Consider the following 144,179-nt stretch of genomic DNA (forward strand, 5'->3'; position numbering starts at 1 on the left):
TGATTAATTGTACTTTCTGATCTTGGGGCATGATCAATCCTCTCCCGATCGTATAACCCAGGTAATTGGCTTCCCTAGCCCCCAGACAACATTTATTTGGGTTAGCCGTTAATCCTGCTGCTCGCAACGCTCCAGTCACTGCTTCCAGGTGATATAGATGTTGTTCCCAGGTCATGCTATGGATTACAACGTCATCCAAGTAGGCGGCTGCAAAATCCCGATACGGTCTCAGAATTCGGTCCATCAATCTTTGGAATGTTGCGGGAGCGCCATGCAAACCGAAGGGTAGGACCCTATACTGATATAGTCCTTCAGGTGTGGCAAAAGCGGTTTTGGCTTTATCTTCTTTGGCCAGCGGCACTTGCCAATATCCCTTCTTAAGATCAAGGGTGCTGATGTATCGAGCGTTAACCAATCGCTCGATTAGTTCATCTATACGGGGCATGGGGTATGCATCAAACCGCGAGATCTCATTTAACCTTTTGAAATTGTTGCAAAATCGGATCGTTCCATCCGGCTTGGGGATCAGAACTATCGGGCTAGCCCACTCACTATGAGATTCCTCGATTATTCCCATCTTCAGCATTTTACCCACCTCTTCTTTAATCAGTTTCCTTTTGGCTTCTGGTACTCGATACGGGGGTAGCCTTACCTTTTTCCCCGGTTCCGTGACGATCTTATGTTGTATAAGGTGGGTTCGACCAGGTGTCCGGGAAAAAATATCTTTGTTTTGGGACAGGAATTCTTGTAGTTCCTGTTTTTGTGCCGGAGCCAGGTCTCCCACGGCTACCGCACCTGTTTCTTCTTCCAGAGGGTCTGGGGAAAAGTGGGTGAGCAGAACTTCGGAGCCATGCCATTTTTTCAGCAAATTGACGTGGTAGATTTGATGCTGCCGTCTTCTGTCATGTTGCTTGACCTTATAGTTGATTGGCCCCACCTTTTCCACCACTTCATAAGGTCCCTGCCAGGATGCCAAGAATTTACACTCTGGGGTTGGAACTAGCACCAGTACTCTGTCCCCAATCTGAAATTCCCTCGCAACTGCTCCCCTATTATAAATTTGTTGTTGTTGAGCCTGGGCTTTCTCCAGGTTTTCTTTCACTAAGGGAACAATAACATCTATTCTTTCTCTCATCTGTTCCACTTGCTCAATGATAGTTTGTAGAGGGGAAGGTTGATGTTCCCACGATTCTTTGACCACGTCCAATAGGCCCCGTGGTTTCCGAGAGTATAATAGTTCAAAGGGGGAAAATCCAGTCGAAGCCTGCGGTACTTCTCGAACCGCAAACATGAGATACGGGAGCAGCTGATCCCAATTTTTTCCATCCTTTTGCATCGTCTTCCTAAGCATGCTTTTCAGGGTCTTATTAAAACGTTCTACTAGACCATCGGTTTGAGGGTGATAAACAGAGGTTCGGATCTGCTGTATACCCAGCAGCTTACATAAGTCTTGCATGACTTTCGACATAAAAGGTGTTCCTTGATCAGTTAGGATCTCTTTAGGAGTTCCGACTCGAGCAAACAGTTGTACTAGCTCCCTAGCTATGTTTTTGGCGGTGGCAGCTCTCAACGGAATGGCTTGGGGGTACCTGGTAGCATAGTCTACTATTACTAGAATATATTGGTGACCCTTGGTGGTTCTGATCAGGGGCCCCACCAAATCCATCCCAATCCGTTCGAAGGGGGTTTCAATAATTGGGAGGGGAATCAAAGGGTTCCTATAATAAGGTTGTGGCGCACTTTTCTGACACTCGGGGCATTCCCGACAATACTTCTCGATGGCCTTATAGATCCCTGGCCAAAAGAACCTAGAGAGGAGTCTCTCGGATGTCTTCTTTACCCCCAGGTGCCCACCCAGGAGGTGGCTATGGGCCAAGTTGAGGAGTTTCATCTGGTAAGGCCGGGGAATAAGGAGTTGTTCCACTTCTTCCTGTCCCTTCTGCTGCACTTGATAAAGGAGATTATTCTTCGTCATAAAATATGGGTAACTCACTGTGTTAGGATCAGTACACCACTCCCCATCAATTTTCCTGACATGTCCCCACGCATGTCTCAAGTTCCCATCTTCTAGTTGGGCCATCCCAAACTTACCCCGACGTTCTGGGGGTTCCCAGTTTGGTAGTTCCATATTTCCAAACTCAACTCCAAGTTCAGTTCTGCTTTCTTGTGGGTCCGTCTCATCAGGGTCGTCGGCAGGGGCGTCACCACTGTCTTCCGGCCAGGGGATTGGTCTTGGCCTAGCTGATTGGATCGTGTTCCAAATCTGGAGGAAATGGGGACAGTCTCGTCCCAGTATGACAGGGTATGGCAACTGCTCAACCACTCCTACCGTTGAGCGGTAGGTCCCCTGTTCTGTAGAGATGCACAATTCGACCGTCGGATAGTCTTTGGTGTCCCCGTGAATGCAAGTAATAGGTATTCCCTTTGTTCTTGGAATCTCTAGTCCTCCCGGAAGTATTGTAGGGGTCACCAGGGTCACCGCACTGCCAGAGTCCAATAAGGCCTCGATGGGTTCTCCCTCTATCTTGATGTTTGTAAGATGGGGATCCACGCGGGTCGGGATCCCCGCTGTAAGGTAGTTGCATAGGGTTTCATCTCTGGGGTCTACCTGCATGGGTTCAGGCAGGCCAGGGCAATAGCTGGCTAAATGCCCTTCTTCCTGACAATTAAAACATCGCCGGGTTTCTTCCCATGGCCGGGCCCTTGAGTCAGACTTCCCCCGAAGGTTTTTTTTTAACTGTATAGGTTCCCGATAATCACTATACTTTATTGGCCGGTACTTTATTTCGGTTTCCAGACTCTTGGGCTTCTTCTCTCCTCCCTCCGAAAGTCCCCTTTTCTCTCACTAATCAGGGCCTCTGTGGCATGGTGTCTGTCCACCCAGTCCACGGCTTGATCTAGGGTCTGGGGATCCCCTTCACTTACTTTTCTTTTCAGGTGCACAGGCAGACTCCTCACAAAATGATCCAACACCACCCTTTCTACCACCTGTCCTGAGTTTAATTCTTCTGGCTGGAGCCATTTCTTTGCCAGATGTACCAGGTCAAACATCTGAGACCTCGTAGGCTTGTTCATCTGGAAGCTCCAATTGTGGAACCGGACTGCTCGTATCGCCATGGTTACCCCTAGTCTTGCCAATATTTCATTTTTCAGAGTCTCATAATTCTCTGCATCTTCTTCTTTTAAATCATAATATGCCTTTTGGGCTTCTCCAATTAAATAAGGGGCTACTCTCCCAGCCCATTGCTCTTTGGGCCATGCATTTCGAGCTGCAGTTCTTTCAAAAGTGGTTAAATACGCTTCCACATCATCAAGCTCAGTCATCTTTTCTAGTGTAATTTGTTCTTCCTGAGCGGTGCCTCTCCCCGCTACCGGGTCCTGCCGGATTTCTTCCCTTAACCTGCACAACTCTGCGCGTATTAATTTTTGCTCCTCTATAATTCGTTCGTTGGTTTCTTTTTGGATTTGGTTCGCCTCCAGTTGCGCTTCGTTAGCTTCTCGTTGTCCTTTTAATGCCTGGAATTGGGCGAGGGTGGCCTGGGACAACTGCTGTATTAATTCTTCCATAGCGTTTCTTCACACGCACAAAGCGGAACCCGCACACACACACAAAAAAAAACTTGCTCTCTTCGATTCTCAAACCCGAGCGGGAGCTGCCTGCATCTTCCACCAATTGTGGTGTCTCCGGGGGAATAGTTTATGTAAACGAAGGTCGTACTTACACCACACTTTACTGTCCTCCGATCCGTGGCGTTTCTTCCAACAACTGTCTTCCTAATACAGTCCGTAATCCGTTCCCTTAGTCCTGATTCGTTCCGAGTTCCAAAAGTTCGTAATAAAGACAATCCGCGATGTATCCTAAACCAGTGTCCGTAATCCAAAATCATAAACCTTTCTCCTTGCAGTCGTTCGTTAGCCCGATCCTTAACATCCACCTCTTTCCACTCTTTTCCTCCAAAACGCATTCACCTTACCGGCTTGCGTCTCAGCTGTGTCTCGTTGTTTCTTAAGGTAGACCCTTTCCATCTACTGGTCAGCTGATTCTTTTTGTCTGCCATCTCGCTAAGGTCCATCTCTAGCATTTTCAGCGTTTCGTTTCGGAAGTACCTGTTAGAGATGACCCTTCCCCGTGTCCTCTTACAATAGCTAACTTGCTCCAACAAACACCTGGCTGGGAAAGCACAGGCCAGGTCCCATGGTTTTAATGGATGTGAACCTGCACCATTTAATCTGGCAATTGATATAGTTTTGAGACACTCATTAGATAGCTCAAATGTTGTATTGCTAGATTAAACCTAAGGTTATATCAGACTACTACCTACAGGTCAATTTTTTGCAAATTTAAAATGAATTTTAAGGATAATACTAATGTAGCACGATTCATCGCGTAGTACCCCATAGCACTTCAATACACGAACTGGTTCCCCATTGAATGGTGTTGCACAATACCCACTGTGTGCCTGCAGCCATACTGCATGCCCTGTAGAGAAGCAAGACATTTAAGGGAAGGCTTTAAATATGCCAGCTAATGCAAGATCAAATTGGGATTGAGCCAAGACACTTGGGTTAAACACCCCTAATATCTTACTAACAGTACTATAGGGTCTTTTATGACCAAATAATTAGGAATTTATCTTATCTGAAGGATAATACATCCTACTGCACAACTCCTCTGGTCACCATAACAGGGCACTGCCTTTTTTTACATTGAGGTGCAGAAAGTAGTGTCACCAAAACCACTTTACAGCAGCTACTTGTTTTCCCTCTACAGTACTGACCTGGCCTTGCGAGGTGTGTGATCCTTCAGGAGCAGAACTGAGAATCCCTGCCCCATACTCCTTTTACGATTTACAAGAATCAGGTGATTTCATTTTTAAGAGGTCAATACCAAGTAGACCTGAGATGTTGCATTCAAACACATTTAAACTATCTTCCTTTAAAACATTTGACAAACAAGTCAAACAATATAATCTTTCACTATATTTTTATCCCTACATACACCTACCCCAGGCTGATTTTATGTTATTCAAAAGCATGTCTGCATCACTAAATAACAGCCATTACTACTAAAACTTAATTTTTTAGCCCCAAAATGTTCTTTACTCACACGCATCAGTTCATAATTCATTTTTATATACCTCATTAATTGGGGTATACAATGATGAATATAATTTTGAATGAACATTTAAAATGGGGTTCTATGTTGTATCACAGTTTTTGAGATTCAGTGGGAAGAACTACATCTCAAGACCCATCTTAAAATCTCTTCAGTCTATCCAGGCTAAAACCGTGTAATATTCAGTTTTGTTTCAGTGTAGTTCAGAAGCAGTTAATGATTTGGATCTGAGAAATAGGTGATACAATCTTTGCACTAGAATATATGAGTGTGGAAAGATGATGCAGCTAAAGAACTACTAGACTCAAAGCTAACCTAATTAAAATGTAATTAACACATTTTTTTGTTACTATCGACGATGATGATAATCATTAATCATCCTTACACTTATCTAGTGCTGTTCTGGACTCTGGACACTCAAAGCTCTTTACAGGTGCTGGGCACCCACCTGTATGATGTGATGGCAGCCTAAGTGCGGCTGTACACTCATCACACATCATTTATTACAAAGAAAGATTTAAGAATTTAGCACAAAAGTCCTCTAAGCAGCACAGCCTGAGACTGATGTTCACCGTTGAACATAACTTTGTTTCACAAAGTAGCTGTCATCTGCAGAAACTATTCAATATTTTAACCATTATTCCAGAGTAACGAAAGACTGGAGTTGAGAACAAATTACGACTGATAGAGCAGGTCTATAACAATGTCAGGGATTTATTATCATTTACATTTTTACAGGGGCACTGCTGAGGCCAAGCTTGGTACAGGTGATATGGGTCAAAGGTTGTTGAGTGCTACTGAGATCATGGATAAGGGGACACACTGCAACCAAGCTAAGACATTTAAAGCAGCATAGAGTGTACTCAGTATGGATAATAAACATCAAATTCCACAGTTATGTAAGCACATACATGAGAACGGACTATAAAAAACTACCTCAAAGACTTACAGGGAATTCTAAAACATCACCATTATGCCCTCTTGTGAAGTCATTAAGGTCCTGTCTAAATGCAGCTGCTATAATATTTTACAAAGTATACAGCTTATTAGGTCTAGTACAGCATATGGCATCTTCTGGTCTCAACTATGTGGTTTCAATATTGTAGAAAGTTACCTATTTTGAGTTTACTTGGCACTACTATAATGACTGCTCTATAAATGGGAGACCCTGTCCTCAATCAGTACAATCAATTTGAAAGTCAGTCATATGTTTTCATGAAGGCAACCCTAACTACATTTACAGCCTTCAGATGACAACAAGCACGACAACTGAGTGAAAACACCCCTGCCAACACCTAGGAAGGGGAACAGCCTTGTGCACCTGGCTCTCAGTCTGTCTTTCATGACAGCTATCATCTACCCTTCTTCATTATTGCTGGAATGCAATTCAGAACAGAAGCAGGCGTTGAAGGTCAATCAATTCTAGATGAACTGAACAAAGGAACCAGACTTATATAGCTGGGATCATATTTTCAGTAATCAACATTAAAAATTAGTTTTTAACATTCTCAATTAAAAGTTGCTGATGTTGTGTTGTGCAGAAAGATAACATATCTAAAGGGAAGGTCTACTTCAGTAGGTCTGAAGGGCTACAGAAAAAAAATCCTTCCTGAGGTAACTTCAAATGATAGAAAAGGAATCTTGTTTTATCCGATACAATTTATATATCTGAAAGACAAGTTGATCTTGCCATGAAGGGAAGTGCATCTCTGCTTGCCCTGGGAGTTCTGCTATCTATAGAGAACTCAGATTTTCTCAAAGCATACTGGCAAGAGGGCAATACATCTACATACATATAAATAAATAAGTGACCTTGTATGATACATAGCTTTTGAAAACAGAGCTTAGATTAGGCCTTTAAAAAATAAACTTTCTGCCCAGCTGTTTACTATAAGAAGCTTTACTAAAGGCCAAACATCCAGCATGGCTTTGCTCATGCTGCATACCATATACATACAGTATGTAAAAATGAGGTCCTGAATACATATCTAAGTAGTGCTTTATAATTACCCAGCCTCATTGATAGCTCATGACATGTGGGTTTAAATACCTATCTCTGCTAAACTGGCCTTCCTGTAAGTTATTATAATTTGCATCTTTCACTCTATGTTCTTAGGAGCTGCATGTACTACATCTTTTGGCATTAACCTGACAAGAAACATTCAGAACAATACACACACATCATTAAAAATTAGACCCAAACTGTGTACACACCTTTTTTGGAAAACATTTTTGGGGACAAAACACATTCATGTCAGGCATTGGAAACCATATTTTGTTGCAGACAAAAGATTATCATAATTTGAGAGAGAAGGTTGCCCTGAATTTTTAGGCTTTTTCTGTTATCCATTAAATGACAAAGAATGGATCTTTCCACTCACTCCTCATATTCCAAGTCTATTTCACTACAGTTAAAAAAATATAGTACTATAGCTAACACAATTTAAAAACTTTGTAGCAGTTTCCTTGCCTGAAGTATATTCTTACAGCAAATGAAGGCGGTATGGTGAACCTTAGCAAAGACCATGTTATACCCATCATTTATATTTTATAACAGTAGCAAAATCAAACAGGGAGACATGCAGTTTCTGGTCCCAAATCCATCCTTTGCAGTTCACAGAGTGAAGCAAATTGGGAAAATAGTTGAAACTCACAACCTTGGACCCAAAGCAAAATGTTTGGTTCACTTTGCACATAAAAATACCCTGATGAATAAAATATCGAAATGACCCTTCTGAAGAATGCACCAAGTAACAAATCTAAAATTACAAAAAAAAAGTGCAACGATAACCAGTTTGTTTTCTCCCCCCACACCACACATGCCTGTACCATGCCCCACCATTACAAATACAGAATTTTATTTAAATTAAAAAAGTAAAATAAGTAACCATCTAAAAGACAAAGGCCACAAAAAAGCCATGTGACTGCCACATCTCAAAGGAAAAATGTTTTTTGTTTGAGGGCCATAGAAGACAAGTTTTCTGTGCTTGCCAATGCATGAAAGGAAATCAAAGTGGTGTGAAATGAAATTTGTAGTGGTCACTGATGAAACTACAAAGAAAGGCTTTGTTTTGTGTCTTTTTTTTTCCCCCAATGGCAAATTAAGCTGCTGCCAAGTGGTGTAGGGAGAAACACTGTGTCCTGGTGGAGCTTTGTCTGTTGTTTTTGCAGGCCAAGTGTCAATGGAATTAGACCACTGCTTCCCGTTCTTCTGTTCCTCTTTACTCCGAGCTTTGGCATCCTATATGAACTTGAAGCATTTAGTCTTGTCATGTGGCAACCGTGTTTTGAAAAGCACCGAATCCACACGGAACTGCGTGTACAGCAGAGGCATGTAGCCGTACACCTTAACAAAGAAGTTGATGCACTTGTGTCGCTCATGGAAATGGGAATCGTCGTGTGAGAGCGCCTGGGGGCAGCCTGGGCAGCGGAAAGTCCAGCGAGATGTCACCTGGGAGAGAATAAGAGTAGTTATATTCCCAGCATTCATATAGCATTTCTAAACAAGAAACTCAGGCCTCTTTATAGGGCCACTCAACGTGAAACTCGGAATTAACCTGGATAATATACTTCAATAATCTACTACACAGTATGCCATTAGAGAAGTGGATTATGGGAAAATCTCAGGAAAACGAGATCAGAATTAGCATCCCTTTTGAACAGCGCCATGGCAGCTTTAATGACCAAGTAGCTAGGACATAGGTTGAGTGTCTCCTCTAACAGTGCATTGTCCCTGCTTACCATACTGGGCCAATGGTTTTGAACATCCTGGTTCATCAGCCTACTGCAACCTACTAGTTTACTACTGCTTAGAGCAGCAAACAGCTTTTCCCTGGGGGTCTACCTTTTCAGAACTGAGAAGACCAGCCTTGCTTCGCTGCTGAGACCTGACCAGATCAGGTTACGAGGCAGCAATGCGTATAGTTAGGAATACAACTGCTTTCGAAAATACAAACACAAATTTAGAAAAGAAACAGAGGAGTTAATTACTGATTTTGATGAAGAGCTAGCGCACACCCTCATCACATTACCTCTGCAGACATCTTTTTGGTTGATTTACTCACCTATTGTTCGGTTTGATGGGAAACTGACCTTCTCTGTACTCTTATGTTGGTGTAATTATTGTGGAAAAGGTAATTTATGTATTAGTTGTTGTGTATTTGTCTTACCCATTGTGGATCCACAGTCTTGTCATTATCTGTTTGTTCCACCATGTTGTGTCAGGGTTACAGAGCCTGTTTCTCCCTTGGATTAGATTGGGGCCTCCTATCCATCAATTGGAGCCTTAGAATATTTAAGCTGGTGCTCATGGTGTAGCAAGCTAATGTTGCTTTGTCTTTGACTCAGTGTGGTTTGCTTATTGTACCTTGCCTGTGTGATGAACACAGCCTGGTGCTACTAATTCTGTTTGAACTGCTAGTGGGAACTTTTCTTGAAAGACTACAGTTTTCTCCTTTTGATGAATGTTTTGTTATTTCTTCTTTTTTTGTAAATAGCTTTCAACACAGACCACTTTAAGTAAATATCTTTTTTGCACAATCTTTTTTTTGTTGGGTGTTTTTATGAGTGCTCTGACCACCCCTGGATCAACTTTCAGGGAATTTCTAAACAAATTCAGAAAGTGGAGAATAGACCTCAAAACTGAATAAATGCACTATTGCCTTCTATACGAAGTCCCCTCCAAACCAAATTCAAGTACACTTTGGCTCTGTACTGATTTTAATCTAGCATTGTCTTAAAGAGGAAGAGTGTGCACACCCAATGCTAAGGATGTATTGTTCAACAAAAATCAACATAAAAAAGCCTCTAAACTCCACTGCTATTTACTAAACAATCCACCTGAAAAAAACACATAATTAATGTGTTTTTAATTCAATTCACCTGGCTCCAGTTCAAAACAAGGTCTACTGTATGTAGAGGAGAGATTGACCAGATATCTTTGCTTTTGTAAAATAGGATTGACCATTATTCTCAAACACTAGCATCCCACCACTGTCAGCTCCTCATAAAAATAAAACTTGGGTGTTGCCTTCAGCAGAAAGAAATAGAAAGATTGTTGGGTTTTTCTCTTTGGTATTTTAAAATAAAGCACCATTACACAAAGAAATGCATATTATTCACTGACCTTGATGGGTGGTTTTCTGGTGATGTGAGAGACGAGGAAGTTCATGGCAATGTCCTCACAGTTGATGTACTCATCCACCATGTCTCGTATTGCTTGAGGCATCACGTAGGAGTACAGATAGGCATAGTACTGCAGACAGCACAGAAAGAACATCAAGCTTCCTTAAACTTATTTGCTTTCCAAACATCTTTATTCCTAGGTTCAATTCCTTAAAACGTTTTCTAGTTATCCCAGAAGACAAAATAAAGAAAATAGATCTTGGAACATTTTTAAATGCTTGTGTCGCCTTAGTTCAATCATCTTAAAGTTTACTTTAAGACTCAGAGAAGGAACAAAAAAGTGGCCTGAAATATTAGTGGACATACAATTTGTGTTTAAATGTTTCTTAATATAGTGTGACTGTGAACATATTTACATTAAACACAACAGGATAATTAATGATCATGGAAAAAACTTTCAATTCAGAGAAAACATCAAGCATTGGTATATACAATAAAAATCCACAAAAGGTAGCTAACGCAGGAACACAGCATAAAATTAAACTATTGAAAAGATTAACAGTTACCAGTCAAATCTGAAATGACTGTAGGAACATGAGCTTATTCTTGTGCTTTTAAAATGGTTTACAGAAATGAACACCGTCTTGTCTCATGTAGTGCTTATTTTATTAAGCCTACATAACAAAAATCCCTGCTATTGTGGCATGGATAACTGTATTACTTTCTTCCTCTACAACTCAGTTTTCAAGGAAAGTGACTTCTATAATCTACACAGAACTTTGCACATCAGTGTCCTAACTACTGATCAGGGAGGCAGATTATTAGTAGTACATTCTGAAAAGATAACATACTTCAATTTAAAATTAAGCATAAAGATTATAATGTGCTGAAAACCCCTAAAAAATGTAATCAAAAGATGGGTTTCCCCAACAACAGTAATAAATACAGAAAATAATAAGCAAAAGCAAATGCAGAATTTCACCTTTTTAAAAATGTATTTTTCATTTTAAGTGATAGGTCTCTTTAAAAGATTTTGTGAAAACCTCTAACAGGACTAGCTTTCTTCCCCACTCCATTGCTGGTAACCCATTTTGTGTGTTTAACCTGTTTTAAGATGCATCAGTAAATGTGTTTAATAACAGAGGAAACAGATATTGTTGTATAGCACAAGATGAATGACATCTTTCATCTTGTGCTTTACAACATGCCTCTGGTCTATGCTGGAACTAGAAATGTATAATTATTTGTAATCTGTTTTACATGTAGATAAGACCAGTTGCATGTGCTGAGTGAACATTAAGGTACCTAACTAAACGTTGGAATTTACCATCGACGCCCAGCGTTCGACTTGGCAGCTCTACAAGATAGGTCTATACCTTGTGAAAGAACGCGGCCCCAGTCAGCACCATGGACAGCTCACAGGAGTAGTTGGAGTTGTAAAGCCAGGATTGGTGGTTCACATCCCATGCATGATACCTCCCTGGGAACCCTACAATCCGATCCCTGGCTTCACGCCACACACTGAGACACAAAGAGAAAAAAGTAACCAAATAGCTCAGTAAATAACATGTTGTATAGTGGGACACTGGTTTATTTCAGTGGAATGTTCGTTTTTTTTTCCCCCATGACATACGTAAACTGTCTTGGTTTCAGCAGCCAGACAAGAAACTATGTTTCACAAAAGAGCAACCAAAACTGAAATACCTGTAACAGATTCCCAAGTACAAGCCTTAGTGCCTAGTTCAACTTCATTGCACATTTCTCTTCCTTATAATGACTCAAAAATATATCTCAGGCCTCTTTACTGAACAACTGATTTCATTTGTTCTTCTTGATCACAAAGCGAAGTTATCCAGAGCAGAAAAATAAACATTAACTCAACGCAGTCAGTAAAGCTTGATTTCATAGTGAATGCCTACACAATTGTATCAAATCCACTCACTTTGAAGTAAAACAAACAAGTGGCTCATGAGAGACACAAGACATTCTCTCCTTGAGAAGAAATCAGACTCCTAAATACATGGAAATATGTGGACCTATGTAAACTTTGACCTATGTGCAGAAAGCTTTTAAAATTAATGAGAATTCACTACAGACATTGATACCTTCTTCTGACACTAGCACTAATGATTAGTCAGGAACCCAAAAACTGAGCTTTTGTAAATCTTCCACTTTGTGGTAGCAAAAAATAACTTTTTCTCACTGTTGTATAGCTCCAGTTTGAAACTGCTAATTGATTTTCAATCCAATTCTAGGAAAACCAGCAGAAACATGTACCACAATGGAATCCAAGCCAAAGTTAGAGAGAACACAAATTGTGTCATCCTAGCCTTGAAAAAAATGCAATGTAAACACCAGTAATTTTAGTTGCTGACTTATATTACATTTCACACAGTTCATATTTAATAGAATTAAGTGTTGTTAATTATGTTTTGCTATAATTTTAACAATTACCAAATTTTAATATATATTTAAAATATATAACTTAAATAATAAATGCATTATGATTAAGCTGTTTTTTTTTATTCAAGACAAGTATGTAACTGCTACAGTACATTCTATAAGACAATTAAAACATTTCACAAATCACCCCCCCAAAAAAATGACTAAAAAGTTACTTAACTTACATAGTACAAATAAACACATTTCATCCTCAAATGCTGAGCAACACTTTTTATGTTCTTGTACCACTTCCCATGCTAGCAGTGAGAAGTGATTATTAAGTGATTGGGTCTAGACTACAGTTTCTGGAAGATGGTACCATGCAGAAAGTACAGTACATATATACACCCGAAGAAGGCTCCACAGCCGAAACATTCTTTTTTTTTTCGCTTTTCAGCATGGAATAAACCTTTACTTGTTCCCTTGCAGCCTATGCATGCTGACACAGCTACCTACTTGAACTACCTCATACATAATCAAGTGAATATTCAGAGCCTACAGGAAACCTTTTCTTTTTGTCAGTCCCTTCTAAATGCAGCACTGTGTTCATAACCATTTTTTTACATTAAAAGAATGTTCCCAGGACAAACCATGCAGAGCCTAATAACAGTGTGAGTCCCCAGCAATTGTGCTTGAATGTTTAAGGAGGAATGACAGCAGTTAGGGAAGGCACTCCAAGTAAGAATCCATAATGGAAGCTAAATAACAAGGTAAAATAATTGCATTTTTCAACAAGAACTGGTTGTCTGCAGTTTATCTTGCCTGCAGGGAAATAAAATCCTTCATAACTGCTTTGTTTCTTGTGTTTTAACATATATATTTTTAAACTATGTAAAATTCCCATTCTGCATTTTTTTAACGAAACAGCGACATTTAAGTAGCATGAGTCACAGTTAAAGGGTTTAAGTAGCATGAAAGTTAAAAACATGTCTCCTGCCTATTTAAGGACCGTGTAGCTACAGAATATCCATCATAGGTAGTGACGCCTCTAGGTTGATCGAATCAACAATCACATCATATTGGCAACGTTTAAAGTTTTCAGATAGAAATGTATTGCTCATATGTGACAAAGCAATGAACATAAATTGTTCAGCTTTGTTCTTCTGTCACCTTTTCTTTTTTTACTTACAGTAATAGTTAACACGTCAATTATATGGTCAATTAATCTATGGTTAATAGAAAAAATGGAAAATGCCAGCCATCTCAAAATCTGACTCAGTCTGTTAAAATGATATGCTACTAACATTCTGCTAGCCCTCACAGTGGGGTGTATATAACACTAGGAGAATGGATCTTTTTATCACTATCATCATGTTGTCCCGTCACGGTCAATGGGTGTAACATCTGGGTTTTTACTAGCTGTTTCAAAACAGAGCATGTCTGTTACCAATCCTTGCTTATAATTGTACACAATATACTAGACGACTAACACAAACAGGGAATTTTACATTGTACCACAAAGGATAATAAAAAACAACTAGGGGAAATAATTCCTTAGTTGATTTTAGCAACTGCTGAAGGTTTACAGTTGTGATTAAGTTTGTGAACTCTCTGGAATTATATGGATTTCTGCATGAAGGGCTCCTAAAATGTGATCTGATCTTCATCTAAGTCATAATAATAAATAAAGACTGTCTTTTTAACAAAGAACACACACAACATTTTACATTGTCATATCTTTAGTGAACAAATGGTTTAAACAATCAAGGTTATTGATGGAAAAAGTATGTGAACCTAGGATAATGACATTTTGAAAAGAGGGTAACTGGAGTCAGGTATTCCAATCAATTCAGGTGTGGGATTGGCCTGCCCTGCCCTATAAAAACAATCACACAATTTTGGTTACCTGCTCTTCACAACAGAATTCTGATGAAGGGCAATATGGCACGATCAAAAGAGATTTCAGTGGACCTCAGAAGAAGAGTTTCTTCCATGGAAGAGTCTACAGTCAGGCAGTTAGTTTACAAATGGAAGAAATTCAGCACCGTTGCTACTCTCCCTAGGAGTGGGCATCCTACAAAGATCAGTGCAAGGTGACAAAGAACCCTAGGGTGACAGCTAAGGATCTGTAGTCATCTCTTGCACTTGATAATGTCTGTGTTCATGAGTCTACCATAAAGAAAACACTGAACGGTGTTCAAGCCCCATTGTTGGACGTCTTAAGTTTGACCACCTGGATGTTCCACAGCATTACTGGAACAATGTTCTGAGGACAGATGAGACAAAAGTTTAACTTTTTGGTAAGTGTACACAGAGTTATGTTTGGAGAAAACAAAACACTGCATACCAACACCAAAACTTAATCTCAAGTGTGAAGCATGGTGGAGGGAGTATAAAGGTGTGGGGCTGCGTTGCTTCTTCAGGGCCTGGACTCACTTATTGGTTTAGCAACATCACTAATGTTAATAGTAACTGGTTAGGAAAATTAGTGAAGATAACCAGAAAAATCATTAGGGCACATCAAATAAACCTCAGTGCCCACTACGAACAGAGGGTTCTAAAGAAGGCTCAGAGCATTATTGGAGTGTGTGGTCCCCTCCTATAAGTAAAAAGCATCTTGGTATCCTTTGGTATGAGACGCAGAATATAAATGGAAGACATTATTATAACACTGATATGCTACAATGTCACTGGCTGTCAAAACAGCCTTCAGAGTTTGAAATATGTAAACAGTTTCCTGTGATGGAAATTTCATAACATAAAAATATGTTTTACACAAAAGCTGTTAATGGTCTATAACAGAACCATGTTTTCCTTGCTTACATAACTATTTCCAGTACAGTGCATTGCTCCATACCTCACTGAACCTCCCAGTTAATTCAATTCCAGACAGTGAATTTCTTTAAACTTTGTTCCTTTGCAACTAAATTAAATAAAATTCACATATGCAAAGGCACATGGAAAAACACTACTTCAAATATGGTAATGGAGGACCACATAAGTTGGATCTAAGGACTACTTAGACTTAGAAATACATTTTCCCTTAATGTTTTTTCTTACATATTGGAAAATAAACTGCACACACAACAGAATTCTGTGCGAGAAGAGACGGTACTAAGGACAGGCTCTCTAAAGGAATGGTAGGGCATTTTAATCTCAGGAGCTCAACCCATTAACAAAGCGTCTGAAGATTCAGACTTCTCATTTTTACTCTTAAGATTCCTTAATAAACAGCAGTCAATTTTTGATTTTCAACAAGAATCAGTGAACTTGAAATGCAAGTACTTGCATCTTAGAAACTACAATAACTGAACTCTTGTGGTCTATTGTGAAATAGGTATTTTGCTCCTGTACATTTACCCCTTGCACTGGCCCCACAATCACATAAAGAAGATGGATCATTTTATCACTATAACAATGTTACCCTCTTAAAATTAATACAATGTCAAGGTATGCCTGGCAAACACCTGAGAAATTTGAAATGTAACTCACAGCCTGAATAAATATGCTGTGCAATTCCAAACAATAAAACGAAACAGTTAAATTGAGTATTTAAAACACACAGTCTGCACCTTACCTAAAGTCATATGAGATCTGAACATGGACTAGCACCAAGACTTTATTTGTGATTGTATAGATTGGCCAAAAAGTAATGCCTTTCTATTTCAGAACAAACCCAAAATAAAGATCCTGAGTTCCACTTATGTGAATGGTATCAAGATTTTATAAAATATACTTAATCAGCACAAAAAGTAAAATACCACACAATTAAATCTCCATCATACCGAACACAGTTTGATGAAGCCTACCTTTAAAGTAGATTTAAAAACTGAGGTGTAATCTTGAAGTTTATTTTGGATGATTGGATGACAATAACTATAGAAGTTTCTATATGCATCAAATTATATTTATTTCACCTCTAAAAAGACAACTTTGGCAAAGCTACAAGCGTCCTTCACACAAATTGGTTGGAAAAGATTTGAAGGCAGAAATCAAGTACTTTATGTGGCAAATGCAACTCGTAAGTGTTGGATCAGTAAGAAAATAATTCAGATCGTTTTCCCTAATACAGCACATCTTGAATGCATTTTCAAGAAAATCAAGTTAGATTTTAACGATTCAATACTTCCCTGCTGTTTAGTCCTAGCCTAAGGCATGTTTTACTTAGTGGGGGTTTTATCTCCTATATTGTGAAACAGCCTGGTGTAAGTGGAATGCAGTGTGAGAGCTGATAGTTAAGGAGACGACAGTTCACAGAGATACTTCTGCCCAAGGTCATTAAAAGTTCTGCAAGCTAAAAATAGTTTGGAAAAATCAAAGGAAAACCGTGCAGGAACACACCAGTGTCATCCATATTCAGTAAGCAGCTTTCTGCAGCACCTGAATTTATAGACATTATTTTTTCTTCTTTTATATTAATGAATAGAGCTTTGCCAGGGTCCAATAGTTTATATTATTTCATCTGTAGCCTAAATTAATGACATTCACATTTTAAATTCTATGACACAAAGCTGTAGATGACTGCATGTCATGTGATAGTATGGCTTCTGATCAAGGTTGCAGTTTAAACCACTTGAGCTAAAACAGTATCCTAACTTGGGAAAAAAAAATATTATTTGAGCAACAATCCCACCCCCACCAAAGTGATATATGTCCCTTGGAAGAAGAAGTATACTATGAAAGCTACTTCTTTAAGTACAACACACCATTCTGAATAATCTCTGAATGGTTGGAAGAAAGTTTGTAAAATAACGTATTCAACCACAAAATACAGTATGCATTTTTGTTGTAAATTAATTAACAAAACAATAAATGAAAAACATCAGCTGACCACTGCAAGAATTTGTAATGCAGTCAGTACTAGCAAATTAATAATAGTTTTTACATTATAATAGAAATGTCCCATTGTGTATTAAGTGTTTAGAAAACAGTTTTCCACGTCATGGCTGCAATTCAAATATTTCTGTATGCCAGGTTTGTTTTTAAATGAATTTTTAAGACAGTCAGCAAATATTGTTTCAATGTCCAAAAAGCAGCATGCTTTTTTTGTATGAAACAGTTATTAATGCAGTATTGACATTGATCATTTTAATAGCAAGTCAAAACTTCTGATAATACCAAGAGGCATGCAGAATTAAACTACTGACCTAGAAACTGAATGGAGTAAAGTTTCCACTCTGGATATCCAGCTGATATAAGCACAACACGTGATAAATAATCTTATAATAAAATAACAATTTATAGTCTATTTACAATAAAATGGAAAATAATTTAGAACAAAACTGAGTGTACATATTAATATGCAATATGTGTGATAAACAGGACTTCTTCAAGCAATACGTCATCTTGAGTGGCCTGGAATATTGGCTCGCTATAAATATAGACTAGCAAAATCGCTCATTAATAACGTGCCTACAAGGGAGATTAAAAGCAAGGTCGGCAGATTGTAATTTTCCTGTCCAGAAATTCACACTTTCTCTACATTTCCATGTTTAGCTATTATAGCTATAAAAGTTTAGACCAGCTGTGTTTATGTGGAATTATACCAATGACATGCCAAATGAAGGGAGCACTGTTAACAAAAGGGATGAAAAGCTATTTACAGGGCTAGTGTTTTTTGTAATTGAAATGAATAAATTCCTACTTGGCTGCTCCCTGCTCCTCAGGAGGAGGTCTACCCAGAACTCTAATCATGTGGGCAGTCCAGGTGTGCAAGATGGTATTCTCTGTAGGACTCTAATGAAATACCTCAAATTCCTGGCCCTCAAGACATATCTGACCCAGGATTCACAGATGGAAAGACAGGATAAACCCCAAGGCACTTCCGCAGATTTTTAAAGAATATAGCTGGTTGAAATAGTACTTCCCTAAGTCAGTTTTGGGAGATGGAGATGTCAACAAAAATTTTAAGGAAAATACAGTATGTCCAGTCTTTATTTGCATGCCAATCAAAGTGTATATTTCTTTGTCACACAAGACTTTAGTCTTATTTCTGCAAGTTTTGGGATCTTTCATCTTTGTAAAATAAACTTTATATTTATGTGATCAGAAATCATTTTACTGTAAATCATATTCAATAGTTTCTTACATTTTGTTAAGTCAGTCAATGCTTTTAACAAAGGTAAAAGACAAGTTAGAGGCCATTGGGCCCATTTATCCTGTTCAGTTCCTAATAGCTAATGGATTCGAGGATCTCAACCAGCCGTTTTGTGAACAAAGTCTGGGTGCCATCCTAAACAAGATGTATGGGTGGTGTTGTTCCATACTCCCATAATCCTTTGTATAAAGAAGTACTTCCTGTTCTCAGAACCTCCTTTTCTTGCTAACATGCAATTTCCACTTACATCCTCTGGTTCAAGTTTGACTAATTGATTCTAAAGAGGTCATTGAGACTACATTTTTCTATGCCTTTGAGCATTTAGAACACTTATGGTTTCTAGAACCTTATACACAGTATATACAAAGTGCTGAAGAGAAATAACACTTATTCATCTAGAATTACTTGGTTCAGTTATTTTCACCCTTTTCATGTATAAGCACTACTTCAGCCACACAAAACATATGAAAAATAATTCTGCAGATTTGTGGATTAATTGTAACAAAACTGTAGTGTTACACATCATCAGTGTAATATAACTTCTTACTGTCTGAAACAGTGAACAAAGTTGTCTGAGTACAATGATGGTATAGAGTAGAGAAGTAGTCCAGCTATTTCTCCCTCATCATAGAGAACAACCATAAAAACCCTAGACACCTTTTCTCCACCATCAACAGACTGCTAAAGCCAAACTGCCCTACCACATTACCTGCCTCACAACTTTGCAACACCTTCTTAAGAGTTGTTTAGCTCCTAGATCGACAACATCCAGCATCACATTCTTTCTACAATGCATGTTATCCCTTTATCTCCCCCCGTCTTGTCTAGGGGAGTTTTACTGCTCCCCTTCTCTCTAATTTGTCTCTACTTGACTCAGCATGCCTCAGTAAACTGGTTTCACATATGAAATCCACTACGAGTCTATTAGATCCCATTCCCACTGCTTTATTTCAATCCTGTTTCACTACTCTCTACCCTATTATCCTCAATATAATAAATGAGTCCTTGGGTCCTGGTGTCATACCAATGGCCTTCAAAACTGCTGCCATTATCCCAGTTCCAAAAAAGCCAAACACCGCTCTGGACAATCTAAATAAATTTCGCCCCATTTCCAACTTACCTTTTCTTGCAAAAATTCAAGAATGAGCTGTTAGAATTCTGTTTAATAACCACCTCATTGCAAAATACCTATTCAAACCCCTTAAATCCAGTGCACGACTACTTCACAGGACAGAAACTGCCCTGGCTAAAGGCACTAATGATCATCTTATGACTTTTGATCCTGGTACTCTTTCTATCCTTATTCTTCTTGACTTCAGTGCTGTTTTTGACCCTATTAAACACAATAACTTACCGTCTCATCTTGAGACTGTGCTTGGAGTTTCTGACACTGCTCTTAAATGGTTCAATTCTTAACTTAATGATTCCTGTCACTTTATTTGTCTTGGCAGTTTTAGATCTGAAATTGGACTTAAGTCTGTTCCTCAGAGCTCAATACTGGGCCCCCTACTTTTTAACATTTACATGTTCCCGCTTGGTCAGCTATCAAGATTACAATGTCTAAATGATCACTTCTACACTGATGATACTCAAATCTACATCCATATTAAACCTGACACTGATGTGGCTGTCTGTGCTCTCTCTAATTGCATCTCTGCAATTAAATGGATAACTCAAAATTTAGCTAAATTTAAATTGCTTCTTGGCACAACCCATCATCTATGTAAAGGCTATGCAGAAACCCTATCTGTGGATAATACTGTACTTGAGTTTCAATTTAAATTAAAGAACTTGGTGGTGATACTGGATCCAGACTTGACCTTTGCCCCCATATGTGTAACATATTGTCAAAATATCATTCTTTCTCCTTAGAAATATCACCATACTTTTTCCTATGTTCTTACTATCTTTTGCTGAAAAGTTAGTCAATACTTTCATTTCCTCTCGTATTGATTACTGTAACTCCCTACTCGCTGGAGTATCTAAATCCACGTTGAACAAATTATAGCATGTCCAGAATTCAGCAGCCAGAATCCTGACCAGGTCTAGTGTAAGTGATCATTTCACTCCTGTCCTGGGGTCCTTGCACTGGCTTCCTGTCAGGTTTTGTGTCACCTGTAAGGCTCTGCATGGCTAGGCATCTCAGTACCTGTCTGAGTTACTACTGCCCTACTCCCCATCTCGCAATCTTAGTTCATCTAATTCTGGTCTCTTATCTTTCCCCCAAGACCATCTACACTGTGGGTAACAGGGCCCTTTCTTGCTATGTCCCTAAGGTCTGGAATTCCATTCGTCAGGATATCAGAAAGTCACCTTCCTTGAGCTCTTTCAAATCTAGAATCAAAACATTATTTTTTAGAAGAACTTTTATTTAACTAGTCCTTTGTCTTTGCTTCTGTATTTCAAACCCCCATCTATTATCTTTCTCACTGTGTATTCTTTATGTTCTGTAAAGCACTTTGAGAAGATACTTTTAAAGGTACTATATAAAATAATTATTATATCTCCAAATTATCATCAACTGTAGCATATATCCAAAGTCAAATAACTACTTTTTCTTTAGTTAGTCCTTTACAAATTCCTATAATTCTCACATTATCATTCATACTACGCTTTACACTTTTGATAAGATTTATCGTTTGTCCCATTTTAAATATCTGACCATCTCCTTCTTCGTACCTTACTCCTCATAATGTGAGATTTATTGGAGAATACAATAAAATGCCATTTGTGTTCCATGTGTTTAACAACTGAAAAACACCCACCGAAAACCAAACATGATTTCATCATGGCGGAGATGGGCATCGTCGTCAATGGACAAGATGGCCTCTGTCTCTATGGAGTCCCATGGCAGGAAGCGGTTGTTAAGACTGTTTTTCTCTGTCTGTACAACCTTGGGATAGAAGCAGAGGCAAGAGGGAAACTGTATGAACCTCTCAAAACGTACAATATTTCAGACAAATTCAAATTTAGTAGTAACTGTCAACTGACAAATTGCTATACTTATTGTTTAACACATTGAGATAGACACTTTCAAAACCTGCAAAGATTCATAGAAGCAAGTAATGCTTGCTATGTATGGGAGATCTTGTATCTATTATTTAATATCCTCATTTATCTACGGGTAGCTAAAGGTCACCTGCAAACCTGGTGAACCCACTTAAAACTCTAAATTTGTCATAGAATTGCTAGCATATTGCCAATTTTACAATGAACAGATTTAACGTGAAAATCAGTTCACAACCAAATGATTTGAAATATTAATGACAGATATTGTTGCAAGTCCCAACTTGTAAATGTAAATCTAGGGAAACTTTTCATAATTAATACTTTTTTGCCTTGTTTTTCTTTCCACATGACATTAACATAATTTCATCACTGCTCTTCACTGCTCATTAAGAGTAATTCCAACATACAAATATCTCAGTCTGACACTGGAGCTATTGAGTGTTCTCAGTTTCAAATAACAGGCAAAGAATTCCATAAAATGTTGGGTGTCTTCTGTTCCTTTGGTTGTTTGTACAGAAGCAACAAACAGTTGTTATAAACACTACGTTCTTGTCCACAAAATTAATAAAATCTTCCAATTACTTTCTATAACTGAACAGCTTTATTTTATGGTGCAAATTTGTACATACATGTAATGTATACATTTGTTTTTGTTGCACTGGTCAAAATATTTTAAGATGCAATCACTCACTAAAGCAGGAAAGAGAAGAAGGTTGTTCTGAGACCAGGAAGGCTCAACACGCAATAAGAAAGTAGTGAACAGATGTAGGACAGGAACTGCCTCCCAAATTATTTAACTTTTTTGCCAACTTATCCAAGCACTGATGATCAATTATCAATTATCAATATAAAAGCAGTGTAGACAAATAACTGGAAAATATCTTTACTGTTACATAAAATGTGACAACAGGGGTGTAGTCAGTAAGCACATCACCACAAGGTGCTACATAACTACATAGGTGCTTTTTATTACTGACTGAAGTTTTAAAAAGCTCTCTCATGAGTACTTTTGCTGGTATTTCAAGATGGTGATTCACAGCAGCAGATAAAAGAGTACAGCATACTACCCTCCATTTACTGGAAAGCTGGAGACAGACTTTCAGGTTTTACAATTAAATTTGCCCATCAGCCAGAAAATAATATCCTTAATGGATGAATTAAATAATGCACATTATATACAGTTTGAAATAGCGAATGCATCCACAAAACAGAGGACTACCTGCTTACATAGTTTCGCCAACACTGTATATGCTTTGACATACAAATTGAGCATCATGTGGAATTCATGACATTCACAAGATAGAAGAAACAGATCACAAGACGTTTGGATCACAAGATGTCATTTGTTGATGAAAAAATGCAGTGAACAGGATCTTGGGGCCACAAAACATTTCTGCAATCTTATCAACTATGGTCACAGAGGACTCCCACATCTTTTGGCTTTCTTTCAAACTGAGCTCTTAATTACTTATTCAAGACTTTACTGAACTATTTTTGGATTTTTTGACTGTTTTCCTTGTTCAGTTCTTATTACATAAAATGTTCTGCTTCAGGCACACTGCTGCCAAGAAATTCAGCAAACAAAACTGTTTAGTTGTTCCAAGCTTTTTTAAATAATTACTTGACTACAGCTTTTTAAAACTCTTTAAAAGGTTACCAATTTAATAATGTCCAAACACAGGTGGGAAATTCATTTTTTAAACACTACTTACTAAACTTAATAAACAATCTAGGTTATGAAAAAGCCCAAACACTGAAATTCCAGACAACTGGCCAATGAAACAATATTCTAAAAAAAGAACAGTTCTTAAATTTAACACTTGGTACAGGGATAATGTCAATTCACACCCCCTGTTTAAAACGGAAAAAGATCAGCAGAGATTAGAAACTTTCTGGGCATATAGGCTATGTAACATAACCTCTCACAGAACTAATTAGTGACTTGATAAGGCTAAACCAAGACATCTAGCTACATTTAAAATGTGGCTTAAAGATCTGAGAAGATGAATTTTAATAAGTAGTTTTGTTTTTAAAATCCATTAATTAGGGTGGTAAAATCTAAGCAATGCCCTAATTAATGGATTTTAAAAACAAAACTACTAAAGATTGAACATTTGAAACTGAAACTGCCTTTTCAGTTTTATTTGCGTAATCTTCAAAACCTCAAAAAATGCAACACAGCTGTTGTCTGCCCTCAGATGAACTACTTTTGTGTTCTTTCAATCCTGCTTTCACGCAACGTCCTAATTTTAAAGAATCCAAACACATATCTTAGGTACTAATCACAGGAGTATTCTAGTGTCCTAGAATTGCCTTCCCTCATTAACCACTCGCTTAATGTGCTTACAATTTCACCACAGACACAAACATATTAGAAAAGATTGTAAATATGAGAGTGAATTTGATCTGGAATGCAACAACAAACATCTGAAAACCTTAAGTGGGAAGTGCTAACACAGCCATTTTATTTAATGTGGGCTCCCCTAACACTTACCACAATCGGGACTCCAATATCAGGCCAGAGGAGATCATCAGATGGTAGTTTGGGAGAGTTCCAAACCACCACGACCTTATTGAGATAAGGCAGTCCATTAAGCCTCTCAAGAGAGTTCATCAGCACCTCCTCCCTCTCGTAGGTCAGCATGACCACAGTAAACTGCTCCCGTGGCACATTACCGCCCAGAGCTGCCTGAAACTCTTTTCCAGAGCCACCTGCACCTCCTCCAATAGGCCGAAACCCTGTCCCCGAGCCAAGGAATTTGGCTTCTGAGGGCAGGAGGGGGTCCAAGGGGGTGTGGGGAAAAAGATAAAAAGGCCCTGGAGGGCGGTTCCAGGCACGGTAGGTATCAGCTGCCGTGAAAGTGAAATTGCGTAGATAGCGAGGAGAGGCATAGGGTGGCTCCGTTTCCACTGGTCCAAGGTCCAGGTCACCATTGTCTGCCATATTAGGGTCTGTCCCTGCTGCCTTTCCCGCTTTATGTGGGATTTCCTGGGCTGGTTCCTCACGGATAGGGGCAGCAGGGATCTGGATACGAGTCCGAAAGCTGGCCAGAATAGTTCCAAACACATTCTCAGCAGTAGCAAAGTAGGTTTCCCAGAGAAAACGACCTTGGCGACGCATTGCCAGCAAGTCACTGTCAGAAATGCTACGCAGAAGGAAGTGCACCTCAGTGATACGTGGCTTGGGAATTATGAGAGCTGCCTCACTCCAGCGGATCATCTCATGGTATGGTAGCCTAGACTGATCACCGAGTACAACTGGGATGGCGCCCACTTCTAATGCCTCAAAGAGCCGCATATTGCAGCCAGCTGAGGCCACCACCTGACTGTCCCCTGGTGCTATAACCAGAGCAAAAGTAGAGGCTTTTAACACTTCCAGCCTCTCCTCCCGCTCTCCACAGAGTGCCCACTCAGTTGGGAGACTGGCCCGAGGACGATTCTTACAGGTAAATTCCACCTGTACTTGGTCTAAGTGACTGTCTTGCACAGCCTTAAGTGTGCCTATTATTCGATCATCATAATCCGCTGGAGGATCCCCTTCCATCTCCTCTTCAAATGAGCGCGGAGGTCCTTCTTGAAGGCTGCTTCGCAGTGACTCCACTTTTTCCCCCTGGAAGCTGAAGAGGAATTTCCTCTTTACTGGAACCTGGGGAGGAACCTCTAGGAAGTTTGGTTCTGAAAGAGCATGAACCAACGGTGATACGACTAGGTCAAAACCAGCTCGGAACTGACTCTCCAGGAATGTAGACTGGGCAACAGCTGCTCGACCAGTACTGACATTATAAAGGAAATTCTGTGTCATGGATTTTTGAGAGAGATGCACCAGTAGATGGTTGTGCCCATCTGTCCTCCAATATGGCAATGCATGCAGCTGCTTCTCCAGATCGACTGGACTCAAGGAGAATGGCTCCTGTAACTCCCCAACCAGGACCACATACAGACAAGCGATGCTGGGGTTATCTGTAACATATATACTGCTTTTGGCTGATGCTGCAAAAGCTTGCTTGACTAAAGGGTCCAGGCCTTCGCCCCAGGGATAGCTACTTGTATCATAAACATACACAGGAAACCCAGATGTCAAAGGACAGCGTGAGTAGTCAAAACAGGAGTGGAGTCTACACGAGCGTATGGACTTGGGCAGAGGCAAGCCAGTGTCATCCTTGTCAGGCAGAAGGCGGACTGGCAGAGAAAGCTTGGGCTGGTTTTGGGCCATGAGCTCTTTATAAGAGTGCTCTGTCTGGCTGATTACATTTTTGAGCTGCAGGAGGTCCTGCTTGGCATTTTCAATGCTCTTTTTGCAGGCCTCTATCTTCAGGTTGAGCCTAGCAATCTCTCCATTCAATTCCTGCCGCTTAGCTTCCAGCTGCAGCAGCTCCTCGCTGACCGACTCGCGGATCCGACACAGGTCCTGCACGTGCTTCACCTCACAGAGCTCATTGCCTGGCCGAGGCCCAAAGATTCGCTTACCAGCCTCCTCAGCCTCATCGATGGTAGTGAGATAGTAATGGGCAATCAACGGGAAGAAGACCAAGATTATGAATAGGGTGAAACTCAACCAGGTCAACCGTATCCTGTTTGACCAGCGCAGTACCCATGGCTGGCCTCCATTCCCCGAACTACCACCGTTACGAAGCATGGTATACCCCGTCATGTATTCTGAGTGAGGAAATATTTATAGGTATGCATTGAGTAAGAATCACGGTGGATCCGACGCCATACCAGATTCTTAATTAGTTCATTTACAAAAGTTATCTTCCTTTTCCTGGCTAGAATATTTGATTTTAGATATTTTTCCTCTCCTTTCTATTCAGTTGCTCGTTGACAGACACTAAAAGAAAGGAAATTTCATCTTTCTCTGTTTTTAACAGCTGCTGTCCACTCTGTCCTGCTCATGGTCAAAATAAGCAGTACGCTTGGTCTCTTGGAGAACAAAAAAAGCTGCCTGTCTTTGACATAGGGGGAGTAATATCCATAGTAACAAGATGGTCTGAGGGGAAGATGGCAGTCTGTAGCACTCAAACTCAACATCATGGGTCTGGTGCCCGTTGGTTAGGAGAAGCCATGATTAGAAATATTGAAACTGTGCCGATTACGTCTATCTCTTGCCACGTTTTCAAGATTCCAAGCCTAGAAAGGAAAAAGAAGCAGAAGATTAATGAATGCACTCATTTCTATGATTAAAGACTAGGGCATTGTTACACATTATCCAATTACCACTTTATTTTAACTTAGCATATTCCCTTTGCCAGGATGATTTACAACTGCATACAATCAATGCAATAAGTGGACGTAATAGATCATAATATAGTAACAATAAATCCCAAACTTAGAATATATCTGTATAAAGGTAACATAACATAGAGGAACATATAGCATCACGTACAGTGGTAATTACAATGTGTCAATTGGAACATATAATTTAACATCACAAACAAAAGTGCATAAAGTACAATAAAGATAAACATAGTATATAGGATACAGTACAGCAATATCAATATTCCAAACACAGAACAAGTACTACAGCAAATAAGAGGGGCTAGAGATTCCAAATACAGGTTAGCCTTAGCAGAGCTGTTCACATGTAGCTTGAGAGTTGAACTTGACTTCTTTCTAAGATTTGAAATTTGAAAGAAGTGATTTGAGATTTGGCTGCTGGGACTCAGGAGTTAAGACTTTATAAAAATGAAATGCACATTGAACAGTTCAGCTGAAGAAATGCAATAGAACAGAAGGTTCACTAATTCAAACACTGCCAGTCATGAAGCTGCAGTTAAATAATAGTCAGAAACAAAGATCCTATACTGTGGCTGCACATCTTTTGTGCTGTTTTTCATTTTTTCTTGAGCAGTCCAGTGTTTTTTTTCAGGATTTTATGTCCTATCCTGGTGGCTATAGCCATCTTTCAATGTCTTTTTGGCTTCAGTCTTTTCTGTTTTTCATTCTAACTTTTCTTTCTATTTACTAGATTTCAGAGATTAATCTATTTGATATAATTATTAGATATTTAATAGGAAATGTAAAGCAATTTATAGCTGGTCTTTGACCACTGAACATTTGTTCTGAAAATAAAGCCACCTTGTTATTGTTATTAATGAACATATGACATGAAGGCTTCACAACTGACATTGTACAGGAGTAACAGGAGACTTGGCTTTTGGGAATTGGGACTTGAATACAGCTTGACAACTCATTTAGAAATTTACTGAAAATGGGGCATTGCAAAAGTGGACATAAAGAATGAGATTAAATGCAGGGGAGAGAGATGATCACAGGTGTTGAAAGTAACACCTCCATGGTTGTGGGAAGGTAGTTGGGGTGTAGTTCTGATATCTGTTGGTAGACAGTTCCACAGGAGAGGGATAAAAGAAGGAATAAACTTAACAGGTGCAGTTAAGACCTCTTATCAGCTGCCAAATATTTGTATTTCATGTTTAACTTTATGTTTTATCAGTAACATACTTGTAAAATCAACACAATTTTTCAAAAGCATCATAATAGTTGTAAAAAGCTCCTCATCGTAATTGGTTACATAACTGATATGTGGTCTTCATACATGTACATTGTCATAACTCTCTTGAAGTAAACAGGATACAGACCTACAGCACAATAGCTACACAAAGCAGGAAGCCTTGAGTAAGATGCTAAAACATGAACAAATTAGGCAGAAAGAAATCCTGTCAGCAGCACACTGCAAATCAAGATAAAACTGGATAGCAAAGAATTCGGAAATATTAATCACAATAAGGTCTATATTCATAAAACTTTTAGATTTTGTTACTTTTCCAAACCATATTGTGAAAATGAAAATACAAAATAATGTAACAAAAAAAACATGTACCCATTTGTTAGTTTTAGTAACTAATACATTAGTATATTTTTTGTATTTTGTATTTTTTGTATTGTCTTAATAGGTGTTAATTTAGCAAAGTGAGTTTAGGCCGCTTTTTTCTGCTAAGCAATCAAGATAATGGAGTTTCAAAGTATTTTGCTAACTCGTCAGGTTGCTTACTGACTTAATGATGAGATTCTTTACAAGGTTTAGCTTTCAAAGATTCCTGGGTCTCCACAGAGAGTTGAGCAGAACCCAGAAAACCTGGTATCACACCAATTCCAAGATACAAAAACCTATTTGATTCTCACTCAGTAGCTCTGCTCTCTTTAAACAAAACATCTTACAACTTAAGGATATTTTCAAGAAAACTATAACATTATTATATCATTATTTACAAAGTAGCTACTTAAGTAAGTCTAAGATATTATGTTTTTAATTACGTTTTTCATATTCTGAAGTCTGGCTATAGGTGATTTATGAATTTGTCTTTAAGGGGCAATGCAATACAAGGGTATACATAGTTATATTCATGAATATCAACCTAGAAACCTCAATATGAAGTCAAGCAAATAAGGACAGAATATTAAATTTAGTGTGGAAAGTTTCTTCTAAGTAAGACCTTGAACTCCATTTATTGAGAACCTGTCACAATGGTGCATTGGTTTTTAATATACTGTAAAGAATTCTTTATACATAGTGTTTCAATTTGGTTTTGCTATCTTCAGTCTGCAATTTTCATTTTAAAAAGTAAACATATTATGAACATTCCAGACACTAAACACATAAAATAAAGACTTCAAAATATGAAGAAATATAAACTTATATTCTTTGGCTTCAGCTTCTCATTTACCGATAAAAATATTCATATTTGGTAAAGGGAAAAGGGTCTCTATTCTTAATGGCTTAAATGCATCCAAATCTTTTGAAAAATACAATGACTTTGTCATAACTGAGAGCCAAAATACATTGACCCAACAGATGAGCAACTAAGCCATTGTAACTCTGCATCTGTTCTGACAGACTGTGCAAAAAATTATCAGAACCTCAGATTTCATCATTCAAGATATCACATACAGTTAAGCCAGAAATGTTTTCCATGTTAATGGATGTGCTCTTAAACATCTTGAATTATCCTGGAAAATACAGACAGTACAGGCGAGGTTGAAGGCTTGAATTCAAGGTTAGCCCTTGAGTATTAAGTCTGAAACATCAGATTTGCTAATGGTTTCCTCATGATAGATTCCAGTGGTTTGTGATCATTTTCCACAACAACGTGACGACCGTAGACATACTGATGGAAATGCTTGCATCCAAACAGGATAGCATATAACTCTCTCAATCTGAGCATAATTTGTTTCACTTTCTGTGAGGGATTTAGATGCATAACTAATGGGCTTGCCTTCTTGTAGCAGAACAGTACCCAAGCACTGCTGTGATGCATCCACTTGAAGTCGGAGCTCTTTGCTGGGGTCAAAGTATCCAAGAACTGGAACTGGTTCCCTTGTGATAAGGTCCTTCATCTTCTGGAAAGCCTTTTCCTGCTGCGCATCCCAAACAAACTCACTGGATTCTTTTAGGAGGTGACGCAGTGGGGCGTTGATGTCAGACAGGCTAGGGGAAATTTTTGTAAGTAGTTTGCCATGCCTAGTATTGTTTTCAAGCTCTTCTTTGTCTTTGGGAGGTTCAATGTTCTTCACAGCAGCGATTTTAGCTGGATCTGGCTTGATCCCCTCCACGGTGAGGAAATGTCCAAAGTAGCTGACTTCAGTGGCACAGATCGTGCTTTTCTCTGGGTTGAGTCAGACTCCTCGCTCCTCGTAGCATAGTGTGAAGGTTCCTGTCATGTTCCTCCTTGGTTCTCCCATAGACCAAGATGTCATCAACAATCGCTGTAACGCCTTCGAGGCCTTCATATGTCTCATCGATTTTCAGCCGAAACTCATCTTGAGCTGAAATTACCCCAAAGGGCAAGCGTAGGAATCTGTAGCGCCCAAACAACGTGTTGAACGTGGTTAGTTTTGATGACTCTTCTTTGAGCTTGACAGCCCAATAACCTGACCTTGCATCCAGGACACTGAAATAGCGTGCCCCAGCCAACTTTGATGTCCTCAAATGTTGGCAAGGGGTAGTGTGGACGTTTGATAGCCTTGTTCAGATCCCTTGGATCAAGGCATACTCGGAGTTTACCTGTGCGAGGTTTCTCCACCACCACAAGTGCATTAACCCATTCCGTTGGCTCTGTGACTCTGGCAATGATGCCGGACTTCTCCATGTTGTGCAACTCCTCCTTAAGACGGCTCCGAGTGCAAGAGGTATGCATCTCGGTGGGTATACTACAGAAACTGCATTTGGTTTGAGGTGGATAGTGCATTCACCTGCAAAAAGCCCAATTCCTGTAAGGACATCTGCAAAATCTTGTAAGATTGGCTTTGTCTCAGTGGGGGGGGTGGTCACAGATAAGACCAGTTTAATAAGGTCCATGTCTTAACATGCTTTTAGTCCGAGTACTGGAGGTGCATGAGTGTCTACAATATAAAAGTCCAGACACATTTCTCTGTCCTTGTACTTGCATGTCAGAGTGCATGCGCCTTTTACAGCAAGTGTCTCGCCGCCATACCCTGACAGTCTGCGAGATGTGGGCTGTAGCACAACGTCACTTTTAAACTTGTCATATTCATGCAGAGGAATGACGTTAACTTGAGCATCTGTATCTAACTTAAACTTTATAACCTTTTGTGCATTTATTTTAATGTCTACGAAAATCTGTTCAGTGTCAGAGGTCTGTTTTTCATGTGACACTGAATCGACGTAGAGCTCAACGTTTTTTCGGATTCACCACTTGCTTTATTCTCTGCCACGGAGTGCACTCCTTTTGCTCGTCTGGAGCGGCACGCTTTTGCAAAGTGGTTACATTTTCCACATTTTAGGCACTGCTTGGCCTTTTGCCGGGCAAACGTCCTATTCGCAATGAGCCTTATTTCCGCAGTAGCCACACTGTTTTTGGCACTTTGCTCCCCACTCCGGTCTCAAGTCTCCAGTTCGGGCGGGTTTCTCAGCCCTGACAAGGCACACTCCGCGAGCTGCCTGTTTCGGCGCCTCCCGCTGAACTGCGAGTACCGCGCTCTCGCACGGGCTGCTCGCGCTGCTCGCGCTGCTCGCGCTGCTGCCCATCGTTCTCAGCTGGGTTTGTGCTAAGTCGTGAGAACTAACGATGTCTATGGCCCTGTCTAGCATCAATTCAGAACCAACATTCAACAGCTTTTCTCTCACTCTCTGTGAATGTATTCCAAAAATGATGCGATCCCTTACCATCTCCTCGCTATCAGAGTAATTACAGTCTTTCACAAGGAGCCGCAGCTCTGTTACAAATTGTTCGCACGGTTCGTTAGCTCCCTGTACTCTCTCGTGAAATTTATATTGAGCAAATATAACATTTGTTTTAGGCTTAACGTGCACTTCAAAACGGTCATAATAGGTTTTGAGTACCTTTGCCTCCTCCTCATCGAGTGTCCATGTGTTGTATACAGTATGTCTCTGCCCTTTTCTCTGACCCACAGGAGAAGATAACTGCATTGCTCTTCCTGTCCTGTCTTCCTGAGCGGACCCAAAAACATGAGCTCCACATGCTGCTTGCAGCGGGCAGGTTGTGCGCCTCCCAATCCATTCGTGGTGCGGGAATTCCAGCGACGTTCATTTTAAATCTTTTGTCCTGACGTGAATCCTATTTATTCTGACACCATGTCTTGTTTCTCGTACCCTTATAGTGTAGAAATTAACAACCCAGGACGACAATGTGACACTCGAACAAACTCTGTATTTCACCTGTAACTCCGAACCCGTTAGCTCCTACATTCACTATGACCTGTGACCCTGAGTAACCGTTATTCCCGCTCAGCCCTCCGCCAATCAACATGCAGTTTCACTGCTGACGCACACAAATATTACATGGTGAATCACCCAAATAATAGGAAATATGAAGCTGTAACAATTTTCAATATGTCTGTCTACAAACTACCACTGTAAGTGGTCTTACAAAGACTGATGCCTTAGATTGAATTCTGCACCGTTTAACACTGTAAGATGAATCTTCACCACAGCTGAAAAAAAATCAGCTTTTCTTCAGTCAAATTATTTTAGTATCTTTTTCACCAAGATATGATTTGTATTTAATAATCTTATTGATACAGAGCCTAAGAAAGTAATTATTCTCTTCTGAGGATTCTGACAACTAATTGTCTAATTGCGCAACTTATCAAAGTAATTTTACACAATTAGTTGTCAGGGAGATAGAGAATGGCCTATGTTTGTGTACAATATATAGTGGTTCACATTTGTAATTCAATACAAATACTGTACACCTGTCTCTGGCACTCAGTGAGAAAGGGAATGTCAACCAAAAATTCAACTGTGAAGACCAAGGAGCTTTCAAAACAACCTTGGGCTGAAGATATACAAAGGTACAGGTCAGGAAAACAGTATAAAAAAAACTGAATTTTCAAGAACTCCAGATGAGATGAGAGTTCAAAATAGATGAGAGGTAAGAAAATGTCTATGAGTTAACAATATCCCAGTTACACCACATTGTTGGACTACAAGTACAATCATATTTGTTATAACAAGATAGTTGTGTTTCTGCAAAACACAGTATTATAGAAATTTGTGTTTGAAAAAAACACATAAAATCAGATATGGGGTTGACAACAAAGGATTTAAGAATTTAAGTGGCACTGCAAAAATGTGGCAAAAGGATATGTAGTCATATAAGACCAAGTAAAGTGTGTAAAGTGCATCTTTCAGTCACCACCATCTCTAATGTCAAGGGATAGTGGTAGCAGTAACATGCTATGGGGCCATTCTCATCCTCAAGGACTGGGAAGATGTTTGTCAAGACTGAGAGGACAATGGATGAAGCAAAGTATAGTCAAACCCTGAAGAAAAACCTCCTTCAATCTGTAAAAGCACCTTTCAGCAGGACAATTGAGACTGTCCTCAGGACACTCAGGACAAACATACAGTAGCTTAACAAGAAGAAAGTAAATGTTTGTGAGTGGTTTAATCCAAGTCCAGACCTGAGTCTAAAAGAAAATATTTTGCACGTAATTAAAAATTATTGTGCATCAACAATCGTCAAACCAACTTGATAGAGCTTAAGACAACACTTGGATGAATAATGTATGGTATACACTGTGGATAGTTTGTAGAAACTTCCCTAAAAAGACTTGCAGCTGTAATTGCTGCCAAACCTGCTTCCACAAAGGAGGTGAATATTTATACTGCCACTTAACTGCTACTTAAACTTCTTTTAGTATAAAATCATTCAGTTTGAACATTCAAGGTTTAATTAAAAATTTTTACTTAAAATGTGTAACTGTGAATTCCAATTGATACACACTTTTTGGAAATATACAAAAGAAAACCAATGAAAATATGCACATACTCTAGTGTTCTCCAGGTACTTCAGATAAAACAGAGTACATAAGTTAATTACAGAGCCTAAACAGCTGAACAAACTAAAACAAATAAGTGCATAAGAAACATACAGGATCCACATTTAGGAACAAAATAAAAATGTATTAGTATCATCAAACATAATACCATGCAACTATGCAAATGTACCAAAATTAGATCACACATTCAAAATGTTCACAATATATGGAGCACAAAATGCTGAAATGCAACTAGACTGTACTATAAAATTCTAATTCAAACCTACAAGAATTAACGGTGAACTGCAATCAACCTTACAATTCCTACTGAGGACTCACAAGTCTCAAAGCAGTTCACATTTCAGTTGGAGACTAATGCCTTGAAATTGAGCTTCCCAAGAAAAGGTCAATACTGTACATCCCAGCCATTGCAGACCGCGCAACTATCCTGAGAGAATACCAGCTCTTCCACAATAATATCTCTGTGCTCAAGATGGACAGGCCACAAAACTGCATTCCTGCTCACTTCCCTAGCGTTGTTTAATAAATACCACTCTTCCACTTCTCACTCACTCTGAACAGTATGTAAACACCTGCTCATCAAAACCAAACACTGAACAATAAGTCTTAATTTACTTCCAAAGGCTTTTGGCATATGTAAGAAGGCATTTAAACATATAAACAATATCTACAAACAAAATAAAAACAAAAACAAGTGCTGAATTCCACTGTTAATCATTCACACAATTAGACTGAGCAACTTATTGTCATGAAGTCTGAGTGTTATGCTGTCCTTGATGTAATACGGGATGTGAAGGGTTAACTGGCTCTAACCTCTCTTGTTGCCATCTGCCACTGAACTGAGCAACTGGGTTTCTGCTTCATCTGTCTGCCATGCACTCTTCGAGCCAATGTCTCCAAGTACAGACTAAAAATCCATCTGTTACTGAATATTTGCAGTGGAAGGTCTTGGGAGGTGTTTTGTTTTTTTAAATTAGATTTAAATTGAATTTTTTTCAACAAACAATCCTATATGGAACACATAACTCTCATATCCAAAGAGGGTTTTTTTATAACTCGACATATAAAAACTGCTACAGCTAAGGCCACAGATGTTCCATCTTTGTAAAGTCAAATTGCTTTCTTTCACAGTCTCCTGTGAACACTGTTTCTCTGAACTCACACCTGCTTCCACTTTAAGCTGGATCAGCTCAGCTGCTGAAGTGCTCTTCTCACTGACAAGATAAAGTGTGGCAAAAGTTTCTATACTGTTGGTTGCTAAGCTGAAAATCCATAACCCTTCCTTTAAATCAAAGGGATTCCCATATCGTGCTGCACTTTTTCCTGCAGATTACACTAAATAAGAGATTTGTTAAGAAAAGATTATCGAATTTATGCAAACGAGAATTAAGTAGAGCTCTCAGCTTTGACCCCAAATAAGGGCATGTTCTGTAAGGATTTAATTTGTCTTTCAGCAGACAAATTAAATCCTTACAGAACATGGCCCTATATATGTAATTCATGTACAGTTTGGTTCATGTAAAATCTGCATAACTGTGTTTAATTACTTCAACTGTCGATGAACGTATTGAAGCTTAGCCCAGTTACAGTTCCGCATGTGAAATATGTCATGAAACATACATGTGGTTAGAATTTTAAATTCTAAATGACAAAACATAGCAATACACAACATGCCAACACTTTTCACAGTCTTGAAATCTCACTTTGATCCTATTGTCCAGTTTTTTTCAGGTCAGAAGTAAACCACATGATGAGACAGGCAACACAAACACATATTTACTTATCCACTTAAAAGGTGAGATAAAAGTATACCGAACAAGAACATCTCAATTCAGTATGCCTTCCTGTTGCTTTGGCCACTTGAGACAGACATACCGAGATGAAATGGGACCAGTGAGGTTTGTAAGTAGGATGAAAACTTGTCAGCAAAATGACCTACAAAATACATTTCCAACCTTTTTAAAGATAAGGTTTGTATTTTATGCACATAAGTTTAAAAATCTGTTTTATCTGAAGTATGCCTGTTTTAAGGTGTAATTCCATTGGAAGTAACACCTAGTTCAAAACCCATACTTCTGGTTACAAATACTGTACTAGCACCTCTGCATGAAAAGTTCATGGCATTCAACTCCCTCACTCAAACTAAAAGCCAGTATTTAGTCAGGCTCACACAGAAAGTACAGAGAAGTCCATTTTTCTTTTTTTAACATTGACACATTAAATGCCAGATGAAATCAACTTTTACAACTAAACCCAGAAAAAATGGGATTCTCAGAGAATGAGAATCAAGGGTAGTTTACAAGACTAATTTATAAAACTTGGTTTGGGTAAACACCTCTTCCTTAAAGTAAATTTCAGAGGCCTAGCTTTCCTTCTAGCTCCTGAGACAATTTGTTATAAACAATTTACAAGTAACTGCAAATGCTGGTTCAACTTTTCAAAGCTCATTGTTGTGAAGCATATTTTGTTCGTGGTTAGCAATACAGCTGAAAGAAAGGAGGCTTTCGATTTTTTTCTAAACAGCATTTCTAACAAAAATAATGCTGTTCTACATGCGGTTAACAGGCAATTCTCAATAATCCTAAAACCTTTACTCATCATCACTGAACTCATCCAGAGTTGTAATGTGCATTTGAAAAGACAGCCCTGGTAGCACCATACTGTAGCACCCAGAGTCCAGTTGTAGAATACAATTGTCTTGCTGTTGTCTGACAAGGGACAAACCTGTGGATCAGTGCCTGGGGTTTGTCTTCTGGACATATGTGCACACTCAGTCAGATGTGGCTAAAGAGAGATCACGCCAATAGCCTCCTCCAGGCTCAACTATGACAGCAAACAAAACCTCTATTCTTCAAAGCTCTGGCATTTGGAAAGCTGCTGAGTAGTAAAAAGTCTCTCTTGACTTTCTGGCGCAACTTCAGAAGCAGGACTAAATGACAGTCCACAGAACTTGTCAGCAGATATCAAAACTAAGGGCTTCATTGAGAGGCTGCAGAGGATGTCAACTGTAAGAGTGATTCCATTTTTACTCTTTTGGCTCAAGAATCGCAGACAGAGTAGGGAGCAGCATGGTTTCATTTTAACAGAGATCTGTTAGGCAAAGTGTACTCATAACATGCTTCAGCATCCCGATGGTTTAAAAACATTACAAAAGACAACTTCACATAAACACAGATATTAAACGTCTTGGAACTCCACATTTTTATCCTGTACCATTGGCATCAACAGTTCATTCCAACCTCTTCAATTCACTTTTCCAGTTTTCATTAAAATGTCCAGTGTTTCTTAAGCTAATTACTTGACTGGCCTTATTTCTAAACCTTTTAACATTAGATGCTTGACAATTATCTGTGATAATCTGTAACACAGTATTCCATGGTATACTGTATATTGACATTAGACAGTTTTATAATCCTTTTTAAAATCCTTTTCATTCAGAGCACAATTTGAAAAACACAAGTTGGCAAGTAGTCCTGCCTGACTATACCAGTAATGAAAAAGTTTTCGGATTTTCTAAGTGACTGTGAGGCTGAACAGTGAAACCTGATATACTAAGTATGGCATGCTGTCTGGCAAGATTCATTACAAGTTGCGGTCTTAAAAACCATGGCTGCAACATGCCCATCAAAATGAAGATCTGGATCATTTTCATCTATCCCATTAAATCCTCCCAGCACAATGTGCAGGATTCATGAAACGTCACATAGTCATAGATCTTCATTTCCACATTCACCATAGGAGTCACAATTTTTCCCTAAGTGAGCTTACAGTTTTTCCTATTTTCAAACCAGAGGAACTAAAGATCTGAAACACTGCAAAACACTACCTCATATTCAAGATTTAAACTTACTCATGACAGGTGTATAGGGCACATATTTTGGCCATCAAATGGCAAAAAGCATTCAAACAATATTTAATTGAATATGCATGGCCAACTGGAATGATACTCAGTATAAATAGGATAGATTAGGTTCTCTGGACTCTTAAAAGCAAACCGCTACCTTAAAAAACAATGCCAAATACGAGCCAATCAAATTCCAGGTGTGCGTAAAGTACACATTTTACATATGATGCAGCATATATCTACATTAGAAGATCAGGTGTAATCACAGGAACAGAAACCTTTGCGAATTATAGTCCGTGACTGAATAAAGTAAACTGGTCATATGATTTGACAGCCATACTGTATATGATCTCTGACTAAACTCTTCTGTGTAAAATACAAAATAGCCTGTAACTGTACAATGAATGCAACAGGATCATAGTTACTCGTGAACACATATTGAAAGTCATGCTGCATATGCTAAAACTGAAAAATGGCCTTGGCCATGAAAAGAATGTGTCAGCTTGGCCCACTGTTGATTACTGCTTGAAGTTAGTTTTAGAAGCCTGAATTCACATGGATTTTACAGTAACAGTCATGTATGTACACAAACTCAAAGTGCAGTGTGAATACTCGGTAAAATGAAATAGTATAAAGACAACATAAATATATCAAACAGACTCCAAACAGCAGTCAGGAATTAATCAGTCGTGATTACTGCAGGTAGCTGGTTACACTGCCGAGGAGTCATGGTGTAGAATAAATGGGTTCATGAAGAGTTACTGAAAATTTAGAAGACAAGGAGCAGAGGTGGCATAAGGAGAGGAAACAGTCCACTTCCTTAACAGTTTGTTTTCGTCTTATTCAGCTTTCATCTCCATTTTTCCACACTGAACAATTCAGTTGTACCCATTTGTTTCACAAACTGCACATGCAGCTCTTCATCTTGAGTCAGTATTGTGAATGTTCCTGATTACTGCAAGGTAGTGTGTATCCATCTTGTTCACTAAAAGAGGTCTCTTTTCTGTGGTTGTCAAGGAAGATTAGTGATGCTCCACTAAACATATTTACTTTGGAGCTCAATTAGCTGGTGGTCAGCACAGGCAACCAACAACATATAACCTATATTTCTTGTTACTGATAATTTAGTATTTTTAAAGACATGTACAGTATGTGTAGGATAGCTTTCCCTCTCCAACATCACGTTCACTTCTTTTCACATTCCTGCTAATCTCAATTTTAGAAAGATTCCCCTGTATTTACTCACACAGACTTGGAACTATTTTTTTCTTAAAACCGACTGCATAGCTGATCAGATCATATCAACTGTGCTGGGCCTTGGAAAAGAAAATGGAGTCAAGTTTAGTCACAAAATGCTGAACTTCTGATAGGAATAACAGCAGTCTATTTTGACACATACTAAGTCAGTGGTTCTCAATCATGTTCCTGGAATACCTGTCTATACTGGTTTTTTGTTCCAGCACGACCTCTAAGCACCTTAACTACCAGTGCTCACAGGTACTTATAACTGATCTGCTTTATGGATTAGACTTTTTTTTCCAGCATTCTTTTGATGTTGTTGGAAATAATGCATTTTAGGTAGTTTAAAAAATACCCTCAAGTACGTTATTTGCAACAATTTAACTAAACAGAACCTTATACAGTCACTCCTCTGCTTGCTACTTTCTCTCTTATTTCTGACAATACAGCTCTTAATAGTGACTTAAGATTGCTATAGAACAGACACAGATGGGAATAACACTATCAGAGAACTCCCACAGTTACTCAGCAATTTTCTTTTTGCGTAAGTCAAATGGGTTATATTTCATCGTGCAAAGGAGGGCAGTCCTGAAACACTAATTTGTACAGCATTTACACCAATTACAAGCTCAGTTTTTATATGAGCCGAAAATAAATTTTAAAAAGGTCTCAGAAAACTGAATAGCCTGAAATTAAGAACTCAGACGGAGCAAAAAGAAGAAGACAAGGTTAAGTAAAACCTAGGTTGAGAACAACTGTACAAAGCCATTTTTAAAAGCCTTAACAAAGAGGTAAAATCATTAATGACTATAAATGCATAGATAAGATACCAATACAAAGGTCAAAGGGTGGAGAAAGAAGAACTGCAGATGCAAAGAGTTCATTAAGAGAAAAATATTAAATCTTCTAGACTGACTTTACCAAACTCCAGATTTAAATCTGATAGTGCATGCTAAAGATAGTTACATGCTAAAGAAGAAAACTTAGACTACCCAAAGAACAGGGAAGAAAATAAAGTGTCTGCAGCAAAGAATTGACAAAGTATCTTGAATGATTACACAATAACTTACTGTATAAGCTCAATGCATCTGAGATATTGGACAGTTACTGTCTCAAATGGATACATAATCAAATACTGATTTTTACACAATTAATTTGATACAAGTGAAATTAAAGTGAATGTATCCCGATACTTATGATCCCTTTAAAGCAGTGGACTGAACACGATAAAAAAGTTTTGGTCTAATATGATCAAATACAATTTAATGAATTTACCCAAAAATAAAAGCTTATCATATTACTCTCATGATCAAAAATACAAACTGTTTGACTGTTTTCCATACATTTAGAGGATAGTGTATATAACCGATAAAAGCCTTTCTAAAAAAAGCACACACAAAATGGCTATTAAAGGCAGGTTTTCCATTACCCCCCATTTTCCTTTATTTGATATGAAACAATACCTAAAAATAATACACTCAGAATCTGTAGCAAAATGTTCCAATTACCTGTACTTATTACATTTTATTTCCAGTAGTCAGTGGAAACAAAATGCCTTTATTCCATTTCTGGAAAATTTTGGAAACATTAGTTTCATGGAAGGTGATAATTGAGGAGTATTTTGTCAAATGTGTGAGCAAAGCAACCTCCTGCAAGGACAAGGTGTTAATGTTCTTGAACAAAAGTGTAATTTCAAAGAACATTAGAAAAGCCACATGAGGCTCATCTGATTCTTTATCCCTACAATCTCATCGCTGCTACTGAAACTAATCAACACTCCAATGTAAATTTCCCTTCTTGCCCACCCATGTCTCTGGGGTGGGAAACACAACACCCAGCGAAGATGGGGAGAACATGCAAACCTCACATGGAGGCTCCCAAAGCTGTAACTAAACCCAGGATGTTCGAGCTGTGAGACTATGACCACCATTCGCCTGAGCGTCCCCCTCTCCCCATCCAATAACATCAGCACACCCATATTAAAGCAAAGCAACCAGTTCAGGACTGTATAGAACATTCGCTGTGCAAATATATCAATAACTTTCAGCATTACTGAGACAACAAAATTGTGTAACGAAGGAGAGGAAAGTGAGGTATATAGAGCAAATTTTAAATACAAAGATTCTGAGTACAGAGGCAGAACATATTCCTAATTAAGGCGACTTCAGAAGAGATTTGTGGCTATCGCATTATGTTAGATGACCTCTGTTGTCAGAAAAAAAAAATAAGCAAGATACTTGTGTTAAAATGCCCCAAGCGTCTAGCTAACAAATGTCATACTAGAGATATGTAGACGTGCCTCAGCTTTTGTACAACGTGATAATATATACACGGTTCCGATAATTCATGCTCTTTAAAATCCTTCTAAAATTAACCATAAACCTTCCCATACTTGTCAAACATTTAATTATGTATGAGTTTGGTAAATCATATCTGGTTTCCTATTGCATCTTATTTTATCGTGTCCAGGTTGGTCAAGAATCCCAAACAATTCTCTACATGTATTATATATAACATGTACAGTATAGGAGATTAAAAGATTTAGCTACTGTTTAACATTTAAAATTTTACTAACAGCAAGACATTTGGTAAAAAATGTTTTTTGTTTATATGTTTTTGTGCGTTATTTATATTCGTTATACACATATAAATTATGCCTGTAGTGAATTTTGAATATTAACGTTAATACTTCAACACTATTGTACTTAATACAGTCCTCATTAAAAACTTCATCCATTTTACATAAACTTGATCTGGCAGTCTTTAACAAATTTGCATAATCTGACAGAGACGGAAACAAAAAAATCATGTAATGAAAAGAGTCAAGTCTCGTATCCTCAAAGGCAGTGAGACTAGCCAACCAATCTTAAAAACCTTAATACAGCTCTGTGATATTTTGAAATATGCAAGTTTAAAGGAAATACTATTTAAATTTACACAAAAAACTCAATGGAAATCATGTACTTGTGCATAGACGTACTTTGTAATGCAAAATATTTGTTAAATTTCAAAATCTAATAGAAGTAACACTTATTAAATTTCAGGTACCTGTACTGTTTTGCACAGATACAGTAAAAGGATAACTGATCTTGCAACATGAAGTGCCGTGCTACATACAGACTAACTGCACGTGGTGTTTAATCATGAAATGATTCAAACTACCACACAGTCTGTGTTGCCTCCAGCTACAAAATGAATACACTTGTGGAAAGAAACAGCGAGAGGCCTTCGAAACCATTTTCTGTGGATCATATTACATATACGCAAAGGTGCCAGAATGATGCGTCAGTAAATGAGCTCAGATTTTTTTTCTTGAAGCACAACTACAGGAAAGAAAAAAAAACCTTTTACAGAAAATGCTGTACGGAACATGATAATGTAACGCAGCACAGTATAATCTTTGATCATTTTCTGACAACTACCTCTTGGTCCTGAGAGAAAGTGAAAATTGAGAATTAAAAAACAGACACGAAAGATAATACATTGTTTCAATGAAAGGTTTTTCAGTCTTGTTTCGAAATGTTTCAAAAAAGATTTTAATACTAATGCTAAATGTATCAAGTGATCTGCGGTTAATATTTCTAATGTGTTAAAAAAACATTATGCCCAGACACAAAACAAAACCACAAGATTCTTAGCTGACAAAAGCCAGGGTGTCAGCTAAGACACTTACATTTTTTCCTAAAGCATGAAATGACAACATAAAGGGCTTTTCCAAAATATGCACACCAAATGCACAAATGACACTTTACAGTATACATCCTATACAGTCTATAACTGGAAATCTAAAAAAATAAAAGGGCTACTGATTTTCCATGATCTCGGAATTGCTGAATTAGCCACATGGAACAGTATCAGGCTTTTTGGTACACACATTTTAATAATTCAAGCAGTAATTTCCAGAACACAAAAAGAACACAGCCTAAAGTACAAGGATGTTATAAAGAGCTTTTTCAAGGCACTTTCCAAAACCTGAAACTTCGTGAAAAGATTTTAAACGCTCTGCTCTGTAGCTCATGAATAAAAATATCACAAAGTAAAACAATGTATTTACCAGCAAATCAAGTTCAGCTGGCCTGATTTTCAAATCAGTTTATTTTTTCTTTTAATATGTATGTTAATGAGTGGCTGCTTGCCTCCTGATGAAATCACAATTTTTCATGCTGTCTGACCAGAGGTTTGCAGCTCTCTGATATGTAAGAATAAGAATCTGAAAATCGTACTGGGAAGAACAACTGAACAGTGGACTGTGCAGGGTTCTCCAAAAGAGGACTGATGGTACATTTTGGAGCCTAGAGAGGTGCCATCCACCAGATACAATGACAGGCCACTAAAACGCTCACAGTTTAAGGTGACACACTGACGATGTGCTGGGTTTGATTGGCTGTGTGTAACTGGCCACTCCCGTTGATTAGTTAACTGGTATATATTAGCAGCCAGGAAGAAAGGGGCAACTAGTGTGCATCTAGGCTCCTGCAAGAAAGGAATATTGTCAGTACTTACATTGAAATGTAGGGAGTCTAGATGGCACAGGTGAAGTCCTATGGGCTGCTGTGCTTTCACACCATTAGACAGCAGTAGAGTGGGTTTGAAGATTAGGAAAAGTCGTTTTGTGACATAAAGAAAAGATGTAGAGTAATCTGCATACACAGAATAACCTTGGTATAATATTTAAGTGTTTAGTTTATAAGGTCCCAGTGTTTCGATATGGAGGGTGTTTAGAACGGATTAAAGTGAAAGCTAAATATATATTATTTATATAATACTTATTCACATACGTATATTGGCATATTGTATTAAGAATTTCAAAACAACTAATTACATTTTAGATCTAAAATACACAAAAATGTATCAGTAAAGAGGGTTTACAAACTTCTCTTTTGGCACTGCATACAATGCTTGGGTGCTGAAATCCTGTCTGACATTAGATTACATTAGATTAGGCCAAGCACTTATTAGACAGTAGCATGCCTGGAGAAACTGCAGTGGAAATTTAGGCAGCCACCCTTCTGGACTCTGCAATTGATCAAACTGGGATGCACCTCAAACAGTCATGTGGTAGTGGAAATGAGGCCAAGCTTCAAAACAGTTTCATTTTGGCATCTGTCTTTGCCAATATACCTTTTTACTGGGCTAGACCAAAAATGAACTCCATTACTGTATTTCCCAATGTTAAAGAGTGGAAAAAAATGTGGAGATAAAATATTTACTTAACCATATCTGTTAACCCGCTGTAGCGGCAACGCTTATTAAAAATACAGGAATTAAGTTTGCTGCTCCCTTGCCAGTTCCTCTGTCTCTCATCTCAGTGGTGCTGGATACAGAGAGGCCATTCCATTTGGTTCACATTCAAGGTGTTTTTCTAGCTGATAAGAGTGTCCTGATAAGGAACAACTCCCAAAGCTGAGATTCATCAGCCACCCTAATAAATGGTAATCCTTCGGATGAGACGTAAAACCGAGGTCCTGACTCTCTGTGGTCATTAAAAATCCCAGGGCGCTTCTTGAAAAGAGTAGGGGTGTAACCCCGGTGTCCTGGCCAAATTTCCCCCCTGGCCTTTCCCCCATCATGGCCTCCTAATAATCCCCCTCTATGAATTGGCTACATTACTCTGCTCTCCTCCCCACTGATAGCTGATGTGTGGTGAGCGTTCTGGCGCACTATGGCTGCCGTCGCATCATCCAGGTGGATGCTGCACATTGGTGGTGGTGGTGGAGGGGAGTCCCCATTACCTGTAAAGCGCTTTGAGTGGAGTGTCCAGAAAAGCGCTATATAAGTGTAAGCAATTATTAAATGGTAATCTCTGGCACCTTACTGTCTGGGAGATTCCAAGGGAGAGTCTCATCCCAAGTTGTTTACAACCCCAAGGTCAGAGCGCATGGCTACTCATCCTCCACCTAGATCAGCCAATCAGGAACTGGCAGGGCAGGGTAACCCCACGTGGGTCTTGAATGCCCACGGAACGTTTAATCAATGAATGACCGTAGTTCTTCCAGGTAAAACAGGCCGCACAGGGCTTCTCCGTGCTCCTCCTGGACAATCACGTAACAGCCAGTGTTTACGAGTGCCAGGACTTTCCTTTGTTCTAAGAGCCCAGCAGCAAGCCTCGTGAACCCACCGCGAACGATCACCTGATCAACAAGTGAACTACGGTCAGAACTCTGGACAGCTGAATCTTCCTCCTGTCTAAAGAGTGTGACCTGCTTAGACCTGCAGTCACTTTCCATGTGCATAAACTCTCGCTAGTAAAGCCAGAACCAACTAGTCGGTCTTCAGAGAGCATCAGCAGCACATCACAGCAGAAATGTCTCCCTCCTTCTCTCCTGTCGAACCAGCACTGTTTGGCACTGGGCCAGAGAACACCGATTGGACACAGCAACAGCCTGCCACTGTTCCTTTGTGTCAGCGGGAGATCTAAATCCCCACAGATTGGATGAGTATTCAACATTCTGCACTACAGCTCAAGAATTCAATTGTTACCTCAACCCCAGTTGATATCAATTTACTTCCTATGGGTGACGTACTTGCTTTAGAATATCTAGCTGTAATCCAAGTTCATTTACAAATGGTATAAATGAATGATATACTGAATGTACGTCCCCCTTGGTTGGTAACTCTTCGTGATCTAATATATACCTTTTGTATTCTGCTAACCCTCACTGATAAGATCTGTTATGTTTATATGCACATTTTATGGATTAATAAATGTATTCTCGTGTACTAGAATCCGTGTGTGTTGCCGAGTTATCTCGCAAGGTCGGTCTGCTAATAGCCATCAAAGAATCATTTTGTGACTTACTGCTACAATTAATAATTGTCCCAGTAAATGCACAAAACCCCTACATTTATTGGTGCCTCGTGAGAGGATGTCTACACCGTTAAACAGACTTTGACACAAGTGACTTATATTCCAAGTTGAAGTGCAACTACTGTCAACAACACTATTGCTCTTTAACCATTTCATATGCAATTCTGCAGGTGCAATTTATCGACAAAAATGCAAATACATATTTTGATATTCCTTTTGTTGCATAGTGATGTTTGAAATAGACTTACACTATGAAGCAGTTCAAGTAGGTATCAAGTCAGCATGAATAGATTACAAAGGAACAAGTAAGGGTTTATTCCATGCTAAAAAGAGAAGAAAGGAAACAACGTTTCAGCTGTGGAGCCTTCATCGGGTGTGAGAAAGACAGGGAGGTCAGCAGCTTATATAGCAAAGGGGAACAAATGCTGGGAGTGTAGAGGAGGTGGGAGCAGGGGGAAGGCAGAATGGGCACTCAGGTGGTGCGAAGTCGAGAGAGGTGTAAAGTCAAAACCTGCAAATGAATAGAGAGGATTTAAAGGAAACAAGTCTGTCGTTGAGAGTCAGGGGAAGGTGTGAACCTAGTTTCAGGATAATTTTGGTTCAGGATGTCTTTCTGCAATAGGAGTTAAGAAACTCTTCTTTGAAAACGCAGATTTAAAAGAAGATCTATTATGACAATAGATCTTTTATCTGTTGATCTACAATAATGTCCACTGCATTATTTTTGGTATGTTTCAAATACTTTGCATAATTTTACTCATATGTAAGCAACTAAAATCACATTTAAATGGTCTTTTGAGAAGCGTGAAATATGAACTACTACATTCTTAAGTCTTATTTTTTCCTGTGAGAAAAGCTATACAGAACATGATGAGGGTGATAAGTTTATTTTACTTTTATATACTCAACTGTAGCTGACCAATATATCATTTGTATACAGTGAACTATATGAATAGGGGTAGCCAACCAGTTTATAAAACACCCCTATCCAGCAGGTGTAAACTAATTTCTGTAATGAAGGCAGCTATTAAATATTTGGAACAAATGAGAAATCTGGCATATGAGTAATCACACAGTAGTTATAGTAAGGTTTATAAAACCGCACAAACTCTCAAGACTGTTGTTATGGCCACCTCCACTGGATGAATGCCACATGCTTTTAGATCACATTTTATGTTGTTCTGCTGCCTTTTTCTGCCTTATAACATCAGGAAAGGAGAAAGGAAACATAGCAAAAGACAAAATATAAATTTCAGTCTGTCAGGTTAAATCTTACATACTTTGTAAAACGTTTAAAGCCAGCTTTTGCACCATTTTCAGTCACCATCATTGTAATGCATATGTGTGGAAGGAGAGTTGTCCTAAAGCATTTAATTGCAAAAGGAATTGTTTATTCATATAAATATCAGCTGACATAAAAAGAATGTTTACCTTAACCTCACTTATCTATTAAACAAACATTTTTATCAATCACCTGTTTATCTTTTACCCCTGTCAACAGCATGGCTCAAAAAACCAAAAGTTTCTAATAGTCAAGACTGCCATTCTCATTTCACAAAGGGGAAAAATCCATCAAAAAACCACAGCAGGTGGCACCCATACAAGACTTTACATAATGTAGCGAACACCTTATTGTTGACAAGAATTTTATTCCAGTCCCAAACACTGTTACACAAGACCTTTCTGGGGGAAGATTGAAATGTTATTATTCTCTTTATCTGACTTTTAGTACTGAACCCATGCTCACTTAGTCTAACTACCACTTGAAAAAGCATTTAGTTCTACTTTAGTTTAATCTTATTTTAACAATTTGACAGGAGACCGCTTAATATAGGCAAATAACAACTCCACAGTGGAAAGAGCAGTTCTGTCTTGCTGCAGGAGAAAATACAGTAATGCAAATTAAATTGCAATTGTGATATTTGACTCCTTAATGTGATATTCTCTGAGGGTTCGGGATGGTGCTTATCTAACTTTTTAACCCTGGAGAACAGCTGGAAGAGTCAGTATTCAGAAAAAGTTATTAACCAGCCTCCTGTAAAGAAAAGGACTTCATACAAAGATAATATGTTGCATTTGTACTGCTTTATGTGCCATAGTTTCTTAAAGAATATTTCTTTGAGAAAGAGATGCATATCATTCTCCAATGAATTGCAATTCCCAAATCTACTTTCAGGAAATAATCAGACTTAATAGGAACTGCAACTTAATTAGAAAGACTTAATTAATAATTAGAAAGATAAATATATATTTCACCCTGAAGCAGATTGTATAAGAAATTTCCCCAAAGCTTTCCAGTTTTATAAGTCTGCTGCTCAGATGAACTTAATACATTGAACAGCCCACTTCAACAGAGAAGTGCCCATTTTTATCTGAAATGATATTCTGTCTCTGACCCCTGACCACTTTGAGCTATGCAAACAAGCCAGCTTCCGTTTTCTCACAAAACTTTAGGCAAACATTAGTATGGTTTAACCCTAGTTTCAATTGCCATTTTTACAGTGTAATTTGTAATTAAAATGAACGGTAATTTAATGAACCTTTAATGAAAATGAACCTTTGATAGACTGTAATTTATGTGGATCATTTGGTGGCTAGGATTTATTGAGGCAGAACTTATTGTCACAGACTCACAGCTTTGGCTCCAGAAGCACAAGCAAAACTAGGAGAATGTTTATTTCTAAATGAGTACTCACAGTTACTTGGGTCCATGGCCATGTTTTTTTATCCAGCCCCCCACCCAGAAGTATGCAGTCCTGCTGGGCACCAGGCAATTTCATCAAGCAACTTGCCCATGGCGTCCCAAATATCTTGCAATACCAGCTTCACTTGTCCCTTTTGAGCCCTTTTTAGTAAGAGATGCTCTCTTACATGCTAGATTAGAAGGTCTTAAATTCCTAGGATAGTCAAAACACAGATGAACTTTTATTTATATACATTATTGTAATAATAATTTCCTCTCCCTAATTGGAATTAGTTTTAATGAAACAAAATTCTTAATTGTATTTTCAACCACCAACGCAGCTCTAAATGCAATTGGCCCCAGGTCCAGTGTATTGTGCCGCCTCTCACATTAGTCACATCACTAAACAATCCCCATCCAAACTCTGCAGAGCACAGAAAGAAAAGAGGCTGACAGGAAGTGGTAACCTGTTGTTTCTCCTTTGGTTAAGTAAATGATGAGTGAAACCAACGTCAAATTACTGAGGGGGAGAGACATCAATGGATAGTAAAAGTAACTTAAAACCTCTGAAAAATCTGAAGTAATGGTAAATCCCAGCTCTCCTTTGATTCTTCCTTCTGAATAAACATTTATTATAAACATTAAATCAGAGAGTAATGCAGAGGTATAATGGTGGCTCGGTGGTTACCACAACTGTTTCACAGCTCTTGGGTCCTGGTTTAGATTCCAGAATAGGATGGAAATCCATGTTTCTCCCTGCATTCACATGGTTTTTGCTATGGTTTTCCAAAGACACCTTTCAAAGACATGCTGGCTGATCTCCTGATAATACCTGTGATGGACTCGCAGGCCGTGCGGGGTTTAGTCCCAAATCTCACTCTGCTTTTCTAGGAGACAGGTTATGGGTTACTGTGACCATTACCAGACAAAAGTGGCATTCTAAAAACTGATGGACAAACAGTGAGACGTACCACTGATTAGGATCTTGTATCCCCATAGAAAACAAAAAGCCGTCTTGTTTTCTCTTATTTCTTATTCTATTGCATCAAGTACCTTTACTTACCAAACATAAGAACATCACAGAGGTTACAAATGAATATGCAACTTATCTAGCCTGTATGGTAGCTAGAAGCTTATTATCTGACAACCTCATCCAGCTGTTTCTTAAGAAGCCAGGATGGTGGGTTCAATAACATGGCTGGGAAGCTTGTTACATAATCCTTCAACCATTTGCATACAGTAGTTGTTCCTGTTCTCAATTTTAAAGGCACTTCCACATGGCTTCTGATTTGTGTTTTGCCGCCAAGGCTGCAAAGGTACCTAAACACAATCTCATAGCCATTTTATGGTGTCAACATTGGGCAAAATTATTTAACCATACTGTTAAACAGCTGCTTTTGCATGTTTTATGTGAATGAAGAAACAAGACTACTTTTTTCTAGTGATAATTTTGATCTTTTTCTACAAAATACCTACCTAATGTAGAAAAACATTTGATATCAATGTTTAACGGACAAACTTATGCACGCATTTCTCTTTGGTATACTTGTGTCATGCTTCCAACATGTAAATGTTTATAACAACTTTGATTAAATTAGGAACAAATGTCCTTATTTAAATATATGTTTTCCTCTCAAAGTAACAAGCAAATGTGAAAACTTTGGTATAGTAAACACTGTAAAATACCAGGCAATATTCCAGCCTAAGAAAATTAGAAAAATATATTTCTGTATAAATCATTTTAGAATAAAAAAGTTGCTACTGAAGACAGAGATCATGAAAGTGTACAAACGTTAAAATTCTAGGTACTGGGACCTAAAAGACACCAGTTAGAAACAAAATGCCATAAATAAGCCAATTATAATCTAAACAAAAACAGCATGTGCTTTGACCTTTCACATGTAGTGCCTTGTTTTAGTGGAACCAAAAAGTGCTGTGAACACAAATCTGTGTAAGCCAGAAACATTAATCTGGCCTAAAAATATTACATACAACATTCACCAGCAGAGTAGTATGAAAGCAAGGATAAGTGAACACTGAAACAATAATAAAAAAACTGGAGTTTATTCTGTAGACTCAAAAATATTTTATTACACTGCCCCATGAGTTATTTCACCCACTTCTACACTATGCAAAAGCACATTGCCAAAGGCAAAAGAGTTGTAAGAGTACGTGAAGCAATGAAAAAAAGGCTATCAAGTCTTCAATTTCTGCCTAATGTTTACCACAGAAATGATTTTTTTGTTTTACCCTCAGTAGGTGCTTTCTTGCAGGTGCAGGTGTTCACTTTAAATGATTATTATCCCTGAAATCTACATTCTGGAGAACTATTCCTGGTGAGCACCCCTATTTTCATATCTTAATCAGAACCATATTTTTTTAAAGTAAAACCATTTCCCTTTTCTGTTATTTAAATGTGTATTTACCTAGCAGGACTTGCCAAATTTTGCATTTTCTAACTGCGGAAATATTTTCTGGCACACACATGAAAGCTCAGAGTCTGTGTGTCATATCTAAATATTGCTTCCTTTCTTTTACAACACAATGGTTTAAAAAAAAGGCACATGTGTGGGTGGGTGCGGCATTTTCTGGTTTTAAGAAAAACACAGCTATACTGTGTATGTAAAATCATTTTTAAACATAATCTATATTTAATCAAGATCTATGACTAAATATTCAGAAAACAGAATGATCACTTTTGCATTATGTTCTTTCCTAATTGATCCTGGGCATACTCTACTTCTTTAAAATGCACCATGAAACTGCTTTGCCATCCCAGTGCCACATTCTAATTTACCCTACAAAGCATCCAGGTTGAAGTGATTTGATTTCCTTTATTTCCTTATTAGAACCTGGAACTGTAAATTCACTGAATACCTTATGGCTACTAGAAATCAGTTAAAACAGTAATATACAATTTTATCAATACACAAAAACGTGCCAAATAAAGCAATGTAGGGGTATAGATGAAGAAGTCTGACATTTAATTGATTACGATACACTTAAATGGCTGATGGATGGTGCGGTAGTTAGCATTGCTACCTCACAGCGCTGGGGCCCTGTGGTCAGTTCTGGACTTGAGGTGCTATCTGCGTGAAGTTTGTATGTTCTCCTCGTGTTTGCGTAGGATTCCTCCAAGTGATCCACTTCCCTCACACAGTCCAAAAACATACTCGCAGGTTAATTAACATCTGAGAGAACTGGCTCTTGGTATGAGCACGTGCGTGTTTGGGTCTGTGTGTCTGCCCTACAGTGGACTGGCGGCCCGTCCAGGGTGTACCCAGCCCTGCGCCCCATGCTTGCCGGGATAGGTCCAAATTCCCCGTAACCCTGAAGTGGAAGAAGTGGTTAGAAAATAGTTGGATGAAGAAATGACTGATCAATCACTCAGGGATTAGAAGAGAATAGTTAAGAGAAATTTAAATCATCACCTGACCAAACTTATTCTCCAATCTGCCCAGGTTACTGTGAGGAGTAGGGTATTCCCCACAGTCTTCCAAAAACCTATGGATCTTGTCTGGCTTTACTGGTAAAGAATAAGGTAGCTTTATGTTGTATGTTAAGTAATAGTGCCTCTTATGAAGATCTTATTAGACAGAAAATAAATACATTTTGACATGGGCAAGCTTGATAACAGTTGTAACCAACTCTTTGTTTCCATCTGTAAGAATTACTTATTTAATTACTTTCAATTCAAACCTTAACACAGTGTAGAAAAATTCCAACATGAAAACAAATCTAACAGAAGTTTCAAACTCTTAACCCTTTAAGCTTTAACCATTTTTAAGCCTTAAACCCTAACAAAATAAAGATTTTAGAGACAAAGACTGTGATGTTGTTGTATACGCTCTTTATAATAAAAGGCATAAGAATAAAATAAATCTTATTCTATGCAGTTACTGAAAAAAGTAAACCTGATCCACATTGTAAGCCTCACATTTGTACATTATGCCTGAGTTAGAGCAGACATTATACTGAGTATCAAAAGAAAATTATCAGTATAATTTATAAAATTATAAATAATATAAAATTATAAATGGTTTTATTAATAGGGGATATTAATTTTGGAAACTCAATGGACTGTGAAATGTTCATAAGCACTGAATCACCCAATCAGTAAGACATATGATTGGGCACAGGTGATGAGGTAATTTAACCCACTGAATGTCAAGCCTGGTGAAAATTAAGAAAAAATAGAAAGGAACCAATATGCTATGCTTATCAAGAGTGCAATGCCTTTGTTCCATCCATATATTGAAGACTACTCTTTGACAGTACACTATTTCTTACTGTCAGAGATGTTCACAACCTTCAATTTCCAACCTGTCAAGATGATACAACCAAGCACGATCAGTCAATGATAAAGACTACAAGTCACAACACCAAGTAAAAAGTATTGGGTGGGATAACAATGACAGTCTGGACAGGAGTTTCAAGTCACTACAAAACTCCACCTGTAATAGCTTAACAGGTAAAATTACTTATACTTAAGAATAACTTAAAAAAGAATCAAGTTCTAGGACCTCACTTGCTGCCCTTTATGTGGGCTCCTTCTGCACAACACATATAATCATGCTGCTCATGTAACAACAGCTTTCTTGTGAGATGAAAATGTAACAGTTATGCTCTGAGTGCTCTACTCATCAGACTTGAGCGCCACTGAACATTTCTGGGCTAAACTGGGACAACATGTGACATGTGACAATCTAGAAACTCAAGAGACCAGTGAAAACACACCTGTTTGTCCACGTCCTCAGAGAGAAATCGAACAGAATCTCACAACAATATTTATAGGTTGGTACAAACCAGGCTTTGCGGACTTACAGCCTGTATTGCATCCCTTAAAAGTTAAATTGAGGCAGAACTGCTGTAATTTAGATTATGACTTACTTTAATTGTATTACCTTCTAAGCAGTACAGATGACTAGAAAATAACAATATAATTATGTAGGGAGATACTACTTGAGTATAATGAGATGAGCAGACACGTGGCTTCAAAGTATAGTTTACACATTTGTGAGATCTACCTTAGAAAAATGCATCAATCATCATTCACCAAAGCACACTGAGCAGGTTAAAGGCATTAGAATTCCTTTTTTCCAGACTACAGACAGCATGTGATTTCAAAATAATAAAAAATGAAAACAATTAGTTGTGTAGCATCTTAAATGCCATGCGCATCTATAGCTATTCCTTCAGTCTTTTGACATAAGTTTGTCGAAAAAATACTAATTTTTTTGTTAACACAATTTCCTTAAATTGTTTATCCTTATGAACTTAATTTCCTTTAAGCTGAACAAACTTTTAATATACTGTTAATTGGGTAGACTGTATATAGGTTATTACTTCTGATTTGATATTTTATTTACTAAAAATATTAAAACATCCAAGAAGCAAAATTAAATTGGTTTAACCAATTCCAATATACACTGGAATAACACCAATAACAGTCATTCAATTTATATTGACTTCCTCTATTTTCCAGTGCAGTTTTAAAGCTACTGTGTTGTTTCCCTTGCTGATTCATATTTCTAGCATCTACCATTCATACGTTGTTAAAATAACCAGAAGAACATAAATAACATGAATATTAAAAATCCAATGGAGGGGCAGAGGATTTCTGATACAAACACAGGAAAATACTTTGCATTTAGGAATCTGAAAGGAAAGTAGTACTAACACAACATTGTTATGTTTCTTAAATCAAGGATTAAAAGTTTTTTATGTGTATTTCTTAAACATATAAGCAACAGTTGATGCATATCCATTCTACACAGACACGGGCAGACATCTTCCGAAATTAACAGAAATTAACCAAAAAACGTTTACATCAACTCAGACATTAAAGCTTGACATTGGTTAACAATTTTTCTATGAATGTATGATACAAATATGATAAATTAAAAAGGATTTTGGCAAGTACTAAGCATTTTTTTTTTTACAAAACAGTAAAGATCAAGATTGAATAAAGTTTGAAACTGAGCAGTCTACATACAACGTGATGTTCTTCACTGGTCTCTTTAATAGAGTGCACCACCCTACAAATAATTTGGTTTCTAAAATTGTCCACTGAATATCCCCATAAGCTGAATGAAGACTAAATTCCAATCCATTTAAAAAGTATCCTGTGGGGATACAGTGTACCCTAGCAATACAATTTTTCATTTATGGCTACTCTGGAACCAGTATTTGAGTCGCATGTGACTTTCAGCAGTTATTGGAAAATGCCAAGTGATTAAAATGCAGCCAGCACTGTGTCACAATTTTCATATGAGATGTCTATCAATGGAAGGAAGTTCCATCAATGCTAGAGAGTAAACTGAACATTAGGCTGTGTGAACTGTCAAATCCACTTATTAAGCAGTGCTGCTATCAAAGGTTTCCACAGTAGCCTCAAGACAGGAAACCCATTCCTAACTGCTGCATGAAGCATAGCAGGATGGCACACTGACCTCTGTTCTGTGAAAGGAACTCTGGCATTTGAGTTTTGATGGATTACTGGGCTTTAAACTAGAAGATAAAAATACATTTTGAAAAGGTTAGAGTCTTTTGCAGGAATGGCTGCTTGTCACTGAAATCCATTTACAACTTATCATATTTCTCTCATGTAGGTTCTGTAACTTTCTCAAGTCATCTCTGCACCACCCCCTCAGCAAACAAAACTGTGTAAATGCCTAGAAACAACCAAAGCAATGTTTTCTGCAACAAAAAAGGAATGCCTAAACATGACACTATGGTGATGAAATTTCTAGAGCTCCTGGTTATAAACATCTACTTTTTTAAAAATTCTAGATTTGTGACCGAGGCATTACATACATACTTTTATGTACGATATATGATTATGTATGATTTTTACTGACGTCAATGAGTCTCAAACAGTCATTGAGCTGTGCACATGATTGCGTGCATTCACTGGAACATCTACCATGCATAGCTTATCATTACTTTTTGGATTAAAAAAAACTTTTCTCTTGCACATTAAGTGGGAACAGACCAATTTAATACTATAGCTCTAAACCTTCGAAATACTAAGTGCCCACAATTTCTGCATCTTATATTTCGAACTAGAACTTTGCCAATATGAGTAATAGTTCACACATACTTGGTGGTGTTGCCCTTTGCCAAATGAAACAATGTGTTAAATATGTAGAAAAAGATGAGGGCATCACAATTCTCCAGTGGTTAGGCCGATAACGAGACACGAAGCTCACAGAGCAAGTGTGCGTTATATTCTTAACCACTATCCAGTAAACCTACTCCTACAGTACATCCAGAAGACACCATGACGGGGGGGCGCATTCTCGTATACCAAGACTGCTGATACAGTATTGTCCACATAAAGCACAGCTTTACACAAAAACATGTGTGGTGTACATGTGTTTACTTTGTCTAAATTATTTTAGATTAGTAAATCCATGCAACCAACATTACATCCACGCTCACTATATAAAACACGAATGACAGACTCGTATCCATTAATGCCAAATGTTAAAAAGGTTGTCGCGTTAAGCAACAATTCAAATAAAACAGCCGTACCTGCTAGAACATAAATTAATCAGACAAGCAGTGTGAACATGAAGGTTTTTAATTAATTCACTCTACATGCACCGACATTTCAACGTATAGAAACCAGTATGGAATGCAGTTCTGGTTTTAGTCTCGGGTAACTAAAAACTACATGAAATGAAAGAGAAACATTTTCGTATGATTCAACATCCAGGTGTCTTATACTAGAATTCATGCATCAGACAGTCATAACGTCTTTCAGGAATGTATCGGTTGAGCTGCTACTCTGTGAAACTAGCAACTAATGATTTCGTGCGACTTAGAGCTTGTAAAAATTAATTCGTTTTATTTTTAAACACGTCCACATTTGACCAGATCTATTTTATCGGTTTAGTTTTAGGAGGTTCGAAATTATAACCTCCATCTAGCATCATATAGCAGGTACTTGTTACAAATGGTTATTTCCAGTTGGGTCCTCTTGGGATACAACAGCTGTAGCGGAAGACTAAAAGTGCAATTTATTGCAGTTGCGAGAAATATCTGCAAATAAGAACATGTAGCTGGGGAAAGGGAGACTGCCTGCTCACATCGTCGACATTGGAGCGAGTGCTTGGCTAAAACTGAAAAGGTTCTGCAATTAAAAGCTGAAAACATGCAGCCGTCATTGGCGAAGACAAGTAACCGTTTAAATCTCGTTTCTTTTGGAATGCAGCACCACGTATCAAACGTACTCTAAACCGCACTATCTGTCCCCCCGATCTTCACAACACAGAGGGGTGAGAGGCAAACGAGAGGGCCATCTGGCTAATTTTACCCCGACACCAGCACAAGCACTACCGAGATCAATCTTACTTACCGGTTATCTGCCTGCCAATAATCCAAAACAAATGCTCTTCCGGTTGGAAGGAAATTGCAACCTCAGCGTTAGGTCCACATTTCAAATCGATATATACGTATGTTTATTTTCCCACGAATTACCCCTTGATGATATTAAATCTAGGAATAAAGATTCGCTCTAGGTCGGTGTACATAATCAAGCCCGCATTGTTCAAGGAGGGCTGGTTTAGGCAAGAGCTGCTACAGCTAGTGCATTCTGGGAACATACCCTAAACTACAGAAGAGCGGCTCCCCCTGATGGTCACAAAGGTACCTTAGCGATTATGCAAAGGTATTTCATAAACGCTGAGATGATGCCGAGAGCCGGACACTTCAAATATTACAACACAGTGCGCAGAAATATACAGTTAAACTAAATTTTGGGGATTGAATTGTCAGAAGACAGTCATTATCTGTATTTCTTCAGACAGCATTACCACAACAATAACACGTATTTCTTGTTTCAATAAATTTATGGTAATTGACCTTTTATCCATATGTAAAGATAAATTAAAACACTAAAAATAACAGATAATAATATATCTTTGAGGTATGTATTGTGTGCTAAGTTAATGACTGCCATGACTGCCTCAGACACCTTAATATTACATAACAATATAAAATAACCTTACAATTTGTTTTAAACTATTTTTTTAGGTGAATACTACATTTCATAAAATATCATTAAAAAATGTAATATAGAAATTATGGGATCACTTAGACATCTCTCTGAAATGGAAATAGAATATCTAGGAATTGCTAGATTCTGTTTAGTAACTACTGGGTTATCTAGGATACTAGAATATCTGCTGCATCTAGTAGTAGAATATCTACTGTAGTAGGAACATTTGTCTGCTTTCTCACAAAAACAACAGGCTACAATTTGCTGGTATTGCAAAGCAAAATGTTCTCATCAACTTGCTCTTTCTCTGCCATCTCCTTGTATCAGTCACAGCTGTACCTGCCTAGGGCATTGTAAAAAAAAAAGGCACAAGGCAACTGAAAAAAACAAGCTTGCTGTTCTTTTCTCCCTAACAAATAGGTCGCAGTAATTAATTTGCATGTATCCCATAATGCATACTGCCATTTTTTAAACACTATAATCCCAAATGGTGTTTTACATAATATATCTAAACATTTTAACAGTCAAGGAACAGCCGTATTAAACTAGCACACTCTCCTAAAAGTGAAACTGATACCAGTGATCGCGTGCCTTGAAAAATTGCATAAAGCAGACTTAAACTCTCTTTAGATGTTTTGTTTGTAACTTTGAAATGGGTCATAGCAACTGAATTGGCACACACAGTATAATTCGTAAGTACTCTAACGTCAAAATCAGTCCACCTTGACAACAATGCTGATATTATTTATAATACATTACATCAACATACAGTATTAAAGAAATACTGTTCCCCTTACTTCCTTGCTTTGTTAAGCAACGACACTTGATAATGACAAAATTTGTCTCAGTAATACCATCTGCTTATTTTCTAGCCTTTCCTCCAGCAAAGGGTACCATTACAGACAGTATATTTGGTATTAGCAGAAATAATAGGTTGTATAAAGTAGAAAATTAATTTGCGTGGCAATTAGCACTGTTGCTTTATAGTTCATGGGTTCAATACTGGACCTTGGTATCTTCTGTGTGGAGTTTGCATATTCTCTTGCAATCTGTATCTGTTTCGTCCCACAATCAAAAGACATCTTATAGTCCTGCTTTGTTCACTGCTACTTGTTAGGCTCAGGTTCAGAATGACCATCAACTATGAAATTGGACTGAAAAATGACTAGTTCCTGTACAATGGAACTGAAATATCTGTAGGTCATGGAGCAAAAACAGTTGATTATCTATATATTTTCCACAGGAGCCCCCAAATAGTGTAACATTAGAAACAGACAATCACTGACAATTAATTACAAAGTGGGCTAGCCTGCAACACATTGTGCACACACAGCTTACCATTCCAAGATAAGATAGAGAAATAGCCTCAAAAAGTAAGTAGCCAGTTGAAATGGGGAGGGATGGCAGAGATGATGTTTCAGATTGAGAAATCCCGAATCTGAACTTTGCTCTGAAGGTAACATTTCAGCTCTTTCAAGTAGCGTTGTGGGTTCTTTGGATGACTTTGATAGAGAGGACCTCAGTGAAATGTCTCGTTGAAAAACAAGAAGTCAAAATGTTCAGTTGGTTTGGAGAAAGTGTGCCACCTATTGGTCCATCAGCAACATTTCATGTTCTAGTCTGTTTCCATTAGTTATCACCTAATGATAAACTCACTAGGCTCACATTTTCTTACCGTTTGAGATCTAATGGCATTGCTGTCATGTCAACAACAATTTTGTTGTTTCACATGTCTTGTGGCTAATATCTTTATTCATTTTCATTGCCAACATAAAATGGAAGTTACAATTTAACCTAAACAGATCTATTTTAGAATAGTTCAGGTGGGTAGCTGCGTCAGCATGCGTAGGCTGCAAAGGAACAAGTAATAGGTTTATTCCATGCTGAAAAAAAGAAGAAAGAGAACACAACGTTTCGGCCGTGGAGCCTTCTTCAGGCTCTAAATAAGTGACACCTGAAGAAGGCTCCACGGCCGAAACGTTGTGTTCTCTTTCTTCTTTTTTTCAGCATGGAATAAACCTATTACTTGTTCTATTTTAGAATGTCATTTTCCATTTTTGATGGTTTCTGTACATTTCTGGTCAGTGAATAAAATGTACTGATCCCAGTTTCTGAATGAACCTGTTGGGGCAACAACTCAAGGAAAAGTTACAAATAAGGGGACACATTTGGTACATCTCTAATTACAGGGATGCCAATAATTACTTTGGACCAGTGACATCCGTATGATTCTGCCTAACAGATAATATATAGTTGAACACTGCCAGGACTATGATCAACTCTCATTTAACAATGTTAAGTTACTAGAGGCAAACTTGTGCTTTACTTTTACAGACTCCAGAAGTGATACATATTTATTATTTATTATACATACTTATTTATTATTCACAAAACTCACATCCACAGGTCCATCCTTCAGTGTTTTCTACGTTCCTCCTCCCACCTGTGCTACGAACTGCAATGCATCTACAGTCTGTTTCAGGAAAGCAGTTGCAGAATTTCCTGATCTTTCGGTCATCACCTGGCCAATTGTCTGCTTCCACTTGATCAGGTGATTGAGGGCACCAGATCACTTCCCACAACTTCCTGTGGAATGTAGTTCAACACCTTGGACATCGTAGGGCACACACAGACACAAACTCACATTAGTAGCAAAATCCTCCCCTTTCTCACCCAGTATTCCACATCAATGCTAGACCGGTATTACTGTAACATTATATAAGAGCTTCAGGCCTCCCACACAGAAGGGTGCCGTTATAATTAGGCCACCAATACAGACCACCTGAGAGGCAGCCTTAGAGGCTCATTTGACCAGAGGTCTCCAATCCTTTTCTGGGGGAGGGGCAATGTGTCTATAGGATTTATAGGTTTCAGCAGCTATAGAACTGAGAGAAGCTGTTAAATTAACTGATTCAGCTCATTATGAGCTGTGCTGAAGTGAAAGCCTGCAGACATACTGTGTCATGTTCAGGAACTTGTCTTTCTTCTCTTCCCCCTCTTCCCATGCTGTTCTATTATTCTAGCCCCCCAGTGAATTTGTGCATAAAAGAGTGAAAAATGTCTTTTGAAGCACAATACATTTATATCTAGACATGATTTTAATAATGAGGAAATAATGAATAACGAGACAACTGATGAGGCTACTGTAGGTAACACATTCCTCTCCTGAGGGGCAAGCATGGGACAAAAAATGGATGTGGAAGCAAGAGAATGGAGTAGGAATACATCCAGTTTGGTGGAAGAGAATTCTCCTCCTTCCTATGCTAGGCGAGAATTAGTTTTCTGAATAGAGTGATTGCAGCAATAGGAAACCAGCAGAAAGACTGGAGTAACAAAAGGAAAGTGAGGAAGTGGAAATATGAGACAACCCACAGAATTCTGGATGATGTAAAGTGGATGTGTTGTATTGCCAAGGAGGCCAAAATGGTTTTACAGCAATTTGATTATATTGGGAGAAAATGGTTGCTCTTTTTTTTCAAGAGACTTAATCAACAATCTTTATTAATTCACTCATATGCATTGTTAACCAGTTCCAACACAACCATAATATGAAATATTTGATGTGAGAGCAGGGGCAATATGAGCCCTTGATTCATATGGTGGCACAGTGTTACAGTGATTGCATTACTGCCTCACATTGCTTGGGCCCTGGATTCAATTTCTGGGGTGCTTGGAATTTGTATGTTCTCCCCATGTTTGTGTAGGTTTTTTCCACCCATGGTCCAAAGACATGCTGGTATAGTAGGTTAAGTTGCTTCTGTAAAACCTGGCCCTGGTGTGAGTGTGTGCATGATTCTGTCTCAATGTGCCCATAGATGGACTAGCGTCCAATCCAAGGTCAATCCCACCTTGCGTCTGTCATTTACTGGGTAAGGGTCTGACTTCCCTTGCGCCCGTGTGCTGGATAAAGTTGTTTAGAAAATGGATGGATGATTCGAGCCTAGGTAACAACTAAATAATCAGAGTGGATATGTCGTGAACAATCTTTTAAAAAAGGTGTATCAGTTTTAAAATGAAATAATTTAAGGGTCCATGTCCTTTATCAGGTTTTCAGACCTGGCATACCCAGGTTTTAACCTAGGGGCTTCCAACCCTAGTTCAGCAGTCCAGTAAGTTTCATGGGCAGGCTCTAAATAAATTACTGAAGGCCAAGGAAAGTTCAATTAAGTAATTCAGAGTTTAGAAAAACATATCTGAATATCCTTCAGCCCTCAATAACAAGTGATCTAAAATTGATCAGTTATATAAACAACCATTCCTAATCTTTAAAGAACAGGTGAGCTACTAAGACCTATAAGAAGAACTGACGCAGGGTTTTCCAGGACCAGGGTTGGAGACTCCTGATTTAGACCTTGTTTTTATTAAATTAAAACTTCAATTTCCCCACCAATCAGAAGCTATGTAAACTTTATATTTCAGGTCAGGTTTCCCTTGGGTTTAAGGAAACATTAATTAAAACCCATGGATATCTTGTTTTGCAGTTTACAATTATGGTAATTAATATACACAAATAAATATAGAAAATATAATGATTTAAACCTTTGATTTAGTTGGCACCTACAGTATGTTGCAGTAATTTGCCCTTCAGAATAGCATATGGTCTTAAAGGCAGAAAGCAAGTTCTGGCACATAATATCTATGAATTGTATTCTCCTCTTATGAATCATAAATTAAACATGCAAAATTTGTTGTTGGTTTGACTTAGTTAAATTGCAGACTTCAAGATTCAGACACCATATGGAAATGTTATTCCAGTATTTGGGCAGTCCAAATCCACATTGCATTAACCAAAAAACAAGTTAATCTATAGCTGTGAGTGCACAATAAAGCAAATATTATAAACTTCATGCTGCTATTAAATATTTTAAAATATTCAAATCATCCCATAAGTGTCAGTTGTTTTCTTTTGTCTTACCCACAAAAGAAAACAACTGACAGCAACCCAAGCCCTCCTTAGAAGCTCAGAGAGCAAGATCTGACCATTTGGCCCTCACAGGGCTCATACACATGGACAATTTAAACACTTCAACTAATGAAGTCAATATGTCTGTGGAATCTGGTATATCCAGCTGAAAATGGGGATAACATTCAGACTCCACACAAATGTGGAGTCCAGAATCAACCAGTTACCTGAGATCTATTTATTATTTGGCATCAGTGCTCTTTGTCATTCTGCACTTCATGTCTGTTTGATTATCTGTGTAATCCATGAATTCCGGATGTCTGCTACTTGTGATCATCCAATGTGTCTGTGTTCCTTCTGTTGCTGGCTTAGACTATTATCCTTTCCACTGGAAAAAGAAACCATGAAGGAATTTCTGGATTCTGAGGACCTCTAGTCTAATTACTTCCACATGAATCTCAGAAGTCATCTTAGTTAACCTCCAAAGAGTTCTATTATATTTTTCAATCAACAAATTCCTGGATTAGTTGGATGTTCAAATGTTTAATGAACGTGACTGTGTCTTTGCTTCTTCTGTTGTGCCTGCCGAACCAAGTGTCAACTCTGCTTCCTCTCAACATCAGCTGCAGTCTTCAATTACAATCTGTCTTTCACTAGAACAGAGATTTTCAGAACAGCACCCTGAGCTTCTTTTGCTCGTAGTTGTACCTTCTTGTAGTTAGTGATCTATAGTTACCAAAGCAATACTGGTAGTTCCTCTGCCACTTCAGTGCAGTCTGATGAAACTACAATCACTACTGTCTCAGCTTCTCTTACTAATAGTTTCCTTCTCTGTAGCGTGATTTCCAATAATTCTATCTTATTATAGCTGTATTTGCACATCTTGGCAAAGTCTGGTCAAAACTTTTTGCTCTTAAAGCTCACTTATAGGACCTCACAGAAGACCGATAGGATTTTGTTTTCTTTTGGCTTCCCTTTATTTCATGTTTTCAAGAGCATGTGATAGGTCCCCTACCTTTAATAAGGTGACTCTGGGGTTCTGAACACAATTTAAGATAGAGAAAGCTTTATTATAGAGCACAAGTAGGTCTTAAGCACCAGAACCTCAAAATAACATCCCAGCTCTACTACTAATCTTTTAGCACTCTGACTGCATCCTAACTTCTGACCCCCTCTAGTACCATGAAAGCACTTTATTTGCTCAAACAAATGACAGACACCTATGTGAGAATAATGACACAAACCCCTTAACCAATAATATTACAACAGACCCATAGTGAAGCCACTGGCATCCTCTAGTGGCAGGCATATTGTTACTTCAGTCTCTGTGAAGACAGGCATTCTGCAGAGCAAGCACTGACTGTCAGGTACCAATTCATTCAATCCTGAAGGATTTGGTATATAATTCTTATTCTAAACAGATAAGAGTTCTCTACAGGGAAATCACCAAATTAACTCTGCCTGCTGACGGACCATACAAAACACTAGAGTCTCCCTTCAACCGTTCTCCAGTATTATAGGCAGATTCCAGAGAAAGGCCAGAACAATAGCTGTAGTTACACCTGAATAGCTGCTAGAGGTCACCATAAACCAAGTTTTCATCAGGGGTTTTCAGGACAAGAGATAAACACAAAACTCTGGAAGGATAAGGAGTCGTATTCTCATGTTGATTTAACTTGCAGATTGAATGCTTTGAGAAGGCAATGGGTTCAGAAAAATGTTTTGTTTTTAACTAGAAGCTCTGCCACAGTTTTGCAGACTGATAAAAGCTTGAGTGGAAACTTTAAAGAGATATGGCGTAATCTCTCTGCACCTTGGCTATAATACCAGAACACAGTATATGTAAATAGTACAGATAACATATATTTATATTAGAAGAGCAACATACTTTTAGTCAGAGTGATACGGAGACCCTGTCTTTGTTAAGGGTGTTTTTAAGGCCTCACATAGTATTTTCAGGCCAATGAGCACAAATTAAAAAAATGCTGGAGAGGGGAAGGTATAGACACTGCATTACAAGTTTCATGTTTTCAAGTTCATGTTTCAAGTTTATAGTCATTATACTCATATACAGGTATATGGTATAACGAAATGCTATTTAGCTACTGTAGCTCTCAGACAGTAAGCAGTACAAAAAACCCAACAACAATACAATTGTATAAGAAAAGAAAGACAGAGACGACAGGCAATGCGCAAAACAGCAACAGGTAACAGGTAATGTGCAAAATAACATCACATGTGCAAAATCATACATCAACAGAATTAAATAAAGGATAGAAAATTATGGGGTGAGAGCTTCTTGACATGTGAGGTAGAGGTAGATTTTACTGTGTGTTTGAGGTTTGATAAAGAGAGAAGGCACTGTGAGGGTTCAGATCGTAGGTGAGAGAGGCTGGGAGTTTAATACTTTGATAGTGCAGGGGTAAAAACTGTCTCTGAGTCTAGTAGTCCAGACCCAAATGCTCCAGTATCGTTTTCTAGATGGTAGAGGGTCAAACAGTCTGTAGCTGGGGTGTGTGGGGTCTTTGATGATGCTTAGAGCTTTCCTCAAGCACTAACTGTTTTAAATGTCCTGAATGGATGGGAGGGCAACCCCAGTGGTGGACTGGGCAGTTTTCATCACCCGCTGTAGGGCTTTGCAGTCAGCAATACTGCAGTTGCCATACCACACTGTGATGCAACCTGTCAGTGTACTTTATGTAGTGCATCTGTAAAGTTAGTGTGGATCATGGGACATATCTTAGCCTTCTTCAACCGTCTTAGGAAGTACAGGCACTGTTGCTCTTTCTTGACCAGACAGATGGCATTGAGAGACCATGTGATGTCGTCGGTGATATGGACACCAAGGAATTTGAAGTTACTGACCCTTTCCACTTCAGTCCCGTTGATGTGGATAGGGCCATGTCCATTTTGCAGTTTTCTGAAATCAACAATCAGCTCCTTGGTTTTGCTGACGTTCAGCGTGACTTTGTTGTCTTCACACCACATTGAAAGGAGATTGACCACCTCCCTGTAGGCCCTCTCAGCATTGTCTGCGATCAGACCTACAACTGTGGTGTCATCGGCAAACTTTATGATGGAGTTGGTGTTGTGTTTGGCCTTACAGTCGTGGGTGTAGAGGGAGTAGAGCAATGGACTAAGCACACAACCCTGGGGGACCCCAGTGTTCAGAGTTAGTGTGCTGGAGGTGTGGTTTCCAAAACCAACAGCCTGAGGTCTGCCTGCCAGGAAGTCCAGAATCCAGTTGCAGAGGGTGGTGTCGAGACCAAGTGCACTGAGTTTCTTGACTAGTTTCTCTTGAATTATGGTGTTAAAAGCTGAGCTAAAGTCGATGAATACCAGTCTTGCATATGTGTTCTTTTTATCTAGATGGGATAGGGCAGTGTGTATGGCAATAGAGATTGCATCATCTGTGGATCTGTTGGGCTGGTTGGCAAATTGGTACGGGTCCAGTGTGTCTGGAATGGTGTCCTTAATGTGCCTCATGATCAACCTCTTGAAGCACTTCATGATGAGAGTACCACCGGTCAGTAGTCATTAAGACATGTCACTTTGGTTTTCTCCGGTATTGCGATAATGGTGGTTATCTTGAATCAGGTGGGGACGACGGATTGGGCCAGAGACATGTTGAAAATGTCTGTGATCACACTTACCAGTTGATTGGTGCAGGCTCTGAGGACTCGACTGGGTATGCCGTCAGGTCCTGCAGCCTTGTGTGTGTTCACTTTTAGCAGAGATTTCCTCACCTCACCTGCAGACAACGAGAGCACCTGGTCAGCACCTGTGTTGCTGGCTTCAAACCGAGCATAGAAGGTGTTGAGCTCGTTAGGCAGGGAGGCATCTTGGGCAGATGCACAGATGTAAATATATGGGTGTGTGGGAATAAAGAAAGGCTTTAAAGTAAAACCTATGAGCTCATTGGCATCGACAGCACCAAAAACAGCTCGTGTAGGATTTGTATCTTTAGGTGTGAAGATTCCAGGGTACCTAACATCACCGGGAAATCTCCCACATCCAAGGCACTGTCTGTTGTTCCATTGTGTATCATCTCCTGTCTTTTACAACTGCTTTTTTACTCTTTACAAAACCTTTCTCCTCAACACATTGTCTTTCTTAACCTCCAGATCATTGCTATACTCTGGTCTGCAGGCTATAGCTGGCTCTCCTATTTAGCTTGCTTCCTCTTCTCAGTTGGGCTTGCCCTGTACCATTAGCCATTAATTTCCTAACAATGGATACTACAGTGGAAAGTGATAGATTCAACTTTCTGTGGAGTCTTTTATAGCCTTCCATCAACTAGTGGAGATCAAGGACCATTTTTCTGTAATCTTCAGGGCCCTCTCTGAACATAATTGTTATGTTAATTGTTATGTCATGCTTCCATTCAAGTTGGGTGCATGTACTTTCACTGATGCCATTTACACCCCTGGAAAAAAGAAAATCTTCAGACCCTAGTATATAATTCCAGAGGCTTCTATTGTATTTCCAAAGAGCAGAATGTTATAGTATTTTTTTCAAGATTTTATTGAAAGCAAAACATGAAGGTGTAAATGAATGTAATTATAAAGTTTTTTGGAATTCAAATATGACCCTTCTGTTTGTGATGTCATTATTATAATACGCATTTTTTAGATTAAAAAAAAGTCCCATTATCAATTATATCACTCCTTCTGTTATAGGATGATTTATGTACCAGTTTCATTGAAGATTTTAATAATTCGAGAGGGCACTGTACAGTATGTATTTGATATAATCCATCCATCCATTTCCTAACCACATCTTCCAATTCTGTCATGGTGGTCATCGCTCCTCTAGACGGTGCTTCTAACTTTTCCGTATCGTTCTTAGTTTCATTATTGTCAGCTGTGTTTCATTCCCTTTCCATTATTTAAGCCCATTGTTCCGGGCTCAGCTTTGGAAGATGGACGACCAGAAGCCTGCCTACCACCAGGCACAGGCTTAATCTCATCATCCTGAACACTGAGTCCGGGGCTCGGAGCACCTTGCCATGCTAAGCATTTAAAAATTATAATTAATTAATAATAATTGCTTACACTTATATAGCACTTTTCTGGACACTCCACTCAAAGCGCTTTACGGGTAATGGGGACTCCCCTCCACCACCAATGTGCAGCATCCACCTGGATGATGCAATGGCAGCCATAGTGCGCCAGAACACTCACCACACATCAGCTATCAGTGGAGGGGAGGAGAGTAGAGTAATGAAGCCAATTCGTAGATGGGGATTATATGGAGGCCATGATTGGTAAAGGGCCATGGAAAATTTGGCCAGGACGCCGGGGTTACACCCCTACTCTTTTCGAGAAACACCTAGGATTTTTAATGACCACAAAGAGTCAGGACCTCGGTTTTACATCATATCCGAAGAACAGCACCTCTTTACGGTATGGTGTCACTATACTGGGGCATTAGGACCCACATGGACCGCAGGTTGAGCGCCCCCTGCAGGCCCCACTAACACCTCTTCTAGCAGCAACCTTAGTTTTTCCCAGGAGGTCTCCTATCCAGGTACTGACCAGGCTCACACCTGCTTAGCTGTAGTGGGTTGCCAGCTGTGAGTTGCAGGGTGATATGGCTGCTGGCCATATCACTCTGGCCTTTTAACCTTTCGTGTTCCTGGTCCCAGTTCCCTGTTCCTGTTTTTAAATGTCTGCATCTCGGATAGGTCTCCAGGCATCTGGATATTGGACTGCGCCCTAACTACCCCTTTGGACTTCCTTTGGACTCTCCAGACACTTCCAGATTATACCGTCACGCATAGGGTCTTTAACAACCGTGTGAGACTGTGACAATTCAGGGTTGTGAAGGAGCTGGAGCAAAGCCCATCAAGCAACAGGCGCAAGAGAGGGTAGACCTCATCATCACCAATTAACCTACAGTACCACTATGTTTTTGGACTGTTAGAGTAAAGTGGAGCACCTGGAGTAAATCCATGTGGAGATACAGGGAAGAACATGCAAACCCCAGGTTCAGCAATGTTAGCTACTGCCACCATGTCACTTTGTGTTGGATATAAATTATAAAAAATTAAAGATCAATATGAATTTAATAAGATTTTTTTCTTTGATACTGGATTTTGGTCCTGATACCCATAGAAAATGTTTCTAGTTTTATTCTGGAAAATTTGTGAGCTTAATTTTCCTACCAAACATGCAAGGTTTTGAGATTTATTAGGAAGGGGAAAATATGTTGCTTTGATACAGAAGTCTCTATTGAGACAACATAACATTGAAGATTTACCGTCCCTCTCTCTCTAATTTCACTCCTTCTCCTGGACTCGCCTGCCTACCCGGTAATCCTGGGTCTTCCCTGGCTCAAGAAGCACGATCCCCACATCTCCTGGGACAAGAACGAGCTCATTGCCTGGAGCCACTCCTGTCATGTCAACTGTTGTCGTCAGCCGGTTAAGGTTGCTGCTGCAGTAACCTCTACGGAGGAGCACTCTACCATCCCGCCCCAATACAGGCATCTGAAACAAGCCTTTGATGAGCGGAAAGCTCTTTCGCTTCCACCTCACCGTACCTGTGACTGTACTATAGAGTTGCTCCCTGGAACCCTTCCACCCAAAGGACGGATCTACCCTCTCACTCAGGCAGAGAATCAGGCTTTGCAAGATTATATTAAGGAGGCTCTGGAGTCAGGATTCATTTGTCCCTCCTCTTCTCCAGCCTGTGTGGGTTTTTTCTTTATTGGGAAGAAGGATGGCTCCTTGCGGCCGTGTATTGATTACAGAGGACTGAACTCCATTACGGTTAAACATCGTTACCCCCTGCCTTTAATTCCAGCCGCTTTGGAGTCCGTACGGGGAGCCTCCATCTTCTCGAAATTAGATCTACGGGGGGCTTACAACCTAATCAGGATACGTGAAGGGGATGAGTGGAAGACGGCCTTTATGACCACCCATGGACATTATGAATATCAGGTGATGCCTTTTGGTCTTGTTAATGCCCCGGCTGTCTTCCAGTCATTCATGAATGACATCTTTAGGGACATTATTGGGAATTTTGTTTTGGTTTACCTGGATGATATCCTCATCTTTTCTGCCAACCCTAGGGATCATGTCCACCACGTCCAGGAGGTCCTGACTAGACTCATTAACAACAAACTCTACGCCAAGCTTGAGAAGTGCGTTTTCCACGCCTCTAAAATTCACTTTCTGGGTTACATCATTTCCTCATTTGGTGTAAAGATGGACTGCTAAGGTGGTGGCCATCAATGACTGGCCAGCCCCTCGTAACTTAAAGCAAATTCAACGTTTTCTAGGTTTTGCCAACTTCTATAGACGTTTCATCTAGAACTTTAGCTTCGTCGTGGCGCCTATCACCAAACTAACCCGCAATCGACCAGGCTTGGGTAAATGGAACCCGGAGGCTAACCAGGCTTTTTCACGCTTAAAACAACTCTTCAGTTCGGCACCACTTCTACGACACCCGGATCCCTCTCAGCCATTCATTGTGGAGGTTGACGCCTCAGCCTATGGGGTTGGGGCAGTCCTCTCCCAGCGCCACGGGGATAAGCACATTCCACATCCCTGTGCCTTCTTTTCGAGGAAACTCTCCCCTGCCGAGGTTAATTATGATGTCGGTAATCGTGAACTCTTAGCTATCAAGCTGGCCCTGGAGGAATGGAGACATTGGTTGGAGGGGGCTCATCACCCCTTTGTCATTATCACGGACCATAAGAACCTGGCCTACATTCAGTCGGCCAAACGCCTCAATTCCCGTCAGGCCCGTTGGTCTCTTTTCTTTCTCGATTTAATTTTGTGATCACCTATACGCCTGGCTCGAAGAATGGGAGGGCTGATGCTCTCTCTCGGCTCCATGATCCCCCGGATCTGGACTACACACCGGAACCAATCATTTCATCTAACAGAATCCTCGGGGCGATCCACTGCTCTATTGAAGATCAGATCAGACGTACCCTCAAGGGAGCTATAGTTCCTTTGTGCTGCCCCCCGGATAAGCTTTTTGTACCGGACAACTTGCGTTCTGCTGTCCTGCAATGGGGGCATGACTCTGGGTTTGCAGGCCATCCCGGGTGCAGACGCACTCTGGACCTACTCACCAGAGATTTCTGGTGGCCCTCCATGCGATCCGATGCTGCAGAGTACGTCCGAGCTTGCCCGGTCTGTGCCAGGATCAAGACTCCGCGTGCCAAGAAGACCGGTCTCCTTCACCCTCTTCCGATCCCACACCGCCCTTGGTCCCACATAGCTGTGGACTTCATTACGGACCTTCCTAGCAGTCAATGTCATACGGTAATCTTGGTGATATCTGATCGTTTTTCCAAGGCAGCCCATTTCGTCCCCCTCCTAGCATTGCCCACAGCCCAGGAAATGGCGTCACTGTTTGTGCAACAGGTTGTTCGGATAAATGGGTTGCCCAACGATGTGGTCTCAAACAGGGGACCTCAATTTGTCTCGGCCTTTTGGAAGGTGTTCTGCCAAGCTTTAGGGACCCATGTATCTCTGACTTCGGGTTATCATCCTGAGGCCAATGGTCAGGTGGAACGGACCAACCAAAGCCTCCTTACCTTTTTGAGAGCCTTCACCTCCAACTCGCAGGATGACTGGTCATCGCTACTTCCCTGGGCAGAGTATGCCCATAATTCTCTTACCTCCTCCTCCACAGGTCTCTCTCCCTTCCTCTGTTCACTAGGTTATCAACCCACTCTCATTCCTGCCACCCCTCCGGACACGGCTGTGCCGTCGGTGAGTCAATATATTTCCAAGCTGCGCCAGACCTGGAGAATGGCGAGGACAGCTCTCACCAAGTCAACCCAGCGCCAGGCCAAATTCGCAAACCGACACCGCAGACCAGCCCCCGTTTTCGCAGAGGACAGTTTGTTTGGCTATCAACAAGGAACCTACCTCTACGCCTGCCTTCCGAGAAGCTCGGGCCTAGGTATATCGTCCCCTTCAGGATACTCTCCCGGATCACCCCAGTTACCTTCCGTCTTGCACTTCCCCCCACCCTTAAAATCCACCCGTCTTTCCACGTCTCCCTCCTGAAACCCTTCTACCGCTCACCTCTTGCGGCTCCCCAACTTCGCCCGCCATCCCCGCGTCGCATTCTGGGGCACCAGGCATATACAGTCCACAAGATCCTCGACTCTAGATGGAACCGCGGTACCCTTCAGTATCTGGTTGACTGGGAGGGTTATGGCCCTGAAGAAAGATCGTTTCTGTGGGGTGTTTGTCCCATTGAGTGTAATCCTGGTCTGTGAGGGGACCCCACACTTCACTGCTGTGAATTTGTAACCGTTTCCCTGAGGTCTGGCTTTCAACTGGAAAACCACAACTCTGGTCTAGTCCAGATTGACTGACTGTGTAAATGTGATCTGATGTGCGGTGATCTGGTAAGAAGCCAATTTGACTCTTGCTTAGGACATTGTGTTTGGTAAGGAAGGCCAGTATTTGTGTATTCAGGATACTGCAGAATACCTTCCCCAGGTTAATGTTCACAGAGATGCCCCGGTAGTTGTTGGGATCGAGTCTATCTCCACTCTCGTGATCATGTCCTTGGTTCGAGGCCTCGGGGAAACATCTGGCTGTCATGATTAGATTGAGTTTGAGCAGTGCTTGTTGTAACTTCGAATTGCTGTGTCTCAGCATCTCGTTGTTGACTCCATCTTGGCCACAGGCTTTGCTTGGCCTGGGGGCCTGGAGTTTGTCCAGTAGCTCCTGCTCAGTGATCGGGGAGTCTAAGGGGTTTTGGTTGTCTTTGATAGCCAATTCCAAAATTTCGAGATTTTGTATTTGGGAGTTTTTGATAGAGATTTTAAAAGTATGTATGCCAGATTGTTCCAGTTTGGATGGCCAATTCTGGTTTTGATTTACTGTATTTAGATTGTTCCACTACTCCCAGAAACAGTTCTGATTTAGTGATTCCCCAATTTCTGCAAGTTGTTTGTTTATGTATGCCTTTCTTTTCTTTTTCAGTGTGTTTGTAAAGTGAAACGGTAAAGTTTTACCGTTTCACAGTAGCTGAGGCGCAGATCTGTGGGTGTCTGTGTTTTTGATTTGAGAGTTTTCGTGGTGCATTTCTGATATTTTTGCACTCCGTTTCAAAACACTTTTCTTTTGCTTCTGTTTTGTGGTAGTTTTTTTATTTAGTTGTTTTTAGCTTAGATTTTGATGCTAGTTTTTGAAATAGGTGCTTTATATTTTGTGTGGCTAAGTTTATGCTAATTTGTTGGTTTGATACAGAGTGTTTAGGAATGCGTCCAACAGTGTCTGAATTTCTACATCACCCAGTGGGGTTTGGTACTGTATCTGTCTAAGCTGTCTGTGTCCCATCTGTATGCCTGGTTGAGGTCGTACAGCTGGCTGGGCTGTGCTGGTGTGCTCTCTTCATGTAGAATGTGATCTGGCTCGGGTTGGAAAGGGGAGTTTGTGGCCTGACAGTGAAGGCGCTGATACAGGAGGGGTCCAGGTCGGTGATGGCGTAGTGCACCTCACTGCTGCCAAGAGCTGAACTGTAGGTGAACCTGCCTAGAGAGTCCCCTCTAGTCCTGCCATTGACGATGTACAGGCCCAGCCCTTGACAGAGCTGGAGCAGCTCGCACCCAGTGCTGTTGACTGTGGTGTCATGGCTGCACCCGTGTGAGGATGATGTCTGTTACATTCTTGATAAACTCAGGATCAGTGTTCTTCAGCCCAAATGCTGATGAACCCAGACCCTGAATGTTCCACATACTAATTGTTAAAGATCTCATTGTGAGCATTTGAATTTTCTTTGCAATTGTTATTGTTATCGAGAACTATATCAAATTTGTGTCGGACATTTACATCATCAACAAGTATTGTGCTGGATTTGTGTCTGTCGCTGTGGGAGCTGGTAGTTCAGCTCATAAGCCGGTTGCAGATGAGATTCAGGGGCTGCTGGATTTCTCCCAGCTCCAAACCACTCGGGACCGCTGGTCTGGCCAGGGCTGTGGTGTAGCTGTGCAGGAGGGGCTCAGTCCGGCTCTGCTGTTGTGCTGAGTGCGGGGGTTATGGTACTGGTCCGGTTCAGCTGCTGGTCTCGGTGAGGGGCATGGAGTGGGGTGCTGGTTCTGGTCCTGTTCAGTCACTGGTCTGGGCTGGAGGGCTGTAGGATGGTGCTGGTTCTGTTCTTTGTGGGCTGTGCTGGTCTGGGTTGGGGGTGTGGGTGCTGGGGCATTCCTTTGGTTATCCTCCTGTTTCTCTCTGGGGAAAGAAATAGCTCCAAGAAATAAGACATCTTGTAAACATGATACGGACAGACCAGATTGCTAATAGTTCTGCATTTTAACTTGATATTTGTCATTCTTATTGTTATATGTATGATAAGAAACTGATCAGAAATTCATAATATGAATACTATTGCACTTCTTTAGTGGGTTTTTGGAGAAACACCACTGGAATCTTTGCTAAAATGGATTTGTTTCTATATCAGTAGTTCTGTGTTTACAGCTCTACCAACGGGCATTGCACAGAAAAGGAAACCACATTTATTCTAATATGAAGCTTTCAAATCCTGGTTCAATAGGGCCATTGTGTGTATGCAGGTTTTCATTCATAGACATAAAGACCTAAAGAGATTAATTATTGGTTTATTTGAATTACCTTAACAGCTTATCCTAAACCATCAGGTACTTGTAGTTTAAATTAGAGCTGATAGAAAAATACTGTACAGTGGCAATACAGAAATAGCAAAAAATTATTTAAATGACAGTTGAAAATCGTGGTGTAGGCAGACATACAGTGTAAGACAAATTAAGTTTAACATTGAAGTAGGAAAACACTTATATATATATTATTGATGGAAAATATATAATATATATAATTTATCTGTATTCAACACTACAGTGTTGGTTCAAGTGCATTGTGTAATATGTCGGCTGTTTTAACATATCTTAAGCAGCTCCAACAATTACAGCTACACATCAAAGGACAGGACTTGAGACAGGACCAACCGGTCATCTCATGCTACATATCAAAGGACAGCTACACATCAAAGGGCAAGACGAATACACATGAAGCAGTGAAACAAAACATCTTCCTGAGATCATACTATATATAAGAGCTGGGAAACCCTTGCACTTGGTCTTTCCTGCGGGGCAGACCCAATGCGTGTTGATGTCATTATTGAGCTCAATAAAACAACTGAATCCACAAAGACTGTGTCCTGCTTCTTGGATGAAGGATTTCCCACAACAGTTATCATTAAGGACTAGAATAATTATGAGATACATAACATTGGCCAATCTCTTAGAGAGATGCTACTGTAACAGTGAGGTTACAAAATAACCTCTCTCCTCATTCAGAAAGCTCATTCAAAATACATGCTAGATAACCTAGACAAACTGACTGCAGAAAAAATTACCACACATTTTTGGCATTATAGATTATATGAAATATATTGATTTTGTAAAGGTATATTTTTATCACTGCACAGGAAACTTGTTATACATTTGCTATCATAAGTGTCCATAGAAGCATACCTACACTGTATACCATATTATAGGGTAAAGGGTGTTGACCTTGCCTAACCAGTTCAACATATAAGATTTTTACACACAATGTAATCTCAATTGAACACTTAAATGAACAAAGGAGTTTTTAATTGCATCTGCTGCAGAGGTAGACAAAGCACTACAAAACCAGAAAAGCTTGATAATTGTGGAAAATGCCACAACCGTCAGAAATACTGTTCTTTCAGAAAAGATTTTCAGTAAATTCTTTCATAAACAAAAACAAGATAAAATATATTGTTTCATGTGACCATGTTCGTACAACATTATTAAATTCTACATATACAAGGTAGTCTATTTTGTTGATATTGACAAGGTTAAATGAAAGTGTCCTGTTATGAATTTTCAAAGTAACAGAAGGTTAGTGAAAAAAAGAAGGAAAAACAAAAGAAGAAAAAAGTCTTACTTTGGTGGCATTTTGTTTTAATTTTGTGATTTGTTGAAATTATTCTTTTACATTTGGAATCAAAACTATAAATGAGAAGAAGAATGGCTTTTCTCTTGGTAATTTAGCCTAATTTAAGAATACCTTAATATCAGCAAGTATAAATAGCAACTAGCAGTTCTGCTGTCTCTTGGTTTTGGTAGTAGTAACCCTCAAATAAAAGTAATACCAATTGGTTTAAATTACACATTTTTCCATGTTGATGCATTCATAATATATATTATTTTCTTTTGCTGTTTTCACATTTATCTGTTATAGTAGTGCACTGAAGGAGTTAAATGGAATTTACCTCAGAGAATATGTTTACCTCAGAGACCAATAATTCAAGAGAGGTGGTTGCTAAACTATTTGTTCATTTTTTCTCCTTTTTTAATTCAACAGTTCAAATAAGACATGAGATAAAGAGCAAAAGCCTTCTTTTTTGAAATGTCCAGCTTAAACAAAGCTCTAAATATGTTATTTACTATTACTTTATTAACAAAATATATTCTATACACATAAATCTTTTCAATATTTCTAATACTAACAGAAAGTGCTTTGGTAATGTACTGTGCATTACTAATAGACTATCTACAACACCAGCTATGAAAACTGTAAAACCAATAACCAAAACAACCTTTAATTTATTAGGAAATAAAATTTGATATGAAAATCAACACAGCATCAGAGCTGTGAGCTTTTTTTTATTCTTTTATTTTATGAATGAGTCTCTCTCTACTGCACTTAATGATGACTCAGCGGAAATTCAGTGCTGTTGAATTCCTGAAGTTTAGACCTTCCCCTTCTCTTGTTGCAGTCACATGGTAGCTTTCCATGAGATGCTTCCAAGAAGCTACATGGCAAATTGCACGTTGCTTCTCTTTGAGAGTTTAAGTCATTGCTATGGGCAACCTGCCAGTACGTCAGCTGCTTGTTGGCTTTGAGCTTATAGGTCAAAGTCAGTGCTAACTGCCAAGCATACTAATAGATCATTTTAAAATGTAAAATGAACAGCTCTGTGCAGGAACATTAGAACTAAAATGAGCTATAAAAACTAAATGATTATCTCACACTTATGTGTATAAAATCATATCCATGGTTTGGGAACTCGTATGACAAATATTTTTTTTTCAATATTGGTTGAAAAAAGGGAGAAGAAAAACATAACAATGCCAGCATAAAGCCAGCACCCAAGATGTAATAAAATGCAATATTCTGAAAAGGATTTAAACTAAGATTCTGAAATAGGCAGCTACAGTACAAAATAATGAAACAATTTCGATCTACAGTAGATATTATATTAAATATCCTGAAAGCCAAAGTGTCTGTTGGGATTGTATTGCACTTCTGCTTTTAATTACCTATTTGAGTTAATCCGTAGTTTACTTGGCCTCAGTTTAACACTTTTCAAAGGATTTAAATTGTGGATCATTTATAGAGATGCAGAAAACCTGCTGGACTCTGACCCCTGTTGTGAACCTATAATCTCCAGGCAATGCTTGGAAAAAAGCAAACAAGAAGCTTTAAAATTTAAAAAGGGAGTAGAATACAAGTTTAGATATGTCAAAATGAAACTGTAATATTTACTTAACATGCCAAATCCAAACTGTTTTATTTAGACCATATATGGAATGCTTCAAAGAGCTCTAGTCTTCAGATCATTGGGAATGTAACCCTGAACCCATGAACTAAAAACTAAAGAAGCAGGTCTTTCATTGATTTTATTTGAAATGAAAATAAAAAGACCTTGAAGCCCTCAAGTTTCACAACTGGCTGACTTAATTGAACTAATTAACCGACTACATTGATCAAAACCCATGTGTCCCAAGTCTTTACAAACTTATTTTTCAAGAACCTGAGTAAATAACAGGAAATGTCTAACAAGCCTGTTTTGGGCTGATATTAGTAAACTATTCTTTATCATTGAAAGGAATTCTCCAATATTCCAAGTCATGTTATAGGAGCTAAGAAGTAGGAAGTTTTATAATAAAGTCTGAAGTAACAATAGAATCATCTAATATACTTGCTGCTTATTTCTTACAGTGTAATCTAATCTTTTTTCTATCATTACAAAAAAAAACCAATGATCAAGTGAGAAAGAAATGTAGGACAGTAAAATATAAAAAATGTAAAGAATCAGCTAAGATTATACCTCCAAACCTGATATACAGTGGGACTTTCTGAAAGCATCCTATTAGTTAAAGGATTATACAAATTGGCAATAAAGTGAAATAATGGTCTCATGAATTTTCTTTCTTGGCATATTAGGATTCTATTTTTTATTCACTTATCTAATCACCCATCCCCCTGCCCCATTGCACTTGCAAATAGTCATCAGCATGAAAGTTATTGATATAAAACTGCTTACACAAATAAAATTACAAAGGAGCACAAGTGTAAACATGTTATTAGCTTAGTCAAGCTGATATATTAATAATGATTGTTATTGGTAAATATTAATAATAAAGTTAATAATTAATAATTGTATTTCCGTATTCCATGGCCACCATCCAGCATGTTTTGTAGTTGTCTGCAAGTCAACACCTGATTAAGTCTCGAGTTAATCTGATCAATATAATAATAAATTAAAGAAGCTCAGTTAGAGCCTGGGTGGAATGAAAACCAGAAAAGCCTGTGATCCTTGAGGATAAGAGATGTGTATAGCTGTTTCCCACAAGTGAGAGTTCTTTGTTTTGTATTTACAGTATGAGACTTTCACAAGTATGCAGATGTGGCACCTGCTATATAACATTTTGCCTTTTATTATGAGTTTCAGTTGCAGTTTCTCATTGCAGTTTCATTGATCAATTGCAATAATAGTTTTTAGTTCTATATTCTCATCAAAGAAATACAAGGGGTGCTTTAGGTTTGGGAAATCTTTACATATGCAAGCTAATGGGTATGCACGAAGTACTGCTGCTTGATGAGCTTTTTCTAGCACAGTCTGACTGTGGCACAGACAGCAAGGATTGGGGATGGGTTCCTGTACTTTGCCAGCATTCTGTTCCTTGTTTTAGAAAGCCCCTAGATGGCAGAAGAGACAGACAAATGTCTATGGTTGCTGTTGCTTCACTGCATCCCAAAGTCTTTAGCTGGGTGATATTACTAGATGTACTTTGCTGATCAATGGATTAGAAGCCATGTAAATTACAAAGATTGCAAATGAATTGAGCTTCATGTTCAATATCGGTATTTATATACTCTTAAATCAAAGTGATTTTAAAGCTAAAGATATTTATAGATTTGTGTTTAGTTTTTGGTCTTTGAAATGTACACATCAGTATAAAATACGAGTCATCTTTTACCTTGTAATTTATCTAACAATATATGCATTATGAACATCAAGAATTTCAACCCTCCACTAGTGTTGTCTATCATATACTTTGCCTATGATTAATAAAGCATAATTTGTGTGAAACAAATCTGATCTGACTCTACACATCCATAAAGCTAAAAGCTTTTGGTAATAAAATACATATCTATAATGATTAATCTAATCAAATCTAATCAACAGAAGTTAGTTATAGAATTGCTTTTCTATAAAGAAGAGTATAAGTTGAGTTGAGTATAAAGAGTAGAGCAATACAATGACTTAAACCACAAGTCTAAGTGGCTTAGGTATGTGTTATTTTGATATTATAGTTGTCAGCTCAGGGGAACCAAAGTCTGGGTCATTTGTATGTAGACTCATCAAGGTCATTTTCAACAATTTTCAGACCACTGTGCATGCAGTGACTGTATATGATCTCACTAGACATTGTCAGACATCTGGAATATGGGCAACTTGCCACACCTTCCCATAACTACTTCATGATGATGCATCTTTATGATTGCTTCCAGGATGCTGAGCAAATCACACATCACTCTCTGAAAATTGCAGAACATAAGCAAATTGTACTCAGAGGTGTCTATGTGAAAAACAAATCCATGCTTTTCAACTTTATTGGTCACATTTTACTCCAAGCTTTACGTATATATAACTAAATAGCACATCTGCTAGAATCAGATTCAAAAGCTGATGTGCTGTGAGGAGCCCATATTTAATGCAACCTCCAAACCACAGGTGTGGCTCTAATATCAGTTTAACATATGACTCACAAACCTAAAAATTTCTGTGTATTAAATGTGGTCTTTGAAAGTATTTTGAGGTATTTTTTGTTCAACACCATGACGTTAAGGCTCAGGCGGATACAGTACACATTAACACTTGCTTACTGAAATCGGATGTCTCTATTCCACATAATCTGTTTGATGCAAGGGGTAATACAAAGGGATTGTCTTTGTTTATTTAAGTTTTTATATTACAGGCTTCATGTAAACTCTTAGCTTCAACTACTATTTGGAATAGGGATTTGAATGTTGGGTGGCATGTTGGTGCTTAGCAGTGTTGCCTTGTAGCACTATCTGTATGATTTTGTACGTTCTCCCGTTTATGTGGTTTCGTCTGGGTGCTCTGGTTTCCTTTCACAGTCCAAAGACATACTGTTAGGTTAATTGACCTCTGTAAAAATGATCCTGGTGTCAGTGTGTGTTTGTGCGTGTGTGCCCTGCAGTTTAGAAAATGAATGGTTTTGAATAATAGAGATGAGACCATATTCTAGGACAATATTTAGGGTAATACAAAATCTGTTTCCAAAAATCCTAACCATCAGAACATCCATTTTGTATTCACTGTATAGAGTGTATGTGAACCCTTGTATCTCATAATGGTACAGTAGCTTCAGGTGCCCATATATTGCTCCATCCATGTGTTTCTTTCTGAAACACATAAGGATGTCCTTTAGACATGGACATTGGAATAAAAAAAAACTCCTACTAATGATACTGTATTGCTAGCTCTGATTGAGTCATGTCTTTTGAATCTTGCAGGAAGGAACTACTTGGTATCCAAGAAAGAGTAGCTGTGGTCTGGGCTGTAGAAATATGGCATCCATATTTGGAAGTTATGGCATTTCTAACTATTTCAGATTAGCTTGGGATTTGTCCAAATTGTCCATAGCCTAACATTCTGGATGTAATAGTTATATATCTTCCTTTTTCTCTTCTTCCTTCTCAATCAGTGGCAGTCAGGCAGCCTCTTGACAAGTTTCTCTTTTTCTTGTCTCCTGATTTGAGAACAGAAGGCATTTGATTGTCTTCAATGGAACTACTGTGGCACAGGAACATTCTTCTGAGTCGAAAATCTGCTGATCACCACTTGAGGGCATACTAAAGTAAAGAATTCAGTTTGGTCCTCGCTTCGCTGACACACAGGAATGCAATAATAATGTCTTTGAGCCCCTTAGTAGAGGCAGCTATATTAGATGCTCTTCAAACTTCTTTTCTTTGGCTCGTAAGTAGAAGAGCAAAGCCCCTTTCTTTTTCTAAAAATTCGCCAACTGTTTTTCAAGGAACTTAAAAATCTCCAAGAAAACTCCTCGCTGGCCTTCAATCTACAAGAAGAGATATCGAACTGAGTCAACATTCATCGCATGAGCCCCATTACAATACCTATGTGTGGGCTGTCTAGAATGCTTTTGTTTAGGCTCTTGAGTGTCATCTGCATTCTACAGTATAACCATCCAATCATCCAACCACTTGTATGGAGGCCAAATGAGTTCACGTTGGGCAAAGGCACTTCAATGTTGTCTGCTGGCACTATTCTGACTGTATTTGTTGTTTTTCAGCACATTAGTGGAAACACTGCATGACCAAAAATGAGGTCTCCTTAATGCTATGTACAAAATAAAGACCTACAGTACAGTATTATAAAACTGGTCTTTTTGTAGGGAACAAAAGATGTAGGAAACATCGTCTTTAGAGAGGCATCAGTAGTGTCACGGGAGCTGGGTCAGACTCCCATGAAATGCATTGTTAAAGACCCTATACTTGACAGTGTAATCCAGAAGTGTCTGGAGAAGGACACCAGGGAAGGCACAGCAATGTAAGGTCGTGATGACAGACAGGGGGCAGTGACTGAAGTGATCCGGTGCATGGGGGGAGCACTGGCAAATGAGTCCAAAGGAAGTCCAAGGGGGTAGTTAGGGAGCAGTCCAAAATCCAGATGCCGGGAGATCGATCTGACAGTTAAAAAGAGGAACAGGGAACCTGGACCAGGAACATGAAAAGTTAAAAGCATAATGGGGCAAGGTGTTCCGAGCCCCGGACTCAGAGGTCAGGACACTGTGATGAAGCCTGTGCCCTCAGGCCATTCCTGTGCTTGGTGGTAGGCAGGGTTCGGGGCATCTGTCTTCCAAATCTGAGCCTGGAACTATGGAGACAACAGGCTTAAATAATGGAAAGGTAATGAGACACAGGTGAAACTACTAAACTAAGAATACAGAAAAAGGTAGGAGCGCCCTCTAGAGGAGGGATGACGACCATGACAGGTAGAACAAGATACTGAATTAAGCTTTCGATCTAATCAAAAACATTTAGAAAAATCAGTTTTTTTAACAATAATTTTGTTGTGTAGCAGATAAAACCAACATGCCTCTGCATAAAACCTCCTTAATCTTTACAGCATGTTTTTAAATCACAAAAATTATTATCATTAATAATAAAATATAAATTCATGTTATTAGAACTATATCTCAAACAAAGAATGGGTTGAGATGGAGTTTGGAAAACAACAACCTGGTCAAATGAGAGACTTTCTGTTCCCCCTTCATTTTTATGAGGGATGTTCCAGAGAGCAGCTGCAGGGTTGTAAATGAGGAGGAAGGAGGGCTGCAAAACACAGGCAGAAGTGGGCAAGGTTAGGGTTTGACCTCCACCTGAATTTCTACATTTTAAATGTATGCATTCTTCTACTACACTGATGCAGGCCAATCTTGCAAAGTTGTTGTTAACATCCTGGCTTTCTCTGTTCTCTATTTCTGGGATCTGGAAAATGGGGAATAGTTTCACTGGATATAGTAATACCCGCTCTTCTGAAACCAAACTCTCCTGCATGACATACTTACAATACTACAGTATGTACTACCTATTAACTCATCTCTTTTTCTCCCTACTGTTTTTCTACTGTTACCTATAAGCTTGACCCCAGTCCTAATCAATTGACTGATTAATTAATAATTAATAACATTTATTAACTGGGGGAGATAATGAAAAGTCATTATGAGAATTAGTTTTATATATCAAACACAAACACATTTTGTCTTCACATTTGAAGACAAACCCTTCACATTTGTCTCAAACATCCCTCCTCCATCCCATCTCCATCTTGTATTTTCCCCTTGGTCAATTCTTCCACCTGAATGGGGTTTGCGCCTCCTTGTCCTGTGGTCAGGAGGCTACTCATGAGATAGGTCTGGATTAAGCCAAACCTATTTCATCCAAAATTCCAAACATTTACAAAGTTCTTGGATGTTTTTGTTCCTAGTGAAATGACGAAAGTAATCAATCCTTAGTTGTACAAACTAAAGGAATTCTTCATTAATTAAAAAATTACTGTGCATGTCCAAATGCAAAATAAAAATGAAATAAATGCCAAAACTGAATAATCCAATTGAATAAAACAGCAAATCAAAATATAATATTAAAATAACAAAAATATGGGAAGGGTTTCTTAAATATTTCAGAGTAAGAAAAAAATACAGATTAATTAACTGAAAAATAACTGAAACTAGAGAGCTGGATGCCTTGAATGACAGATATAAGATTCTAAAGTTTGGGCTGCAAAATGTTTTCTATTCCAATTATTTCCATTTATGTTTCATTTAGGAAGAAGGAATTTGGTAATTAGGAGTTCCTAATCACAATTTATGTTAATGATATAAAATAGTATTTTCTGCATTTTAGACTACATACAATAATTTGGAACTTTGGAACATTATGAAGTCCCAGGAGATTGTTTAGTACATCAAGATCAAAACTAATTGGTATTAAAATCTTTGGCAATTGCAATTGAAAAATTAATATTCCATTATTGCTTTTGGAAATTATAACAGTTGGTTTCACAGCTCACTTAAAAATGAAAAACAGTTTTAAAATGGTTTGTAAAAAAGTAAACTGTGGGAATGACAGTCACTCATATTCTCCAAAGTCTGTTGCTTAAAACATAAGATTATGTTTTAAAGTTGGCAAAATTGTAGGTGCACTCTTAGTTGGAATGAAAAAATAAACACTACAAATATTATTTTTTCCATGGAACATTTACTTTGCTTAATAGAGAGTGTAATACAGGGCATGGCCTTGTGGCTTGTACAGTGGTCCTGAAGACATTAACTTGTTGCACTTTTTCTGGCTTCTCCTTGACAATTTTGTTTCTGGTGTCCAGCCAAAAGGTGAATCAGACCTTTCAGTCCTGTGCTCCTTACTTCCTCCAGTGACGGCATCACAAGAAGAATCTCCTGTGACTAACAATTATTATCAACCATTAAGTTATCTTTGTGTAGTTTTATGCTAGCTTTTAAGATTTAAACTAACTAAATATTTGTCTTGCTATAGCAGGAGTACAATATATATGATAGACTAGGGGTGTTTTCAAATACAAAAAGGAAAACAGTGTTGCTGAAGCAGTAAGATGAAAGAGTTTATACTGTATCTGACTCCTGCTTTATAATTACACTTTCAGATTGAATTTTGTCAGAAAATCGGGACCAGTCTCCATAGTTATGGTAATAATAATCAAAAGAGCATTCTGGCATGGCGCACCATGCTAAGCTCATATCTACAGAATGCAGGGTAAAAAGGGTGAAGGATGAACTGACATTGCAATTCTCCTTTGCCGTGAAATAAAATTGGAAGGAATTATGTAAAATCCAAGCCAAGCCAAGCTCTAATATTTCAGCCAGGAAAGCCTTGTGCTACGTGCAGAGCCGCAGCAAGTACAGTGTAACAGTAGTAACATAGTAAGCGGTTGTCTAAATGTTTCATGTCAAACATTACAATTATTAAAATGTTTTTAACATATGACTTGTGACTTCTCAATAGTGAAATTAACAAAATAAACAGACATACTATTGTAGCTCTGCCAAAACTAAAACTTTAAGTTGAAGGAACAGATGCATATGTTTAAAATGTCTATATATTACTTGATTAATGAGTTATGGTTACTCTTTCCATCATTAATTTCATTTCTTATTATCTTCAATGTTACAAATCTGAAGATATTTTTTAATTTGCCATTTTCTCTGTCTGCTTAACCATTTTTATCACTGGGTCTTTCTGGATTTGGTTATTTAACCCAGGAGCATGGTCAGTAAACTGTGAGTATCCTTACTCCAAACAACTGATTTAGACAGATGTCTAGATTCCTATTTTTTTTTATAAATATTTAGAAATGTTATTGTGTTTTCTTTTCACAATGGACCTTTAATGCACTCATTTAGGGTGCATTAACAGGGTCTGTTAAGTACATCATTGTAAACAGTTGCCGTTTATTATTGTGTCTTTTATTGCTATAGTTTTGTAATATATCGTAATGCTCTGTTCTCCTGTGGACCTTGGACAGTTCTGTTACCTCTTGCTCCTTCAGTCTTGCAACTTCTCCTTCCCCTCAGCATTCTATATAAGGGTGGCACACCTAGGTTTCTTCCTCTTTCAACTCCATGCCAAGCTATGGGAGGCTGCTCTCCCCCTCAGTCTCTCTACCCTTAGTCTCTCTCCCTCCTTACTGTATCTCTCCTAAGTGAATAGCACACTACTATATTGTAAAGGGCAATAAACCACCTGCCTTGTGAAGCTGCAAACTTGCATCCTGCCTCCTCTGTGTCTCTGTCCACCACCAAACTGGGTTTTGTGCTGATATGCCACACTATAATGCATTGGTTTAGTTTTCAGTGTGCAAATCCCATTTGGTTATGGAATCTGAACAACTTAATTTGGGAAGAAAGTATGCTAGGGAGGAAACGCGTTTTCCCTGAGATTTGAGGATATTGTTGCATGAGAGGAGCAATTATGTTTTTTTTAATATTATGAATGTTATGTTCTTTCAACTTTAATACAAAGATGACCAGCTTTGCATTTTTGATTTGAGATGAAAGAGAAAGAAATAAGGACATAGAAAAGGTATGTTGGAGACGTAGACTGTGTAGTATAAAAATAGATGCATGCTGGCAGGAATCTAGGTTGTGTGCCTCATGCAGCCCCACAGCTACCGTAGCTATTAAACAGGTAGAGAAACCCTATAGTTACTATTTTATACAGGGTTGACTTTACAAACTCACAGGTTACAAAATAACCTTTCTGCTGTAAATATATGTTTCCAGACATTCTTAGGTTAATGTGAAACAACAAGTTCAGTAGTTAGAAGCATATTAATGTAATAAAAAGTGATATGTTGGTACCTTCCATACCAAAACACAAACACTAAATATACAGTATATCTCAAAAAGAGACACACAACCTAGTATTGGAAAATATTTCTTTCAATGATATCAGGTTTGTATTTGTGTGTCAAGTGTATTTCTTTCCCCATTGGGATCTTGGCCACTCAGCTCCTGAGGTCCAGCTGCAGAGCCATAAACTGCCCCTGCCCACACAGTGGAGAAATCCCCTAAGCTCAAATGCTGGGCTTTCCTGCCACAAGTGAATTCAAGTACAAAATTATCCCTATTCCATTCCAAGTCCAGCATGTTTTTCAAGTTCATACAGAGGATACTTAGTGATTCCTTAAGCAATATAGTATATTCACATAGAATATAATATTCACATCCAATAGTTTTACAAACTATTTTAGTTTTGAACATATCATCACTTTATCTAATGGCTGAACTTATTTCTCCTGGAACTAAGTGAATAAGTAATAACTGAATAACATCCTCCTTCTCTGGATGACAAGTTAATAGAATGAACTACAGAACCCAAAATATAGTGGTGCATTCACAGGCAAAAATATTCATTTGGTAACAAGGTTAATATAATAGGGCTGGCACAGCTGTGCAGTGGTCAGCATTGCTGCCTTCTAATGCTGAGGCCCTGTGTTCAATTCTGAACCTTGGAGGCTTAATGTGTGGGAGTTTGTGTGGGATTTTGACTGGTGCTCTGGTTTCCTGACAGTCAAAAGACATACGGGTAGGTAAATTGGCTTTTGGAAAAATTGGTCTTGGTGTGAGCGTGTTTTGCTGTGATTGACCCTTGTTCCATCTACGGTGTATCCTGTCTTGCACTTGTTTCTAGTCAGAATTTGATGAAGTTTTGATGACGTTTCTAGAAAATGGATGGATGTTAATATAATAATTTATTTATTTAATGTGTTCTGTTATAAGCCTTATATTTAGCTTCATACACTTTCTGGCTCCTTTTTAACTTCCTGTAATTTGCAAAAGTATCCCTTTCACAACTTCCTATGTTGTCCCATTTTGTGAAATTACAAAATGATACATATGTATTTTTATATTTTTAACATTTTATTAAAATCCTGGAAGCTCAATGACTTATAATGGATATGTTACAGTAAATGTCAGCAAACTTTCAAGAGAAAAATAGTAAATATGTTGATTGCATAAGTGTCTATTATCCAGTATAAGTACCCACGAATTTAATATTTGGTGGAAATGCTGGTATCTTTGGCAGCAATTACAGCTGCAATCAATGTTCCCTCTAATTTTTAATGTTGTGCAAAAATGTCAAGTTGTGCAATTTTTTTTCCCCAGCTACAAAATCCTGTGTGCACTTAATTGAGTGTATGTAAAATTGTAAACCTGAAATTATTTTTAATATAGTCATTCTCATAGAAGCATAGACATCCAAAAGACAGGGACGGCAATTCAATGAGCCCAGTCATAGAGCATAGATTACAATTTTCGAGTACCAATAATAATGGCTAAGCTTGGCCTCTTGCAGCCAGTCTCATGTGGTCAATTTAGACTTTTTTTAATTGATGACCGTGTAAATTTTATTATTATCATATTTCTTTGGGAATTTAATTTCTTGCGCACAGTTCAATTTCCTATGTGCACTGATTTCATAATATGTGTGCGGGCGCACACGCACAGATCTTAGAGCTGCAATTGGTTTTGGTATGTCTCTACCAACATTTTGCACACTTTGGCTTGGTGTAAATTTTGTTCAGTCTTCACAGATTTCCGAAGAGTGAAATATACCAATATTATTTACTACTACATAGTGTCATGACTCCAAGCTTAAAAGCAACAAAATGTGCGAACTGTGCAGGGGTTGAGTATGTTTTCAAGGCACTGTACATTCTATAATGCATATTGTTATCCGGACATTCCCTGTTAATTAAGGCTGTATACACACTCAAAGCATAATCTAATATTTGACCTCAGGGGTAAAACAAAGGGATTTACTTTCCATGTTTATTCTATTCAGATTCATAGAAACTCCTGGCAGTGGTTAGTATTTGGAAAAAGGACTTTGTTATTTTCAATTATATTTTCTGGGACAAAAAAAAATTAATAAATGTAATAATAAAATGATCTACTTAACAAAGATTAGTCATTGGTCCCCTGTGCCCAAATGGCACTGTGGGCGCCTTTTCCGTATTTTCTGAAAATGTGTCTTTGTCTATTATTCTAAATAGTTTATTCTATTCTTTGTTTTCACCTGGTATTTTTGCTAGATGACTAAGATGAGCCTCATGGCTCTGGATGTATCTGGATGACTGGTCTGACTACAGCTAAAAAAATGTTGGGTCTGCATTGGAATTTTCCACATTTCCTGCCGTGTCATCATATCGTTTATATAAAGAAGTCTCCTGTTCAGTTTCATGATACTGGGGAAGTTGGAGTGGGGGAAATAATTGCATTGGAGTATTTGAGAATTGCTACTGAAAACCTTAATATTCAGTGCTTCTGTCACTGCTTTGACTGGTAACTTGGTGAGAGGTACTGTACCACAAATGAAGAAGGGCTGGGAAAATTATTATTTTCATTTTTCTGATTTGTCATTTAACATAGCACAGGTATTTGGTTTATTGTGAATAGCTTGAAAATCTTGAAAACTTGAAAAACATATATGAATAATCCCATATTACTTAAACAATATTGAAAACAATGTGGTTTTTAAAATTACAGTAAGGCATCTTATTGCCTGTAGCTATTTATATTATTTTTTCATCAGCATGCCTTTGATAATGGCTGTTCCTGTTAAATTAAATATATATATATAAAATAATGAAGACACCAATGGTTTTTGTAATAATTTCTCTGCTTTATTGTGCTGAGAAAAAAAACAGGAAATATATGGTTAAGTTGTTCTCTTATTTTTTCTTAAAAAAGTCATTTTTAATGGACAAACCACTTCATTTAACACAAGTATATTGTGTAATGTTTTACTTTACAAGAAACATTTACAAAAAACGTTACTCACAATGCAAGACAGAAAAATTGCACATCTTCTACCGTCCAGGTAACAACCTTACCTAGAAATAAAATGGGAGTAGTAGATTATTCTAAGCCCCATTTGATTTGATTCTGCATGCAATATTCTTATTGACTACCTAGGGAGTACAGTGCAGAATATACAATTATACATTTATTATTAATCTGTTTGCCCATAGATGACTATGAACAAATGCATAGTGACTACAGTTTCTTCTTTTAACTTGGTGTCAACACTTCCATCCACTTCATCTACTAATTACTGCCTGCAAACTTTTGAGACTGTCTAATTTGACACATTAGTCTTGTCTGCTGTGCTATGTATTACTTTCCCAGCTTTGTGGAATGGTCTTTTTTTGGTCACTAGACATTCTCCTAGTCATTTACGCCCTTCACAAAAAGCAATGGTCATAGTCCAAACCATGAAAAACACACCCACACCATTACAGAGTACATTCTTTATGCCTACATTAGCCTCGTGATTTTACACCCAACGTTTTTAATTTTGGGCAGCACAGTGTTGCAGTGGTTAGAAATGCTTCCTTTCAGCACTGGGGCCCTGGGTTTAATTCCGGCCTCACGTACTATCTGTGTGGAATTTGTATGTTCTCCCCATGTTTGTGTGGGTTTTCTCTGGGTGCTCTGGTTTCCTCCCACAGTCCAAACACATACTAGTAGGTTCATTAGTTGCTGGGAGAATTGACCCTAGATGTGAGTGTGTCTGTGTTTGCGATGGACTGGTGTCCTGTACAGGGTTTACTCTGCCTTGTGCGCTTTACTCACCAGGATTGACTCCGGCTCCCAAGGAATCCTGAATAGGAAGGTTTGCGGGGGTTAGAGAAAGGATGGATGTTCAATTTTCATTTACATTTGAAAAATGTGCATTTAACTGAACAAATTTCACTACATATACAAACATCATATACAATATGCCATAATTCTTTTACATGATTTTCCACATTGTCTGAAGAAGATGAATGCTTATTTAAAATAAAAAAAACTTTGAATCCCTGGTATGAATATTCAAAATAATAAAAACTAATTTGATAGACAGAAATAGATCCCACTCTCCTCAAGCTTTCTGAGAATGTCATAGTTAAACAAAATATCACTTACACCACATACAGAGAGTCTCTCTTTTACCCCTTGGAGTGATGAATGTATCATATAGAATTAAATCTTTGCTCTCACTAAGAGAAAGACTTTTCTTGCCTATCCATTCACAGCACACATCTCAGCACTCAAAATTATGTGGCTGAACTCTGAAAGCATTTTTTTCCAAATGATTTGAGGGTTTCTGCTTGCTTGTTTTGATTATACTGAAATGGAGCTTATTTAAAATGTTTTTTAAACCAAAACAAATATTGCACTGCACTGTTTTTACTGAATTATCTTTTTAAAGCATGATTAAATAAACCATGGTTGGTTAGAGAGTATGGGCAGAGGTTATAATCCAAAACAGAACATATATCCTGAACTAGTGATACAATGACATTAAAAATCCATTCGGGAGAGGATACAGTCATTAAGATTATATGCTGTATCCTCTTCCTACCATCCAGCTATTAACAAAGACTCTTTTTGCTGGAAGTGGTTACCACTTTGTGAGTCAGGTATCTATTTTTTAATTATAGTTATTCATTTTAATGCAGAACAGACAAGTATACTTTGTTATTTGTAATATGCCCTGTTAACCACAAAAATATTAAGAAGTCGTCCACAATTTCAATCTCCTTGATTCAAACTTTTTGAACTTTCTGTATTTTGATTTTATGGAGGATGTTATTTAATTAGGTTGTATATTTTACAATGTACTGTACATTTATTTATATACGTTAACATTAAATATCTTCCATAACACAAGATCACATTAAATACTGTACATCCCATAGGACAAAGTGGAACATATCCATATAATGCAAGCATTAACAGTCTGTGACTGCAACAATATTGACACTTGCAGCATAATTTCCAACTAAATGCTTGTGTTGTTCATGCATGCCTTTGGCTACAATACAAATAGTACATTATATATTTTGGGAAACCCAGGATAAACTCTTGTACTGTTTAACAAAATGGTGTGCTTTCAAAAACATTTACATATCTGAAGGCTCAACAGATTAAGGAAGACCTTAGGTTAAATGTTGAACTAAATTAGACATATTTCAAAGTCAGAATGTGTATAAAAACTAAACAAAGAATACAAAAATACAAATGATGTTGGACATATAATTTGCATATTTAAAACATACATTAATGTACTACACAGTGTGTATATTTAATCAAGCACCTGATCTTGATATTAATTAATTTAGAATTAATTTAATTTAGTTAAATTAATTTAGTAATGCTACAGAAAAAGGTACACAAAAAACATTGTATGGGGCTGAATGCTTTTGCAAGGCACTGTATATTCAATTCAATTCACTATACTGGTTTATACTTGTATATTTTGTTGTTTCTGAACCAATAAATTGTCATGAAAGTTGGGTTTATCCTTTTTTCGACTAGCAACTTTAATAAATTGTGTAACAAATCAGAAGATCCTGATTACAGTAGTGTTGGTGTACAGACAGACAGAAAAAAATGACAACAACAATATACATACATATTTGGATAGGAAATCAAGTGTTAAGTAAGGATACTGCTCCAGGTGTGAATGAGAACTTAAATCCATTGTGTTTGGAGTTGGGTAGTCAGTATCTGTGTCCAATCTTTCAGCAAGCTGTTTTCCCTTGTGTATTTAAAAAAAAATCAATCTTGTGCTTTACTTAAACACTATCTTTTAGTACTGGATAATGCATATGCAGATTGCACAGAATCAAAATGATCACTTGATGCAAGTGGATCAATCATTACAATGTTATAAATAATATGTCCAATTATATATTATGGGCAACTAGTCAATCAATGTCTTTCCTCTGTGTAGTTTTGATCTGTAAATCAGTGACAAAATAACATAAAAATGGTTAGAAATGAATGGAGGCCATAGGGCACATTTTGCTCATTTGGGTGCTAAAAATCCTAGAATTATGTCTGTCCCTTTCTCAATGTATCACATGGAGTCACCTTCAACAACTTAACTAAGAAGGTAAGTCTAGACGTCAACCATTCTATTTTAAAGACATACCTCTTATTTTCTGTCTTGAATGCACCTAAATTTAAATCAGTCTACTGCGTAAGTTCTGTAGGGATAACAGCAGCCAAGTTAAATCGGCTTCAGCAGTCCTAAATCTTAATTATTTGTGATGTAATGTCCTCAGGTTAAAAAAAAAAAAACATATAAATACTATATATAAGCCCCTTATTTTTTCCCTCCTCCACCCCAACTCCACCTTTGCATCTGCCCCTTAGTCACTCTTCACTCATCATGGGGGCTCCAGCTTCCTCATCCTACAGGACAGGAGGCCAAGAGGTTGACCTTCAGCCAAGTGGGTTGAGACAAATTTACTATGACTGAAACACTCGATAACCATTTTCAATAAATTTAATTTGTGGGTGTTTTTATTCCTAGTGAATTTCAACTTGCATTCCAAATTTTTGTATTGCTACAGTCTCATGAGTTGACTTGATTAATGCCCTTCATTATTCAAATTCAGTAGAATTTCTTCCACTTTGTAGTGTGAAAATTTCTCAATTGGGCATTTTTATGTGGTAAATGGACATTTTACTTTGGTCAGTCTAGAAAAAGTGATGTCATTATGTTCATAGGGTTCAAGACAAAAATTAAGGTGAAAATACCCAAATATGGTGAAAGTACTTGTGTGTTGAAATGTTGAAACTGAGCCAAATATTTAAAACTGAATTAAACAGATTTTTAAGTTTTCTTTTGTGTCATCACCAGTAATCATAAAATATTGTCTTTGATTTTGAAGATGACTTTTAAAAATACATTTGAAATGCAGGATGTGGAGATGTATTTTTGTTATTTCAAAGACTGGAATTACTCTAATGTGTCATTCCTGAAGTACAGACATCAAAAGTCCTTATGACATCACCCATGTGTCTGCCCCCACCTTCCAAAATGTGGTGTCTGTTTCCTGCCACAGTCTCATTAAGAATTCAGCAAATCTTATAACACCATCACTGCAGAATCATTCTTCCCCAAACTCCTACTTTTCTATTTAAAGAGGGTGTTAATTTATTAAGAAAAAAAAATGATAGACCAAAATACAGGCTTTGAGGGATCAGTTATGGGAGATTGTAGGTTGAAGACTTCCAGAGTCTCATTACTGTTGTTTGTGAACTAAGGGTAGACATACTGAAATTTTAGATTTAAGTCAGAAGGACCTCAACTAACATGACTGTGTAAGGCAAAAAATCCTGTATGCAAGCTTCCAAGGCTTGTGTCTGTAAAAAGTATGAGATAACCCAATGGAAGAGTTATTGAAGGCTATACAAAAGAATAGTGCAGCACTGTCCTCAGCTGCTCTGTCCTGAAACTATCCCCAGCACTATTGAAATTGAAACAGGTGTAATCTGAGACTCTTGAACCAGAGAGAGAGAAGCAGGTGAGCTCCATGAGTTGTTAGAGGTCTGTGTGTCAGTGGTGCCTGATAGAGAGGCACTAAAAAAAATAAAGAGGAATTCTTAAATGCTTTGAATTGGAGAAATGGGTTAAGGAAATTTAAAGGAGACAAAAAATTGGGCCCAAATTCTCAGGAAGGAACAATTTTCCTTAAACCAGAAGGGGAGAACTGGGTGAAGGAGACACCTCACCGAAAATGGGAAAGATCAGAAGAAACTGATAATTCTGCCACAGAGCTGGTAATGTGGAACCATTTACAAAGAATAAAAATCAGGATTATATATATGTGTTTGATGGAATTGAAAATAGATCCCTACTGTGTGTTTCTCTAGAACTGGGGAATGTCTATACTGCAGAGCCTACAATTCCCCTCCCCCAGCTAACATAAACCCGGTAGTTGTGAGAACTGTATCTGTGACATTGTCACGGACGTCCAAAGGGACTAACCGTGGGGAGCAGGAGAGCGGAAAAAGACCCATATGCGTAGCGGCGAGACGGGAAAAAGGCCCGGGCTCATTAGTGCAAAGAGTTCAGGAATGCCGTAGAGAAACCTATGCCCTCAGGGAGCGGACGTGGGGCGCCCTGGTGCTAGGCGGGTCTCAGGACATCCGAACATCAATGCTGAGCGAGGACAGAGTGCAAGACCCGGAAATATATAGCCCAAGGGAAAGAGAGGGACAGGAAGGACAGCAGACCGGAAACTAGGGACAGGACAGAGAAGGAGCGCCCTCTGGCTGCAGAGGGCGTGACAGACATGTAATGAAATATATAATGGGAACATCTCAGGAAACTATGCCACTGCTATGGGGAGCCCAGGACAGTCCTACAGAGAGCCTGGAAAAGGCTGAAGACAGCAAAAGACTGATCTGGCCTAGATTTAGTTTGCTGTTAGAAAAGTGCAAAGAGATTGATAGTGAGGGACTTTGTTTGACTTGTTTATTCTCCATTGTAAATACACACACCCTTTCTTGCATAATGCCTCTATTATGCCAAATAATTATTTTCAGGCAAGAGGGCAGATTGTTGTGGTTAGCAGCTCAAGGTGTCACAAAGGGTAAAACCATGTTTTAAGCATTCAACTTGAAGAAAAAAGCCAGATGAAAACAAAATGCACAAACAACGAAACGTGTAGATATTACAATAAAAAATATGGATGACCAAATTGGGATCTAATAATATATATATAATAATATTATGGATAGTATATACTGTATGGAGAAAAAAGTGGTGATTGTTAGGGAAAATATTGCTTCTTTAATGTTTTGCTAAAGTCTCAGGAATGCAATGTGTGGGTTAAATGTTTTTTTTTCCACATGATCATGTCTCAATTCCATATTACTCACATAAAAAAGAAGAACAGACATACCTTAATATGGATTAAATATAACAGGATGAGAGTAAAGAAGTCTAGAAAGGTAATCTGGAAAACAGTAAGGGCAGAATGGATACAATGCATACTGTAGATGCCCAGATACATGAGAGAACATGGATAGATTTTTGTGCACTTTTAAAATGTATCTTATTTGTCTTTTTGTTATTCTGAAATGTGACTGCCAACAATGGGTACTTAGATGAAAATGGGCTTTTATTACCAACAAGCACCAGAATAAAATGTTTAGACTGGCTTTTCTATGTGTAATATTTCACAGTTTTCATCATGCACCCATTATATTGGTCACCAGTATAGAGAGAGCCTTGCTGCATTAGAATTCATAGATTAATAGCATTTAGGTATTGTTTTTCAGTGCAAAGGTTCCCAAAGTGCCTCACACAGGGGAGATGAATTGCTCCATCTAGCACTGAGTGGCATACTGTATATGGCATATATCAGCCATTATGCTACAGTAATCCCTCTACACAGCAGACCAGGTGGAGAGGTGAGATACCGCTATAAAATGTTTGTATCTACAGTATAATAATTTTACTTTCATAATATTTTTTCTATTGCAATATATCTTTCCAATATTCTTTCCACCTCTCTATTATTTTGCTATTATATTCTTATTATGGGTGTTCTCATTGTTAGCATGATTATATTATTGTCTTGAACTGTTCTTTCACCATCCATCCATTTTCTAACCTCATCATCCAATTCAATTCATCCACCATCCAATTGGTTTAGAGGGTTTTATGAAATCCATAAGCAGTTTTCTGTCAAAACAGCAGCTAGTTTACTCCATTGTTCCTACTGGGGAGTCCTGGACACTGTTCTTTACTGCAGGTGTCACATATCTCTCATGCAACATTTGTTCTCTTAGCTGAGACTTCAAATATCTGCATCTACTGTAGGTCCCAGAATGATCCTGCTCTTTTCATCACTCAGGTGTCTTCCCCCATTTAACACAAGCAGCTACTGTAGTTTTCTTTAACCCTTGCCATTCTAATGGTATCTACAGACATCTAATATTGTTTGTAGGTCACCAAGGTTGCAATAACTTTTTTTACAGCTGGCCTGTCACGGCATCGGGCTCTCATAACAGGGACACACCTCCATCTCAACCCATCAGAAAAGGCATCGACTCTAGGGATTGTTATGCAATCCACTTCCCCATCTTCCACCACACCCCCAGTGTTAGGATACTTCAGGGCAGCACCCAGAAGAGTCAGTGCTCAGTATTGGGAGTTTCCTGGTGAGCCGTATTTCTGCATTTCTCCAAAACTTTGCTTCGGTGTTAGGATGGTTGGTTACCGTTCATTTTCTTTACCCTCAACTGGGTCTTCTGGATTTCGGAGCTGGCCTTTCGTTGTGAGTACTTCCTGGATACCGACCTTTTATACTGTTTAACAACCAAGACTTCTGGATTTTCCTTTGGGTTACATATGGTTTAACCTTACTTCTGGATCTTGACCTTGTTTGTTGTTCACTCAATCACGAGCTTGGATAATCCTTTATTCAGCCTATCAACTTCTAAGTTACCACGACTTCCGGATAGGGTCCATATTTTGGATAACTCGCATTCATAACATGGCCCACAGGTTCCTAAATGGCCCAACTGATATTCCTGAATGTGTTGTTCTCACTTTTATGTAATCTACATTGGACAGACTAGGGCCACTTCTGACCCCAAGCCAGTAGACTCCTTACTCATGACTGATGTCAACAATGGGTTCATGATTGGTTTATGATGGTTGTTTCTCTGTGTATTACTTTAGATCCATTCAGGTTGCTACTCACAAATATTCTCAGCCCTTTATTTCTTCTCTTCCAGGCATTAACAGCCTGTTTTCCATCTTGGATTTTTCTTTTCAGTATTCCACTATATCACTCCTTAATTATGAAAGCAGAACCTGATTCACTGCTTTCCAAATCTGACATCTCTTTTACTTTTAAAAGAATGTTTCACAACATCTGATTTTGTATGCCGTTGGGAAAATTTTCTTTACTGCAGGTCTGCAAGAGTATCCCAAACATTGTCAGCACTTTATCTGAAGTTTTTTCCTAGATTCTGCTAAATTATTATAAGCTTCCCTGTCTACTTCATTAGGTTGATGATATCCTTACTGTAGACATTCCCTGTGCTCCCTCTACAAGATCCATGTCCACCCTTATCTCCATTTTTTCAAAAATTGTGTGTCCCTCTTGTCGTTGAAAAGACTTCTGGCCCATCTAAAATCAATTTCTTGGAATATTTCTCAGTTCTACGTTTGTGCCTTGCAACATGCTTGATCCCATTCAGTGGTAGCTCTAAACCTCCTTGCTTGTCAGCTGTTTTGTACTGAAAGAGATGTATTTTTCCTTGCTGGGCCAGAACAACTACTTTCAACTATTCCAGGAAATAAGGACATTATTTCCTTTGGCTTGAATTTTATCTAATGTCTTTTAGATTTCACCTCACTAATCTCCTCCTTGCATCACAACGTAATCCTTACTGTACTTCAGATTGCAAAGCTTTGTTTTCTGATTGTTTCTATGCTTTGTTTCTGCAGCACTTGTTACTGTGCAAGAGGAATGGGATGACCTTCCTCTGTTTTGAGTTTCTTTTATCTCTAGAAGACCTTCTGCTTTTCACTGATACAGCCCCAACTTGCAGCTTTGGAGAGTGTGCTTAAGAGCATTGATTTGGATTCTCCAGTATCCCTCTTTCTAAAACTCCTCTTCCTCATTTGAATTAATTGTTGCAGGAACCTCTCTTTGGGGCCACAAATAGAAAACAAAAATCAATTTCTGGTCATTCAGACAACCTTACAATGGTCCATGTTATCAATAAATGAAGACCTTTCTCCCAGCTTAACATAACATTTTACAGATGTCTCAAAAGGCTCTATAGCCAGTCCTAAAGTTGTGTTCTTTTTTAAAAAATAGTCATAAATTATACATTTTCCATAACTGTGACTGTACTCCATTTTTTCATACTTTTTAATTTATTTTACTTTTGTAATATATTAGTGACTGTAGCCAGTATACAGTGCATTCTTCAGGCCTTATTCTTTTCTGGTTTTCATCCCAACTGAGTTCTCAGTTTGACATTTAAATAATTTGCTTAATTTGAGAATATTCCATCTGTTTTTCTTTCTTGTCTAGTCATCACTCATTGTTGAAATAAAACTTACTGAAAATGATTTGAACATACTTTCAAAGCTTGCTCGCTTTAACCCACTTGCACTAATTATTTAGAATTGGTACGGAATCTTATTAGCATCAGGGAGAAAAACAATGTAATTTATACAATATAGTATCTTTTTTATACAAGAAAGGTATCTTGTTTATATGAGAAAATTATTGTGTTTATATGAGAAAAATATCATGTTTATTATTGTACAATAAAATATTTGTTAAACACAATAGTTAATTTGTGAACAATGTTGCCTACTATATTAATACTGTATATTGCATTGTATTGTGTATGCTATAATATTGTGCCATGCAAATGTAATGAATACTCCCATGCGTATAACAGGGATCTTAGCTGTCCGGGCTGGGGGAGTTCTCCTTTAGCTCAGCTGGCAAGTACCCTGTTGCGTGACCCAGGTTTGTGCCCAGGCAGTGAGGGATGAAGTGCCGGGGCAAAAGTGGCAAGGGTGGAAACCCAAAGAACAGATACACAATGTAGCATTGACTATAACAACAGTAAAATGTGAAACTGACTGTCAAGTCATCATAAATGTATTCTGTTCAATGTTTAAAGAGTTGACAAAAATCTATGTACAGGACATGTTACAGCGTCACATCAAGAAGAACCTAAGTTTGGAAAGCTGTGTCATATCTACTGTACATGTCAGAGAAACAGCGAAAACAATACGTGTTTAACCTGGGAATGCTTATAATAATAATTGCTTACACTTATATGGCGCTTTTTCTGGAACTCCACTCAAAGAACTTGGTAATGGGGACTCCCCTCCACCAACACCACCAATGTGCATTGGATGATGTGACAGCAGTCATAGTGCACCAGAATGCTCACCACACATCAGCTATCAGTGGGGAGGAGAGCAGAGCAATGAAGCCAGTTCATAGATGGGAATTATTAGGAGGCCATGATTGGTAAGGGCCAATGGGAAATTTGGCCAGGACACCAGGGTTACACCCCTACTCTTTTCGAGAAACACCCTGGAATTTTTAATGACCACAGAGACCTCGGTTTTACATCTCATCCGAAGGACGGCACCTGTTTAGTACCTGTTTCCATCACTATATTGGGGCATTAGGAACCACATGGACCACAGAGTGAGCATCCCCTGCTGGCCCCATTAACACCTCTTCCAGCAGCAACCTTAGATTTTCCCAGGAGGTCTCCCATCCAGGTACTGACCAGGCTCACACCTGTTTAGCTCAGTGGGTTGCCAGTTGTGAGTTGCAGAGTGATATGGGTGCTGGCTTACCGACACAGTGTTGTACTTCATGTACACAAAAGACAGAACACATGCTCCTTTAGATTATTTTTTTTCCAAAAAGAGGAGTGACGATATTCTGCTGTTTAAATCAATGCCACTTTGCATGGACAATATTATTGCATATACAGTACAATGCAATATACAGTAATAATATAGTTGGGAACATTGTTCAAAAACTAACTATTGTGTTTAAACACAATACTTTTCTCATATAAATAAGATAATTTTCTCATATAAACAAGATACTATCTTGTATAAACAAGTTAATGTTTTTTCTCTGTGGCGCTAATAAGCTTCAGTAAATTGGAGATGTGTCACAGAGTGAAAAATAATTGGTGTGGGGTTAAAGGTGTCTGGGTCTGTCTTAACCTTAATTGTGTTACAATGTGGCACCTAGATGGAGAAAGTCTTGTTGACAGGCTGAGGAATACAAATGTTTGATCCCACTGAAGGAGAGCTGACTATCTATCTGAACTATTTGAAGCAGATCAGAGTACAAAGGTCGGCAGAGACAGCTGAACAATACAGGCAATAACAGATGGACTGATCCAAGACTGAAGGCAAGCATGGCTATCAGGTTTGAGCAGGGAAGGGTGGCAGGTGTAAGGCAAGAAATATGGTTCTATGACACTGCTTAGGTGCTCGGCTGGATAGACAGGGTGTCATTCCTGGAAGCAGGCTTTTTGTGTTGTGAGCACTTCTCTTGTCAGAATGTCACTCAATGATAGAGCACTGGACTACATGCAGATCAAGGTTTAAATGTCCTGGACTAATGGAATAATCACACATTAATTGAGGGCAGGTGAGCCAAGTGGCCAAAGCAAGTTCTCACAGCCCCAGGTGGTGTTCGACTCCTAGTGTGAATGTGACTAGTTTCCATGGAGACCGAGGGCTGTATGATAACAAAGGGGGCATTGAATAGTCCATGTCTCTGTAAGAGTGGTGCATTTGTATTTACTTGTCCTTAGGCTTCACATTGATCAAGGGTCCTTGTGCAGACACTCATTAATTACCACACAGATCAGAGGTGACATACTGTATGGTATTTTGAGACAAGTCTGATCAGGCCTTGGACTGGGAAGGGGGCACAATACATTGTTACACCTTAGCTCTGCCCACACCCAAGACATTACATGAACGCTTTTACCCCCCTGAGAATGAGTCATGAGCCCTTGTTAAGAGGGCGTCAAAAAGCCTCAGTCAGAGAACTCTGAGAACTTTGGATAAGGTAGGGTTCCGAAACAGATTCAGTTTTGGATGCAGGAGACACCAACAACTCTACAGAGAGAAGTTGTGGAAACTGACAGCATCATCTCCCTCCTACCTACCTGACATTGGACTTAGAACACTCAAGGTTGGGGGGGCTGGAGTCTGGCTGACCATGATGTTTGGGACAGCCAGGAACAGGGAATGTGCCTGTGAACAACCGAACAAAATACACTGAGAAGAATGCTGCTGGACGTTTCCTTTGGGACATTGTGTTTGGTAACTGGGGTGCGGTGGGGTACATGTGCTGGTCTGGAATGTGTGTCCTTTGAAGTTACATTTTGACTAATGTGCTCTAGGTGTTAAGCAGACAGTGTTAAATGTTGTAGTCACAAAAAAAAGGGTTTATAAAAAATACCAGTGTCTGTTGCTATTCTGTGTGTGTATTGTACATGGTGGTTTTCTAGTGTTCTAGCTCCCTTTATCATTGCTAGGTGGCATACTCAGCTACAAAGCAAAAGTAGTTCCTCCATTTAGGGTTCACGTTCTGTGACAGCCGTTTTCCAAGATTCCACTAAACCCATTGGTCCTGGGTCCGGTCAGCCTGCTTGGGCTATCCGCGTGCTGCTGCTCTTTGTCAGTTGTGGCTACGGAGGTTTGTATCACATGTGGTTTTATCAGTTGACATTGCTTGTAGCTTTTGTTTGTGTTGACTGTAACTTCATGGTTAGGATAGCTCTAACCATGATAAAGAGATAACCAGATATCTCTAGACATTGCCCATTAGTGTTGTGTTTTCACTGTAGCTACTAGGGCTTACAGTACATCAGATGCACTAGAAATAATGAAAGACCTTTCTCACTCACCAACATTTTATTCTCTGTTACACAGTTATTTAATCTATGTCCTACTTTCTTTCTGTCTTACTAAAGAGTTATATAATATTTTTAAAGGAGCTCAGACGTCTGTGCAGAAAGTGGTGTCAGATCAGAAACTTTGGTCATGGTCTTATTTGCAATCCTTATTCTAATTAGTACTAGTATGTTAGTACTAAACACCCCTGCTGCTGAATGTTTTTTTTTTGCAGTTTTCTGAGTCTACTGTAAACTAGGCACTCTTTTTTAAATGGACCAGCACTATTTATTATTCAGTCTCTTAATAAGAAAGCTTTGCATTTAAACAATTGTGTTATTGAACAAAACTTTGTCCTTATTATGTTTAACTTAAATGTGGTGTTAACTACTTTTAAAAAAAAAATCTAGTTCTGCAATCATATAAAACTCAGTGTGCAGTGGCTTTTTTGTGTCAAATCAGATATCAATATTAGAGCTAATTAAAATTAGAACTGTATTAGATATACAGTAGCTATTTCAGATATAATTTCAGACTACATCAAATATTTGAATGGTATATAATTGGATGGTATATAATTTAAAATACATTCAACTTTAAAAAATCATTTTGTCATATACTGCTACCACAGCAATTCCTACCCTTTGAGTTAACATGGAATGGTATGCCATACAGGGAAGGTAGGTTCCTTTGCCTCATTTCCTTTTTCTACAAATTGCTAAAATGAGTACAGCATTTCTGTCCCCAGCTCTCCACCAATATTTCCTAAAACAAATACATTTTACTTCCTGTTGATTGTAAAATGCTATTTATAAAAATGGCATAATGATGGATGGATTATTGTACATTCAGTATTAAATAAATTGGGTATCAAAATATTTAGATGGAAATTCATAATGCTTCCTTCTTTTGAAGAACAATACTAATATTGCCATCTCCTCTAGAGATGTGTATTTTTTTGTTTTTTGTATTTTCACCAGGTTTCTTGTTTAGTAAGTAAAAATCACGTCATCACTTGTATCCGATCATCTCTCTCACTATTGGAGTACAGTACATCACATTGCTAAAATTGCTCAAGTGTATCATGATCATTTCTTAAATAAAAATAAATTTGTGCAAATGAAATCCAAATTTCCAAAATACACATTTTATTTAAAAAAAAACATGCATGTTTAAAAAGATTCAGGATTCTTTGGATGCTTGTATACATTTTAGAAATGTAATTTACTGTTAATTCTAGGTGTTGTCTACTCATTTACACTGTTTAATCCCTTGATCTGCATGGTAGATATAAGTATCTATTTCCTGAGAGCATTTAATTCCAACACTAGGTGTTCTGTTCTTCCAGAGAACATCTTGTCTAGCTGGCAAATCTATGAATATAAATCAGAGAGGGAAGATTTATTACATGCTTGTTTAGCTCAAGACAAGATGGATTATTTTTAAAAAGCAAATGCTGAAACCTTTGCATAAAGGTTTGATATTGCCAGCTGGTGTAATCTACCACAATGAACTCAGTGGAAAATGTATGAAAATTACAACTTTGCTGTGAGTCTGAATTATATGTTACTTCAAATGCAATTCTAATAAAAATAGTGGTCAGTTGAAGAGTGTTGTTGCTTCTTCATTTTGTTTATTTGTATAGGTATGAGTGGGTTGCTGTGTCAGTCATTTACAGATTTCAGTTTTTCAATCTGCCCCTCAAACCCCCCTTTTGTTTCAACACTCATTCTCACCTGTATGTTGTTCTCCTGTGCTTTATAATCCAGCCACTTTACTGTCTCACACCTGAAGAGGGCTCAACAGTCAAAATGTTATGTTTCTTCTTTCTACTTTTCAGCACGTTATTAACCTTTACTTGTTCCTATTTATATAGGTATACATATTGCACCTGTTTTTTTTCTTATGACCTTCTCCTCCTCCTGACCTTTAACTGCCTTTTAGTGGTTCTGTGTTTCCTGTTGAAGGGAGTCTGGAATGGTTCCACAGTCAAGCTATGTATCAGTCAGCTACCTTGGCAGCTCATTCAGCAATAAAGGGAAACACCAGTGCTCTGGGAGAGTATTAAGGTCAAAGGTTTTGCATAGCTCTCACTCAGTCTGTGAATCAGTATTTACAGAACAAAGGCCACAAACAATGTTTTAGAATAGAAAGGTATATTAGAAGTATTTGCATCTGACAGGCTGAATTTATTAATTTGATATTTGCAAAGCTTGTTTGCACTGTTGCATCTGCTGAATAGTTAATGAGATGATTGCTTACCCATCATAACAATTGCCCTTGTAAGTTTAAACTCAGGGGCTATTATATCTAAAGATTATTCTATGGTCACAATGAAATCCCTGACAAAATGTCTTGACTGAGATTGTACATATACAAGTAACAGAGCAACCGTACTGCTTTACGCCAGTAGTGCAAAATTGAAATAAAGGTAGAAGTTAAATAAAGAGTGTTTTTGAGGAGAGATAGGCATAAAACATCATCTCAAAATCATTTAATATTCCATAAATAATAAATATCAGTGATGAAGCAGCTGAACAGTTTTCTACAAATGTGAAAGAAAATTAAACAATGAGTACAGCTATTAAGTCTCAGTCTCTGCGTCATTATGTAAATCATATTCAGATAGTAGAGTACAGTGCAACGTCAGTGTACAGTACCATACAATGGTGATATTTGCTCATTAGACTACTCTCTGGATGTAATCTTGGATATAATCTATAGTCCTCTGCCAGTCCTTCTGTAGGTTGGCCAGGAGCTAAGATATTCAAAGTGAAATTAATAGGTTGTATTAGTATTCCGCATCCTAAGTCAAATTCAGTAGAATCACTGTTGGCAGCAACAATTGCTCCTCAGTCTTTTTGGATAAGTCTCCATTAGCTTTTCACAGAAGGGGTGGTGGGAAAGTCGCACCAAATTCTGAACAATTTTCTTGGGGATAGTTAATAGACTACCACAGTACAAGTGGTTTTGGCCTTGTGATTGAATTTGTGCTTCAGATTGATGCCTGCTGAAATATTAATAATTATTTAATAAGAAAATTAAAATAAGAAGAACAAGAAGTGCCCCATTGCTACACTGGGGCATTAGGACCCAGACAGACCACAGGGTGAGTCCTCACTATTGGTCCCAATAACACCTCTGCCAGCAGCAACATTAGCTTTCCCAGAAGATCCCCCATCCAGGAATTGATCAGACATACACCTTTAGTGAGTTGCTATTTGTGAGTTGCAGGGTGATATACAGTAGGGTTACATTTGGACCAAAAAAAATCAATGCATGTCTTATCTGACCATAAAACCTTCAGTCTCATTGGAGATTTTAAGATGGGTTGTTTTCAGTAAGGGCTTACTACTCAACCATATACAGTAGACCAGCATTGTGTACAGATAAGGACATTGTCAATACTGTACATGTACAGGAACTCCTATCTCGTACAATTCAGCTGCTCAGTTTGGATTAACAGCTCGATCTGGTTAGTGTCTGGGTGGTATGATGTATTATGTACTCCACTTCTTAATGATAGACTTTGTAGTCCTCAAAGGGATGAGAAATCTCTCCCTAATCTATGCCTTTTTACCACTTTATCTCTGTATTTCTGCAAAAGCTCCATGAGCTCACAGTTTGTTGTATCACTATGTGAGATGTGCTTTGAAATTCAATACCTATCTGAGGATATTTACAGTGACAGATGCATTTACTCCAATGTCAACTTAAACTACTTTGATTACACATAGACAGAGAATGTGACACTAATTTTGTGACCTTTCAAACTATTCATTTGCATTTGAGCTTATTTAGGGTTGTCATAGCAAAGGACCTGAATGCTTATGCAATTGATAATTTTCTATTTTGTTTAGACATTAAAAATCACACTATTTCAGCATTTTTACCTGTACTTAGGATTATGAAGATCCTGAATTTAAAGTCCTTTAAATTCAGAATGACGGTGTTGTGATTATAGTCTCAGAGAACATCAAAAGGTGGAAACATTGCTGTAGAAGGAATACTCTTTTACAGGTACTTATAATTTAAATATTTTCTTCTGATCTAAAGCATCATATACACATCAAATATACACAGTATTTAAGTTTTTCCCTATATGGATGTGACCAGCCATTGCTCTAAATTTGGATATCATGGAGAAGTACTTTTTATTATTTATGTAATAATGAATATCACAATTTATGTCTTAAGGACTGCTTGAATTTATATAATTATATATTGATGCTGGCTGGTTATATGTAAAGGGAGAAGTTATTGTCATTTACCTCTCGTCCTCTCAGGGATATAAACATTTGGGCATCGGTAGCACTGGCAACCATGCTTATAAAGGTAGACAAACTAAGTCATGTAATTCAAGCAGGCAGCTGTATCAGCAAGTGTAGGCTGCAAAGGTACAGTTAGAGGTTTTATTCCATGCTGAAAGCAAAATAAAACCGTTGTGTCTCTTTTCTTTTCCTTTCAGCATGGAATAAACCTTTACCTCTTCCAAATCATGTAATTACAGTTCAATACTATAGATCTTACTTCTACTGCAAGAAAGGTTATAAAAATGATAATTAGAATGCAAATGGTAGGGATAGCCAATATGGATTTAGAAAAGTAAGTTCTTGCTAAATTGACTTGTTAGAGGTAGAAATGATGGATACAAACTTGTCATATGAGGTGGCAAATACTAGTGCTAATAGTGATCCTGGTTCACAACATATTTAAATGTTTTCTACTACTTGATGTGGACAAGGCAGTTTACTGCAATCACTTAAATGTAAATGTGAGGAAAAAGATTCTCAAGTAAAATAATATATTTTAGCAGTGCTCCCAGAACCGAAGCTAAAAACTTTGCTGATGTACAAATGACATCTTGAAAGCTTATCCATTTGTGAACATTTAAACCAAATATCAACATTTCTCAGATAATAGAGTAGCTTCATAACCATTTATGGGACAGAAGCTGAGAAATATAAAGTGGATAGCCTGCTTCACACTCACTGACGCAAATACAAACACATACATGCAAAACATGGCATAGGACAGTGCAATTTAATGCTGACAGCAGGATGTCATTTTACATTGAATTTGATTTTAAATGAGAAATCTACTTTGTTGTAGATTTAATAATAATATCAGCAATTATCAGGACTAACATCATTAGTAAATGTTGTACATTTACTTATATGATCAGTAGTATGTATAAATAAAAGTGCACATTCTGTTCATAAAAACAGTTTGTGACATTATTCATATTATTGTTACAAAGCAAAATCCTACACTATTAAACAGAAAATACATTTATGTAACAAAACAAAAACACAAAAAAATACTTTAATGAAGTCTATTAAGATAGTATTTAACACTTTTCTTATAAAACAGAATCTAAAGGAGCTACAATTTGACAAAATGTAACTACTGCATCCATTACAGTAAATAATAAATCAAAAATAGTTAAAATCTATTATTTTTACAAAATCAAATCCTAAAGAAACAATATGAATTTTCTGAAGTTCAAAAAAAGAACTGTATTCACTTACAGGAGTGGCTCAGTTATCCTTATTATAAGTCGTCCCCCAGTCTCAGCCTTTCCAGGCAAACAGAAAAAAGAATAAACTTTGGTTCTCTTTGTTTGACATTGTTTAGATGGTAACTTAATTACATACACTCACTGCGAGAAAAAGTCTGAGTCATTCCTATAATGCATTTACCATCAAACCTCCTGATGCAATTTTAGTAATTTATAGCTAAAATTGCAAGTGATCCAATACATAAATTACTTCTACACACAAATAAATTTGAAGTCTTTAGTCTTTTATTCCAGCAGAAAAGTCCCTTGGATGTGTTAAGTAGTGTCATTAGGAGCAGCAAAAAGTTAAAGCAAGGATTACATATGGTAACTAACTTTGGAATCAATGTTCAATTAACAACAACCAGAAGGTAGTCTAGTCAGGGAATACATTCAGTGGGCTGTCTGGCCAGTAGCTTTTGTTGCCTTTTTAAATAAGCCTTTTTACATAGCTGACAGTTTCTTAAAACTCAAGATGCACACTTTTTTTTTAATTAATTTAGCCATTAAGGACATTAACCTTAACATTAACCTAACCTGTGGCCAGATCAGCAGTTTCTCTTCTGCCAGCGACAACACGGCAACCATACAGTACAGTACTTTCAAGTTCATGATTTTGCATTTAATTTGAAATTTGTAAAATTTTGAGATACCATCAATTAATTTATTTTGTTCAAACAAAACCCTAAATCCCTTGTTGTTTAAGCACTAGTAACACTTGTTTAAGCAATTTATCCACTAAACAAGCAGTGTTTCAAGGAAGGGAGCACTGATCCTCAATGGCTTAATAACATTCTGATTTTTGTTCTCTAAATGATCCAAAAATTACTTAAACATACCACCTGTGTTGATGCCGTTTTTATTACCCTTTAACTTTTGAGTATAGAATTAACCTCACTTGTTCCACTGCATCTCATACTCTGATGAAGATCCTCACTTAATATTACAGATTACATTGTAATTAATTTATTGTCTTTTTCAGGTACTGTATACTACATTTTCTCACAAAAGTATTCAGCGCCCTGTAATGTTTTCACATCTTGTTGTCATCTCATCCTGCACTCATGACTTTCAAATAGCATTTTATATTTAGAATCTTCTTGTGACAGTGTACCCTCACACGGCCTGAAACACGCCAATGTGGTTATAGCTGTGGTTTTGTAAAAAAATAAATAAAGCTAGGACTGAAAAAAGCACTCTAACCTACAACTGGAAGATTTCCATTGTCTGGGTGAGTGAATCAATTACAAAGACTTACATTTATTTGTAAGTCTGTGTGTTGCTGTGTTTGTATGTGGGTATTATTTTTTGGTTTAGTGGGGAGGAAGGTAGCACAACACTAGTTAAAGGAACAGTAGCTGGATGGTCACTTATTTGTTCCTTAAACACCTGGGACCAGAGCGCCATCTAGTACTTAGGAGGGGAGCTGGTCTTTCCATCCTTATTTACACAAGTGTGAACACCACACACTATCTCCACAAAATAAATAGACATCTTTTAGATTAAAATTTAAAAACACAGAAATGTAAACATAAAGGTACAATTTCTTTGAGATGTGGTTTTGAATAAGGATCGGATCTCTTGAGGTGCCTTATTTATGAAAAGGATCTAAAGACCCTTAAAAGAAGTTCTTAAAATACCTTGACATTAGTATGAGGGGGTGAGTTTTAGCAATAGGTTTCTCCAACTCTATGTACAGCCATTTCTGTGAAAGAACTCCACAGAGGCTGAACATCTGGTTACTGTTGACATCCTAGCTATATTGTCTCACTTATAGGTTGTTGGGTTATTTGTTATTATTTTGCTTGGTTGTGGGTCTCACTGTCCTAATGTAGAATAATCAGATTTCTTTTAAACCTAATCTGTAAATAAAACCACCTTCATTGCAGTCACCCAAGTCCATCATTTAAACTAATTAGAAGAGAACCTTGTCAGTGGCCTTTTATACTATAGTCTACTTTAAACTGAAAAGACTTAAAACATGCTGATAGAATGGAAATGTGATATTCAAAGAGCAGTGCAGCATATGCATGTATACTTTCTAATACAGTAATATTTTTAATAGCAAACATGTCTCTCTAGTCTCCCAGGGAGAATCTCAGTAACATCCACCTGATCTCTTCACTCACACGGGTATTCTCACTCTGTGAGTTTTATTGAATCAATGCTTTGGTACTGCTGACAGTGGAGGGAACAGTCGGCTCTGCAGTATGTGAAATTGGTGGGTGGAACCATTCAAAAGTAGCTGCAGTTTTTATCCTGTCTGGAGCACTGCAGGTAAAGTACCTGTTTTGGTGGTGAGTTGCAGTATACAGTACTTCAGCAGAATCTAAAAAATGGCATCTTGAAAACATCTTGTAACTTTCGCAGCCAATGTATCACGTTTGATGGAATCACTCAATACCTCTTTTGCCTGGTAGAAATTAGACTCTGAGAATGTACTTAATGCCCCTGTGTATTCTGGGAAAGTAGTGAACATGAACTGCTCTGCTCAGTGGGGCACAATCTCTGGGAAACAAAAGAAATTCTTTTCTAGTTACATCCTGTAACTGTTAGAGAGCATTACTAGGTGATATCACTGAGGTTTTACAGGGCCTGGTCAAATCAAAGTGGGCAAAAGTGAGTATGGAGGTGACCTGGTGCTTCAAGAGGTGGAGAATACCTTGAAGGCTTGCACAGCATAGGTAGGTTTTGGGAGTTAGAGTACAGCATCAGTGTTTGACTGGGCAGACTGGTAAAATCCCTTTAACGTCATGTAAGCAGCACCAACACATTTCACAGCACTCAGTGTGATATTATACAATACAAGTGCTTGATGATGAGGATCATTATGGGGATGGCACTGGAATTGTAGACAAAAGCAGAGAACCATTCCAGTGCAGAGACCACTGAGGTTATTCCTGTTGCCAATGGTGAAAAGGCAAATTGGATTTCCTTCCTAATGCTGTCCAGCAATGAGAAGCCAAGTCCAGGTAAAAGGTGCTGGTTGAGTAGTTTGGCCCTTTTCCTTGTCAGTGGGACTGGAAGTGCTGAAAGAGAACTTGGGCTGTAGCATACTGACAGTTTCAGTATGCCCAGGACATCAGTTTTGGTATAGAATTATTTCATAAGAGTTGTTGGCGAACTAGAATGAGTGCAGGCAATAAAAACAATAGGTGTTGGGATTGAGTAACGAAAGCTTGACCCCAGTGTGTAGGAGAAGGGAATATAGTCATTTATCATTAGAATAAACTATGCCTGTCTTAAAATCAGTGACCTTGGAAAGCACAGCGTGTATTGCAGCTGGTACTGAATGAATAGGCTGAGGCAAAGACAGAAGCAGAATCACACCATCTGGCAAATTTGTTCATCCAGTAAAAGTTTCTAAATCTCTGACAGGGAGAAGGACTGCAGCCATGTCTCGTTGAACCAAAATTCACTATCTGGGGCTGGAGTGCAAAGCAACCCTTTATGTGTTGACCATCTTATGTGAGGTTTGGAAATTGAATGCATGAAACTTCCTCTCAAGTTCCACGATAGTCTATTTTGAACACCTTATTTAGCATGAAAAACAATTAAATGTCTGAAGACTGGCTAAGGCATGTGTCTGGAAGACATACAGTACTAGCCCTTGATTTGCAGGCAATGCAGAAGAATAGCATATTTTAAGGCATCGCTTGTGTTTTTCAGCCTGAAAGAAAGTACTGTATATTACAAACAAATGAAATCAGTGAAACTATTGCTGCCAAGAACAATAGTGACGCACACTCAGGGTTACTTACTAGCGCAGTGACACATTTAATAATGAACAGGTAAAATGTCACTTTCAATTGGTTTATCCTAGTGACAACACCCCTGATGTTTTCACTGATTTGGGGATGTTGCAATATCACAGTCACTATTCTGGCATAATGATTTACAGAACACAACAGTAAGTAACTTATAATGTATTTACAAAGTACATAGTGTATAAGTTACTTACTGCACAAAGTAATGCATAAATATGCAGCACCTTTACTGTAGATTTATTAAACCTGTCCAGGTGCAAAAGACTAGTTTGAAATGTTGCAGTATTGTTATGATCTCTGCCTGTAAGTAATTAAAGTAGTTTAACTTGGCTTCAAATGCATCTGTCTCTCTATGTTTCCCAAGTTAGATATTGAATTTTGAACTACATACTGGTAAAACAAACCAGACAGGGGTCCTGCGGCAGGATGGGCCAGCATGGTTCAGAGTCCAGGAAACACTAACACAAACACTAGGCAAAAGTACAGTTCAAAAACCAAGTGCGGGTCAAATCTGACAGAAAAACAATAGCCAAAATCTGGAGCAAGTGAAGCTCAAAACAAAATGTCACAAACCCAAAAGGAGCAAAGCTCCACAACTAAACCTGAAGCACAAAACTGAACAGTGACTGAGATGGAATGACACTTTAAATTGCAATGTCAGCGATGATTGGCAACAGGTGTGGATGATAATCAATGAACAGGCCCAGTAGTGAGAATCACAAAAAAATGTCTGATGCAAAAGAAACATCACAGCTCAGATAAAAGAACACTGGTGCCAGAAAATCTGTGACCAGGGTTTAAGACTCACAGTGAGCAAAATACACATTTTTGGATGGCATAATTTTACCATGCTTCACAGAAGGAGCTTTTCAAAACAAGTCAGGGATTAAGAGTTAAAGAAGCACAGACTGGAAGAAGATTGCAAGAAAATTTCACAGTTAGTGACAGTATACTGGTTCCTACATACAGTGTAGCAGGTAGGGGTGGGGGATAAGAACGAAGCCAATACTGCGAAAACGTTTGCAACAAAGCAGGACAATACAAATACAAAGATTGTCTTGTGTTTAGATGAAACCCTTAAACCTTTTGGTTTAAATGCAAAGCATTGCATGTGGCACAAGCTTAACACAACACATCACCAAGTCAACATCATACCAGCTGTCAGGCATGGTGATTGCAGCATCATTTTACGGAAATGCTGCTCACCGGAAAGGAATGGCAAACAGGATTGAACGGAAACTGGTACATAGTATAGACAATTCATAGCGGAAAACCTGTCTGGGTCAGCCAACGATCTAATATTCCAATTTCATCTGGCGCGGTTAATGAACCTAAAAAGAACTACAGTCATTTTGCCAGGAAGAATGAGTAAGAACTACTGTACAGTATCCCACTGTGCAAATGTACTAGAGACCTATACAAAAAGATTCACAGAAGTGCTTCCAGAGGTGGTTCCACCAAGTACTAATTTGGGGGGCTGAATACTTCAGCAGTTAGTATTATTTATTTCCTTTGCACGTTTTGTTGAGATTCCAATTCCTGTACATTTAACAGTATTCAGTTTGTTCATTATAGTTTTGAATGCAAAACTGTTCACTGAACGTTTGAAGAATAAAAAAAAATCATTTTAGTCAACCTCAGATTATGAAGTTTGCATGAACAAACACAAGCACATTATAGGATCCACATGGCTCCCTGTTGAATTATTCTTGTAAGGTACAAATACACATTATAATGCTAGAAAACTGCTGCCCATTAGCACAGCCAGGATCAAATTATTTCCATTCTGTTTTATTCATACATCTAAACTTCAAAATATATTAATCCATACATTTGAAGGTAAATTGTTTCTGTGCCTTTGATAATTAAAGAAATTATGAATCAAACAAATCTTATTTACCTCCCATTTTTAATAAATCATTTTTTTCTTCCTTTAAAATATACAGAACAACTTAGATTAGAGTGGACTGCAGAAAAGGAATGGTATTATGGCAGCATAATATTTTTATTTACAAATGTAAAATGGACAAACTTCATATGATATGTTTTCTTTTATTTTTCCGTAAAAGAAATTCCCTGTGATTTTCTTCATCTCCTTGGTGACTGGGTTGACCTTGGTTTTAAAATGGCCGTTGTGTTCTTGGAAAGCATTCAAGGTGATTGTCAGTCAATCAGAGGAGTAACTGCACTGTGATACACTTAGCTAAATGGCTCTACGTGTACATGGGCATATGCTTCCAAAGAGTAACCTTTTAAGAGAGAGTCAGGAATAGCTAACCTTGATAAACACTATTCAAAATATCCCATTAGAAGGCAGCTGATCCCATGAAACAAGTTTGTGCCAAAATAGACTCCTTCTGCTTTGTCATCTGTTCTCAATCTTGACACATTTGACAATTGTAGATGCACGGCTGGCATTTTTTATTAAATATAAACTTATTGAATAAGGAACAGCAGGCCAACAGAAAATATTTCATACCAATGAGATACTTCTGCTCAGGAGAATAAAAGAGCAGTGTGTCCAAACTTGCACAGAGCTTATTGCCAAGGAATTTACCAGACTTGTAAGAGATAGAAATGTCATACTGGATTTCTTTGAGCAGACAAGGATTCAGATATTCAGTGCTGCATACAGTATGTAAAACCAAAATTAAGTATCTTGGCAGTAACATGGTCTTACTGCACCATTGAACACAAAGGCAGACAGTTATTTTAAAACACAGCCACCTCGCTACTGTTTTTAAAACTATCTTAGGGTCTCCAGGCCAGACTTCATTCCGCTAAGACAAACGCTGCACGCCCATGTATTTTAAATATAGATGGTATCCCAGGGAGCTTGAAACACTCTGAAAATACATATTGATTTATTAAAAAGCTAAAAATAAACATTCTTTTTCCAGACGCATACTCTTTTTGTTACATACCTTTAATTTTTCTTTATTTTGGTGAAATGCCCAAATGATAGCTGCTGTCCCAGAGGCTGACAAATAAAAATAAAGTGTAAAAGTACACAACAAATAAAAAACAGGCAACTACATAAATTAATGCCGTTCATTTAAATTTAAAATTTAAATTCTATAAAGTGTTGAATCAGGTTACTCTCTTGTACACCATCCTCAACATTTAAATTACTGAAAGAAAACAAGTAATAACCTTTTCTTCTTTTTAAATAGAGAACTGCATCAACTCTGTTAAAAGCAAAAAAATCCTACATAGACTACACTAAATTGTTAATTGTGCTGCTCAGCTTATGTATTGTACATCTAATATTTTAATTTCACAGGCATGGGGTATGCAGTAGTGGTTAGTGTTCTGGACTCATAATTGTGGGTTTAAATCCAAAGTGGGACATTTCTTGGTGGTGGTGGAGGGGAGTCCCCATTACCTGTAAATCGCTTTGAGTGGAGTGTCCAGAAAAGCACTATATAAGTGTAAGCAATTATTATTATTATTATTCTCTCGTTCCTTGTGTAATATACTTAACTGAGATTCTTTCAGCAAAATGCTGAGGTATACACTTACTGTATGTATAAATGAAGGCTGGTTGTAATAAAAGCATTAGCTAAGTAAATTAATAACAATGTATTTGTTTAACATTGTTCAAATGGCATTATTTGTCAACAGGAATCAGAAGTTTACAAGATGTTTAGGTGTAATTCCCATAAGAATTGATCAAAATGCTGAGGAATGTAGTTCAGGCAGGAGTTTCCTGGCCCCTCACATCGGGTAACTCATTTGACTGAGAACAACTACTCAACCATGTGGACAGGCCTGTGGGAACCCCCTGCCTTTAATGGAGGATGAACCAGGGAACTGCTACAAGGGCCAAGGAGTTGAGGGTGGAAGGAGAGATGTAAAACCAAAATTTGCAAGTGAGTATGCAGGACCTGTAAAATATATATGTACCTGTAAGTAGGCTGAGTTTGTCCAGATTGTGGCTTGACCTCCTCCCAAACTATAGTTTTAAACTCCATTGGTTAATTTTGCATTATGTAAGCTTTTACTTTTTTCATTGTTCTTTCAATATTCACCTCTCCAACTGTAATGACGTTGCTGGACTACTTCCTTTTCTACACACTTTGTACATCTCCCTCTCTCCATCTCCACAAAGCTGGCCTTCAGCTGGATCTCGTCTTCTCCAGGGCATCCCTATTAACTACCCTAATCCATACTTCATCTCCTTCCCACATTGCAATCTTCTTATCAATCTTTAACAGATTTTGTTTCCTTCGCACTCTCCAATTTCCCACTTATTGACTCATTCTATGAGCCCAATGTGTGACCAGCTATCTCTGTTCTTTTCTGTAATACTCCTCTTCCCATTCTTGTACTCTGATTTGTATTTCACTCAGCCATAACCAAGCTGTCCTCAGTTGAAAGGAAATGCAATCTTTTTCATCATCTGGATCTCTGTCTTTCTGACTTGGAATCTTTCTTCTCTGATTTCCATAACTTCTCTTACCTTGCTGCTTAACTTGAGCATCTACTATTGTAACCCCCTTTAGACTAGTCTTCCTGTCAAAACCTGTTCACTCCAACTCATCCAGAATTTTGTGTCTCACTTTGTTATTTTCTCTTTGTTATTTTTCATATACTAATACATTAACGCACGTAATGTCAAGTAATTCATATGCTACTGCACTACTACAAGTGTCTTCACTGTTTCTGACTTGGAGGTTGTTCAGACACCTTAACCTTCAGCAGCTTAGTCCTCATCTGCCTCTCCTCTTCCTTCCTATGCCCCATCTTGCTCTACTCTTTCACCAGACTTTCTGTACCCACTCTCCTTTATCTGTGTTCCTCAACTGCATGGATGGAATGAATTACCCACAGCAATCAGAATTTAATCCTTGACAATCTTTCAGCTCCTGCTCAAGACCTATGCATTCAGACATTGCCTGTATTCTCTCAGCTGTCAGCTGGCATCCTTTGGCATGTTATTGACTCTCAGACAGGTGCTTTTACTTACTGCTGTTGTTCACTGTTGGTGTGCAGTGCATTCTTCTGTATAATTTTGTTTTGATCTTACAATTTTGTTTTGCCTAGTGTTGCATTTTGCTTCTTTTTTGGCCATATTTTTTAATTTCCTTTGTCAGTTTCTTATATACTGTATATACCGCTGGAAAATGAATGAAAATGAAACATTTGATTTTTTTCTAAGTCATTTCGCATAAAGAAGAATACAAGAATTTGGCATTTTAAGTTTTTTAATGTATGTGTACTTTTTATACAATCACTTATTCACTTCATTGGAATTTTTTCTTCTCTTTTCTCTGGACAGTAAATATTTAACAAACTGGATAATTGATCAGAAAGTTAGAGGAACATAAAACTTTAGTATAAGTAATTCAGCAAATTGTCATACTGCAGGTGACAGGAAATCAAAGGTAGAATTAGATGAGACATTTTCAGGAAAGAAAATGGAAACCAGATTGGAAATCCTCAGTTAACAATCTCTTTCCTTCTTTTTTCCCTATTTTTACTGCTATTTATGTCTTTATTTTTCATATTGTTTCTTTTTAGCTCTCCCAAGGGATATGCCTAGCCACTATCCAGAGAGTACTGTAGGTTTGCTCTTTGCTGTGGAAGGGAAGGGAGGAGAAAATTAGCTCTTCCCATTGTTTTACCTTCAAACATTACGATGTTAGGGTAGACGCCATGTCAGCTGCTGCTAAATTGAACAGCAAGACTTCCTCTCAGTAAGCAAGTAGACTTGTAAAGTAGTAGCTGACCAGACTGTTGCTCTATGAGACTCAGGTTTAGGTCATGGTTAGTGTCCCCAGGGTGTCAGGTGGGTAAATTTTCAGGTATTAAATATGCATCTCACCTGTTCTTCAGAGCTATCTAAAAACTCCGACTATAAAGTAAGGTATTGCATGTTAAAAACATAAATAAAATCATCTAGCCCATTTAGTAGTTAATAGTTCATTAATCATATTCCTCATCCAGTGGTTTCTTAATAGAAATCTAGGTATCAATTTTAACAATATGGTAGTTTGTTTCACACACTCCCACAACACTGTGGTTGAAGAAGTGCCTTGTGTCCTCAGGTTTATAGTTTCAATTTTTAAATAAGAAATATAAAGAAACGAATCTAGCTTACAAGTCTTAAGTGGGATTACTACTATTCAATATTTATTTTGAAGGAGAACAATATTGGGACAATTAGCTAACAGGTGTTTATTGTTAGTCAAGCATTTGTTATTAGTTAGTTACAGTAGGTACAGTATATATTTAAGAGCTATGAACTTCCTATCAACCAATCTCACTTTGATTTCAGCATGTAGGGTCTGTAGTCAAAATTAGAATCAAATTAGTAACAGAAAGAAGTAACAGAAAGGCAGGCAATTTTAAAGCTACAGTAAATCAAACTCAATTAGAATCATAGCACAAACATTAGACATGCCAAAATCAACAATTTGTAATATACTGAAGAAAGAAACCACAACTATAATTACCAATCGTCCAAGACCGGGATGGGCAAAAAAATAAACATCTGCAGTTGATGACAAAAATCACCCATGAAGAAAAACCCTAAAACAACCATCAGTGAAATCACCAGCAACCTCCAGAGAGTATGGGTGTAGGTATCAAAATCCACAGATCACAGAAAATTGAGACCACAGAATTATAAAGGTTACACCGCAAGATGTAAACCTCTCATCAGCTCCAAGGACAGACAAGCCATATTTGCTTGGATGTACAAAGATGAGCCAGGACAGTTTTGCAACAATGTTTAATGGACAAAGGAGACCATGATAAATCTTACCAAAGTGATAGAAAGTGTGGAAGAAGACTGCAGACACTCAAGCACACATTCAGTAATGGCCCAGGCCTACATAGTTGCCTCTAGAACTTGTTCACTTGCCTTTGTTGAGGAAATTACTAATTGATAGCAGCAGCAGAAAGATTCTGTAAAATGTAAAATATTTATTGGATGGTGCCTCATCAAATCACCCATAAAGTGGTGTTTCACCTCATCACCAATAAGATGTTTAGTGTGACATTGACTCAAAGAAAAGACAAAACAAGGACAAAAGATACTGTACATCAGGAGAAAAAGTGGAAATATTACTGGCCAAGTGACCTGCACTGGCTGCCAGTTTCTTATCATATAAACTTAAAAATTACTTTCTGCACCTCTCAGGTATTGCAGGGGCTGTCTCTTGTGTACCTTCATGAGTTATTATTCCCACACATCCAGATTTACTCACCTTATTCACCTCATTTGTAATTAGTTCTAGGCTCCTCAATGTTCCAAGGATTTTACATTGTACATTAGGGGAGTGAGCTTTTTCAATGATGGTCCCTTGTCTCTGTACTACTCTTCCTGACCATAGTGAAAATGCTGCTTCTGTTGATGTTTTTAAATCTTGTTTTAAAACACCCTTTTGAAGGACTTTAGTTCTTGATCTGTTTCTCTCTTTTAATTTCAGAATTATATCTGGTTTTATTGTATTTTATGTACTGTTTTTCATTGTGTAATTTATGTTGAAGTCAGAACTCCAAGAATTCCCACATGATTGCCTCAAAATCTTTGCAAATTATCTCAAATGATTACACAAAGAGTGGTGAACCACAATGGGTCTCACACTTCATACAGGTATTTTCCCCGAATCAAATTAATCTACCAGTTAGAGGTCTCTGGGAGGAAACTGGATGCACAGTATACCCAGGGAAATATTCAAACTTCACACAGATAGCACCCCAGGAATTGAATCCAGGGCCCTAGCACTGCGAGACAAAAATGCTAACCACTATGCCACAATCCCACAGTTAAAAAGCTAAAAATTCTTCTTTTGTTTAAAACTTGAATAGTTACATATACTACATTCTCTCCATGAAAGGAGTTTAGATTACCTATACTGATGGATGAAAGAAACAAAACATTTTCTGGAATGATAATACTATAGTTATAGCTTATGTACTTTCACAAAAAGTTGTCAGTTTGTTTTAAGCCCTCTGACCAGCAATACAGCTTGTTGTCACGGACGTCCAAAGGGACTAACCGTGGGGAGCAGGAGAGCGGAAAAAGACCCATATGCGTAGCGGCGAGATGGGAAAAAGGCCCGGGCTCATAGTGCAAAGAGTTCAGGAATGCCGTATAGAAACCTATGCCCTCAGGGAGCGGACGTGGGGCGCCCTGGTGCTAGGCGGGTCTCAGGACATCCGAACGTCAATGCTGAGCGAGGACAGAGTGCAAGACCCGGAAATATATAGCCCAAGGAAGAGAGGGACAGGAAGGACAGCAGACCGGAAACTAGGGACAGGACAGAGAAAGACCGCCCTCTGGCTGCAGAGGGCGTGACACTTGTGCAGTGAGGCATTGAAACATGCCAATCATATGAAAGCTCATTAGGCGCACTTTTACCCAATGAGGTCCAGGTGAAACAATGCCTGATCAGGTCACTTGTAAAAAGCCTTAAGTCAAAGCTTAGATCATTGCAAGACAAAGACCTCACTTAGTCAGTTTTTTGTGCATTCCATAATGCCTCGAATGTAGCCAGGAGAGGGCCATTGGCATGCTGCAGGCATGTTGCCAGACACTATGGAGTAAGCTGCTCCACTATGTCCCAACTGCAGAGAAGGGGTCAGCAGACTTGCAGGACAGATGACCTTCCAACATCCGGTCACCCTTGAGTGACCACACCAGAGCAGGACCGACACATCAGACTTGTCTGTCTGAGAGATCGTTTCAGATCTGCCACCCGTACTGCTGCTGAAACTGCCAACAGACTCAATGCCCACATCAATGACAGGACAGTGAGGCTTCATGCTGCTGACCTTAGAGCAAGACAACCTGTCAGAGGCCCTCTGCTCACACCCTCCTAGATGTCACACCCGACTGGCTTGATGTCAGCAGTGGCATCAGGTCCTCTTCATGGATGAGTCACTCTTCAGCCTGTTCCATCCAGATGGGAGGGCCGGAGTGTGGAGGAGGAGGTGTTGCGTCTCTTTTTTCCCCATCAGTATATATAACACAGCTACATTGGCTTATCAACACATACTCAAACATGCATCCTTTGGGAACAGCAATAGATAAATGAATTACAACTATCTGCTTTGTTACTGATATTTTCATAAAGCATGTTGAAGTCTCGAGCTTTGTGAGGTGGGAATTGTTCAGCTGGTATCAATAATTTAACGAAATACAGCTCTCAAGTATAGAGCATTTACAAAGCAATGTTTTTTGCAATTATTCAGCAAAGACTGGGCAGCAATAGGGAGTGGTGGTTAGAGCTCTGGACTCCTGGCCAGAATGTTATACTATAAATCTAAAGCGAGGCACCACAGCTGTAGACTTGAGCAATACGTTTTGCAATTGTGATACTCACCTATATAAACAGTACCAACATTTAAATGTAGAAAATATGCTTTGTATAAGGAAATTGGCCAGTTAAACATGTTAATTAACACTATATATAACAAATCAAATCAAATTAGATGATTGGTGATTGGTGGTTATAAAATAAACAAGGCCCTACATATAAATAGACTCATCCAGGTTTAGCAGATCACTTATAAGATTTAGTATACCACAATATAAACGCCTCTTGTACTTCATTCTGAGTTTACCACCTACTTCTAGGTGGTCTTGTACTTCACTCTCATGCTTCTTTCCAAATACAATACTTTTCTGGCGTGCACTTCATTCAAATCTAAAGACCACAAAGACTGACATGCATTTTTGGAATATAATGGGTTGTAGTTCAGTTCTGTGCTCAGTAACGTTTAAGTACAGTTTAAATTTTAAAGAAATATAAAACACTGTGGTGAGTGTAATGAAGGTGACCACAGGATATTTGGAGCTATATTTAAATCAGAATCCAAAGCATGAGTCAATATCGAAATTAACAAGACGTTTCACATTATTTGAGCACTAAATTATCCTTTTCACTGAAAAGCACAAGTTTCCAGGACTCTTGCTTTGTAATTAGGTTTCCGAAGAAAAACTTTTACTTAGTGGTATTTTAGTAGGTTTACAGGCAGTGATTCGAAATCTGTTGTGATTGTAAGCATTTTTTGTATTCCCACTTTTAAAACGGTTCAGAGACCAGCCAGCCGGGGAACATCATACCAGACAGTAATACTATGGCAGAGATGCCTTTATATTTAAAAAAATCTAAAAGAAACGTGACAAGCTTCATCACCAAACAAAGAAATGCAATTTTAACAACATTACTGCTACATTATTTTTATGCATGCAAATAAATCTATTGCTTTATTAAGCAAGATCTTCTGCAGAATGCATGCAATTGCATACTTTGAATCTTAAATTTACTGGTCTGTGATTACCTGATTCAATATGTTCCCATTGTAGATTGGCTAGTAGTCTTGGGCATGGCTTTTGCACCCTTGCAATGATGCTATCAAGGTACATATCATTTGCGTTGGATTGACAGGTGGTGAAAGAAATTGTGATGGTGAGACTTTGACATCTGGTTCAGCTTGTTAGGGCACATGGAGATCCTATTAGAGGCACAGATTTAGTCCCTTTTATTCAAACAGGGGTAGGAAATTGCTGCATTTCTACCAGCAACACTGCACTATTTGATTTAAAGCTGCTCAGGAGGTCTGGTCCTCTTACAATGGACAGTGGTGCTAAAGGACCTTGTCTGATCTCTCAATTACTCAAGGAGCTCCTCTAAATCTGAATCCACTGGAGTCAGCAGTGCAGAGCCCTGATGTGTGTTGGTTGAGACATCCTCAAAGACAGACAGTGGGATGGGTAAGCACTTTGGGTCATGACAAATCAGGTAAAGGGAATTAACTGCACAGGAGCTATTAGATCTCCTTCTGTTGACCCAAAACCTTCTGGATCAGTTGATCCACCTTGCATCTTGTGTCAGTCACAATTTTCCTGTTGCTCTGAGGGAATAAGCTAGGAAATGATAATAATTTCCATTAAATCAACTTCTATATGTATCCATTGTAGAATTGTGCATTTTGCTAAAGCCTCTTGAGATCTGAACCCTTAACCTTCCAGGTAATTGTCCAGAGCCCTAAACACTACACCCTATTCTACCTCACTGGGTGACCTGATTGGCAAGATCAAACAAGCATTCCTTCAGTCCCTCTTTGCTTGCCAGGTTACCTGAACAATCAAAGGGAGTGTCACAGAATGTCCTGCTGGGGGTCTCATTACGGAGGTACCCATGTGTAGTGAGTACATACTGGTGATATGCAGATCCCTTAAAGGAGCGCAATTGAGAGAGACCTTGGCCAAGAAGTGCCCATTTCCCAAAAGAAAGTGGTTTGTGCTTGGGACAATGAAAATAAATATGAAAAGGCTGATGTGAACACATGTGATGATTATATGTATTATAAAAAAGGCAAATATACTGTTTATACACAGTGCCTTTTAAAAGTCTTCACAACCTTCCATTTAATTAATAAAAAACAATTAACTTTTACAAATGCATTATTTGTTACATTGATTCAACAAAATAGGGCATCACTGAAGGAGATTATAATGTTTGTAAGGAACTGAATTTATTGCAGTTTATTCAATAATTTAATAGATTATTATTTTAGATTGCATATATGCATAATTTGTTGAGCAAAATCCCTTTTTTTATTGTGATATTCAGGATTCAGTAATAATTGTCTATATATACTGTAATAATTGCCTATATATACTGTAACACAATACTTATGAACTCTCTAGATAGACTTTGGAAATACATTTAAAAATATCTCTGATAAATTTAAATAGGAAATTTACGCTAAGAAAATGGAAATGTAATAAAGATATTCGAAAATGAAAATGTACTCACATGTTGTCGAACATATTAAAATTTTAGGCCTACACATTAAGTTATTATTATTTTGTGACATTTATTGTTAGTATTAGTATTTTTATCTGAAGCACAGTTGTTATTAATTAATATTTGTTAGAGCCAATTTAGATTTTTTCCTCACTGTATAATTCAAGGTGATAATGACACATCATAGTACTGTACTGTGTACAGAGTATCAGCACCTTCAGCATTATGAAATATCTCTTTCATAGATATTAGTTACAAAAATCTGGAATTATAATAAAGTTGTTTTAAAGGAAGGAGGAGGTCAAAGGAGGTAGTTTACAAATTATTGCTCCCAACAGGGGGCACACCAAGACTTGCACTGTGGGGCTGACAGTTGAAAGATCCATTAAGGCAAATGTCATCATAGCATGCTCAGAAAAGGAGTTAATCCAGATTGATTTACTGCAGTCAAGGAGAATCAGTAGATGATGAAGAAGGTCATTTTGCAATGTATGCAGTGGTACCATATTAGCAACACAATAATAATGGAAACTGAATTGTTTAGTGGTCTTTTTAAAAGAAAGTCTTCTGTTGTCCCTTGCTTCGGAGATGCTGTTTGGTGCTGTTTTTAAGAAATAATCTTTGCTTTATATTTTTCTTCTTTTGCAAGGAGTTTCTGTTTTTGCTATGTTTGATGCAAAGTATTTAGCTGACTATACAATCTTATTTTTTAATTTCTTTCATTACTCAATTCAAATATTACACTACTCATACCTTCTCTAAATACCTTCTCAGTTTTACATGTGAAAGGTTTATACAGGAAAATGGTATATTACTCACGAAACACAGTTACTGTCTAGCTAAAAAATGCCAAAAAATGTCTTTAAAGGAAAGACTGCAGAATTATAACAAAATCAAGTTGTGCTCTATAATCATGTGAACACAGAATGACACAATTCCTGCCTCTCTTGCTATAATAAAACATATACACAGTCATAGACATACAAATATAGACATAACTATATGTACTCATATTTAGTAAGACTCTATTTTCTTATTACAATTTAAAAGCTCTCCAAGTTCTGTGCTGCCCGGTATATTTATATATAGCTGAAAAATAAGTTACCATTTAAAAAATTATTCTATAATTTAAAATGCAATTTAAAGTGAGTCCTTTAACTTGTCACCCAATATTATCAGGATTTCATGTTTCTTATTCTCATATATATATGTCTTGCTCAAACACGAAAAAGTATCAGAAAAATTAGTATTATTAAAAAGCTTCATTTTCTTTACATATTCCTTTGCTGTAATTAATTTTTGAGGCATGCTCAAATTATGCTTGCATCATACGGTATATGAAAAAGAGTTTAGACTGTCAAGTTGTATACTTGTGAGAGCCAGCTGCTAAACTTTCTTCATGTTACGACCCCCTGTGTGTACAAAGGCCTTACTGATCTATCATTGGTAAACTGGACTGCAGACACACCACTATACTATAAGATTGTATAGTCATAGCTATGCAATGTCAGAGCCTCATTGCACCATCCTCACTATGCGTGAGTCCTGACTGTGTGCAGCAAATTACAGCCTGTAGGGGCAGACCACCAACTGTTTAGCTAGACACCCTATTTAACCACATGCTGATTCGTCTACCAATGGATATAAATTCACAGTTTTCAGATTCGACTAACTTAATTTAGGTCATCTACCACCAATTACTTGGGAGTTCTCATATTTCATCCAAAAATGAACTAATGTATTCAAATTTATTTGAAGCCTTCTCTTTCTGTATTTTTAATTTGTTGTGAATTGTCATTCTCTAGCTTTTCATTTAGGTATTGTAGATCTGTAAAGGATTAACTCGGGGCTAAGCAGTGTCTAGTACAGCTAGCACAGTGTGCTGATACCTACTTAGACATGTCATTAAAATTCCAAAAAAGGAGGATTTGCTTTTGACTTTAAGGCAATGTTAAACTTTATACAATGGTGGATGGAGATCGTGGAAAACTGAAAGTTAAGTACTTGTCACATTGCAAAGAATATGGCTCACAATAAACAAGTAAGTTGCCTATAAATTGTGGATACAAAAGAACTCAAAATGATTCTGTGACTGGAATATATGTAAGTAAATACATGTGCAACTAACATATAAGAAAGAAACTCAGTTTTGTGACTGAAGCCGTATCAGCATTTTTATATGAATGACCACTGTAATGCTGTTATTAATATCAGTTTCCTTGCTAATGTCTATCACAGAGCCACTGGATGTTGACGACATGCTAAGTAGCCCAGAAATAAGTATGCTCTTTGATGCTTTACATTTTAATATTACTGAGAAATATCTATAATATTCATTAAATACATTGATTTGAAGTACCAGAGTTGTGTTTTGTATCAGTCTACCACTGATTCGATGAAAATGTTTTCTGAAAATCTGAAATATAGACTTTTTTCACAAATTTTAAGCAGGTGAATTGACTGTAAAGACCAAAGGTTGTGGGTTGTGGGTTTAAATACAAGATGGGATGCTGTTTTGTATCCTGGGGCAAAGTCATTCACTAACATTTGTCTAAAAATGCCAAAATTCCAATTCATATACTGTATTAGTAAAAGCAAATATGAAACATATCCCTTGGACCTGAGGATTACCATCTAGTTATGCTTAGGCAAATAATGTATGTTATTCTCATAGCTCTAGCAAAGGTTTCACATTTATCCCAGCAAGCTAATTGCGTAATGCAGAGTACACTCTGGACAAAATGCTAGTCCGTTGCAGGGCACACAGAGTTGCAAACACACACTCCTACCAGGGCCAATTTACCTAGAAGCCAATTGACCTAAATTTGGTGATAAAAACCTTCCAAACAACTGTCTAGCAACATGGAAGCCATGACAAGATGACACAAGCGGATATAAAAATCAAGTAAAAAAAACTTTGCACAAACACCTCTATGGTATTAACTTTGCTGGCAGCCATATCCGCCTGCAACTCACAACTGACAACCCACTGAAGCTACGTAGGTGTCAGCCTGGTCAGTACGTGGATGGGAGACCTCCTGGGAAAAACTAAGGTTGCTGGAAGAGGTGTTGGTGGAGCCAGTAAGGGGACCTCACCCTGTGGTCTGTGTGGTTCCTAATGCCCCAGTATAGTAATGGGGACACTATACTGTAATAGTATATTACAATGTTCGGATGAGAAGTAAAACTGAGGTCATTAAAAATCCCAGAGCATTTCTTCAAAATAGAAGGGGTGCTACCCCAGTGTCTTGGCCAAATTTCCCACTGGCCTTTACAAATCATGGCCTCCTAATAATCCCCATCTATGAATTGGCATCATCACTGTTTTCCTCCCCACCGATAGCTGAAGTAAGGAAATTGTACTGGTGCACTATGGGTGCTGTAGCATCCATCCAGGTGGGTGCTGCACATTGGTGGTGGAGGGTAGTCCCCATTACCTGTAAAGTGGGAGTGCCCAGAAAAGTGCTCAATGAGTAAGGAATTATTATTGATAAACGTATAAATTACATTGTGAACACAGATTACACGTAATAACTAACCATTAATTAGGAATGTATTGTTCCTACAAAAAATATATGAAATAATTGAAATAAATCTTTTCAATTATTCCGAGGAGAAAAGGCTGATAACATCAACAGCTAAAATTGCTTGTAATCGAATGTCAGATTACAAAGTAGGTTTTAGTAAAAGGGAAACATATTTGACAAATTTTCATTATGACAGGACTTTAACGCACATTTGTATAGTTGTCTTTTTAGCAATTTCACTTTGCATGTGGAATGATGTCCGGAGTACCTTTGAAACGTACTTTGCAGCAGTCCCAAAGAAATGTCTTTTCGAGTTAACAGTGAATTATGTTGCATTATTAAATCCCCTCATGTCTAGATGTCTAGGTGCCTTCATTCAAAGATTAATTTGTGCTCCTTTTGTTGAGCACCATGAGGATATACTGAGAAACCTCACTGGGTTTTCCCTGAAGTCATCCTTTTAATTCTAACACATTCCCCACAGTATTAAAGTTGATCTGCTTATGATGACCTAAATGCTGCCCTTGGAATTTTTTAAATAAACCTAAATGAATGACATTAAGCAGTGTGGATTAGTGAACCAATAAAAGCATGCTAGTGTGTGATGACAGCAGTGTTACCACCTTGTAGCCTGATCTCATCAGATCTCAGAAGCTAAGCAAGGTGGGGTCTGGTTGATACTTAAATGCAAGACTTCTAATGAAGGCAATGCCCCAGTATAGTGACATGGGTTATTGCTGAAGGAGGTGCCATCCTTCGCTTCTTATGTCCAAATACCTGGTTGTTACAGATTCCATGGCTTTGTTTGTAAAATTAGGAATGCTAATACTCCCATAATTTAATTGGTAAAAATGTCTCATTCCCCCAGTTGACCTTTAACTTTAGTATGGTTCCATGCTCATAATAGTTGCCCAGACCTGGGTGTTGCAGTTCAGGACTGCTACTACTACTACTACCACTAATAATAATAACAACAGTAATAACAACAACAACAAAATAATAATAAGAAGAAGAACAGTCTGGAAGCTGTTCTCACAGATTGGAAAATGGTAAGTGTAACATGTATTCACAGAACAAGGACAAAATCTGAACCAGAAACTACAGACCAGTCTTAATTCTATCACTGGCTATTGCACAATTTTGGCCATGGTAACAGTGTGTTTGTGTCTGTGTCTGCCTTGCAATGTACTGGCATCCCAAGCAGCGTTTATCCTGCTTTGCGCCTGTTGTTGGCTGCATTGGACTCCAGCTCCTTCACAATCTTGTACTGGATAAAGAGGTGTAGAAAATTAATGGATATATGGATGCATGATTTCATTGTTCTCTGGTACATGCATGTACATATTAGCAAAGAAATATCACACAACATGTAGAAATTAGTCCTTTGAAACTTTTTATGTGTATTTTTTATTTTACTTTCTTTACATCTGGGCTGAGAGCAACAAATATGTGACTTCAACCCTCCCCTCAATGGTTTATGCGTCTTGTGACATGCTGAAGGTACCCAGGAAGTCACAAGAGTCAAGACAGAACTGGCAGATTAATGCAATCCCAGTTTCCTTATGTGCTATGGAAGATGTGTACTGTCACTTGGAGAAACCAGTTAACAGCTAGATAGTGACACATCTCCAACTTAAACTCATTACTTCTGGCTCTCAGAGCTCAAGCTGTACTTGGAGCAAATGCCTTTCTTGATTGAGCCACTTGGGAGCCCAGTATCAAAAACGTTGCTGGTTAATGCTGCATGAAACATATTAGAGGCTGAAACAATCTTTCATCAGGAGTTTGAAAGTGGTACTGCTGATCATAGAAGCAGCAGAGGCAGAGAGCCCAAATTCTCCAGAAGTGAGGTTAAATATTTCCTGGTAAGTCCTCTAAATTAAAAGGCTGAAAAGGGCAGTTGAAATGAATCAGTTTCATTTGGGACCACTTTGTAATCAGAGATGAACCTACCAGTTGTAATGTATTTTCAAAAGCTACTATTCAATTCAAAGATATATAATTAGTGTGGCATGTTGCCCTGTGAGAGGTCTGTATTGACCATGAACCCGCCACTAGAGGCCACCTAAATGGCCATAAGACTGATTTTAGTAAATGGTTCATTTAGTCACTAATTACCATATGGGTCGTTGTGAGTATATCAGAGTGGTGGCAGGAGCTGCTAACAGTATTTGAGGGGTGGTGGTACTGTAGCTAAACTCTCTAAAGTTAGTATTGTTTATAGTTTTTTGTTAGTTTATTGTTTATTAAAAGACATCTTATTTTCCTTAAAGAAATTCTATGTTGAAAGAAAACAATAAGACAACTGTAAAAACAAAACCAGAATGCCCCTTGTATCTAAATATAACATCAGAATTCAAAGGGTTTTATGTGGGAAGGAAGTACCCCAGGGGCAGGCTACACAAGCTGGGATCTTCCCCATTAGGTGTTTAATGACTCCATAAAGGAGTTTAATTTGAAATGCTAAGCATATCACTTGACAGGAAATCATGTAAAAATAACTCTCCACAGATAAAGCTGACAAAATGAAAAAGATAAATGTTATTCAGAAAATGAATTGTGAAGTTCAAGTACTACAGGGATGTTCAGTCCTGCCCCTCGAGTTTTTCAAGGTCTGCAGCAGGACCTGAAAAGTTGGTATCTGTTAAACTTGTCAAGTAAAGTCAGTAACCAGCTGGTTTGGCTAATTAAGAGCTGAGTTGGAATAATGGACACACACTCAAAACCTCCTTTGAGTATTGTACAGCTCAAAAGTATCATCAAAAGTATCACCTACCCAGTGAGTCCCAAAACCGAATGTAGTAGACTCATGTTTTACAGAAAATATTTCTACAGTCAGTGTATACGCTGTTGGTGAAGAAAAAATAAATGAAAAATCAAATCATGAGGGAAATTCCACAAATTCAAATCTGGGGCATCACACACATAGTCTTTGGGAACTAGTTACAGAGCCTACAGCATGCCAGTGCTTTCCTCATCATTTGGCATCACTCTCATAAACCAAAAACAAGGGAGAAATGCAATTAAAGACGAAGGCCTGATTTGAAGTTAAAATTGATTTTTAAAAGGTGGGATGATGCTGGCCAGATTGGCATGTATGTGTGACACATACTAATACACTTATGATTGATTTTACTTGTTTAAGTGAGGAGAGTAGGAGTTCTGATTGTACGTGAGTTTGGATATAAGCATTATGTCAGGACCCTGCCTACTTACGTAAAATGCGAGTCTACTGTGTACAACACATTTTTCATGAACCAAATTTCTGAGATGTTATCATATCTCTGGCTTCAATGCAAGGATCCAACAGTGCAACAGGATAAAGTTTTCAACTGGCTCATAGACAAAAGTAATATAAGTAGGGTGGAGGACACAGTACCACTGTTTATTTTTCTTTATACAGGCTTAATACTGTACAAATAAATCAAAGGCTCTGGCACATCAAACCATGGCAAAAGGAACCCATCCTGGCAAACTGCTGGCACAAGGTAGCCCAGATTGACTGCTTCATCCTTCTGAAAAAGGACATTGTCTTTGCAACTCATCACATCATTCCACTTGCAAAATCCCACTCCATACTTAACTTTCATCTTAGTGCTCATCACCATGCAGTCCTTTGTATGGTGTTTGGTCATGGCTCAGCTATTACACAGCTGATTGAACTGTGTTTTACCAAACACACTCCCCAAGAGGTCTAGCTCCCACACCTGTGGGACAGCTTAATACTCACAATACCTACTGGTGGCTAAAAAGGTGGGCTCAATCCACTGCTAGATCTAAAACACCTCAAGACGTATATGCAGACTCCTCAGAATGGTGCATAACAAAATGCACAATTGCATTCTCCAGTCTTTCTAATTTAGTGACTGGATCACCATGCTGGACTTGCTGGATGTTTATTTTCCATATGTCTCTCAAGTATCTTCCATTTGTAATCCAGGGTGGAGCCAACGGGTTTTGCTTGTTCCCCTTTGAGCTATTTTGATGGAATTTTTCACTATTCACAGAGCTGGCTGACTTTCTCACAGTTCTCACTGCAGTACACTTCTGTTGACTCAATCTCAGAGTCAATCTGTAGAAAAGCTGTCAGCTGCCAGATCAACAGATCAGAGTTTTATGTTGGATCCTCATGCAATGAGAGCCTCACTGTCTCAAGTTTTGAAATGCAATTACTGATGTAGTATTTTCTTCTATCCATCCATTATGAGAGTATCCAGCATGCACTATAGTGGTAACCAGTCCATTAGAGAGCACTCAAACAAACAAGGGCAATTTAGAGACATTAATTCATCTAGCCATTATGTCTTTGAAACAAGAAAGAGGAAATGTTAGCACACTGAGAACATTCTCCAAAATTTCTCCAAAATTCTCCAAACTCTTGGTTTTAAGAGCAGGTTTTGGTGTGTAATTCAACAGACCATTTGATTTAAAAGCAGAAAATTAGTTTTTATTTTTTTAATTATAAAATCTATATTTTGAGCCAGTCATTGGACCTTCTTTTTTTGCAGGGTAGACAAATATCTTTGATTAATTAGATGATTTAGTAATTAGAGCTCAAAAGCAACAGCACTAGCCACCATGCCAAGTCACTGCTCGTACATGCATGCAAACATTGCAAAATAACATAAATGTAAGTTTGCATATTTGCATCTGCAGCATTTTCCTCATGGTAAAATGTTTCATTTGACCTGCATCGAACTACCTCATGATTAGTTTAAGCAGAAGCTCATGGATCATAAAAGCATATGGAGACTGTGAAATAAAAAGTCTGATAGGACAAAATCATCAAATAAATAACTACAAAAAGGTTTTTCGGTGGTTATCTTGTCAATCCTCCACCAATCTCTGCTGGGGAGAAAAAATGCTGCAATGTTTGACAGGGTGACTCATATGTCAACAGGCAGTGGGAGAAGGGGGGTGTTGCTGGGTGGAAGCATGTGTATGGTGCTGCTGTGCATCACTTCACTCTGGTTACCCAGCCAGCCCTTAGCCGTGCAGCCCTAATCTTGCTGGTGTAAACTGTAAAAGCACCTTGTCCAGAAAAACAAGAGCACAAGTGATGTAAAGGAAAGTTGGTCAGCTGACATTACACACAACAGAACACAAAGATTGATAGGATGCCTTGGCTTCTTTGCAGCTGGGTTGCCTGACATTCTACCCCACTTTGTCTCGTGGCCAAGTAAAAAATGTCACTACCATATTAGATTGCCAGTGACATGACTCTCACTGGTCCATTAGCAATGCAGGTTGCTATAAATGGAAGGGGCATTACAAACCTTCCCTGCAAACACATTGCCTGCAGCCAAATTACAAAAGTGCAACTAAATAAAACAGCTTTATAGGTTGGCCACATGACCCAGCAACTCAGGATAAAAACACGCCTGTGTATTTTATTTAACTGCTAAGAATAACTTAACCTTTACTAACTAAGTAGCACGGGTGTGAGTACTATGTGACTGTTTGTGGGTAATAATTACATTGTAACTCTGTACAATCAAAATGACCTCAACATATCTGGCTGAAGTTGGGCTACATCTGAACAGAGGACGTGACTGGCAAGAAACATCCACAAAAGAATTAAAGACATAGTATAAGGAAAACTGTGAATGCTGTGCTGAATGGAGGTATGGATATTAAAATAAATGTAGATGGCCTGTCCTTTTTATTTTGCACAATGAGCTGATTGGGTTGAAACACTGCTGATGCCAGATGATGGACATATATAAAGGTATATGTGTGATCTCAGAATGGAAGAAAACTCTTGAGAATATTAATGTTTGCAGTTATGTACTGTTATGTACTGTCCATTCTGACCATAATGACAACTAACTCAAAATATGATGGATTGCATTGTGAGTCATAGCCAAAAAAATAAAATAAACTAATAGATTGCCATTAAGTCCATTTTGCAAATTTTGTTTGTAGTTATTCTACGATCCAAAAATCCCATTAAGCCGTTTCTTAAAGGATCATGGTCAGCTTCTCCAACGTGGTTTAACAGATTATTTCAGACCCTGTGACTTTCTGTGCAAATAGACAAGGAATTAATCTGGATACTCTTGTTGGTACTGATTCTTGAATAGCAATATTGTTTTGTAGCATGATGTAGCAACACAATGGAACAAAATATTGTAAATGAAAGATGAGTGCATTGTATCATTTTAATATTACTACCCTTAATTTAAATTTACACTTTATTCTCTATTAGTAAATACTTTGTTGGTGTTCTTATTGCTTTCTCAAAGTCTAGGTGATTCACAGCCTAGGGATTGTTCTCAAAATTTCTTGTTCTCTCACAGTATAACATTTTCTTTTGTAGCTACAATATCTGGATTTTGCCAGGGGAAAGGAGACCCGCGGATATTCTCCCCTGACACACCCACCTGTCAAATCCTTTCATCATTTGACATGCAGCAGGCTTTCCCAAAGAGGAGAGTTAGCACAGATTGGAAGAGTAGTGTGTCTCTCATTGAAATCAGTGCAAGCTTACAAGTGCAGACATGTCACAGAAGTTGCTGTTTTGATCAAAGCTGATGAAACACTGGTTGACTAGTATTGTTACTACCCCAGTGGCACTCTGCCAACTGTGTACTGCCACTTAGGAAAACCCAGTCACAGTTAATTAGCAACATTACCCCCAAAAACTGGTGATGTTAAGGCCATAGGGTTCAAGCTATGCTCTGAGATACTGCTTGTACTTGTTGAGCTATTCGGTAACCCCAGAAGTGCCATCTAACTGATATTTTCAACATAAGAATGTACATGCTTGCTATATGTATATAGTGCATTCTTCTTATCGCCACTAAATTTAACCCCATTTCAAGGACGTGATACTTGTTTATCTACAAACATCAAAAGGCCAAAGGAGTCACCTGAGCAATAAGGAAGTGTAGAAAATACTTGAATAACATGGTTACTTGTAGGTGACCTTGACTTTAGGTTCTACCAGCATTTTCACTCTCTTGGAATAAGTCTCAGTTACTGGATCATAATTTGACTTATAGAAGTTCAAACATCAATTGTTTGTCTACATCACAGTATTTTGTCACATAGGTACAGGTAAAGGTTGATTCCATTCCATTCCAAAGGAACAGAAAACAGGCAGAGTTTTTCGGCTGTGGAGCATTCTTCAGGTGTGAGGGAAAGAGAGAAACTGGCAGTTAATGAAGGATGGGAGAACAAAGAGAGGGTAGTTATGAGGAGGCAGAGAGCGAGGGAGAAGGAGTATCAACACTCTGGGAGAACTGGAAGAGAGGTGTGAAGTCAAAACCTGCAAACGATGATTAGACGAAGACGAGTCTGTTCTTTAGGGAAGGTCACACACTGTCTTCCTTAATGCCAAAGTCTTTCAAGATGATGGTTTCTAACTGATTACAGAACATAAGTCTTTGTCTAAAACACTTTTTAGCATGAAATAAACATATGTGTTTATTGTGTAACATCCTATTTTTTAATCTGTGTGTTTTACAAAAATCATTATTGCATATATTAAAAATGGATTGAATACAAATGAAATTAGAGTTATCCAAGAATATATTATATCTTTATGTTGTTTAAAATCTTATAAAACTGTTCTTTTTCTTGTATGATTTTTACTGTAACCTCATTTTAATTTTTCTTTAGTGCCATTATATAATTACACTATATCTGTGTGTACTGTATAAAAACTATGTAATAAATGTGATCAATATATGATTATCCAAAATCTATTACACCTTCATTGTCAATAATGAGTTGAACATACATTTGTTCTGTTAAACCTGTTTGACAATGGTTGTATGGCAATTGTATGTAATGCTTACAGTTTAAAGACCTATATGAAATTAATTAAATAAAACATTATGTGCATATACTATTGTCACAAACTAGAAGTGTCAAAATTACAAAATAACCATTGTCATCAAATATCTGCTCCTGACACTAGTTTGTTGTGCAAGAAAATTTACTCCGGCACAATTTTCACAAAAATACTGGCATCAGGTGTCTTTTCGTTATTTCTTTGTTACAACTTGGCAAGAAAGTAATAACCAGGTGGTAAACTTAAAAGGGGGAAACAAATACTTTTTTTACAAAACTTTACACAGACACACCTCACAGACAGACAACATTTACAGCAATGTTCAAATATTTACAGATTTATGAGTCCAAGTTCTGCTTTCTAACAGAAATCTCCCTGAGAACAGAGACACAGGTACTCTATCATACATGAAAAATAAGGAAGTTGTGTCCCATGCAATAAAAGCTCATATTCAGGCTTAAATCCCCAAAACAGATGCTAAACAAACAGGAACCTATTTCTCAATTCAAAATAGTGCATCACTAAACAATGACAGATTTATTTTAGCCTGAATGATAACACAAAAAAGAAATCAGCACTTCCATAAATATAAGAGACCAAGTCCCCGTCTTAAGGCTCAAATTATCTGAATACATTCTGATCTGTAAGTCCATGGATGTTCAAAGAGGTTTTTATCTTGTAGACATTTCCTGTGCCTCTACTTTCACTTGTATTCTTTTAGTACTGTCTCCTCTACTGAGGATCTAATGAAAGATTTGTACAAATGTTTTTCCACACATCAGGGTTGACCCATGTTGTTTTCATGAATGTAGGTCTCAGGATTTGATCAATGTAGTGCTGTCTGGTCAGGTTGGCATTATTAAGTACAAGTGGAGTTCTGTAGTGATTAGACACTTATGTACAGACCTTGCTTACCTGTCCAACAATTGGTTTGCTGTAGACAACAATTAGTGTATCATTCAGCTTGCCTGCACCATACTTGCTGATGTCTATCAAGGAGGGCTGCACAGAGCCTTGTTTAGTAGCTTAATAGGACAAAGGTCTTCTTCTAGCAAGTCCGATCATGTGTGCCCAATAAGATCTTTCACCAAAGAAGTGCTTATATGGCTTTCGGAGGCCAGTCGTAAAGCATAAACCCATTAAAATTATGCCAAAGGCAATTAATCAATAATGAAGATGTGTGTATGTGTTTACAAATGTGGTAAAGATATGTGCATAAATTCAAAGATAAGTTTGTTTTTCTCAGGAAATGGATTCTACGAAGCCAGTACTCCAGTAATGAAGAGCTGTTTGCATATAACCAACAGTAAAGGTTTTGAGTGAGTTTAATTTCAGACTTATTATTTTACTTTTAAACAGTTAACTTCAGGTGTAACTGTGAGAAAGTGAGAAAAAAGAAATAAAAGGCTATCAAAGATAACATCTGTGTTTTGTGGTTCCTAATTTTCTTCTGATACTCATGTTTACATTTTAAGTGTTATTTTTAATTTCAGAAATGTGTTCTAAACATGTGTCTGAAACATATGAAACCTTTACATAACATAAAAAGTAGAAACCTGTCATAACTGCTTTAAACAATTGCACTTTAAACTGTTTTTGAGGCATCCTTCAAGAAATGCCTGAATGAGATTCTTGGATCAATTGGCTAATAGCTGGGGCCAAATGGGTTTCTCTCATTTGTAACCCTTACTTCGGTATGGGATAAGGCAGAGTAAATTGAGAGAGTGCTGCAGAATACAAAGTTTAAGGATTAAACACATAGCTAATTTGTTGATGTAAGAGATTAAATGCATTATAGCACAAGTAGGAAGGAAAGTAGACAAGGTTGTTATTAAGTAAACAAAAAAACAAATAATGGCACTTTTATGATTGAGACTGAATAACAAAGAGGTTGCTCAGTTGGTGGTAGTGAATGTGGTGGGGGAACAGGGTTAGAGCTGCAAAATGGACTAAAGACTCATATGTATAACAAGGACTGGTAGGAAAAGGAATCTTTCTTTCACCCAAACATTCCTTATAACTCTAATAAAATAAATATAGTTTGTACTCTGAAATAACATCAGAACGTTTTTAACTACAGTCAACAAGGAGTCAGGATTTCCATAGATTTTTGTTATATACTAAAATATTTTTCCCCTTCAAAATATTGCACATATTGTGTGAACCAAATTAAAAGGATCATTTTAATGCATTGAAAACACTAGTCATTACAATTTTTGCAATTATTTGACGTGTGCTCGAATACTTTCTAATGTCACTGTACTTAAAAAAATAGTGATAAGCAGTACTTAGCAAAATGGTCACAGTAACTTTTGTCCAGCTATCTTTCTCTGAGGGGGGTGTGAACTTTTCAAATAACTTAGTGACTTTTTGTCAATAATTAACTCTTTACATCTCCCTGTAGAATAAAAGCCAATTGAAAAACAAGTGTTTTTAACCTTGTATTGTTACATGCACACACTTTATGGTTTATTTTATCTTTCATTTAAAGCTATGTAAAACCATTAAATGTTTAAATTTAGATACCACATTCAAAAATAAAGAAATTATGCATATTTTACTGCTTTAATTAAATTTCATGAAATTACAAAATACCTCAAGGGATTTATATATGGTGGTCCCGTTTTTATGTAGAGTTAATTACCGATAATTTGTAAGTAGTAGTAGATACTTTTTATGGGAACCAACAGAACAATCCGATCTCAAAAGTGCAGAAGGTAACTACCGAAAATTCCTGGGCTGTGCTCCAAAACTAGCACATGCTGTCTGACAGCATCATCGTGGATTCTCTTTTTAGAAAGCAGCTCTTCTCAGGAAACAGTTCGGAGCCAAAACCCAGCACAAGCCTCCACATATTTAAGAATGATTTGAATATCCTTGGTAGACTTAATATGTAGTGTAACACAGATGAAGCAATATCAGACCTGGAAGGTAAACAGCAGAAAACATAAATTAAATAATAAAAATATTCATTAAAAAACATGAGGTTGCATTATTTAGCCTTCAATTATTTCAGCATTTGAATTCAAAACCATGGAATCTTGTACTCTTTCTTTCTCATAAGAATACAAAATGTAATGCCAAATATTTTTTTAAATTAAAACAGAATAAGAAAATATGCAAAACTATTTTAAATAAATACCCCAAATGGTGATTATGATTCTCAACTGCTTTAAGCAAGCAAATGAGAAATCAGAGTGAATAGATTGTCACCTGGACAGTATAGACATTCAGCCTATTTGGGCATTAACTCAAATGTCAAAATATGACCAAGAACCCATTGTTTATGTTTTCTGCATAAGAAGATCAACAGATATGTGATTTTTTGTGGTTCACAACCATGGTCACCAGAATATAAGATCCAGTTTTATCACCAGTTGGTGTGAAACATTCACTTCTCCTGTAGGCTATATCAATTTAATTTGAAGACATTGTTCCTATAATTGAGTTATTGTTTTGTACCAAGTTTTACCACACATCAAAGTCTACTATACAATTAAATCCCTTTAATTACAAAACAGTTTATCACTGGGTTGCTGTCATACAGATTTTTTGTGCATATCATACACTTACTTAACAAACGTGGCCCTAAAGTCACTGTTCTACAATATTATTTTCTTAACAATAGTGCTGAAGCTTTAACAGAGTGGGAAGCAGCACTTCCTTTGACAACTCAGAAGGAAACAAAATGAGTGTGCTGTTCATGACAAGTTAGTGTCAGTGAGATTCAATAACCCAAGTCCTTATGTTCTTGATCAAATGTTTGTGTCACAACGTAGTGACTACATAAACAGCAGAGAAAGGTTATCTTCTAAACTACCAGAGCAAGGCAACCTCAAGTTCACTTCTTGCAATAATTTAACCCCAACATAGTTGCCAGCTAAATCAGATCATCACAGCTCTTGTATTCTTTGTCCAGACCATGTCATGAATACAGCGAAAGGTCTGATGCTGCATTAATTTTCTAAACCAGGCAGCATCATATGACCGGTGGTCTTTAGTTACGCCAGGTGAAACATACAGTAACTATAATAAGACATTTCACAGTACTCTCTTCTTAAATTAGTTCAAGTGAGGAGTGGGATCCGGTGTCAGTGAGTGCAGGGTCTCTCTTAGTAAATGATGGGTCTCCGTTTACACTCTAGCTACTGAGTCCATGGGAATGACAGAAAGGGGCAGAAGGCTAAACATAGACCACCTCACTTTAGAGGACAGAAAGAGAAAGTGATAACTGGGACACTGGATTAGAACTATAACCAACTAAATAATTGTTCCACTGGGAAATGTATTGATGCAATATAAAGAAAGCTGAGAGTCTCTGAAAAGAATTCTATTATAAGATTTATGTAACCGTATAATCTACAGAATCATAGAATCATTGTGATCATACTATAAAAGCTCTGTAAATATAGTCTAGCAGCTACAATTTAAATTACTTTAAGATTCCCATGCACTTACCTCAATCATCCTAATAAAACATTGTCAGTTTTCAATTTAAGAAAGACCCATAACAGATGCCCTAAAAGTCAAATCTGAATTGTAGTGAATGACAACTATTGAAATCATGCTAGTATAATCACTCCACAACATGAAACAGTACCCCCAAAATTTGAAACGAAACTCCTTAACTTGGCATACTGGTAAAATATTTAAAGAGAAAAATATGAAGTAGATTCCAAAACACACCCAGAGGTCAATTACTAGGGTGCTATTTGTGTGTAGTTTGCAAGACCTCCCTGTGTTTATATAGGTTTTCTCCCATAGTCCAAAGACACGCTGGTAGATGAATTGGCTTCTGGGAAAATTAGCCTTATTTTGAGTCTGTGCGTGTTTGTCTGTGTGTGTCCTGTAATGGACTGGAATCCCATCCAGTCCTGACTTGTACCCCTTTCTTGCCAGGATAGTTCCTGGTGTTCCCCTGTGCCACTATATTCGGATGAAGTGGCTAGAAAATGAATGGTTGGATAGATGGCAAAATAAGTTTGCTTAATTATAAAATCCATAATTTAGATCTGATTCATTGCAACATGGTGGATTTTGAAGCATGACTGGATTTCTTGATAATACTGTTCTTATACTTTAAATTCTGTCTCCTGCTTATGGGAACATTCTTTTGACTGCACTTTTCTGCTAAGTTACACTTCCTGTCTCCAAGCCAGCCCATGAACTCAAGCCCAGCCAATAACAAGCAACTCCAGCATGAAGCATTTGATCAGAATCTAGGTGTTAGGCCTAGCATTCAAGGCAGTAGAGAAATGATACATGAAAGCAGACCTCACATGTTTTATTAATCAACCACTGTATCTGGTTTCAAGTAATCACCAAGATTGCACTTTACCTAGGTTTAAGAAGGTTTTAAGCTATTGAGCTCAGTGAAAGATCCCTTTCTTTATATGAGGACTTAAGAGTTTCCACTTGTGCTGCAGAAGCATTAGAGAATAATAACATCAGCAATGCCACCCTTACCTGGCTGAGACACATTAAGTCACTCTTCAGCAATGTTCACTGAGTAGCATATTTAGAGTAATTTAAAAATGCATTCCACGAAATCCAAAATGTGAGAAATACCACCTTGATGGCAGATCAGAGTGCTTTCTTTTATGTTGTAAAAGGTTTGATGATGTGTGAATCACCTTTGCAAGCAGAGTAGCACCTCATTGCCAAATGTAAGAGACCTTAACCAGGAATACACATACTACAAAGACTATATACTGTATACAAGGTGAATGCAGCCATATTGAACCAGTACTCTATAACACACCTCAACAGCTAACACGCTCAAGCTCTTAGCTGTTCAGAATGTCTAAATGTACCAAATGTAGACCTACTAAATGTGATGTTTTTGGTGTGAGCAGAAATTTAAACAATTACTGTTACAGAAATATAAGTATTGCTTTCAATATTTTGAATGATATTGGATACTGTATTCAGCATGGATGCTAAATGACTTACTGTATATGCAAACTAATGCTGCCTGGAAACGATGTGCCTCTTAAACACTGGATTTTGAAAATCTTGATTGCTTAAACCAGTTACATAGCTTCTCATCAAGAAGCCCTTAAACTGTTACGTATTGCCTATCCATAATTTATACATTTAATTTAAGTAGTTTAATTATACATTGAATTCTCAAGTTTTTCTCAACATTTGTATCAACTTCAAGTTGGTCTTCTCTTCAACTCTTCAGACCCTCACTATGGTCACAACTGCATTTGGCTTTTGACTTGACTGCACAATGGTACTAAACATGAGGACACATGCAAGCTCAGGATTCTCATTGCATTCTCACTGTCATCAGCCTTGACCACAGTGTTGCAGACCTATAGGACACATCCTCAGCCTGGAAACGTTTGCCAAATTTGACCTCTTCCTTTCATGATTAGAGAGGTTTATGTGTTCAGGTGGATTCTGCATAAACCAAATCTAAATAGACCTTGATCTTCCACTCCCCTGCTCTACCATTCAGCCACATGCTGTCCTTGATGGCATCACTAAAGAGAGGTGACTGCAAACTAGCTAGAAGGCTTGCAAGTTAATTCAGCTGTAAATGCACACTCTCATAATTAATTTGCTGGGCATTTCAAGGCATTTTCTGCTCACTCTGCTCAATCATTTGTTTTACCATAATAGGAGCCAAGAAGTTTGCTGCTATTTTGTTATAATCTATAATCTTGACTTGCTTATTAACTATACCAGAATCTACATCCGTTACTGTGGTCCTAGTACAGATCCCTGAGACTTGCACTAATTAACTATTTTTTACAAAACCATTTAAGAATCCTCCCCACTTAACCAGTAGCCAATTCTCAATACAAAAACGTTTTCCATAAAGGCCCATTAAAGCTTATTAATGTATGCACGTTATTGAAGAACTAGTTCTTATAGTGCATTGTCTTAGGGGCACAACTTCCATTTGTGCAGAGACAGGATGTGGTGTGTTATATGATCTATTTTGGACCTTTATGATCAATATTGACCATTACTTTTTCTGAAATAGTTAATTAGTTAAATTTGAGGTTGGATTGGTGAGCACAGAAATCAGGCTCAAAAAGCAGCAAGAACGTTTCCTTATCTCAGGGGACTGAGCCACTGTATACTTCCTGAGTACAGAGGAGAATGAAGAATGACAAAAGTTTTGATCCAAGTGGGTTTAGACAGGGTTAACCAAGGGATCATTTCACACTCAGTAGAAAATGTAAGAGATTGCAAAATGAAGAAGAATATGATTTTATTTATTTACACAAAGAGTTGTAGGACTTTTCTCTCATAAATGAGATAGTATGCTTCTCTGTCTGGTGGTCCAGTCCCAGACTCTGAGCACATTTATATAGCAGTGGGACAAAATATTAGTCTAGGTTTATTAATGATATTTTGTAATTAAGAAGTCACAAAGATAATCGGAGAACAGTGACATGACATGATGTCAAAGAAAATTAAAATTAAATGTGATTAGTTAAATATATTTGATTTTCAAAATGAGCATTTCTTTAATGCAGCAAGAGGTGGAGAAAGTCTCCATCTTAGCTCAACTTACTGTAGGTCCAGTTGTCAATGATTACAATGTGTTAATTCAGAAAAGCTGCAAATTAGGTGCAGATGGCCTGACTGAGACTTGAGCCCTTGGAGTGAGTCAGGATAGGTCTGTGTCTGGGTTTCAGATATGAAGAAGTGAAAGTGAAAGGGCTCTGCAGAATGGGATTCTTTCTAAAGCTGAACTGGGCTGGGAAAAAGCCCAGTTGCGAGACAATTATATTCATCAGAAGAAAACTAGAAAATATCTGACTTGCAAGTCAACCTCAGCTCCAATTGTGTATACCTTTTACATGTTAAATCACAAAAATACCTCCTAAGAATATGCAGGAACTCAAAGTGACTCCAATAAAGACTAGGGAAAGTGTCTCAAATGATTGCACAAAGAGTTTGGTAACTCATATAGTTGTTGGGGGTTAAAATTCAAATGTATGCATAAAAATACCAGAAAATAAGTACATAATAAGCTAATTATCACAAAAACAAATAGTTGGACTATAAAGCAAAGATGGGTTTTGATTGATATCCCAACATTTTTATATCGAACTGTATGTTAAGTCATTCTAGTACCCGTTACATTTCTCCTTTCACAGTTCTCTTTTCAACTTATTTTAGCCTCTATTGCAGTGTGTTTTTAAACAATATTTAGGCTGTAAAGGAAGAAATATGGGTTTAATCAACATAGCTTGTGATGGAAAAAATAGTTTGTAACCTGGGAGATGTTTACAGCACAGATAATGAGATATGGGAGACAATTTAAAGAATGATCTCCAATTCTATTTTGATAACAATAGTTAAAGGCCGGTGATACCAAATGTTTGTGAGTTTGTGGTACAGGGGCTTTGTACACCTGACTAGAGAGCAGATTGGATTGCCTTACTCTGTCAGCACAGGATGTGTCAAGGTAGTCACAACATCATACTTGTTGGGTCTACTCAGGTGCACAGTGTGTGAGAAGTTTGTCCATTAGATTGCTTTTGTACAACACAATGATACCGTTTTTGTTTTCTGTTTTCTTGTTTTTTATGATTGTTAGTATTGTCTAACACATGTATTGAGTGCCTGTACAGTATGTGTATGGCATACTGTATTAATGGTATTTTTGTAGTACTGAAAACAAACAATAAAACTTATTGAAAAAATAAGTACTGAATGGTTCATTTATAACTTAAAATGAAATGGCTGCAGTATATTTTCAGTAGAAAATTGTTGTAGAGTTCTGCTCCTGCATACAAGAAAATAGTGAGTAAAACACATAGAACAATACAAAACGTATAAGATGTTTCTAGTCAGGCATATAGTTTTGGGATTCCTTTAATACTTTCTAGTACTGCCCAGAACCAGACCTGCTTAGTTTCTGAGTTCTGACAACAGGCTGTTGCTACTACAGACTGTGCTTTTACTATTGGCTCACTGAAAACCAGAATGTATGTAAAACGTAGAGGATAGGCTTCTAACTTTTAACTGCCAAACATTCCACAAAGGCTTTCACAGCCCACTTTGTTTGGGATGTTTTATATACATCACAAATGTATATATTTCTAAGCATTTTTTATTACTAATGGTGATAATTAACATTTTTTTCTATTAAAAGCTGGTGAAATCTGTACCCAGGAGATCTTGCACAAAAACATATGGTGCTTTAATCTTCTACACCACAAATCCCTCACAGCTGCGGCACAGTTAAATAGTAAGTTAACAGATATGTGTAAATAATAATCATATATCACTGTGAGTAGATTGAAAGCTTTTATCTGACATTTAAAATCACCATAAGAAATGTCTTATGACATGTTGTATTTTCTATTGTTCTCTTGTTTTTTGGTTCACTCCCTCTGCAGCTGATGAAAGGTCCTTGTGTCATATTTAAGTAAAATATATTCCTCTCCTTATTGTGCTGAAAAAAGTGAAAATGGTACATTTACAAATGAAACTCAGATGTTCTGATAGACAGATACAATTTTTTTAAATTTACTTCACATGATAAAAGATGGGAAAATAGTAAGTATGAAATTATCTTTTTGTGATGTATTGTTCTACATAACTGAATTATTAATTTAAATTTAATTTAAGAATTAAGAATTTGTACTCATATTCAACATATTAAAACATTTTGTGGTGTTGGGTCATTTTGAAGAGTTTACAAATCTTTCTACCACAGAGGAAGTAAGGATACAATCTGATGTAAATAACCAGATTGATTAAACAAGAGGGGAGAAGGCTGGCTGTGTAATTCTAATATGGATGGTTGTATACTAACCTAGACATACTGTACAGTAGAATAGGTATCTGTGATTGATTTCCATGTAACGTTTAAGCTTTTTATTACTACAGCCTATATTATAAATTCACATTCTTTGCATGTTTGTTGCGCAATTGTAGTACTTAACCTCTGCAGACTGACTGCAATTTAACTTTGCTCCTGAGAAAACAAAGAAGTATATTTGCCAAACACGAAGCCAGACAACATAATAAAGAACAAAAATCAGTAAAAAAAACAGTCTTCTTCTGCCACCAGAAAGCAGGCATGTGTCAGAAACATTTCAACATAAAATTGTTACAAAAGCAGATAAAGATTTCTGCTTGCAGCTAAATAAGTGGGACTCAAATTTCAAACTGTCCAGGACCTTCAGCCTGTAGAGAGAGTGTGAAAGAGAAAGTCATAAGTGTGGAACTTTGCAACCCATTTGTTTTCACTGCATGTGTTGGCCATTTGAAATAAAATAATTGTAGAAGTCAATAATAAAATAATATATTTTGATAGGTTTTTTTATTATTGGATTAAATCCAACATATGAAATTAGTGTAAAACACTAATGAGAAAAATTGTATATATTGTAGGAATAGCTGGTGAAATGCATATTTACCATTTTCACAAATTAGATACAATCATGGATCAGAAGACGTATTGCACCTTAAGAATTTAATTCCATAAGGCTATGGCTGAAAACACTTCTGAGAAATCTTAAACTGCAATTCTGTGTAGGTTTCGCAAAATGACATAGCTGTTAATTTGCATGGGTCCTGTGTGGATTGGACAGTGTTGAAATGTAACTTTTTTTCTGTGACCTGTTGTAAAACCAACCCTAGCATACATGGCAGAGTTTGTTGACCC

General features: G+C 37.9%; 1 protein-coding gene across 2 annotated transcripts; it reads right to left on the minus strand.

The window, feature by feature from the left end:
- Positions 1 to 5,810: 5,810 nt before the first annotated feature.
- extl3 (exostosin-like glycosyltransferase 3) lies at positions 5,811 to 57,168 on the minus strand. Of its 2 annotated transcripts, XM_015345758.2 has the most exons (7): positions 56,944 to 57,168; positions 55,034 to 55,091; positions 24,223 to 26,855; positions 21,485 to 21,612; positions 11,617 to 11,761; positions 10,242 to 10,370; positions 5,811 to 8,567 (listed from the first exon to the last, which is right to left on the minus strand). In XM_015345758.2, exons 3-7 carry the CDS (start codon positions 26,377 to 26,379, stop codon positions 8,358 to 8,360), a joined length of 2,769 nt encoding a protein of 922 aa, XP_015201244.1. In that variant the 5' UTR covers positions 26,380 to 26,855; positions 55,034 to 55,091; positions 56,944 to 57,168; the 3' UTR covers positions 5,811 to 8,357. The 2 variants fall into 2 exon arrangements, with proteins under 2 accessions (XP_015201244.1, XP_006625763.1); XM_006625700.3 differs by lacking the exon at positions 55,034 to 55,091.
- Positions 57,169 to 144,179: the final 87,011 nt, after the last annotated feature.

Source organism: Lepisosteus oculatus, chromosome 2, assembly GCF_040954835.1.
Source record: "Lepisosteus oculatus isolate fLepOcu1 chromosome 2, fLepOcu1.hap2, whole genome shotgun sequence".
Classification (NCBI taxonomy): domain Eukaryota; kingdom Metazoa; phylum Chordata; class Actinopteri; order Semionotiformes; family Lepisosteidae; genus Lepisosteus; species Lepisosteus oculatus.

Coding starts and splice junctions, on each gene's coding strand:
- extl3 (XM_006625700.3), bottom strand. CDS start 26,379: ATGACGGGGTATACCATGCTTCGTAACGGTGGTAGTTCGGGGAATGGA. Junction 21,613..24,222: donor ATATTGGAGTCCCGATTGTG/GTAAGTGTTAGG, acceptor TTCTATCCCAAG/GTTGTACAGACAGAGAAAAA. Junction 8,568..10,241: donor CCAGAAAACCACCCATCAAG/GTCAGTGAATAA, acceptor ATTCTCTCCCAG/GTGACATCTCGCTGGACTTT.